Here is a 137,595-nt window from a genome sequence, read left to right on the forward strand (position 1 = left end):
GTTATCGACGTCCCCGGGCAGAGTGGTGCATTGACACAATGAATGAACCCACATGGACCCATCGTAGTTACCCGAAGTCCAGGGTTTGCCTTAGGGTTCACTCTTGGTGTTGTACATTCTATGGGTTGGGGCAAATGTATAATGACATGAACCCATCATTATGGTATCATACAGAGTATTTCCGCTGCCCTAAAACTATCTCCTTCGTCAGCCTCCAGAGAAGCCAGGTGTGCCCTTTGGTGTGGTATTTTTTAGGTCCTGATGTGGGAGGCGGAGCCAGAGAGACTGAGGCTGGGCTCTGGCAGTGGAACGGCATGACTGTGAGTGGAGTCAGAGTGTCTGGTGATGTCAGCGTTTCTGTGGGTCAGGAGTCCATACACAGCTCAGCTGGGTGCTCTGCAGTGTCTCTCACAGGCTGGTGTCAGGACGTCAGCCAGGGCTGCAGCCTCCTCCTGGGGCTTGACTGGGGAAGGGTTTGCTTCCTTCTGGGCTGTTGGGTAAGGGCCTCAGTTTCTTGCTGGCTGTCAGTCTTGCCACGTAGGCCTCTCCAGAGGGCATCTTACAATATCTATTTTACACATTCGGGAACTGGAGAAATAACTATAGAGTGAGTCTGCAGAACTACCAGTATGATAGGAACTCGGGCCAAGATTCCAGTATCTCCTGTCCATGATAAGCCTCCATTTTTTTTTTTCTTTTTTTTGAGGAAGATCAGCGCTGAGCTAACTGCTGCCAATCCTCGTCTTTTTGCTGAGGAAGACTGGCCCTGAGCTAACATCCGTGCCCATCTTCCTCTATTTTATATGTGGGACACCTATCATAGCATGGCTTGCCAAGAAGTGCCATATCTGCACATGGCATCTGAACCAGCAAACCCCGGGCCACTGAAGCGGAACGTGCGCACTTAACCGCTGTGTCACCGGGCCGGCCCAATGAGCCTCCATTGACTAGTGGACCATAGTGGTGTTTTGGGGCCCCAGGAATTAATTCAGAACCAGTGCTTAGTTCCTGGCCATTGCCCTTCCTTCAGGGCATAGTCATCTCAGTAAATGGACAGGGGTCCTTTGTGGGGCTCAGAGGCAGATTTACTGTACACATGGTGACGGGTTGCAGGGTCTCTCCTGCAGGGGTCCGGGCTTCTCTTTTAACCACAGGGCCTAATTTGGCTCGTTGTGATACTGCTTCGGGCCTGGCTGGCTAGCACCGCCTTTCCCATTGGCGAGGAGCTTGGTACCACGTTCAAGGACAAGAGCACAACCAAGTCGTTTGCATGATTGTGTCTTTTGGGGTGTCTTTCCCGGCACCATTCTGGTACCAAGTACTGTACCTGTCAGAGTGCAGTGAGAAAAACAGAAAACTTATTAAACTTAAAAGACACACTTTAATATGAGGAGTTGGTCGAACAACGGTTGGAAGTCTACAGAAGCAAGAGGGGCACACGGAGGCAGCACAGGGATAATTTTGGAAACAGCCATCTCCCCCAGGGTGGGAACAGAGGAGCCACGGGGTGATCACCACTCAGAAGCTTGTGGGAGGGGGCGTGTGGAGCAGGGGCCTGTTTCTTAAGGGAGGTCATTACCTGGGCCGCCGTTCAGCCTCAGGAGCTCAGCGGAGGGCCCCAAAGAGTGGGGACTTTGCCGAGCTCTTTCTCCAGCCTCCGAGAGGACAGAGTGGGGCCTGATCTTGGGGCAGAGAGAGAAGTGGAGATTGGAGCCAACTGCAGCTGGGCCCAGCTTCTCCTGCGGGGGCGAATGGCCATTCTGGGGCAACACCGACAGGAACAGTCAGCAGACAGGAAGGAGCAGAACTAACAGGGAGCCAGTCGGCAAAGGAGAAGGTGTGGCTGCAGTATGGGTCTCACCTCAGAAGCAGGGTAGAGAGGTGGGGTTGGGGCTGAGACTGGCCATGGCAGCCGGCCCCCACTTACCTGCGATGGGGCCATCATAGCTTTCAGAAAGCCAGGCGCTCATGGATCCTTTCTAGGACCACTTCGGGCACCAATAGTTATAGCTCCGTTTCCCTGGAAGATGGAGCCGAAGAAGGCTTGGTTGAGAGGTATCATTCCCAAACGTGAGTGAAGGAAGAGGAAGGTGAGGCAGAGAATCCAGTGACGCCCGCCCCAGCTCGCCACCGCCTTGCGAGAGAGCTGCTGCTCTCCAGGTCCCAAGGGGTGCGACCCCCCAGGGATTTACACTGCCCCATTTTCGGGTTATGTCATCTGTCTCCTTCGTCAGCCCCCAGAGAAGTGAGGTGTGCTCCTCAGTGTTGTATTTTTCAGGTCCTGATATGGGAGGAGGAGCTGGGGACATAGATGCTGTGGGACCGTGAGGCCTTGGGCGAGTGGCGTCTTTTTGCTCCATCCTCTCACCTTCGGGCACTATGTCAGATAATGATTCACAGCTGTTCCCAGGGTTTCTATGGCCAGTTTTCTCGGCAGTGGGTGGCCAGGTCCTTCTTCCTAGTCTGTCTAGTCTGGAAGCTCCACTGAATCCTGTCCACCACAGTGACCCTGCTGGTATTTGAAATCCTGGTGGCACAGCTTTCAGCGTCGCAGCAACACGCAGCCACCACAGCGTGACAACTGACAAACAGGTGGTGTGCGTCCCTGACCCGGAAGCAAACCTGGTCCTTGGCACTGAAAGCGCCGGATCTTAACCACAAGACCACCAGGGCTGGCCGGGGGCTGTTAGATGAGTCTGGCACAAATCTCCTGTATTTCACTGCAGTACGCCTTTCTCACACAAATTTTATGTTTTCTGTTCAATGATTATACATCCAAATTCTGTAATACAGTGTATGTGTCATTTTGAACAACTGTATGCTGGCGCTAACAGTGACGGCAGCTCACTCCAGAAGTTTTTAAAACGTAGAGCTTTGTAGTCACAGGGAAATTTTTAAAAAATAAATTAAAAAAATAATTTGAGCTATACTTTTTTTGCAGAGAAATATTATAGGATTCTCCACAAAAAGCATAAAATATATTAGGATAGAAATCTTTGAAGAAAGTGGGGTAGATATAAAATTTCAAGGAGAAAACCACAATGTGTCATTTCTAATGATGAAAGAAGAACATTTTGTGTATGTTTACAAAGGGTGATGATGGTATCAGATGGTTATAGCATTTGTATCCCATTAGTAACGTAAGAGTTTTATTTTAAAATTTCATCAATATACCAGAAATTTGATCCTTTGCAACTATTTAAGCTTGTTATGAAAAATTTCAGATGCCAACTTTAAAATGCACAAGGAGGTACATAGTTTTGTATTTTTCTTTTTTAAAGATTTTTATTTTTTCCTTTTTTTTCTCCCCAAAACCCCCCCCGGTACATAGTTGTGTATTCTTCGTTGTTCTTCGTTGTGGGTTCTTCTAGTTGTGGCATGTGGGACGCCGCCTCAGCGTGGTCTGATGAGCAGTGCCATGTCCGCGCCCAGGATTCAAACCAACGAAACACTGGGCCGCCTGCAGTGGAGCGCACGAACTTAACCACTCGGCCACGGGGCCAGCCCCCATAGTTTTGTATTTTTAAATGAGATATGCCAGCAAGAAAATTTGAGGACTGCTGGTCTAGACAACTGGATTTTTAGAACTTCACTGAAGTAACCACCCCGTGTATCGCAATAATTTACCACACCCACCCGTGTCTCACCAAGGCAGCCAGGGAATCTGCCGCTCACTGGCCCCGAGGTCCTGTCAGCATACTTTAATCACTGTTCTGCACCATTGGGAGGATCTGAGGGCTGGCAGACAGTCGAGGGCCCTGTGGACTGATTGTGACACAGAAAACTGACATTCTTCTGAGGCCAGAGAGTAAGGTCTGTTGATGTCCCTTCCAGGTAGATGCACACCTCTCCTGGTGAATGTTTGCTGGGCTAGGAGGAACGTACTGATCACATCAACAGCTGCGTAACAGATGCTAACCACTGTATTGATTTGTTCCATCAATAAGAAAACACATCTGGAACCGCAGCTGCAATTGGAACCATCTTCCAATTAAGCTTACAACCATTTAGTCACTCTCCAAAAACCATCCATTTTCTGCAGTAATAAAGCTGGAGAATTTAGTTCTTCTGCCATGCTACTAATCTACATAATCTCTTAATTGTTGCCATATTTTCTTTGATTTACTATTCTGGTAGAACATTCAGAGCTCTTCCACTTGGCTTTTCTTAGAATAACAGTGACGGCTGTGTTGACAGTTAACATCATTTACCGCCTGCTATGTCGTGTATGTCTCAAAGATTTTATATTTATCAACCAACTAATCCTCAAAAACACCAACGAAGCCTAGGAAGCAGGTGCAATGGTTATCCCTGTTTTTGCTCAGGGATGTCAGTGGGGCTTAAATGGCAATTTTCTGATGCACAGGGTCGAACTTGGGTTTGTTCATCTGCCGTAATCTTGCATCTGTAAGACATAAGCGATTATTTTAACGAGGTCACAAAAAGTCCCTCCGGCTTCAATCTGAGAATTTAGGGATGTTTAGTTCGTCACTCTCTTTCGAGGACCCTGAGGTTCTTGAAATTTCCGTGTTCTTCTAATACGACCCTCCAGTAGCAAGAGGACAGAGAGAAGGAACATCTGCTTCTGTAGGGGCGCCTGCCAGAAGGACCTCCATGGCGGGGGTTCCACGATCAAAAAAGATGGACACCTACCAGATAGCCCCCCAGAACCCATTCACTCATAAAGATTTTAAGCCAGGCCAAGACATCAACAGGAAAAATAGATCATCAAATGCCCCACTCCTCAGAGATCACCAGCCTGTAGATGCGCAATGCCCATTGTTCTCTGCCACCCTTGTGTCTCTGTGGGACGTTTTTCCTGCCCCATTTCTCTCTTTCCACTCCTTCTTTGTGCAGTTCTCGTCAGTTTCACATGCCGAGAGCTCGTCCAGCATTATTCTGGAGACGCCTCTCTGTCTTTGTTTCTGTCGCCCTCTCGTTAACCATGGGCACCTTGAACTTACCATGGTTGGTGGGAGTGTCACGCCCTAGTCTCTTCCCTGAGCCAATCGGTCAGATTGAGAGGACAGACCAGAGCCACTTGGACCCACTCTGACGTCTTACCGGTGGGGGGACACCACTCCCTTTTCTTGATCCTTGACATGAGGATGAGTTTTCACTGGCAGTTGTCATTCAGAGGCCTTCTAAGTTTTATCCTTCACTCTTTGGGGTGAGAATGAGTGGCTGCTTCCAGTCAGGTGGTCCTCAAATTTCTGGACTTGATTGCTTTTCATTTCTCCATGCAAAACAGACAGTTTTATTCTAAAGTCATCTCCTTTGTGAAGAATCTTGTCAAAAGCAGCTGATAATAACCAAAGCGTGCAGCGAACATTCTGTTTTCTTACCTCATCTCCTAGAGCTACAAGTTCATGAAGCACATTATCTACCTTCTGATCTCTCCGGGAGAACAGCCCCTGGAGACATCGCCAAATGCCCATCCTTTCAATGACCGGCCTGCCTCCTGTCAGCCTCATCTCAGTTCCTTTGCGCCCACTCCTCGGCCTGCGGCCGATACCACGTACTTTACTTCGATTGTTGCTGTGGTAGGACCCCACTTCTGGTAGCAGCTTCTGAACCAGTCTGGGTAGGCTAGGTCTTCAGGAACAAATTCTTGATTTAAAATAACAAAGATTTATTTCTCACTCAGGCTACACGGCCACTGTGGCCCAAGGGCTCTGCTCCAGGACCCAGACCAACAGCGGAGCTGTTACGTCTCTTAAAGGCTATCGAGTTCCCTCAAATTGTGAGTGGATGGCACAACTAAACCCATGATATGGGTTCCTTTAATATGTAGCATTGTCATTAACACTCAGTTCAACATACTTTATAATTCTCATTGTGACTTCTCCTTTGACCCATGGGTTATTATAAAATATATTTTATAATTTCTAAATATGTGGGTATCTCTCGTTATATTTTTGTTATTTGATTTTAAGCTTAATTCAGCTGTATTCAGATAATGTATTCTTCATGATTTTAATTATGTGATATTTGTTAAAATGTGCTTTGTAGCTCAGTATATAGTCAATTTTGGTAAATCTTCCATGTATACTCAAAAAGAATGTGCTTCTGCAGTTACTGGGTCCCGTGTTCTCAATGTCAGCTAGCTTGAATTTGTCAACCACGTCATATCAGTTTTCTGTATTCCTACTGACGTGTTGGTCTGGTTGTTCTGACCATTACTGGGAGATATGTGTCAACATTTCCTGCTGTGATTGTGGATTTGTCTGTTTCTCTTTTTAGTTTTGTTTGACATATTCTGAAACCCTATGATCAGATGTGTACAGCTTTCTAAGTGCTATATCATCATGGTGAATTGATCCTTACCATTTTGAAATACTTTTTTCTTTAACTCTAATAATGCTTATTGCTTTAAAGTTTAATTTATCTGATATTAAAATAACACTGCCAGTTTTGTTTTAATTCGTTCTTGAATAATATATATTTTGTTTTACTGTTAATGTTTCTGTATCTTTATACTTAACATGTGCTTTTTGCAAGCAACATACAGTTTTTAAAATCCAGTCTGACAATCCCTGTCTTTTCCTTGGAACTCTTTTCCGTTTACATATAGTGTAGTCAAGCATCCATCTGTGTTTTCAAATCCCTCCTTAGTGCTCACTTTAACTTTTCTGCTTACTCAGTGTTCCTTTCTACTCTCCTTTTGCCTTCTTCCAATTCATTAAAATGTTTCTATTATTCCATTTTTCCTTACTATTAGCAGTTAGGTATAAATTTGTATTTTCTGTTGCTGCATAACAAATTATCACAAACTTAGCAACTTAAAACAACACACATTTCTTACCTTCCAGTGTCTGTGGGTCGGGAACCTGAGGGTGGCTTGGTGGGCCTCCTCTCGGGGCTCGCAGGCTGCAGTCCCCCTGGAGGCTTGCGTGGGGAAGAGTTGACTTCTAAGTTCCTTCTGGTTGTTGGGAGGATTCTCTTCCTGTGGATGTCAGGCTGAGGCCTGGCTTTTTGCTGGCCGTTGGCTAGAGGCGCTCTTCCATCTTAGAGGCCGTCCACAGCCCCCTGTCACATGGCCCTCTCCACAGGCGGTTCACAACACTACCATCTGCTTCCTTAAGGCCAGCAGGAGCATCCGTCTGCTCAGACGGAATCGTATGTGATGTAACGTAAACATGGGAATGACATCTGTCGCCTGTGCCATATTCCATTGGCTAGAAGCAAATCACAGATTCCACCAACACTCAGAGAAAGGGCTTACACAGAGCACTAACCACTGGGCATCACCTTAGGGTGTGTCTGACACAACGTTCTTTCACTAATCGTTTAGTAATTACCCTAGAATTTACAAAATATCTCTGAATTCTTCAAGTCTAATATAACTGTCCACTTTCCTGACATTGCAAGGACCTTAGCACTTTTAGCTACACTTACTCTCTTCCAGCATATATGCTGTAATTTTGTGTGTGTTTTAACTCTCATATATATGTGATATTAATGTTATTGTTTTGCACATATTTACTCATACATGTATTCTTCTATCGTACTTCATCCTTGCTGCACCTCCATGTCCAATCTGGCATCCTCTCTCTCTCCCTTCAGAGCACCTTTTGTTACTCTCTTCACTGTGGGTCTCCTGCTACTGAATCCTCTTGTGAAATGAATGAGAAACCTCAAGTAAACTGGAGTCGGGGAGGCCTATGGGGAGCTCTCACCCCATCACACATGTCAATCACATCAACCAGGAAGAGAAGGGCACTTGCATCTCCCACAGGAAGTGCAACTACTTTACTACTGAAGGACGATTTCTCTCTCCAGCCAGCAGCAGCTCAGCCAATGGGAAATGCCACAGCTCAGCCAATGAGAAACACTACAGCTCAGCCAATGAGAAATGCTTCAGCTCAGCCAATGAGAAACGCCACAGCTCAGCCAATGAGAAATGCCACAGCTCAGCCAATGAGAAATGCCACAGCTCAGCCAATAAGAAGCCATTCTCGCCCTGAACTGTTACTCTCCCCCAATGGACTTTGCTTTAGAACAGCCCCTCCCGCTCCCCCTTCTTCTCTATAAAAGCAGCTCCCCACGGAGATTGGATTGGTGGTTACCACAGGGGAAGGAGGAGGATGAAAGGGGTGATTAGGCACATGTGTGTGGTGATGGATTGTAATTGGTCATTGGGTGGTGACCATAATGTAATCTACACAGAAATCAAAATATAATGATGTACACCTGAAACTTATATAGTGTTATAAACCAATGTTACTGCAATTAAAAAAAAAAAAAAAACAGCTTCCCTCCTTTGTTTTCTGGATTTGCTTGTGGTTCATCATCTCATGCACATGCCAAATTGCAATTCTTCTGGCTATTCTCAAAAAAATTCATTTCAAGGACAAAATAACAGGCGAATTTGCTTTTTAAGTTCACACTCTTAGGTTTTGTTTGTCCAAAGGTGTGTTTATTTTGCCTTAATTATTTTTGTATCCCTCTGAAGATAATATATCTTTTTTCCTTTAACGAATTCAAAGATTTTTCTCATTGTTTTTAGTTTTAGCAGTTTTACTGTGGTGTGCTTTGGTGTGTGTGCACCTGCTTGTTTTTGTATTTATCCTACTTGGGATTCATAACGCATATCAAAGCTGTGACTTGATGTCTTTTGTTAGTTTTGAAAAATTCTCTTTAAGTGTTTCTACTACCTCTCTTTCCTTATGTTTGCAACTCCAGTTACATCTGCATCAGACCTTTCTTTTTGTCTCTCCATCTTTAATCTGGATATTTTCATTTGTATTATATTCCTGGTTACTAATTCTATTTTCAGCTATGTCTATTATATTGTTAAACTTATCCATTGAGCTCTCAATTTCAGTTTTTCTATTTTTATATTCTAGAATTTCCATTTGGTTCTTTATTACTGTTTCCAGTTTGCTGCCCATAATTTTCAATCTTGTCTTTTAATTCCTTGAACATTTTTTTGTTTGTTGTTAGTGTCATCAAGTTGATTCCAAGTCCTAGTGACCCTGTGTGCAGCAGAGCAGAAGCCTCTCTGGTCTTTTGTGCCCCATCTTCTCACATTCCCACACAGTATCAGACAATGGTCTGCTGCTACTCAGGGTTTTCGTGGCCAATTTTTTTGGAAGTGGGCAGCCAGGTCCTTCTTCCTAGTCTGTCTTAGTCTGGAAGCTCCCCTGACTTGTCCACCTGTCCACCATGGGTGACCCTGCTGGTATTTGAAATAGTGGTAGCATAACTTTCAGCCTCATGGAAGCATGCAGCCACCACACTGTGACAACCAACAGATGGGTAATGTGGTTCCCTGACCAGGAAATAAACCCAGGCTTAGACAGTAAGAGCACCACATCCAAACCACTAACACCACTGGGGCTAGTGTTCCTTGAACATATCATTCTTATTTATTTATTTATTGGTAATGAAGACTGGCCCTGAGCTAACATCTGTGCCCATCTTCCTCCATTTCGTATGTGGGACGCCTGCCACAGCATGGCTTGATGAGTGGTATGTGGGTCCGTGCCCAGGATCTGAACCTGTGAACCCCTGGCCACTGAAGCAGAGCACGTGAACTGAACCACTGCACCGGCCCTCATATTTATTTTAAAGTCAGTGTCCAAGAACTCCATTATTGGCTCTATCTGGGTCTGCTCCTATTGTTCACCATTTTTCTTGCCCTTTAGTCATATCTTGTTTCCTCATTAGCCTGATTATTTTTTGGATGCCTTTAACATTGCGTATTAAAAATCTTGGAGGTGTGCTAAAGTTCTGGACAATGCCATCTTCCTCTGGAGAAGATTTATTTCTGGCAGGCAGCAAGGCTAGGAGCAGCTCCTGATTACCTTCATCCAGGCAGGGGTTCAGTGATTTGAAGCTGAGGCTTCAACATTCCCACAACAGTTGCTTTATTTCCCAAAGGATGGAGTTTTCAGGATTCCTGCCCAATAGGGTTGCCAGATAAGATACAAGACACTCATTTAAATTTGAATTCCAGAAAAACAATGAATCATTTTTTAGTGTATGTCCCCAAAATTGAATTCTGTATTTTTATTAGTTAAATCTGACAACTCTAAACCCAAAGCCTTACCAAGCACCCTGGATTAGAGACTGTGTCCCATTGACTCTGTGATCTGCCGAGAACCCTGATCAGTTTGTTGGCCTCCCCTCCCACGGAGGCTGTGGCTTTCAGCACCGGTGGCTGCTGCCAGGCAAAACCCATCTGCATGGGCTGGGCCCCCTCTCCTGTGCTCTCTTCTTGGCCCCACAATTCTTCACTCCCATTAGCCTTTGCAGCGCCTTCAGACACATGTTTACAGTGTTCACTCTGTCTGTCTTTTCTATTGCTGTCATGGGGAAGGCTGGTCTGAGGCCCCTGCTCTGCTCTGCAGGGAGCAGAACCACGCCTGGAGTCTTCTTGAGCTGCTTTCCCCCCCGAATTTTGTGGACACTGATTCACGACTTCTAACATTCAATGTTGCCTTAAAAGTCTTAGGAGAGCCCAATTTGATTTCTTTTTCTACTTGGGTGCTTGAATAACTTGTTTTTTAGCTTTAACAACCTAATCAGGATGTGTCTGATGCCAGTTGTTTTGTTTCCTGGTGTATTTTTTTTCCCTTTTGTCTTAAGATTCATTTCAGGAAATTTTTCTGTATTTTATCTTTAAATATTTTCCCCATGGTTAGTCTCTGCGTTCTAGAGACACTAATTCTTCTTGTGTTTGATGGTCTTCGCCACTCTCTGCGTCTCCTCCTTCTAATCGGTTTCCATGCATTTCAGCCATATTCACTGTGAGCCAAGGGCCTTTCCTTGCGGCCTCGAGCCCCACCTGCCCCGTGTTGACCGTCTTCCTGGCTGCTCCTGCTTCACTTCTTGATGTGTGGGACTTAACTGTTTTCCGTTCCTCTCCTCATCTGTAGCGACTCTGTTCCTTACCCCCTTTGCTGTTTTCCCATCTTATCTTTGACCCTTGGTTTGATCCAGTTTCTGTTTTGCTGTGTTCTTCCGCTTTCTACTGCGGTTCTTCTGGAGAGCTGGCTTTGTGGCTTGCTCTCTTCCAGTGACTTCTAACAGCTGTGTCACCCCTACAGTCGGCTTGCATCCTTTCCCTTCACGTCAGCCTGGTACCGCGAGGGGCCCTCCTCTGCTCCCAGGCACCGTCTCAATTGCAGAAGCACAGGCTGAGCGTTTGCTAACTTCTGAGAATTCACGTGTTCTATCGTTAGACTGTCGGGAAGCCCTGTGGGGGGCAGCCGCCATCATTACCCCATTTTAGAGAAAGGGACACTGAGGCGCAGAGAGGTTAACTGGTTGCAGGACATCACCTGGGCGGAGAGCAGCAGGGCCAGGTGTGGACGCCTCTCCCAGTGCCCAGCAGCCCTCCCTGCTCAGCTCCCCGGAAGCTGGAGCTACTCGGCTGGGAGGCTGAGTGGGGGCTGGAGCAAAGCTTGCAGGGTCCTGAGTCCCAGTGGGCTTACGGGTTGAGACCCTGCTTCAGCCCCATCGGCTCAGCCCGTGGCTGCAGGCGCCTGAATGCAGGAGGGGTCCTGTGGGGGGTCCCCATCCTTCTCACCCTTCCTTGGGTTTCCTACCAACTTCTCCAGCGCGTCTCCCACGCTGGGGGCTCACAGGGCATTTGCAGGGTCCCCGCGTGTCTGCAGAGGGTCGGGAACTTTCTGCCGAGCTCCAGATGCTCTGTGGATGAGCCGCTGACCCTCGAGGGCGCGAACGCCGAGGGAGCCGCGGTGTCGGAGGTGGCAACAGCAAGGTGGGCCCCGGAGAGGACTGGGGCCAGCACCCCTCCCGCAGGGCTCCTTCATCAGCCGCCGCTGTCCCAGGGCCCCTGGAGGCTGTGGAGAGGCTTCTGGAGCTGGGGCTGAGCCCCGGGTGTGCGCCGGCCGGGCGGCTGCAGCAGGTGTGGGAGCACAGGTCCGGGCACGCAGGGCACTGGTTTGTCCTCCCTAAAAGTGGTCAGGAGCCTGGTGACCCTGCGTCGGGCTGGTCCCTAACTTTTGCAGCGCCCTTTTCCTCCCAGAAGTCCGTGCTTTGAACCTTCAGGGTCACCCCGAAATCTAGACCACAGCTACCTCTGGTTTCTGAGTGCCTCCTTTGGCTCTCCTCATCTCCTTGGACCCTGATGTCCACCGTGGGAAGTAGTGTTACCATGGAGGTGGGGAAACTGAGGCTGGCTACCTCAGGGATTGGTGGGAGACCTCCTGGGTGGTGAGGCAGCGCTGGGCCCACCCACCTCGTCCCACAGTCTCAGCACTTCCTGCTTCTCCAAGAAAACTGAGCCCTAAGGTGCAAAGGTGCTGACCCCCGCCCGGCAGCTCCCAGCGCCCTCAGCCAGGCCCGCGCAGCTTCTCCCTGGTGGCTGGGAACACGTCAGCTGTGCCTTTGTCCAGCACCCTGGGCCAGGGGGGGACCGGGGTGCCTGGACTTCTCCCGGGCCCAGGGGACTGGGTCAGATGAGGCTGACTCAGGGCCCGTGGGAGCCACTGTGCAGCCTGGGCACCAAATGCCACCGCCTTCATTTCTTTAAGTGCATCCGATTTGAACCCCAGACCCTCTCCCAGCTCAGTCTCACATCCTCCCACCCCCACCCCAGATCCCGCCCCAATCTGTAAAGCGGAAGTATAGCCTGGAAAATGTGGGATCGGCCCAGGGTCTGCTGGTGGGCCCGCTGCTTCCACACCTGCGGGTGCCAGGGCCTTTGCCCAGCTAGGGAGCCCGCGCCCAGGGCCCCACCCTCACCCCCAGGGTGCTTCCTCAGGCTGCTGTTCTGGGGTCCTTTGTCTTTGAAAACATTCCCTCTGCTCTTCTCCTCCAGACCCTCAGCTTCCTCTCGTTCAGAGACAGGAGGGGGCTGTTGAAACAAGCAGCCGAGCCTTTGGCTTCAAATTATTCCTGCTTTCTCCTCAAACAGACAAGCGAAATGTGAGGCCAGGAGGACAAAGGGCCTGGCTGCTCCTGAGAAGGGGCCACATGAGGAGGGGGAGCATGGGGAGGAGCCCACCTGTCAGCTGGTCATGCTCCACACCCCTGCCAGGCCCAGGACTGGGCGTGGGGGCGGCCCCAGGCGTTGGGGACAGGGGGGCCACGAGAGGTCCAGAGCGTGCAGGTGGCCGTCTGAGGGGTGCTGAGAAAGACGTGCCAACACAGCTGGTGTCCGAGGGGTGAGGGCACCCGGTGGGCCGAGGGGACAGGCCCCGAGCAGCTAACTCAGGGTCGGGGAGGGGAGGGGTTGGGGAGGGTCGGAGGCCTGTGGAGGCCACGGGAAGCCGGAAGGACGGTCTTTTCAACAAACGGTGCTGGAGAAATTGCACGTCCACAGGCAAAGAAGTGAACTGTGACCTAAACCTCACACCTCATAAAAACCTGACTCGAAATGGATTATGGGGATTTAAATGTAAAATGTAAAACTAAAAAACTTTTAGGAGAATGCAGGAGAAAATCTTTGGGACCCGTGGCTTGGTGAAGGCTCCTTAGAGAAAAAGCATGATTCATTTAAAAAAAAATCAACAAATTTGACTTCATCAAAAGTAGAACTTTTGTTCTGCAAAAGACTCTGTTAAGAGGATGAAAAGACAAGTCCCAGAGGGAGAAAATATTTGCAAATCACGTATCTGACCAAGGACCCGTATCCAGAACATACAGACAAGTCTTGAAACCCCACGGTGAAAAAATCATACCATCCAGGTATGAAATGAGCAAAGGAGACAAGAGGAATCTCACCGATGAGACCTCATGACAGCCACTGAACACAGGAGACGGTGACCGTCACACACCTGGTAGGAGAGCTGGAATTAAAGACAGCGACCACACCAAATGCTGGCGAGGGCGCAGAGGAACTGGATCCCCCACTGCTGGTGGGAACGCACAGGGGCACCGACAAGGGAAAACAGTGGCGGCTTCGTAAGAAACTAAACATACATTTTCCGCGTGACTCGGCAATCACACTGCTGGGCATTTATTCCAGTAAAATGAAAGCCGTGCCCACATGACAATGCGCGCACACGTGTCCAGAGCAGCTTTATACGGAACAGCCGAAGCTGAAACAACCTGCGTGTTCTCCGGCGGGTGAAAGGCTACGCCGCCAGTGGTCTGTCCGTCCGCGCCGTGGAGCACCCCGGGCAGTGAAGAGGAATGAACTAGTGCACAGCGACGGTTCGGACGGACCTCAGGGGCACGACGCTGAGCGGAAAAAAGCCAGTCACACAGGGCTGCCTACTGTGTGATTCCGTTCATATAACATTTTCAAAATGACAAAATTACAGAGATGGAGGCCAGAAGAGTGGATGCAGGGCTCGTGAGGGGAAGAAGGAGGGAGAGAGATGGGTGTGACGGGAAGGGGGTGACACAGAGGAGCCTTGTGCTGACGGAGCAGTTCTGCGTCCTGATGGTGGTGGTGGTTACACACATCTACACACGGGATAAAACCGCACATAACCGTTAACACACACAGGATCACATGTGACACTGCAATCCAGTGAGCGGGGTCTGTGGATGGGACTCTGTCGACAGCCTGGTTTGTGGATTGTGCCGCAGTTGTGAATGACGTCATCATTGGGGGAAACTTGTGAAGGGCATATGGGAACTCTACTGTTTCTGCAAATTCTTGTAAATCTATAATTGTTCCCAAATAAAAGTTTAGTAAAACTACCAGGCATGCAAGGAAACAGGAAAATACAACCCACAGTGAAGAGCAAAATCAAACAAACTGACTCAGAAGTGACACAGATGACAGAATTAGTAGGTAAGGACATTGAAACTTATAACTGTATCCCACACACACACACCCCTACCTCTTGTCTCTAGCTCCTTACTCCTAAACTTCTAGACATGCAAACTACAATGTCTGAGATGAAAAATACACAGGATGGGATTAATGGCAGATGAGACATTGAAAAAAAATTAGTTAATTTGAAGACACAGCAGCAGAAACTATCCAAAATGAAACACAGAGAGAAAGAAGGTTGAAAAAAACACAAACAGAGCTTTCTGCTTCCAGGATGGAGTGACTCGGGCTTGACCGATCCTTCCGCCTGAAACCACAACAACGAGACCTGGAAAGTGTGAAAAATGGTTTTCCAGACATTGGACATCAGGGAGTAAATCGGTGATCCCCAAGAGACTGGAATTAAGTAAGCGGGCCCTTTGGTTGCCTAGCACACCGCTCAGAGAGAAGTTCCAGGCTGTGGTGCAGGGAGCGGGGTCCAGGCAGAGCCCCCAGAGTTAAGGAGACAGTTCAGGGCGCAGGGACACCAAGGCAGCTAGAGACTGTAAGTGCCAGAGAGCAGAGAGCTGCCAGGAGGAGGAGAGCTCCGGAGGCGCTGAGGGGCCCCTTTGGGTGTCCCGGTGAAGACTCGTGCACGTGGGGAAGCTTCTCTCTGCGAGGAGAGAAAGAAGGGACCTAGCTTGTTCACAGCAGCCACAGCAGGAAGCCCCGTGGCTCACAGAGTATTGGTTGGAGCGCTCAGAACGGCCTCGCCTCAGTGTTGAGGAAGAATTATTCCTGGAATAAATGCTACACTGGGACAGCCTAGCTCATCTTAAAGAAAGACCCGAAGGATAAAATTTTCCCAGGAATTTAACAGTATCCCAGGATGAAATTCAAGAATACTTACAGAGATGCAAAAACATACAGCAAGGAATGGGCAAAATGCACCATGCCAGGCATGCAATGGAAGATTACGAGACATGCAAAGAAGGAGAAAAGTATGACCATGAAAGAGAAAAGTCAACCCATCAAGACAAACCCAGAACTGACACAGATGTTAGAATTAGATTATAAAGACGTTTAAACAGCTGTGAAAACTGTATTCCAGATGCTCAAAAAATGGAGTAGGGTCATGTAAGATATAAAAAAGACCCAAACTGAAATTCTAGAGATAAAAACTACAGTGTCTGAGATTAAAAAAATAAAATAAAATAAAATAAAATAAACCCCAAACCCCACAACTCTGGATGGGATTAGTGCAGAATAGACATTGCAGAGGTAAAGATTAGTGAATCTGAAGACAACAATAGAAACTACCCAAAATAAAATCACACAGACAAAGGGAGTCCCTCCAAATGAAAAGAGGATCAGTGAGGTGCAGGACAACTCGAAGGAGCCTAATATACAAGGGATGGGAGTCTCTAAAGGAGAGAAGACAGAAGGGAAATAGAAAAAAATATTTGAAGAAAGGATGACTTTATAATTTCCAGATTTGATGAAAAATATAAACCACATTGCCCAAAAGCTCAACAAACCCCAAGCACAGGAAAACAGGAAGGAAAATCATGCTAAGACACACATCATGATAAAATTTCTTAAATCCAGTAATAAAGAGAAAATCTTAAAAGCAGCCAGAGGAAAAAAGACACGTTGTAAACAGAAGAACAAAGATAAGGGGATGGCAGATTTCTTCTTGGAAACAATAAAAGTGAGGAGACAGTGGAGCAACATCTTTAAAGTCCTGAAGGGAAAAAAACCTTGTCAACCTTGAATTCTATACCCAGTGCAAATATCTCTCAAAACTGAAGGCTAAATAAAGACCTTTCCAGACATATAAAGGGTGAAAGACTCGCCGGCAGACTCGCACTCTAAGAAATGTGAGTGGAGGTCCTACCGGCAGAAGGAAAGGAGTACTGGAGGGAAGTGCGGACCCACGCAAAGGAAGGAGGGGCACCAGAAAGGGTAGATGCATAGGTAGATATATAAGATAGTGTCTTATTTAAATTTATTGAAAAGATAATTGAAGAAATAAGGAACAAAAATAATGGTGAAGTGTTATAGGGTTTTATAACATGTAGATGCATGTACTGAAAATTGCACAAACTATAGTTGTTTGGCTCAACTGTGTGATACAAATATAAAGTTTGGGAGGGGGAGTAGAAATAGATCATTTAGGTTCTTGCACTCCACGTGCATTGGGTAACGTCACTTGAAGGTAGATTGTGATAAGTTACGAATGCATACTGTAAACCCTTCACAGCTACTCAAATATCACGAGTTATAGCTAACAAGTCAACAAAGGAGACAAAATGGAATTTTAAAAACTATGCAATCCAAAAGGAGGCAGAAAAAGAGGAAAAGGAAAATAAAGAACTGATTAGGCCAGCAGAAAACAAGCAGCAACATGGCAGTTTTGAACTTGACTGCATCGGTAATCTCATTAAATGTAGGTGATCTAAACACTCCAGTTAAAAGGCAGACATCGTCATTTTGGATTAAAAAAATCCACCTCTACTGTGCTTGTAAGAAACACACTTTAAATATAAAGACATGAATAGGCAAAAATTAAAAGGACAGACACAAATAGGCCAGGATAATACTAAACATGAGAAAGCTGAAGTGACTCTGTAACATCAGAAAAAGCAGATTTCAGAAAAAAGAATATTACTAGGGAAGAAAGAGTCATTTCATAATGACAAAAGGATCAGTTCATCAAGAGAGCATAAGAGTCCTAAATGTTTACGCAGCTACTAACAGAGCTTCAAAATACACGAAGCAGAAACAGATACAACTACAAGGAGAAGTAAACAATCCACCATTATAGTGGCAGATTTCAACACCCCTCTCTCAATAATTGATGAAGCGAGTAGAAAGAAAATCAGTAATGATGTAACAGAATTGAATAAGTATCAAACATCATCCATCCATCCATTTATCATCCCTTTGCCATTCATCTATCCATCTATTACTGCTTCCATAAATTTGTCCATTCATCCGATCTTTTCCCCAGTAGCTGATTTACTCTTTCATCAATTCATACATTCTCGCGTTATGAGTCATCGATTCACAAACTTACCGGTCTATCCACCCATTACTGTATCCATTGTACCCTTACCACCATCTTAAATCATCCCTCATTTATTCATTTATCTGTCTACTATTAATTCAAACATCCACCATACACATATTCATACTGTTTACTTGACAGAAAATTCTGAGAAAGCAGGGACCATATTTAGTTCATGCCACAACTGTATTCTCCAACGTCATACATTTTGGTTGTCACATGAAAGACAAAAATTGTGCTGAATGATTGAACTCATCCATCAATTCACCTATTCCTCTGCTCAACCAACCCCTTACTTATCTAATTTATCCATCCATCAAATCCCTTCAACTATTGTTTCATGTATCAATTCATTATTTCAGCCATTTGTTCAATTAACCCAATCTTCATTCTTTTATTAGCTAATTTATTCACTAATTTAGCCATCTGCTCGTCATTTGTCTATTCATTAGCTCATTCATAAATTCACTCGCATTATTTCATTCCATCTATTCACTCAGTTTTCCATTTATTCCAGTTCTTGTCCTTACAAACTAACCTTTGGCAAATTCATACTCTTATCTGAATCTCAGTTTCCACACGTTCATAAGTGGGGCTAATAGCAGTCCCTATTTCTTGAAGATTGATGAGATAATGAATGAAATTCCTTAGCATAATTCCTAACACATAGTCAGAGCTTCATAAATGATAGCTTTTACTTTTTTTGAGGAAGATTAACCCTGAGCTAACATCCAACGCCAATCCTCCTCTTTTTGCTGAGGAAGATTGGCCTTGAGCTAACATCCGTGCCCATCTTCCTCTATTTTATATGTGTGACACCTGCCACAGCATGGCTTGATGAGTGGTGTGTAGGTCCGTGCCTGGGATCTGAACCTGTGAACCCCGGGCTGCTGAAGTGGAGCACACAAACTTAACCGCTGCACCACCAGGCTGGCCTCATATAACTACTGTTCTTTTAACTAAGTATTCAGTTTCTTTAAGTTACTAATTCATTAACTCACTCTTCCATACATCTATCTAACTCATCCATTCACCCTTCTCTCATTTATCTGCCCATCCAATCATTAATCCACTCCTTCAATTTACACATCTTTGGACTCTTGTAAAATACAAACCACATACCAAACACGGTACAAATCAAAGTTGTGTGGCTTGATTGACCACAAAGGAAATACTCATGGAGTAACGACCTGATTCAAGAAATAAAATATTTCTGCCCGGTGACATAGCGATTAAGTTTGTGTGCTCCACTTCAGTGGCCCGGGGTTCTTGGGTTTGGATCCCTGGCCCAGACCTATGCACCACTCATCAAGCCATGCTGTGGTGGCATCCCACATACAAAATAGAGGAAGATTGGCACAGATGTTAGCTCAGCGACAATCTTCCTCAAGTAAAAAGAGGAGGATTGTCAACAGAAGTTAGTTCAGGGCCGATCTTCCTCATAAAAAAAACAAAAAAATTTGCCAGAACCCCATCTCTCCACCCAGAGAACCCCCGATCTGGGCACCTTTATCACTCCTAGAGAGAGGGGATTGGACTTCAGAAGAGGCCAGTGGTGAGGGGCTGCTGCTAGGAGAGGTCTGCGGCGAGGGTGGCCCCAGGGCGAGGTCTGTAGGGCGACAACAAAGGAAAGGAGCTGTAGGCCGGCCCCTGCGTGTGCCATCGAGGCAAGCTGGGAGCCCGGGGGCGGGCTGGTGGGGAGCGAGGAGGGGACAGAGGGAGGGGACGTGAAGGCCCTGTTGGGTCTTAGCAGGGAGACTGGGAGGGCCCTCTGGTGTCTCGGTTTGGGTGGAGCTGCACCCTGACGGGCAGTGCTTCTGGACCCATCCCTCAGAGCTGTGGGAGCCACGTTTCTGGAATTGGTGCTCTTTTCTCTAAAATGGGAGAGTGACAGAACCTCCTCCCGGCTTAGGCAGGACACAGAACACAGGCCCTCCCCCTGACCAGCGTGTCTGTCACTAGGTGGCCTCACTGGATACAGTGCCCACTGTGCTGCAGCCATGGGACCTAAGCCTCATGGAGGCCGTGCTCTAGGATGGGGAGGCCAACTGGTGTGGCTGGTGTTGGGGGCAGCTGGCCAGGAGGTCCTCTGACCTGGCTGTCACAAAGAGGTCAGCAGCCACCAGGGAGGAGCTGAGGGGAAGGGGCGTGGAGCCAGGACACACCCGCAGGCTCCTGACTGCCCGAGGCCGGCCCTGGTCTGGAGGCGCCAGGCCAGCCCTGCCTGGCCTGACTTTCTCCCCGGCTGCCGCAGGCCGCCCGTGAGCTCGCTCAGAGAATTGTGGAGCTTGACAAGCGTGAGTGGAGGCGTGTGCGCGAGACCAAACTCACACTGCAGGCGGCGCTTCTCCCTCTCAGGCCTGGGGATCAGGGGCGTCACCTTCTAGCAGAGGCCTCCTGGGCGCGGGCGGGGGCTCCTCATGCAGAGGATGTAAAGCCCAGCTGAGCCCACTGTGGGGCCCCTCCACCCGGCCACCAAGGACAAGGAGGCCCAAGTGGACAGGCCACAGCAGGTGGCCGAGGCCAAGGAGACGCTGGTCATAGCTCGGCGGGCACTGCGGGAGCAGACCCAGGAGGGTGGGCAGGGCTCGTGCTGGGGGCTGAGGAGGCCAGGCCCAGGGAGGGGCATCACGTTGGGTCCTCTGGTCAGCCCCCTACACTCATGTCCCTACAGGGGAGGAGGAAGTGCCCGGGCTGAAAAGCCAGGTCACTCGGCTGCACGACATGCTGTGATGGACGTGGGAGACCACACCTGCAGTGACAGCCAGCACTGGTCGGGAGAGGGGCCGGTGACCTCGTGGCTGCCCCCAGGTGACCTCTTGTCTTCGACCCGTCAGGCTAGGTGCCAGCTTCCTGCGCTATCAGGACACCAACTACACGGACACGGTGAACCCGGCCTACCTGCAGCCAGAGAGGACTCGGCTGGCGCTGCTGGGGCCGCTCAGGTGAGGTGAAGGTGGGCACACCTGGCAGCCCTGCTCCCAGCTCCCCACGGCCAGGGATGGCCCCGCCCGGGGCCTGGGCTCTGCTCATTCTCCTCCTCACCCAGGCCCGGTGGGTGCCGGCGAGTGGCTGCCGGGGGTTGGCTCCTTGGCTTGTGCAGCTGCCCCGCGAGGCCTCTGGTGCTGGGACCCACTGCATCGCAAGTGTGGGCATCTGCGCGGGGAGAGGGCTGTGCATGTGTCCGTGTCCGGGCCAGGCGGGAGCCCCACCTGGAGGACACTCGTTTATGGGCACTTGGGGATGGCCCCTGCCCGGCAATAGGCAGCCCAACCAGTCCCCCCGAAGTGGAGGAGTGTATGGTGTGTGGTGGGGGACAGACAGAAAAACGGGAGGTAAAACGTAGTCAATTTTATTCTCCTTAAACCACAAAATAGAGTCTTTGGTTGTACAAACATCACTAGTTACAGTCTTGCCGAGAGGTCCCAGCTGGGGAGGGGCAGTTAGTCAGCGGCCAGAACTCCTGAGGGGTCTCTTTAAAACGCTAACACCCAGGTTAAAAGACTCGGGGCGAGGGTGGTGGCAGAGCTGGCAGGGCCCGCCCCGAGTCGGGGAGGCTCCGGCGCTCTAGGAGGGCACCGGGCCCAGGCCGCGGCGCCCTGGCCGCATGGGGCGGCGGCTGCTGCACAGTGTCACCTCCTCGGGGCCCAGAGCGCCTGGGGAGGGCCTGCCGAGAAGCACCCTGGCCACCTCTCCGTCCTCCTCCTGCAGACCTGGGGGGCAGAGGCAGGGGAGTGAGCTGGTGGGGGCCGGCACCCCGGCAGCACCCCCAGGACTGGCCTGCCAACTTACCGGGGCTGGGAGATGGTTCCAAGGACCTCAGCTCCTCAGCAAAATCTGGAGACTACAAGAGGGAGAAGAGCTGGTCAGGGCTCTGTGCCGGACTGGCCTGAACCTCCCACGTGAGCCAGGCAGGGTCCTCGAAGCCCTGGCTGAGGGATGGAGCGGGGCGGGGAGGCCTCGCCCCCAAGGAGCAGGCCAGGTGACAGACAGGGAAGGTGCCGGAGGAGGGGACAGGCTGGAGGACAGGCACAGGCGGAGAGGTGGCAGGAGCAGTGCAGGGCTGTCCTGCACAAGGGCCGGGCGGGCCCAGTACCTGCATGTCATAGACAGGTCGGGAAGAAGGCAGGGCTGCAAACACCCTGTAGTCAAACTTCCTCCCAGACAAGGCCTTGAGAGGACAGCGTGAGGGGAGAGAGGCAGAGAGCGAGAAGAGGGGTGAGGCGCGGGGTGCAGCCTGAGCCCGCCCCACGCCACGATGGGGAGCAGGGAAGGGCAACAGGTGCTGGCTCCTCACCAGGCGGCCGGGGGAGGTGCTGGTCTGGAGGCCAAGATCTGGGGGGACAAGGAGCGGGCGTTGGGAGAGGTGCACCGCAGGACGAGGCCCCCACCTCCCCCAGGACACACAGACCTTCCAAAGGGGTGGGTGATGGAGTGGGCGCAGGCGAGGGGGCTTCGGCCAGCCGCTCCAGGGGCCCACGCTTGCTCCGGCCCTCCTGGGACTTGCTGAGGACCATCTGTGCGCGGAGAGCATCCTGCTCCAGGGACTTCATCCTGCGGGGCAGGCGGAGGGAGGGCAGGGCTGGGCGGCCTGCTGGGCGCAGGGGGCAGCGTGCGTGGGGTGGGCCCGGATGGGTGGGCACCAGAACCTCACCTGGCCGCCCTCCACAGTGCACGCTTCTCGGCCTCCAGGGCGCGGCGCTCGGCTGGGGACAGCGCCCGCTCAGGCACGGGCAGCTCGGGGCTCTGCACGCGCAGCCGCTCCTGATGGCGCCGCTCAGCTTTGGCCGTCCGCACCGGGGCACTGCCTCCCAGGGGCGCAGAGGACACGGGGCCAAGCCTGGGACAGGGGACAGGACAGGAGGGCCAGGTGGGTGGGGTGCTGGCAGGAGGGGGTGCCTGGGGAGACGGGGGGGAGCCCGGCCGCACCCCACACCCCTCACCCCGCGGCAGGGCCCGAGCCCGCCCAGGGCGGCTCCTCCTCCGGCTCGTCGTCGTCGGGGGCCTCCCCATCCAGGGTGAGCCCCGTGTCCGCAGCCTCCTGCAGCAGCTGTGCCCTCTTCTGCTGCAGCTTTCGGGCTGGGGGAGGGAAGGGAGGTCAGGCCCAGGCCCAGCCCGGCCCCCGCCCGCCCACCCCCTGCCTGGCAGCTCACCTTCCTCCTCCTGCATCTTCCTCAGGTCGTCAGCACCCACCAGGGACACGCGCTTGGGGGGGCCCTCGGCCTGGGGCACCCGCACCTCCAGCTCAAAGTACTTCTGCCGCTCACGGAAGGTCAGCTGCTCTGGGGAGGCGGCTGGCCCAGGTGCAGGGGGCTGGGGGGAGCGCGCCCTGAGACCTGGCCCCTCTGGGTGCGCACCCGCAGGCGCACATAGCAGAGCAGGGTGGGCACCCCCCGCATACCTGGGCAGGGCAGTCGTGGGCCGGGTGTGGGCCGGGCACGGCGGCGAAGGTCCTGTAGGCCTGCTTCACGCTGGGGGGCAGCTCGTCAGGAGAAGGAGGGGAGGGGGGCTGGCGGGCAGGGCGCGTGTGAGCTATGCGGGCACAGCTGTCCCGGCGGCAGCCACCATACACCCAGCCACCAGCTGTCCTCGAGTGCCTCAGATACCCACCCCCCACGGGGCAGGGCACTCACACAGTGGGGATCACCTCCCCTGGGGGCCGGGGAGCCCGTTGGCCAGGCCTGAGCCAGTGGCTGGATCACCCCGGGTTTTGTCTGCAGAGGGCAGGGGCAGGGTCCAGAGGGAAGGGTCAGTGGTTCAGGTAAGGGGATCGGGGGAAAGAGAGAGAGAAGGAGCGAAGATGGGTGGCCGGGATGGGTGCCCAGAGCGTGGGCCGACACTCACCCGTCTGCCCAGAAGGGGCAGGGGCTGGGAGCTGGGCACTGTGGGTGCCTACCCCCAGTGGCAGTGCAGCAAGTGGAGGTGCTCATGGCCTCACCCTCCCCATGCAGCGGAACCAGGGAACCTCGGCAGACAGGATGTGGGGGGCTGCGCTGAGCCGGCCCCAAGGGACTCGCAGACAAGAGATGGGCAGAGGTGAGGTGGCCCTGACCACCCAGCCTCGTCTGCCCAGGGGAACCACAAGGAGCTCCCCACCCCCACTGCCAGTCACCTCTGGCCAGAAAGGTGCCCACAGGCTGTGCCCTCACTGAGCAGTGGGTGGCAGCTGCGGGGAGGTGCTATTTCCTGGCACCAGCTCCCTGGAGGAGCGGACACTGCTCACTGGCACCCCTCTGCACTGTTCTCCACCCCCACCCAGTGGGCGCTCACCTGCTGGCGGCCAGGGGAGCGGGGAGCCTCGGCCATCTTCCCTCCAGTTGCCCCAGACGGTACCTGGAGGAGGGGCGTTGGGTAGGGTGAGGTCGGGCAGTGCTGGGGCCCCACAAGGAGGAGGAGGTGGGGGACGGGGTGCTTGCCTTGGCGGCACAGAGGCTGGTCCTCAGCTCCCCGACCTGACCACAGCCCAGGGGATGTCCCCAGATGGGCCTGGATGACTGCTCAGCCAGCAGGAAGGGGTTCTCCCCAAAAGGGCCGTGGCCTGGAGTCCACCAGGCTCTCCCCCGCCCCCCACAATGCTGGGAGGACAGGAGGGAGGCCTGGGGTGTGGGCCTGGCCTTCAGCCTGTGCTCTCCCCCCCAGCCTGGGCTGAGCAGCCAGGTGTCTGTCCATAGCAGTGGGCGGCTGCCGTGGGGGCAGTCTGGAGCTTAGAGGGAGAGATGGAGACAGACAGACAGACCAAGATGAGACAGGAGAGAGTGAGAGCTGGGCGGGGGGAGGCCCAGGGACAGAGACAGTGATGGGGAGTTCTCGGTGCTCTGAACTGATGCCCCCACCCACCGCCTGCTGCCAAGACGCCAGGGAGCAGCTGGGCGAGCAGACTTTCCCCAGAGCAGGGCTGGCTGAGCCACAGGCAGCCCCCGGCCACTCTCCCCATGCACCTCAAAGGTGCACGAACCAGGGGGGCCCCAACTCCTGCTAGCCACCCCACAGCTGTGCCCCTTTTTGGTCAGAGAACACTGGACCCGCACCCCTCCTGCAGGTTTCCTGCTCTCAACTGTTCATGGCCAACGGGGGTAGGGTCTACACCAAACCCCCCGAGTCGGCTCCCTCAGCCCCCACGCCCCTTCCGGCCCCTCACCGCCTCCTGCTCTTCCAAGGCCCTCACGCAGCACAACCTCCCCACTGCTTGGAAGTCTCAGCACCTCCTGGAGCCCAGCCCTCGGCCGCTCGCGTTCCTGCGGGGTCTCCTACTGGCAGCTGGCTGGGCTCACCCGCTGGGAGGGTTATTTATATCTCTTAGGGGAGGGATGACGACTGAGTGTCCATCCTGCCCAGTGTCCGCCCCCCAGCCCAGCTATCTGTATTGGGCCTCATGCCCCAACCCTGGTATCCCAGGCTCCTTGCAGCTGCTCCAGCCTGTCCGCCCAGGGCGGCTCGTGCCCAATCCCACCAGGAGCCCCTAATGGCCCTGGTGGCCTCCACCTGCCTCTGCCCCGGCCCCCAGCCCTCTGGGGCCATCTAGCTCCCTCTGCCTGCAGTGTGCTGGGCTTGGGCTCCCCCACACCCAGCCCGCTCAGTGAGTCCAAGGGCAAGGGATGGGAGGGGGCCGGGGCCAAGGGCCTTCACAGGAGCCAGCCAGCCCGCTTGCTCTGTGCCTCACGTCCTCTACCCCTGCCTCACGACGTGGGTTAAGGGGGACAATAGATATGCCAAGCTGGCAGATGGAGTTCCAGCTTGGGAACCCCTGGCCAGCCCACCCCTGCAGGCCCTGACTCAGCCTCCTCCAGTCCCCACCCTGACCCCTACCCCAGATGAGGACCCTCCACAGTGGGGCCCGCCCAGAAGCTCTGTCCTGTGGGGGTCTCAGGTGAAGGGAGGGAGCTAACGCAGGGATGGGACAGGTGGACAGAGGCCAGGCCAGGGTGCGACTCAGGGACACTGACCCTCTGCACACTGCCAGTGCCAGGCGTGGCAGCCAGCGTGCGGTAGTCCAGCTTCAGGCTCTCTGGGCTCCGACCCTGGGGAGTGGAGTAGACACAGTGCCACGAGATGTCTGTGACCAAGCATGCGGTGGGAGCCGCGAGGGGTGTGGAGTGGGTGGTGGGGTCTGGGATGTGGCCACCCTGCAGTGCCCCAGCAGGGAGGGGCAGCCAGAGCTCAGAGCCCCAGGCCCATGCAGAGAGAAGCCGGGCAAGCAGGACGGGGATGACCCAGACACTCACCATGGCCTCTGGCCCCCCCTGCAGGGTCTGTCCAGGCAGCTCCTTCTCCTGGGGGCAGAGCAGACAGTTCGGGGACTGCCAGCCGCACGCTCCCCGGCCCTGGGGCTGCCGGCCACAGGCAGTACTCACCTTGCCAGGGCCCTCGGGGCTCAGCTCCCGGTCGATAGAGGAGATGCTTTCCAGGCTGTTCCGGCGGCCGATGCCTGCCGCAAAAGGGTTGGCAATGATGCCCGGGGACACCTGAGGAAAGGAGTGGGCTAAGGTCCCACTCCAGGGGTAGGCTGGAACCCTGGCCCAGGATCTGCCAGCGACCACATGGCTGGTCACTCAGGACACTGCATCATCACCCTGAGACACGGGGTGGACGTGTGTCATGTCTACACATCGTGGGCACCGGAGAGTGTTCTGACGTGTGGCAGGATTCCGAGGTAGCGACGCTGGGCCAAGTTGCCTGTGGCGGGGGCAGGGCAGGCTGACTGTGTGCACCCACCAGGGGAGTAGAGAACTGATGACACAGGGTGGAGGGTGGGGGTGCTAGCAACGTGCTTGGTGCCAGGGGACGCTTGCAGACCACAGGCTGCCTCTGTGATCTGCAACGCAGGGGCCTGGCAAGGATTCCAAAACAAAGGGCACACTGCAAGAGAAAATTCAACTAGCTCCAATCCGACAAGAGCTAGATGGTCTCTGAGCCCGGAGATGGTGACTGGCAGGCAGGGTGGACAGGGGGACCAAGGCAGCCACGGCAGCACTGGGAGGGCAGAGCGCGTGGTCTGCTGTGAGATGCGCTTTGATCGCCAGCACTGAGGGTGAGCACAGGCGGCGGGACATGGGGATGGCTCACTTCCAACCCCCAAGAGACAAAAGGAGCTGCTTGGCCTTGACCAACAGCAGGAACCAGGCGAGGGGGCAGCACAGTGACAGGCCCAGAAGACGCCCTCGTGACCTAAGGGCGCTGGCAGTGTGGGCTCAACACCAACCCAGCTAGAGTTATCATTTCCAAAACCCAACTGAAATGATAAGTAAAGGGAAAGGCAGAAAAATAGGCCCAGAGAAAACAAGGAGAGGAAATGGTCACAGCAGAGGAGACGGAGCTCAAGGTCGAGAGCGCCAAGCAGGCAGGGGCCGCGGTGTCACGACAGAAGGCGCTGTCAGGAGGCGCCACAATGACCGCAAACCACAGTCACCACCCAGTGAGCAGCGAGGCAGGGAAGCGGCATGACTGGGAATCTGAGGGGTGGATAAAACACGGCTCTAACAGGAGACTGAAATATGACAGGCTTCTGACGAAGCTTGTCGACTTAACAAAAACGAAGGGGCCTACCTTCTCAACCTCAGGAAGGACCTAGTCAAAGCCACGGGGCAGGGGAGGGCGCCAGGGGCCACAGACGGGAGGATGGCCGCACGGGGAGGGGCTGGGTGGAAAGCACCGGCAGTGAGGATGCTGCCTCCTGGCCTCTCACGTCAGAGAAGCCATTTGGACCTGCAGGCGCTGCCCTGTGGCGCCGACCGGGACAGGTGATACTGGCACGATGTGAACCGGGGCTTTTCCAGTTACCAAGACAATCACAGACGTAGATGTGCACACATGCACGATCCCAGCCCCTGAGGGGTCTCAAGAACACGACACCCTGACGGCGACCAGCACACCCAGGCCCAGATCTTGGCTTCTAAACATCACCTTCCACTAAAAGGAGGCAGTGCTCCCTGGAGAGATGTGACTCCAGGGCTGAGCGGGACAGCATGCGATGAGCCCAGCACATTCTGTCGGGCCGAAGTCAGAGGAAGGGGGGTCGTGGTCAGAGCGGCCAGGGGAAGCCCCTTTCATCAGCCAGGCCTGGGGCAACTTGAGTGTCAAAATCAACAGCAAAGTGACAAAGTATCAGTTGTGAGACAAAATGAAGCCAGCGAGCTTCCAGTACCGAGCAAGTGGCCAAGCACGGAACATCAGAGCGCCCACCACGGCCCTAACATGAGCCACGGGTGAGATGCGACGAAGAATGGGACATCCATGCGCTCTAAGTGCCTCCCCACAGAACACCTGTTAATTTCAAAGAGGACAGAGGGGAAGCCTGGTGGCACCACCGTGGAGACCATCGATAGTGGGACAAACAGCCGTCCACTGTCCTAGCAGGAGGCCCAGAGAAGACAGTGTCACTTCTGTGATAATCCGCCAAAAATGCATCGACAGAAACATTCCATGGTGAGGGACGTTCTACACAACGATGGCCTGTGCTTGTCAGAAGTTCAAGGTCAGAGGCAGGGGACACTCAGGAGCCGTGACCACCGATGCCATGAGTCCCTCGGCCTGTGTCCTCTGCTGTAAGGGACGCGCTGGGACAGCACTGAGGTGTGCATGGGCCCGAGTCAGAGGTTTGGTGGACTGATCTTGCCACTCTTCTCCAAATTTACCATTATTTTATATTTGCTCATATTTTCCAAAAAGAAATAATGGCAGGATAAACCAAAATGAATACAAATGGTGGCCTGCAGGGGGCACAGAGATGGCAATCAGATTCTTCAAAAGGCCATGTGTGTGGTTTTGGCTTGGGGACCATGTAAAGGTTTACGTTAAGAAGAAATTGACTTTTTCAAGTCATCCCTAAAAACTAAAAACAAGTCTGCCTAACTGTATATCAAGTTGGCAGCATTACGATACAAAGAGTTATTTCAAGTGACTTAGAAACAGTACTGTGATTGTTCGTCCTGGTTGGATAAATCCTAAGGACACATGGAAATCAGAAATTGCTCTCAGTGGTCTTGTTATTAGTAATGACACTGGTATTGCATTTTAAAATTAAGTAATCATGGTAATGTCATTTGAAAACAATTTTCAGTATGAGAAAAAAAGACACAAATATAAAACAAGTTAGTAAAAATCCTGTAACCTTAAATATGAATTGAAAATAACAGAACAAACTCATGACGTTTCTCTTTCTAAAAATACCCGCTTCCTAGGCTCCGCCTGTTGCAGAGCCCAAAGCGAGGACAGCCCAGGGCCACAAGCACCCGCACCGGCCCGGTCAGGGGATCTATGCACCTCTCCCACTGGGAGGAGGCAGAGCAAGGATGCTATCAAATGACGGGTGTCACACTCAACGGACACAGGAACCACACTGCCCATCGAGGGGACAATGTGAGCACAAAATACAACGGGCTGGAACACATCAAGAACATACAGACCTCTGATTTCATAATAACACTAAAAACAAAAGCAGGAAAACACCTTGGCAGCCATCTTTGGAGATTTCCAAGGTACTAGCTTGTTATGCAAAAAAGTGGCAAACGAAAGGAAAGAATCAAGTATTTATCATACCTTTCCCATGTAAAATCTGATTTCAGGATAAAAAATAGCTGATACAGAAAATCTCTTCTTTATAGATAGATCTGTAGAAAAACTAAAAGAGCTATAGAAGGAATGACTGGAGTCCACTTCCTTAGAGGAGAAACCTAGGAAACATGGCAAAAGAAAGGTGGTCTTGATCAAAACCCAAAACCTGTTCTCTGAAAAGGCCGTTAGAACATACAAAGCTTCAGTGAGTGTGATCAGGAGGAAAAGGAGGCAGAAATCCAGCAGGGGACACAACCACAGCAGAGCAGAGCAGCAGGAGACAGGCTGCTCTCTGCCTGGCACCGAACGCACTGGGGACGAAGGGAGGGGTCTTCTGGAAACAGCTCCGGAGACCAGGCCCGCCCAGGGCTCGTGGTGCTGATGGAAAGGCGGGTCGTGCTGCGCTGTGTCCCCTACGTAATCCTCTCAATCATGCTGTGAAGCAGACACTGTTACTACTCCATTGCAGAGATGAAGAGATTGAGGCGCAGAGAAGTCAAGCATCTGCCCAAGGCCCCACGGCAAGCATGACCCTGCCACAGGTCTGAGGACTGAGCAGGGGCCCTAGATGCACAGGCGTGCACCAAGAACAGGTGAACTCCAACAACAGACCCGCCATGTACTGTTCAGAGCGCCGGGCCAGAGACAGCCTGTGCACAAGCTGACACCAGGACCGGTTTGCAGAATCAAAACACAGTCGGGGGGCTGGCCAGGTGGCTCAGCAGTTAAGTTCACACGTTCCACTTCTTGGCGGCCTGGGGTTCGCCAGTTTGGATCCCGGGTGCGCACATGGCACTGCTTGGCAAAAGCCATGCTGTGGTAGGCATGCCACGTACAAAATAGAGGAAGATGGGCATGGATGCCAGCTCAGGGCCAGTCTTCCTCAGCAAAAAGAGGGGGACTGGCAGTAGTTAGCTCAGGGCTAATCTTCCTCAAAACAAAACAAAAACAAAAAGACACACAGTCAGGGAGACAGCTGGCAAACCCTGACTCCTGCAGGGGTCAGACAGGTTAAGAAAGGTGAGGCAAGTGAGCCAAGGCGAAGAAAAATGGGGAGGGGGGTGAAGAATTATGAGCACCCTGTGCGTGCCCTGGAGGGTCAGGAACGCAGATGGCCCTGTGGGAAGGAGGGCCCAGCGGTACCAGGAATCCAGACACTGACGTGAAGACTCCTGATGTGTAAATGCTGCTCCTTTTTCTTTAAAGCACCAAGCCAGCTAGAGGGAACCTGTGGGCTGAGCCTCAAGGCCACTGCGCACAGGCGTGTAAAAACCAAGAAAAGGGCTTCAGAAAACTCAACACGCATCTCAGATAATTCTTACAGGTTATATCAGAGACAGCCCCCCAAATTTAAAAAATGTTATAAAAGGAACTACAGCAAACATTGAACTACAAGATGGAACAGTCCCTTAAAGTTGGCACAAGGCAAGGCCACGGCCGCCTCGACGCTTCCCACAGCACCAGGGGCCCAGAGGGGACCGGATGGCCCGGCCGGGAAGGGGAGACACGCAGCCATCACTCAGGCCTCAGGGCTTCCAGTGGAAGATTAAACAAAATGGTGATTAGGATCAATAAGGAAATGAGAGCAACCTATGAATGCGCTCAGAAAAACTCACCCACACAGTCACAGAACTCTAAAATCAAAGCCAATCCCGAGTCCTAACCAAGACTTAGGAACTCAGCAGGCTCATCAGGAAGATGAAACATGGAAATAAACCGACAATTTTCAAAAGAAGCAAAAAAAGTGGGTGACGACCATTAGGAATCCAAACATACATCAAGTGACAGCACGGAGGCCGAGCATCGCCCAGGAAGGGGCTGGAGCTCACGGGCCCACAGCCAGAGCACGCCAGGACACGCCGCGACACCGAGGAACCTGGGGCTGACCCACAAGGAAGTCAGGCTTCCCCAATCCGCGGGGACGTGACCGACGGCTCAGGACACATTTTGGGACAGCAGATAGACTCCCTCAAAGAACAAGACCACGTGGACTACAGAGCTACATGTTCTGTAAAACTTAGAGAAGTTCCAGAAGAAAATGTACGACAACGTTTGGACAATTTTGCAACAGGAAAGGTTTTCCTAAGCAAAAACCAAAATCCAGAAATCATAAAGAAAAGATTAGAAGATTTAACTCACAAAAAATTTTGAGTTCTGTAACCCCAAAGACGCCATCCTTTTTTATTTGCAGAGGAAGATTTGCCCTAAGCTAACATCTGTTGCCAATCCTTTTCCTTTTTTCCCCCTAAAGCTCCAACACACAGTTGTGCACAGCCTTGAGCTCCCCTGGCTCCCCAAAGAGAGCTGCCGCCACAGCTCGACCCCTGACAGACGGGGTGTGTGGTTCCACGTCCGGGGACAGAACCCAGGCCACTGAAGCGGAGTGCATCAGACTTTAACCGCTAGGCCGTAGGGCTGGCTCAAGACACCATTCTTAAAGAGTTAAAGTGACAAAAACATCTACAACCTAGGTGACAAAGACGACACTGACAACGTGAAAGAGCAGTATAAGTTCGTGACCAAGAACAAACTCCCAGAGGAGAAGGCCCCGGAGTAGAGGGTGCGACCCGCTGGAGCTGGAGGTGGTGGGGGACAGACGGAGGGGGACGGACAGACAGACCAGGCTGTCGGCTTTGGCCCAGCACCAAAACCTCAGGCCTCTTTCCTGCAGAAACTCCCCCAAAAGCACAAAGATGGGCTCCCAAGTTCGCTGGGAGCACTGGGGAGCTGCACAGACACAGCAACACGGGGAGGGAGCACCGGGCGCAGCACGTGCGGGCAGCCAGAACTACGGCCCAGACAGCAAGGCCAGGTGCGCGCAACGCCCCCCGTAGACTCAGGGCCACGCCAGCCCCCACTCTTGCAGATGTCCGAACCCTTCACCGTGAAACTGTACTTATTTTCTCTCTTTGAATAAAGAGATTTAAGATAAGTAAATGTCCCAGGCTTCAGTCCTAAGAGAAATGACGCCTCAGAAACCACCAGCTCCTGCGGGGACTAAGGGAGACAGCACGAGGCCGGCCCCAGAGCCCATGGAGCGGGGCCTGCAGCCAGCGTCCAGCCTGGAGCAAAGAACACAAACGCCAACTCCTTTCTCATTAAGGAGACAACACACAGAATGAGGGACGACCCCTTGCTGGCAGTGCAGGGACAGGGGGCAGTAAGTCACTGTCCCTACGGCGGTGCCAGCAAGGAGCCCTTAGAGGCTCACGTGGGCTGCCGGTGGACGCAGCCACGTCAGCTGCTGCCAAGGGGCCCAGGGATGGCAGTGGAGGAGACAGAAGAGGGTGACACAGCCGAGGCTCAGAAGCCAGGTCTGTCCAGGGGACGGGCAGGGCCAGGTGCCAGGCATCTTGAGCCCAGTCCTGGTCCTGGCAGCTGACACTTCTCCTGGGGAGCTGGGAGAGAAGAGAGCTGGGTCCTCCCACGTGCCCCACCGTGGTTTCTGCTCTGGGATGGAAGGTCTTGAGAAGCAAGCTCTGTCTCCGTCTCAGAACAGAGCTTGGGCAAGCGAGGTGGGGTCCCTCTGCGCATCTGTAGGCACAGTCCTGAGGGGCCCCAGCCTGGCTCTGAGCCATCCTGTCCTGGTCTAATGGCCACACCCTGGAAGTACTGCCCTCCTCCAGGACCTGACCATGCCATCCTCACGTACCCTGTCCTATCGGAAGCAGAGCCTCCACACACCATGAGGAGGCCGCTGAGGCCATAGCTCCCACCTGTGGCTAATGCTTGGTGGCTGAGCACTTCCCAGCCTTGGAGGCAGAAAGGATTGGCTGTCCTAGCCTGCACAAAATCAGGTCATCATAGACACCACCAGGCCGTGCTGGGAGCAGGACCAGGTCCCTGTGGCAGAGCACTGACCTCAGGTCGGGGGGCACTGACCTCAGGGGGCATGTTGGTGCTGGTGTCGAAGCCATCACAGACAAGCACGGTGAGGGTGTCGCCCACATTGCGCAGCAGCTGCACAGCCTCGCCGTGAGTCAGGCCCAGCAGGCTCTGCTGGTTCACCTCCAGCAGCCGCAGCCCCACTCGCAGCCGGCCATCGCGCCCTGCTGCTCCCATGGGGCTCACCTGCAGGGAGACCCAGGCCCCACAGCTCAGCACGGGCCTCGCCCCGGGCCCCTCTTCTCTGGCCCAAGGGCCCAGTAGGGCGGGGCCTCACCTTGGAGATAAAGATGCCCTCATCCGTGGGATCGCAGGGGTTCCCAGCGTGGCCCTTGGCACCCCCACGGATGCTGATCCCCAGCTTCTCCCCAGGGGCCTTCTGGATACAGAGTTCTCGCATGCCTGGGGGCGGCGGGTCCCTCCGCACAAGTAGGACCAGCTCCAGGCAAGGCCGGAGGAGGGCACTGACCGCTTCCTGGTGTGTGGCCTCCCGCACGTCCTGCCCGTTCACCGCCAGGATGCGGTCACCAACCCGCAGGCCACTGCGTGCAGCCAGGCCCCGGGGGAGCACCTGTTGGGGGAAGGTGGTTTCCAGTGGGCTGGGGGCCTCGCTGCCCTGTGCCCTGGCCGTGCTCCCTCATATAGAGACGCATATGGCACCCACTCTACCTTGGAGATGAACACGCCAGGCTCCTGGACACCAAACGGGTGGCTGGAGTGGTCAGAGCCTCCGACGATGCTAAGCCCCAGTGGGCCTCCAGCTCTTGGCAAGCAGATCTCCTGGGGACACAAAGGGACAGCTAGAACGGGCTTGTCAGAGCAGCAGAGGGTGCTTCTCCAGCCCAGAGAGTGTGTGGGTCCAGGCAAGCTACAGCCAGGTCATCAGGAATGGGGGCGTTGTCCCTGCCAGTCACTGCAGGGAGAGAACATCAGGGGGCACAGGGAACCGCAGCAGGAAGAGACCAACCACATAACAGAGGCCCAGCGTCCTGGGACCTACCCACCCAGGGGAACCAGCATCCCACACCTACAGCTGTGTGAACGTGGAGAAAGGGGCGGGGGGAGGGCAGGGAGAGAGCTAGGGTCTCACCTCCACTGGGTATGGCCCCTCCAGAGCAGCGGTCAGTAGGCTGGGGGCCAGCCTCAGTGGCCCGGGCTCCCCAGGGGTGGCAGTGACCACTGTGGTGGTGGCAGCAATGGGGGGTGGGGGGGAGTGTGGTGGGGGACTGGGGGGAAGGGGCCCTCCAGCCTCCCGCTCCAACAGCAGGGCAATGGTTGGGGAGGCGGCGGTCAGCAGGGAGACGGCGTGGTCGTGTCTGGCCTCAGTCATGTCCACCCCATTGATCTACAAAAGTGTAAGCAGTCAGTGAACCCTGCGGGGCAAGCACAATGAACGGGAAGCTGGGGCAGCCTCTCTACCTCCACTCACCGAGAGGACACGGTCGCCGACTTGCAGGGTGCCTGCCCGGTGGGCAGCACCACCCTCAGCGATGCGGGAGATGAAGATGCCCTACAAGGCAGAGGGGAGGAGAGCCAGGCGATGCCAAGAGGTGTGTTACTGCGGCTGGTCCTGATTCCACTCTGACACAAAGCACCCCCTCCCTGCCTGCCATGCCTGCCTCACCGTGTCTCCAGCCCGGTAGGGTGTGGAGCCTTTCCCGCCTGCGATGCTGAAGCCCAGCCCCTTCTCGCTGCGCACGAGGCAGGCCACGTGGCGCTGGCGGAGGGGCCCAGGGCTCTCGGGCTGGAGCAGGGGCAGGCGCAGGCCACCTCCCCGCCACTCCCGGGGGCTGTAGTCGTCCTCAGGCCGCAGAGGTGTGACAGTGACCGCATTCTCAGGCTCCACCATGCGCTCTCGCCACAGCCTCATCTGCACAGTGGCCCCCGCCCCCCGCAGCGCCTCCACAGCCTGGTGGTGCTCGGCGCTCTGCAAGGCCACGCCATTCACCTGCAGACCATGGCACTCGTCAAGGCAGGCCACGGCCATATGAAGGCTCCACGCACACCCCCCTCCACGGATGGAGAGACAGAGCAGGGGACAGGCCACAGGGTTCCTGGGGGACTGCTGCCCATCCCCCCAAATCTCTGCAACCCCAGATTCAGGACGTGAGTTGGTCAAGGGGCAGGCAGACGCTCTTCCTGCTGGTTTACGCCTGTGTCCCCAGTCCTGGAGACTCCCTGCCCCTCCTCTCAGCAGTCCCACCACCCAGGATGCCTGGGTTATCAAGTTACTAGCCCCGCACCTCCACCCCCGATGGGGTGAGGCTCTCCCCTCCTCAGCCCTCCCAGCCACCCAGCACACAGCAGTTCCTCTGTTGACCTTGGGGACACAATCAGCCCTGCCTGGCCCTGCAGCTACCTGTCCACTGCCCCTGCCTGGCCCTTCAGGAAGGGGGCACTGCCCTCAGACCCAGCTGTGGGGGCAGCTGTGAGCACACGGCCTCCTGCAAGCTCCCTGACACAGCTGCAGGGCTGGGCTCAGGCAGGTGCTCAGACAGGGCCTCCAGGACAAGATCAAACCCCCATCCAGACCCACCGGAAGTCTGACCACCTTCGGGGCTGGCCCCTCCTTAAGAGACCTCTGCCACTGGCACAACAGCACCCCATCTCTCTGGGCCACGTGCCCAGATGGGGGTCTGCCTCAGGGAGCTGGGCCTCCTGAACCTCTGGCTTATGGATAAGCTCCATACCTTGCCTGGGGTCCCATGCTCAGGTCTCTCAGGGGAGAGGGGCCAGAGACCCCAACTTCCACAGGGGAGGCAGACAAGCACCTGACAGCTGGGGCTGTGTGGACCCCCACAGACAGTGGCCCACTCAGACAGTAGCCAGGACTCACCTCGAGGAGCTTGTCGCCCACGCGGACTCCTGCCCGGGCTGCGGGGCCCTCCTCGGACACCCGCGAGATGAATATGCCCTAAAGGACACGTAGGAGCTGAGCCCGAGAGCACTGCAGAGGCCGCGGAGACGGCCTCCATCCTGCCCGTTCTCGGGGAGGGGCCCTCAGTGGCTGTGCAACAGCCAGAAGCCCCCAGCCGAGGGAGACTGCTCCCAACCGAGGCTGCAAAGATGCCCAAAGGTGTGGGGAGAGAAGGAGCGGGCCCGGGGCGGTCAGGGGCTGGGCTCGGACTGTGGGGGGTCCCCACACCAGGGAGCTAGAAGGCACAGGTTGCCCTCCAGAAAAGGTTTTCAATCCCAAACACAACATACAGGCAACTAGAAAAGGAGACGTGTGATCACAAAGGTGACTGGGCATGGACACGTTCACTAAGTCGTTCTTAAACCCTCGAAGCCTGCACAGGTTCAGTCAGTCAGCGTCGCACGCAGGGCTGGACCCAGCACCCAAGAGCATGTGCTCTCCTGGGGGCAGCAAGCCCAAGTGCGAGCAGAGCACCCAGAAGAAAGCGAGCTGGGAAGTCCAGGGGTGCCGCCCGACAGCCCACAGAACCACAAAAATGTTCACAGAAGACAAAGGTGTGTGGAGCGGAGACCTGGCCGAGATGGCCGGCCAAAGGGGCGGGCACAGTGGGCAGCTCCTCACCTCATCGTCCCCCTTGTAGGGGGTGGAGCCCTTGCCGCCTGCAATGCTGATGCCCAGGCCCCCTGTCTGCCGCACGATGGTGAGCGTCAGCTGGAAACAGAACAGACAAGGTGTCTAGGGAGGGCCGTGAGGGGTGGGGGCTGCCTGTGGGGGCAGCAGGGGACGGGGAGGGCCCAGTCCTCTCCAGTGACCGCCTCTGCCAGGGCTGGCGCAGATACGACAGGAGGTGGGCAGGGTGGGTGTTGCAGGGCAGAATGTGGTGGCTGGGCTCGTGGGAGCTCAGCCTGGAGGGGTGCCCGCCTATGGGTGTCGAGGCCCAAGGCCTGACCACCGCTCTGTGGATGAGGCTGCCTCAAAACTCGGGGCCACCATGGTGGGAAGGCGGGAAACGCCCCAGTACCCATGCCCAGACAAGCAGTCCCTGCCCAGAGGCCAGCCCTGTGACCCTGTCCATCTGTGCCAGAGGATCAGCAGGCCTCACAAGGACGTGTCGGCCCTAAACCCCCAACTCTACAGCGGCGGGTGGGAGCTCCCGCAGGAGGGGATCTGCGCAGGAGGGGGAAGGAGACACGAGAGCCCGCAGCCCAGGAAGCGAGGAGAGCAGCAGCCTGGGGCACAGAGCGGCGAGCGGTACAGACCTCTTCCTCCTCAATGCGAGCGGGCTCTATCAGCAGGTTATTGGCCTGGTCAAACGACACCCCCTGTTAGGACAGGACCAGCGAGGGCATGCAGGTGAGCCGCCGCCCGGCCCCGCCACCGCCTCGCCTGGCCCCACCATGAGCAGAAAGGAGAGAAAAGACCACACCAAGCTCCCGCAGCCTGAGCACCAGCCCCTCCCCGCCTGAGCCTGGCGCTGCCCCCGGCACAGGGTCCCGCCGGTCTGGACATATGGCTGTTGCTGCTGATCTCCAAACAGGGCAGGCTTAGCTGGTCAGGGGTGAGCCCCACAGCAAGCTGAGCCCAGGCCTGACTGTCCCATGTTCAACCATCCACGCCCCCTTGACTGTCACGATGTCACGCAGGAACTCGGTGCACACCCACCAAAGTGCTGCCACGCACAGGGGTGCTGTGGGGGTGGGGTGTCCCCAGGAAGCAGGCAGGACCCTGTGTGGGGCCCATGAAAACCACCTGAGGGTCAGAGAAAGGGTGAGGGCCCCGTGGTTGGTCTGAGGCCCAGCCCTCAGGAGGGCCCGAGAAGGCAGAAGAGCCTGGGCAGCAACGGGTGGCTGCCAGACCCCCAGGATGGAGCTGCAAGGCCAGCAAGGGCCTCTGGGCCCAAGTCAGTGCCCAGCCCAGGGGGGGATCCTGCAGCCAGTGGCCCTGGGGGATGGGCCCCTCCCTTGCCAGCTAGTGTCAGGACAAAGGCCCCAAACGGCCATAAGCGTTGCCTGAGATCAATGCCAGCCAGAACCTAGAGACGAGGTAACGAGCAGTGCCGACACCACCTGGGGGCCGGGACAGCTGGGTGAGTGCGTGGGGCGAGACCCACCTTAACGGACGGCACGGATGCCACAGCCTCTTCTTTTTCTTCCTCGGCCTCGGCTGCTACCGCTACCACCTCCTCCTCCTCCTCCTCCTCCTCCTCGGCCTCCTCCTCCTCGGCCTCCTCCACCTCTGCCCGAGGAGCCCAGGGCAAGTGGGGGCCGTTGTGCCAGCCCCCAGGCCCCACCACTTCACTGTCCGGCTGCGTCCCCTGCAGCAGGGCCACGACGGCCTCGGGCTGGGGCAGCTTGGAGATCTTGAAGTGCTTTTTGTAGTGAGGTGTGTCCTTTCGGATGAGCCGCTGTCTCCCACCAGGCAGAGACCAGGGGGCCTCCAACTGCCCTTCCTCACTCTCGCCGTCTTCCCCTGGCAGCAACAGCGTGTCCTCTGCAAAGCGCACTGTGGGCTGTGCAGAGCTGAGCGTGAGGGCGGTGGCCTGGCCCACCCGCTCCCCACCCCTGAAGGGCCCAGGGAAGCCCTGCTGAGCAGCTGGAAGCAGATGGGGTCTCCAAGAGGCTCCCTGCCACATGAAGAACAAGGATGGGGGCTGCCCGGTGGGGGTAGGAAATGGCTCAGCTCCAAGAAGGCCAAGGAGCCAGGACACTCCTCCTGCCCCACACAAGGGGCTCTGAGCACCTGATGCTTGTCAGCACTGTCAAGGCCAGGAAAAGGGGCTCCTGGGGGTCAGGGGACAGTCTGCAGGGGAACGTGTGGTGATGATGGACGTGGGAGAGCAGGAACGATGCTGAACCCGGATGCTGCGGGGGAGACCCTCACCCCTCATCCCTGCCTGAGGCAGCATAGCCCCTACTGAGCTCTGCAGAGGCAAGAGGCCACTTGTGTGGCCCACCTGCACCCTGACTGCTCCTGACCACATCCCTCCCTGGGAGGAGAAAGGGGCGAGGGGCAAGGAGTGGCCCCCACCCTTGGGCAAGTGAGTGGCCTCTGACACCAGCCTCACCTCCTCATAGGCCTCCTCTGCAGCTTCCTCCTGGGCAGCTGACACGGCTTCCTGCTGGCTCAGGCCCTCTGCCTCAGCCAGCGGGCCCTCCGGCTCGCCCTGGGAGGCCGTGCTGGTGGACAGGTGTGAATCCTCGCTCAGGCCAGACATGGCACTCAGCCTCTTCTCCTGTGGCAGGTCACACAGTGGATCAGGCAGCAAGAACCACACTCTGTCCCAGGCCCCAGGGAAACCATGCTACCACCAAGGCAAACCTCAAGCATGCAAAGCCATGCCTTAGGTGTGGCTCAGCCCCTCAACAGTCTTTCCAAAAAACCAGAAGAGAGGGACTGAACGAGTCCCAGGAAGACGCCAGCCCGAGAAAGGACAGGTGCCTAAATGTGAGCCCAGCTCCCCAAGAGAGCCATGTCAGCTCCACGGTGCAGGTGGCCAGACACCACAAACACAGCCCCTGCTCTATGCCCCCTGGGCACCAGAGATGCCCTGCTGTGCCCCAGAGGCCCCGAAGCTTCCCCTAGCCTTGCTGCCAGCAGCTTTCAACTAGCAGAGTTGGGCCTGCCCAGCTACAGTCCCAGCCCTCTTCATGGAAGCTGGTAACACCTGTGTCAGCTGTGTGGGCCCCTGAGGGAGACACCAGCCCACAGGCCGAGATCTCCATCTCACGTCACCAAGGGCACAGCTGCCTCTGGCTCCTCCTGCACTCCTGCCCCACTTGTCTACACCACACGTCCCCCCGAATCCGTCCCAGCACCCCTTGCCCAGCACGGCCCTGGTCTGCAGGAAGGCCCTGGGCCTCTCTGCCCTCTCACCAGGCTCCTCTCTTCCCTCATGCCCACCCCAGACCCTCAGAACCCTAGACCGAGGATGAACGAGATGCCCAGGACTCCCAGGAGGAGAAGCCCTCCGCGGTGGCAACCCCCTGCACCCCACGAATCCCCACAGGCACCTCTTCTGAGGACAAGGGTGGTCCCGGATCTGGCCCACAGGAGCACGCTTCACTCCGACGCTCTTCAACACCCTTCTTCATCACCTTGAGCTCGCTGGGGTGAGGCGTGGCCCGACGCTGCAGGCCCTGCAGTGGACACAGGGATGAGGGGTGGGCAGGGCAGGGATCAGATGGGGGTGGGGAGATGGTGGCCTGCCCACAGACCCCACCCCCCCATACCCGCTTCTCAGCAGCAGCCTCCTCAGCATCCTCGTCGCCCGAAGGGGCCTCCAAAAATTGGATGACGCTGACACGGCTGAGTGGGGCATCACTCCAGCTCTCCGAAGGGCTGCTTCGCTGCCCCAGATCCTCTGCGGGAAGCAAGTGTCAGGGGGACCCCAGCCTTGCCTGAGATCACATCCACCCCTGGGTCATGGCTGCCAGCAGGCAGCGACCTACCGAGGCTGGGTGGGGGCTGCTGCGGCAGGAGGTAGCAGGTGAGCACCTTCTCGCCGGTCTGGGCGTCGTCCTCAGTCTGGAACCGCAGCATAGGCTGGGCCTGGTTCTCAGCCAGCCACAGGGCCTTCAGGTTGAGGTGGGTGAGTGCGAACGGCAGACTCTGCAGCCTGGGGGCCGGCGGGCATGGTCAGCTCAGCGGGGGCCGGCGGGCATGGTCAGCTCGACGGGGGTCAGGCAGGGCAGGCGGGCACTCACCGGTTCCCGGCCACGTCTAGCACGTGCAGCTCGGCCGTGTGGGCAAGCTCGGGCGGCAGGACAGCCAGGCGGTTGTCCCTCAAGGAGAGGACACTGAGCGCCACGCAGCCTCCGATCTCGGGTGGCAGCACCTCCAGGTGGTTCCGGTCCACGTTGAGGTTGGTCAGCTTGGTCAGTTTCCCCAGGGAGTGCGGCAGGGCCTGGCCAACAAAAGGGTGGGTCAGAGATGGGCATAAGCTCACTAGGGGTTTGGAGAATGCAAATAAAAATGCCAGGTCCAGTCTCTACTTCCTGCTCTGACCCCTCCTCCCCCTCCCCCACCGTGTCCTGCCACTGGCCTCCTGTCTAAGAACACGTCTAGCTACCGACACACACTGGCACCCTCACCCTCGCTATGCACGCCTCGAGGTGCCCCCATCCTCTCTGCCTCCCACGCTGACTCTGAAACCAAGCCCTGCCAGGCCTGGGCGCCCCCAGGCTGCGCCCTACCGTCAGCAGGTTCTCCGTAAGGATCAGTTCAGACAGGTTCTCGCAGTCCCCAATGGCCTCGGTCACCTCGCACAAGCGGTTCTGGTCCACCTTCAGGATGGACAGCTGCTTCAGCTGACCTGTTGTTCGGGAAACGTGGCGACAGGGCTGAGTGGGACAGAGGGTGGGGCCAGCCTGCCCTCACCTGCTTCTCGCAGCCCTGGAGAATGAGCGGGCGCTGAGCATTCCGGCCCGGGCCCAGACCCAGACCTGCACGCCCTCCTCCTACCTGTCCTGCTGCAACCCTGACTGGCCGTGTCCACCTGCTCCAGGCGTCCTCCGTGCTCCCAGTTCTGGGGATGAGCTGCCAGCCCCCACAAGCTCTGCTCGCCTACCCTGGCAACCTCACCATCCTCACTCTGCCAAGAGCTGCCTCGGCTCCTCAAGCGCAGCAGTCACTTCACCCCAGACCTCAGCCTGATCTCCCCTTCCTCGAGGACGTCTCCCAGAACTTGGGGGGGGCCAAGTGCTCGCCCCAAGAGCCTCCTCTAGGCCTGGGTTCACCACCAGCCGCCCCTCCTGGGGCCCAGGCCAGCACTGACCAATGCCGTCAGGAAGCCGTTGCAGCAAGTTCTGGGAGAGCAGCAGGTCAGTGAGCAGCACCAGCCCGCCGAGCTCCGCAGGCAGCTCCTCCAGCCGATTCTCCGACACATCCAGGCACACCAGGCGGCGCAAGTTCCCCAGCTCCTGAGGGTGGATGCAGACAGTCAGAAAACGGAGCAGCACAAGGCAGGGGCAGCCACACCCTCACTTACCGGGGGCAGTGCTGACAGCTGGTTCCGGTCCAGCCACAGCTCTCGCAGGTTAGGCAGAGCCCCCAGGGTGTCAGGCTGCAAGAACAGACAGACAGCGTGACAGTAGAGGCCAAGGCTCACCCGCCTGGCCTGGCCCCGCCCCATGAAGGCCCCACCCTCTCCGCACCAACACTTCCAGATCATTGCCTCCCAGATCCAGCTGTTCCAGCTTGACCAGAAAGGACAGGGACCTGTAGAGGAAACAAAGCAAGTTCCATCTTGACCGCATGGCCCACAGCACCCAGGGCTGCAGCCCGAGCCAGAAGCTGGTGGGGGGCCTGAGCCCACTCACGCAGGCAGGGACTTGAGCAGGTTCTCCCGCAGCTCCAAGGTCACCAGGTTGGCGAGACTGAAAGAGAGACAGGGCGGGGCGTGAGGGAGGCAGGGATGGCACAGCAGAAAAAGGTGCAGGAGCAGGGCTGAACCATACCCCTCCCACAGGGGCACTCACTTGCCCACGTCCCCGGGCAGCGACTGCAGGGAGACATCATTCAGGGCCAGGTGAGCCAGGCTGCGCAGCTGAGTGAAGCCTTCAGGGAGCCTATGTCAGAGGGAGGGGGACCTCAGACACCCAGGCTGGGGCTGCGGGACCTCCCACATCCTACTACCACGCCCCACCCACCTGGACAAGGGGTTCCCACTGAAGTCCGCGATCTCCAAGGCCTTGCAGAACTTGATGCTCTCAGGGATCTCAGGGATGTCTGTGACAGGAGAGGACACGGTCACTACGGATAAACCCCTACAGTCTCCTGGAGCTCAGAGCTCTTCCTTCCACCCCCAGGCTGTACTCCAGACCCGTCCCGGGCCCCGCACCGTTCCTGGACACGTCCAGCTCCACCAGCTGCATGAAGTTGGCCACCTCAGGGGGCAACCGCTGGATCTCGTTGTCACTCAGGCCCAGCTTGCGCAGGTTCAGCAGCCGAAAAAAAGGCTGTGGGCAGAGAAGGGGTCAGGGGATGTGCCCTGTAGCAGAACGTCCCTCTACAACAGACATGAGTTCACAGATCATGGTTTCTCTGGGTCTCCGGCTGCCAGGTCACACAGGAACCCGAGGTCCTGCCACATCATCCCAGCCCGCAACAAGAAAAGCAAGGAACAAAAAACATGTGCGCACTTTGCTATGCTTTTAACTCCCTAGACTCAAAACGTGGTCCTTTCACATCACCTCAGGTGTGTTACCTACCACCATCTTGCAATGTCACCGGCCTTCTGTGTTCAAATCGTAGCTCAGAAGTTATCTCCTTCTGACTGGATCAGTCCCTGTTCCCTGCCCTGTGTGTCCCTCAGGACCCCACCCACCAGGCAGGCGGGCCTTTGGGGGCCCGCAGTGATTTCTGCTACTGCACTCCCAGCAACTGGTCCAGGCCCGGGCTGTGGCAACAACCTGGCAGTCACCAAAACAAGTAACGAAAACAGTGGAGCACCACAAATGCCACAGTCGCATGTGGGGCTGCATGCAGGGGCTGCGGGAAACGTGGGACCTAGAAACGGAGGGACAGCCCTCACGTCCAAGCCCAGAGCAGAGCCACACCCTCTGTGGACTGCATCCCCCAGGCACTAAGCCACTTAGCACCCCGTCTCCAGAGAGGAAATCCTTTTGTGACTTGCTTCCTTTGACCTCCTCTTCACAGCAGCCTTACCAGAATGAGCACTAGCTAACCAGAAGGCACAGCAACAGTAAGAAGCAAAGGGAATGCAGACCTGTCAGAAATAAGCACCTTAAGAGGGCTGCCCCCCAGCGCCCAGGAAGAGGAGGAGAGTAGTCCTGGCAGAAGGCTGGGCTCCCACCGCCAGAGCAGCCCGAGAAGTTAGCATCCGTGGGCTAGACCAGGTTCACCCCGACCCCATTCAGCTCCCCCACCGCAGCTCCTTCCCTAGGATCAGTGACCATCCCAGCCCCTGATGACCGTTGCCACCTGGTGCCAGCGCCTGCGGTGGGTGAGGAGGGTGGGGCTGGCCGGGGTGGAGCTCTGGCCAGTAAGAACCAGCAGGGTAGGCTGGAGCGCCTGCTGAGGGCTCGGATGAGCAGGGACCGGCCCGACCCCGAGCCGGCGCCCAGGCCGGGCGACAGTGCCGCGGCCGCTCACCTTGGGCAACTCGCGCAGCTGGTTCGCGTCGAGAAGCAGCTCCTCCAGGCTGCGGCTGTAGCGATAGATCTCCTCGGGCACGGCCTGCAGCGAACAGTGCCGCTTGTCCACCGACTCCACGTGCCGGTTGCAGCGCCACAGCGGGATGCACTTGAGCATGGTGCGGGCGGGCGCGCGGCGGGCGCGGGCGGGCGGGCTGGGCGGGGGCGGGGCTCGGCCCGCATGAGCGCCGGGCAGCCGGCGGGACGGGGGAGGGGCGGCACGCTCGGAACGCTCGGACCGCGGCGGCCTGGGCGGGGGGGCGCGGCCCGGCGGCGCTCAGATCCTCGGAAGGCGGCGGATGCGGCGGCGGTCCCGCATCGCGCCCGGCCCGCTCGGCTCGGCCCGTCCGCTCGTCCGCCGCTGCGCCGCAGCCGGAACCACCACCGCCGCTGCCCGCCGGACTGCCCCGCCGACAACCGCCGGCCGCCGCGCAGCCCGCCGGGAAGCCGAGGCCCGCCCTCGCCGCCCGAACTGCAACCCCCACAAGGCTCCGCGGCGCCACGGCCTCCGAGGACCCGTAGCAGTCCCGCGCACAGACTGCCGGGAAGCTCGTCTCCCGCCCCCGCGGAGCGAAGCATGCTGGGAGCTGGAGTCCGCACGCCGGCCAACGCTTCCCTCCGCCTGCCCCCACCCGGGATTGGCCCCGCGGCCTCTCCCGCTGGGACGTGGGCTCCCCGAAGGGAGGGCACCGGGCGGAGCCGTCGCTCCATTTGCCTGGCCGACTTAACGTGTCTGGGACTGGAGGGGCTCTGGGCCAGGCCCCTCCCAGCACTACCTGTGCTCGGGGCAGTGGGGAACCCTCACACACCACCGCCACCCACACCGGTCGGGCTGGTCCTCCACTGCCAAAGCAGACATAACCTCGCCGGCCCCACTGAGCCTCCCTCCCCATCCTCTGTTCTCACACCTGAGTCCCCACACCTGTCCCCCGGCTCCCCACCCCCGCCCACGGGAGCCAATAAGCACAGGACCACTGTCAGATAGGGACGGTCAGGGCCAGCAGCATCTGCGCCTTTATCCGCACGCGGGGCGGCTGGGCCCACGACACCACCAATCACTATAAAACGCGGAGCAAACAAGGAGCAAGTGCAAGTCCGGGGAATTGGGCAAAGGTCACGCGGAGAGGTCACTGTTATCAAAACGCTCCTGGTCATATACTTCAGCCACCACCTTTCGACCAGCAAACCAGCGCCCGTTGAGGGCCTGGATGGCCTTGTGAGTCTCGGAGGCTATGGAAAACTCCACAAAAATCTTGACGATGATCTCTGCATCCTCCTCCTCGCCCTGCTTCTCCTGGTAGATGATGACACGGTTGACAGCACCAAACTTGCCACACTCCTCAGTCACCTCTCCTTCCAGGTCGTCGTCGATGTCCTTGGGGTCCACCATGTTGCGCAGAACCATCACTGTGGACTGTGTGTGTGAGGGGGACACACAACAGCTGAGAGCTGTAGCTAGCTGGACCACCCTGCCCCCACCCACCCTGCTGGCCCAGGCTGCCCACCTCCTGCTTCCGGAGCAGCTTCTGCATCACCATGTGGCGGGCGCTGCTGCCCGAGATGCTCATGTGCTCCTGCTCACTCAGCATCTCTGGCCGCTCCGACTCGGGAAACAGCTCCTCCTCCTCCTTCTCCTTCTTAGGCTCCAGAAGACCCAGTGTAGGAGGGCTGGCAAGGATGGGGTTCACCACTCCCACAGAGGGGATGGTGACCGGAATAGGAGGCCGGGCTGGGGTCACACCTGCAGCAAACCCACCAGGTCCAGCAGTCAGTCCCCCCACCCCTGACCATCCTAAGAAGGAGTACAGCACCACTCAGCCACGGCTGGCCTGCCCTGGGCACACAGGGCTACGCCTGGAGCACGCGGGCCACAAAGCTGAGGACAGCCAAAGGCATTGAGCCCTGAAAAGAGGGGCAGGGGAAGGCGCGAACACTTGACCGACCCAGGCTCACCTGTGATGACTCCTGGGGCCTGGGCAGCCATGACAGCCTGGGGTAAAGCCCCCAGGGGCTGGGCTAGAGTCAGTGCAGGAGACACCAATCCAGGCGTGGCCAGGGTACCCAGTACCGCTGCTCCAGCCACTGCTTCCTGCAACCCAAAAGGCCACTATGCTCAGTCCTTGGTTTGGCTGCTTCCATTCAATACCACCCGAAAAGTCAGTCCCCAAAGGATTGGGGACACAACTATACCAGACACTGTCACACAACAGTCCTCACCTGAGCTGTAATCTTGGCTGTAGCTGCAGCTGCAGCCACAGCAGCAGCAGGTGGGAGGCCTCCAGGTGTGGCAGGCGTAAGCAGGGGCATGGGGGGTGTGACAGCCTTGCCCACCCGCAAGTACTGGCCACCCAGGTCAAAGAGGTTCATGGAAGACACGGCATCCTGGGACGACTGGGCCTTCTCATATTCTGCAGGGCAGGAGCAGCAGTGAGGGACAGCCACAGTGTGAGTGGGCCCTGGCCTCACCCCTGCCCCGCCTCCCCAAACTCACCAATGAAGCCATAGCCCTTGTGTTTGCCAGTCGTGGGGTCCCGGGCCAGCGTGCAAGATTTGATCTTGCCAAAGGCCTCAAACACGCTCTTGATGTCATCATCCGAGAGGTCCTGGTGCACGGAAGCCACATAGATGCGGTTGAAGGCTCGTGCTTCCTCAGCCAGCTGGTCTATGATGGGCTGGGCCTGCCCTATGTTGCTGGGTCTGCCCACCTGGGGAGAGGCAGGGGATGAAGAGTCCCCAGTCAGCCCAGGCCTGGGACTTCAGCCTTCTGGGGGAGCTGCTCTGCTTTTCCTGGGTGACCAAACATAAGGCACGATGTACACTGGCCGCGAGGCCCACCTCCCTGCCCTCACCTTGATGTTCCTGCCTCCTAGCATCACCGAGTTCATCTGCTCCAAGGCCAGCTGTGCAGCTTCTGGGACCTCGTACTCCACAAAGGCAAAGCCCTGGACACGGGGACATGCTGTTAGGCCAGGAGAGCCCGGGGTGGGGTCGGGCAGGGCAGACCAAATCTCACCTTGTGCTTCATGGTGACAGAGTCCCAGGACATGTCAATGCTCTTGATGGGTCCAAAGGGGGCAAAGGCCTGGCGAATGGTGTCCTCCCCCAGCTCATAGTAGATGGAGCCTACGTAGACCCGGCACATTATGGCCAGCGCCCTCTGCCGCTGAGCTGCCATCTGGAGCAGGACAAAAGGGGAGAGAGCACCACTGGCTTGTGAGAGGATGGCAGAAGGCTGGGCAGCCCACTCCCCTCCTGGCCCGCCCACCCAGCTCTGCTGTGGGGAGGGCTCTCCCCACCCGGCAGCGCGGTGCAGGCTCAGCCCCTACGGTCAGGGTGGTGGGGGTCAGCACGACTCTACCCCCAGGAAGGCAGGCCAGGCCCAAAGGCAAGACACAGATGCACCCCAGCCTGCCCAGGTCCCAGGAAGACTGGCAGCAAATCTGACAGGTGGTCGGGAGGCAGGGCTGTGCGCCCTCCCACTCAGCCCACCCTCTAGTCTAGGGGCCAGGAACCCTGAGCTGGGCTGGGAGACCCTCCCAGGGTCCTGGCCAAGTGCTCTGACAGAAGAGGGAAGGGGGAGCCATCCGAGCTGGAGGGACCCACTGGTGTGGAGGCAAGAGAGGGGGACAGAAGACAGGGCAGCTACTGCCCAGAAGAGACCCCAGGGGAGGAGGTCAAAAGCCCAGATGGGGGCTCCCTGGAGAGAGAATGAAGAGCAGCTCCTCATGCTGGGCTGACTCAGGCAGGGGCTCAGCGCTCTGCAAGCCCCCTAATGCCTTGAACCCTTCACAAAAAAGGGCTGCTTGGAGCCAACATCCACAGCCCAGAGGGCCTGGACCTGTGGAGCATCAGGAGGTGGCAGAGCCTAAAGGAGAAGCCCCAGGGCTCCATGGAGCCAGGAGTGACAAGCTAGGCAGGCCCAGAACCCTGGTTGGTAGATACTGCCCCCGCAATGGGGGGAGCTCAGCCACTGTGCCAAGGGATTGCCCCAAGCCCTCAGGGATGAGGTTCCCACCCCTGCCACCTCACACATGACATGGCAGGCAGGGGGTTTCCCAGAGCCACATGTGGTGGGCCACCAGGAAGAGCCCAGCCCCTAGGAGGAGAACACAGGCTCAGGGCAGGCAAAGAAGATGTGGTCCTGGCTTCAGCCCCTCCACAAGCAGGGGTCCCCTCACCCCCACAAATATCCCCACAACTAGAGGCCAGCTTCCTTCTTTAGACACCAGCTGGCCTAGCACAGACCAGGCTTCCCCCTCCCTTACACAGGGGCCCAAAAAAGAGGTCCACATCTCCCCCAAACTAGGACTCCCCTCCTCAAACCGGGCTCCTGACAAATAGGCCTCAGGCTCCATGCTGAGACCAAAGACCCCCAAAGTTGGAACCATGTCCCCTCTCGCCCCAGGCGCAAAACCAACTGCCCCTCAGATCAAAGTTCCCCAAGATAGGAGCACAGCTCCTCTTTAGTATGGGCTCTCCAACAGCAGCTGGGCCAAGAGCCCTCTCCCTGATGTCTCCCCACAGACAGACAATTCCCAGAGAGGACACAGGGTCTGTCTGGCATTGAGGACAGGGCCACGTCTCCCCTGAGCAGCATAACCAGGGACGGCCTCCGGCAAGGGCCATGTTTCCTCCTCAGACTCCCCAGAGGGGCTTGGCCTCCTCAGCCTGCCTCTGGGGGACAGAGGGGAGTCTCCTTCCCAGACTCCTCTGCCCATGGCAGCCAAGGCCACAGCCTCCACGTCTGCCTCCTTTTTGGCCTGCTCTGGCCATGGCCACTGCCCACTCCCTGGCTGTGGAGCCTCTACCCCTCGATAACAGGCAAGCCCAAGGCCCAAGTCCTTGCCCTTCCCTCTCTCACTCGCTCGGGTCCCTCCAGCCCCCAACCCCGTCCATCCGTCCACCCTCCAGGGTCTGATGGGGCCATGAGTTAGGACCCTTCTCTCCTCAGGGGCCTGACCCCAACCCAGGAGCCCAGGCAGCCTGGAGACTGGCAGAGCTGGAGGCCCAGGCGGTGCACCCTGTGCGTGCAGGCGGCATGGGTACAGGTGGGCCTGGCGTGGGCAGCTACCCTCCTGGCCGGCTGCCCTCCGCAGTTACCTGGCCGGTTAGTTCTAAGGTGGGCCCTCAGAGCAGATGGAGGCCTCCCCAGGGGTGGGCCCGGGGTGGGTGCCCGCCCACACCACTGGCCCCGCCACGCCTGGCGCTCTGCTGCACTTGTCCCGAGCTGGCGGGCAGGGCCGGCCAGGGGAGCAAGGTCCCCAGCACGCGGGCTGCACTGCCCCCCTCTAGCCCTGACTAAGGACATGAGCCCCGGAAGAAGTGAGCATTTCTATTGACCGATTGCAAAGGTGAGAGAGGATCTCCAAAGCCCATTGTCACTGCTGCCATCTGAAAGACAGTAAAGACAGAGTTCAGTCTGTTGGAGCCGAGCAGTCTCCCGCTCTCGTCACACCTCGCCCTGCCAGGGAGGCCCGCCTGCCTTCCCACACTGCCGGCCAATTGGCCGGCCGCCGGCACCTGCCCAGGGGGGCATCAGAGCCCCAGGTGCCCTGCCCCGCAGCCTGGCTGGCGGGGCAGAAGGAAGGGAAGGGGAGGGGAGGGGGAGGAGGCATGGTGAAGAGCCAGGGTATCTCCTGGCAGCATGAATGTCTGAGGGCTGGGCAGGGGGTGGGGCTCGAGGCCCAGGCACCTGTCGGCCTCACTCTGACCTCTTTCCCAAAGCCACTGCAGCCTCCAGCCAGAGGTCCAGAGCAGGGCCCCATAGAGGCATCCCCAGCCTGTCCTCTCAGTCCTGGGCCCCAGCCCAGGTGGTCTGGACTCACTGCAGGAGTGGGGGCGTGAGAGCTCTTATCGGAGGCCACAGGGGCAGGAAGGTCGGTTGCTACATGCTGCACCATCAGCTGTGCAGTTTGGGAAGACAAGGACCCAGGGGTGACCTGAGGCAAGAGTTTGAAGTCCAAGAAGAGGAGCTGACTTGGGGAGTGGGGCAGGGCTACAGAGAAGGGGCGGGGAGGGGCCATGGGCACTCAACAGGTGGGTAAGGCTGGGCCACTCGTGCCTCAGGGAGGAACTCGGGCATCCCTAGCAGGAGTCCTTGAGAAACTGAGAACCACAACACCTTGTGGGGACGGCCGCAGGCACAGGAGGAGGAAGAGAAGGAAGAGGAGATGGTGGAGGTGGCGGGGAGGGGCGGTGGAGGCGCCCGGCCCAGGCTGGGTGGGGCAGCCTCCAGCAGAGCCAGCACCGCGGCCGGAGGGTAGGGCCCAGGCGGCTCACCTGCAGGTTGGTGAGCTGCTGCTGCTGGTGTGCGATGGTCTGCTTCACCAGCACGCTCTTGATGCTCTGCTCCATGGCGTACTTCTTGGCCTGCGAGAGAAGGTGGTGAGGAGCACTGGGGGGGCCCAGCCTGCGGGAGACGGGCCTTCCTCCGCCCCGACTGGCACCCCATGCCCGCAGTGCCCCGGGAGGTACACTCTCACCTTCTGGAGGGCCTCTTGCTGCTCAGGCGTCAGGGGAGGCAGCCCCAGCTTTGCGGCTGTGCTCTGCCCATTCTCCATCTTGATGGAGTCTGTTCCCTGGAGGTGGGGAGGAAAATGGTTAAGAATAAGCCAAAGACCTCCCTTACAAGGCCTCAGGAACCCCACCCCACCTGGCTCCCCGACAACTGCATATGGTCTCCAGCCCAGCCAATTCCCAGGAACAGAGAGATCCTAGCATAGACTGTCTCTTGCCTGACCTGGATGCGAATCTGCCTTTCTGACATCCCTGTGCCTGTCCCAGGCCTGCTTTTCCTAGGACCCATGGGTAGGACACACACCAAGGCAGGCAGGTACCTTGGAGACCCTGGGCCAACCTGGAGAGCTGTGGGGCCCAGGCCACAATGGCCTCCTTAGGAACCACCAAGACAGGCAGCAAATAGTAGGAGGGGCCCAGCCTTTGTGGCAAGCCTGACCCTGCAACCTCCATCCTACATGGTGCAAGAGAGCCAGCCTCAGCTGTCCTCCAAGATGAGGGGAGGGGTCAGGGCCCTCCGGGTGTTCTGAGACTCCTCACTCCCAGATTGCTGATGCCCATGTCCCCACAGCCTCTCACAGCCCCAGCCACAGACTTGGCTTCCCTGCTCAGGAGGAGTTCCAGAGACCACTCAAAGAGCAAGTATGGGAACGGGCCTCCCTCCTAGTATATCTCTGTGCCACCCCCATCCCCCATCCCAGCGCTGTGCACACTACCAAGAGCCAGAGTTGCTCTAGCAGGCCACAGCAGCCCTAAGGAGAGCTCCATTCCCTCGCCAACCTCCGCCTTCAGCTGAAGCTCCCAGGGAGAAGCCAGGAGCAGACCAGTCACAGGGGGACAGAAGTGGACACCTGCCAACACACTAGCCAGGCGAGCACAGGGACCAGGAGATGCTTTACGGGAGGGAAGGCAGTCACAGCCCACTGCAGACCAGAGCAGATGCTACCAGGATTATCTTTACATTCCTTCTGTCAAAACTATTTCTTAGCTGTTTGCAGGGTAAAGAACAATGCAGCCGTGTAAGCAGGAGGAGAAGAGAAGCCCGGCCACCAGACTAAGGAGCGCATGTGTGTTGCAGGTTAGAGCACATCTGCCTGTCAGCCAGCTCAGGGGCCTACGGCTACCCAGCAACTGGAAGGAGGGATCACTGCTGGCTCCTCCAGAGGGGCCCCCAGCACGCAGCCTTGGGAGGGATTGCAGAGAAGGAGCCAAGTCCTGAGCACAGGAGTCACGAGCAAGGACAGAGGTACAAAGGAGGCAGGAAGGGGTCAGCTGACCCAAACCCTAAGAACCACCATTATGACTAGGTTTCCAGCACAGGGTCAAAGGGCAGGAAGCCCTGGAGGCCCCTCCCCCAGCGACCCAGTCTGGCCCCTTTCAGGCTTGTCCTCTCCTCCCTCTCAGCTGGCCCCAAGCCCAGTTCTCCTTAGTGGAAGAGAGGCCAGGGGCTGCGATTCTAGAGCAGACTGTCACCATGGTAATCAATGCCAATCCCCTTTCAGCCCCTTAGAAACTTTTCAATCTCCTCTTTGTCTTGGTAAACAAAAGGCCCTTCTCCCACCAACCAAGGCCTGGCTCCACAGCCAGCCAGGGCAGAGGAGGACTGCCTAGAGGGAGGCCCTGGGTCCCCTGCCATCGATTTCAGCCCCCATAACTTCCCAGGCTCCAGACTGCACACTCTTGCCCTCCCATGAGTGTGCGGGGCGGGGCGGGGCCGGGGATGGGATGGATGGACACGGCCCAGCCCTAACAGGTCCCCAGGCCATGTGGCTGAGCCCCTGCTGGAACCCTCTGGAGGGAGGCGCTGCCATGGAGAAGCACAAAGATCCTATCATCCAGCAACAAGGCCCAGCTCCACCTCCTGCAGGACACTGCCAAGGGCCAGGCAAGGGAGCAGGACAAGATCGGCCGACCCTGCAGCTGGCCCAAGTTCCACTCAGACCTGTGCTTTGACCTGCACATTGTTCTGCTTTGTTGCTTTACTTAGAGATCTAAAATGAAAATCTGTATTTCTAACTCTGAACAATATCCCGAACATTCTAGAACACATGCCTGCCCTTCTGCACAACACCGATGGCTAAGAGCTCGCAACCACTGAGGTTCAGCCCCCACCTGACCATCGTCACCATCTGCCTGGCATCTGAAGACACACGAGGCTTTGACCCACCACAGAAGCGAGGCGGCTGCTAAGGGGAGAGGCAGGGATGAGGGGGCTGGAGCCAGGCCCAAGGCTGGGTGGAGAGGGGGCAGCACAGATGCCTCTGTCCAAAAGGCAAAGAGTCCCTGGGGCTCCTCCCGCCCCGCCCCCAGTCAGGTTTCTGTGGGCCCAGGGATGAGCAGGCAGGCGGGCGGGCGGGCGGGCTGGCGGACAGGCGGGCCTGAGGGCGAGGATGCTTAAGGTCAGTACCTGTGGAGGTTTCCATTTGTCTCCCGCTGCCACCACTGCCGCCGCCGCCGCCGCCGCCGGCTCGGACCCCCCTCCTTGCTGGCCATTGACCTGCTGCAGGCAGGAAGGAGATGTTGTAACGGACAGTCACAAGACCCACCCACCCAGGCCATTTCTCATCTTTCCTAGCTAAAGGCTGAGCTCCCCACAGATGAGCAAGGGAAGCCAGGCAGGGGCACAAAAAGGGACCAGCTCCAGCTTGGCCCCTGAACATTCGTGACACTCCACCCACCCCACCCCACCCTGCCCATTCCTCCAGCACACCTGCCCAGGACCCTGACACAAGGGACTGGCCTGCCAGAAACCAGAGCAGAATCTGGGGCAGCCCCAAGTTGGCAGCGAGTCTTCAGAAAGGGACAGGGTAGAGAGCAGAAAACCCAGCTAGGCTCCTGCCTCAAGCCAAGGAAAGGCATCCTCTCCTGGATTTAGAGCTTCCCTATGGCCAGAGAGTTGAGATCCTAAAGACCAGTTCCTTTTCTGCCAGCAGGCTGGGCCGGGAGGAACAGAACAGGATGACAAGGGGCACCTCTCTAGTACCCTGCACACATGCCTGGGCCGGTCCACTGCTCAGCATCAACCCCAGTGCCTTCTACAGGCTCTGGCCAAACCCAGGCCCCACGCCCCTCCTGAACACACCTCTGAGTGGCAGCCCAGGCAGGTGGTCTACATGTGCAAGCCCCTCTCCCCCAGCAGTCAACTGTGCAGGGCTGTCTAACCTCAGAGAGGACAGCTGAGAGCTTGGCTACACCCCTAACCCCCACCCAGAGGGGCTATGGAGCACTGCCGTGCAGGGTCAGCCCAATGGAAGCAGCAGCTCCTGACCTGGCATAGCAGGATGGCAGGGGCAAAGACAGGCCAAGGCAGGAGGTAGACAACATGGTGGGGGTGGGTGCCTTGGTGCAAAAGCCCTGAGACCTACTCTACCTTCTAAGAGGCCACCAGTGCAAACACAGCAGAACACACTGAGCCTGCTCCCAGCTCAAGGACGAGAACCACAGACATTAGGAACACCAGGTGCGGCCATGCCCACCCTGGGAGCCCTGTGCACAAAGCCAGAGGCTGGGCTGACTGGGCCAGAGTGTCTCAGGCACTCCAGCCTCAAAGGAGGGACAGCAGCACAAGACTGGCTGCATGAGACGTGGCCTGCGGGCATAAAAGCTGTGGCAGACCCAGCTCTGTGCCCTGCTTGGACCAGCTCTGAACACAGAACCACTGCTCCTTAGAATTGGTACCTCAAAGAGAGCCAAAAGGGGGATCCCGCCCAGTGGGTGCATGGACTCTGGGGGCTGGATCAGTCTGGCTTTGCCTCAAGTCCCCTAGTTGCTCCCAGAGCACACTCAGAGCAGAGGCTGCCTCACAAGGCCCATAGCAAGAGGTCACTTCAGGTCCAGGGAAGCAATCCAGCCCCCAGACCCCTGTGAACAGGGCCAACTTTAGGGCACATTTATAAACAACTTCCTGCTCTCCCGAATTATTGTAACAGCCAACATAGGAACCAGGACAGGGCTGAGAGAACACAGCTCAGAAGAGACTTCCTGGGAACAGTCCACCAAGGGACTCTACACAGGACATCCTACCCCATCCACAGCAGAACCGAAGTTCCCAGTCCCACTGAGCCTAGGGTTCTGTTCTAAGCAAATGCTTGCAAGAAACTGATGGATCATCACAGCTAGTCCCATGCTGTCATGCCCTGGCAATGAAAGCGGCAGGCTGTGTGGACACAAAGCCCCCCAGCACCAGGCAGCAGTGCCCTGAGGAGTGAGAAACCCCCTCTGGGGGGCAGTGCAGCTGCAGCCCCAAGATTCTGGAACCCAAACTCCAGCACCGGTCCTGGTCAACAGCTCAGAGCAAGGAGGATTATTTCCATAAGAAAAGTAGATGTTAAGTAATTGCTTAACATCTCTAGGCTTCAGTCTGCTGAACTGGTGTGAAGATCCAGTCACTCCCCGTAAGGTACTTAAGGCAATCCCTGAGCAGGGCAAGCAAGCCATAGGTTTTAGCATTTACTAGTATTGTTATAACATCCAGCGACAAATCCCCCAGTGGGGCTGCTGCAGGATACCGCCTTCCATCTGCTCAGTCCCCTTCACAGGGTGCCATGCTGTCTACCGCAAAGCCAGGCTCCATGCTGGGCACTGCAGATGCAGCAAGAACAAAACAAGAAAAGTGCCAACCAACACCTACATAAGATGACTTCTGTAGTTAATGAACACCAAGAGAACAATCAAGCTCAGGGTGCGAACACAGTGACTATGAGGCATACTCGGCCATGGCAGCCAGGGAAGGTCTCCCTGAGAGGTGACATGCAGGCCAGACCTACAGAGGGAGAAGGCAACTGAGCTCAAGGAGAGAGGGGACGGTCCCAATGCTCCTGCCCGACAGAACCCAAGGATGACAGCCCCAAGAGGAGTAAGCCCAGCTACCAGAGGAAGGGAAAGAATGGAACAGTGAGCTGAAGAGACATAATGCAGCCAAGGGACCAGACCCCTGTTGAGAAGGGGCTGCGAGCTGTTTCTGCAGCACCAGGTAGAAGGCATACCCCAGTGAAGAGACACTTCACCATCTTACTGCATCCTTCCCCACCAGATCCCTGTCAGACCAAGTCCAATGCCACTCTATCCTCCCTCCCACAAGAGCTGAAGCCACAGCTTAGGACAGCAACCAGTGTTGCTCAGCATGCACAGCCCGAGAGCACAGGCTCTCACTGTGTCCAACAAGGACAGGAGGGAAACAGGCTGCCCTTCTAGAAACCTGTCCATTCAAAAGTTCAGGAATGGAATGTGTTAGACAACAAGCTGGATCTCACCTGCCAGAGTCTTACGCAGTAAGCCTGGGCCTTTACAGTTTACATATACCTACATATACAGGTTCCAGACTTATCGCCCACGTCCACCTCTACTACGATAACACCTGTGTCTAGCACTGTGCCACAGCAGAGCTGAGCCCCAGATTCACTCCTCAGTCCCCACGAGCACAGGTGCTGCCGGCTCCAGCCACCAGGGCCCACCGAGGCCAGGGCTTGGTGGTCCACTGTTCTGCAGATACTTGGAGAGAGGAGGCATCTACTCTCACCGGCCTCTCCTACACCTTCTCCACCTTCCCAGGAGTCGTGGTCCTTGCCTCCAAGCCGCCCTCTTCCTAACCATCCAAGTCTGACTGCTGCCCGAGACAGTCACCAAGTCCTCAACCCTCACCGCTTTTCTAACTTCCCTCTCACAAAGATCATTTGTTCCTGTGGCTTCAACCGGAAGCAGGACATGGTGGAAAGAGGAGAGTGAAGTTAGCCAGACTGAGAATCACACACTGGGCCCCTCCTCACAAGCTGGGGCCTCTCTCCCCCTGAGAGTCAGCTTCTGCCCCAGTGAGACAAGTCTAGCCTCCTCACTGGGCGTCAGCACCCAGCTGAGAGCCTGGCCAAGGCAATCTAAGCACACTCCCGGTCCCTCAGATGTCTCCCCTAACAATCCAGCCTCCAGCCGCCGGCAAAAGCTGCCTTTTCAAGCAAACCGCACCACGTCACACCGGGCAGGGGCTGCGGGGAGGGTGGCAGGTAAATAAAGGGACCAAGTGCCTCTGTGAAAGGTCCAGGATGGGAATCATTGACTACGCCAAATGAGGAGGAGGGAAAGTCAAGGGAGACTTCATCACGGAGATGCTGTGTGGGTAGAGATTCTACACCTATGCTAACCAGTTCACGGGGCCGAAAGGGAAGTGAGCACAGAGCGGGACAGAAAGGGGTTCTTTCTCTCCTCCGAGTGCCCCTATCACCCCGAGCACGGCTCCTCGGGCACCCCGTATACAGCACCCTGGGTAGGAGCTGGGCTCCGGTGCCCGCCAGGCCCCTGAACAGAGCAGGCCACCCTCCTCACCGGGCCCGGATCCCTTCCTACGGGTCCCCGCACGCCCGACGGCCCCCTTCATACAGGCAGGAGGAGGGACGCCATCGCTCCCAGGAGCCCCGCCTTCAAGCCGGGGATACAGGCGCACCCGGTCGGCACACGGGGACGACGACGCCTGGCTCCGCCCCGAGGCTGCTCGCCGAGGCCTGGCCGGCGGCCCCGCACGCCCCCCGCGCGGCCCGCCCGCGCCCGCCGCCGGAAGCTGCAGCCTGCGGACCGGAAGCTGCGGTCTCGGGCCTGCCCCCGCCTCGCGCCCGCCCCGCCCCCGCCTCGCGCAACTAAGGGCTGCGGGGGCCCGCGCGGGGCCCGGGAGGGACCGCCGCGCCCTCGGGGAGCCCTCAGCGCCCTGGCCGGGCCGACGACCTGCTCCCGCCAGCTTAGCGGCAGGCCGCGGTCACGGGAGAGACACTTACGAGAGCTATGGTCGCCGTCGCCATCTTGCGCCCGTCGCGGCCGCTGAGCGCGCCACACACTCCTGCTCCCTCCGCGGTCTCGCGCGATCTGGGCAGGAGCGAAGGCGCCGGGAGAGAGACGGAACTCTCGCGATAAAAGGCCCTTTTGCCAGCGACGTGGAAGGAGAGAGGAACGCGCTTCCGGTGCGGGAACGGGCAGTTAACGCCCCGAGAGGGCCGGGCGGAAGGGGCGGGCCCAGGGGCGGGGCCATGAGCGGGCGGGGCGGTGCTGGGGGCGCGTCCGTCGGGGGCGCGCGTCGTGGTCCGGGCCTCGCTCTCCAGCGGCCCGGCCTCCGTGTCTCCCGCCAGCCCATCGCTTCGCCCCCCTGCCCGACCTGGCCGCTGCTCCGTTTCTGCCTCCTTCACGGGCAAACAGGCGGCGTCGCCGCGCTCCGCCCGGAGGCAGGCAGAGGACGGCCAGGCCCCGGGGCTGCAGGCGTCCCGCCGCCCGACGGCCGCGTTGAGAGGGGTGACGAAGCATCGCCGTATTTCAGCCCGATTTCGAGATGCGTCTTCCCTGCGTCGGAACGTCTCCGAGGCCCGATGCGCGTCCCAGAGGATGGTGTGTCCTCGTTTAGTGGGCAGCGTTTTCTCCTTCCTAGTGGTTCCCAAAACTGCCGCGCGTCCTGAACCCGATGGCATCGTGGATTGCCACCTACAGTCGGTAGCACTGCCGCCCAAGACACGGGCCTGTGAGCCAGTGCGCTGGGAAGGGTGCGCACCCGGGCTCCCCTGCGCCCCTGGACGGTTTTCCGAGACCGCCAGCGTGCATCCGCGGCGTCGAGCCGCCCTGTCCCAAGACCCTAACTCGGTGAAGACGGCGCACGGCGCAGGTCCTCAGGTGGTCGGCCCCCCTCCAGCCGGCCTGAGGCCGCGAGCTGCCCTCCCCAGCCAGGCAGGTCTGCTTAACCCGGGAGAGCTGAAAATGACATGTACAACGTCTCCAGTGAAACGTGGCGGAATGTTTTTCTCCTCTGCCTCCCCTCTAGATGGTAGAGAAAGGACTTCAGAAAGGGGAAACTCCATGAAGAGAAAGAGATGGAGTATCGTGGAGCGGGAGGAAGGTGGACAGTGGGAGCTGCTTTAGTGGACTGGAGGTCAGTGTCGGAGGGATAGTGCGTGAAAGTGCGGCTGGAAAAAGGAGGAGATGGCAGACCTCTATTCCGACCGGCAGTGCCTGGGAGGTCAGCTCCAGCCGAGAAGCTCTGAGGGCGAGAAGCTCTGAGGGCTGGCCGTAGGTGCAGGGTCCTGTTCTGAAAGTGGGGGAGTCAGTGAAATTCCTGCCCCTTTCCCCACCTCCACCTCTGGCTCTGAGTCTGGCCCCTAATGTGCCACCCACAATCCTTAGAGAGGAGAGCTCCTCTCTGCAGCAGCTCCGAGCTCAAAAGAAGAGACTGGCAGATGACAGGTGCTCAGGGCCATGGCCTGGCTAGATCCCTGACCTCAAGGTTGGTCAAGCAGTAAGCCCCACCACTAAAATCATCTCACTTTTACTTTTTTTTTTCCCCCGAGGAAGATTAGCCCTGAGCTAACATCTGCCAATTCTCTTTTTGCTGAGGAAGACTGGCCCTGAGCTAAAATCCGTGCTCATCTTCCTCTACTTTATATGTGGGATGCCTGCCACAGTGTGGCTTGCCACACAGTGCGATGTCCGCACCCGGGATCCAAACCGGTGAACCCTGGGCTGCTGAAGCGGAATGTGAACACTTAACCACTGCACCACCGGGCCAGCCCTGATCATCTCACTTTTAAATGCAAGTGGGCAGCCTAACATCCCCAGACACCTGAGGAAGAGGAAGAAACAAAAAAGGAAAAGGGCCTCAGAAGGAACAGAGACAGTAAAGCAAGCAGAAGAAGGAAAGAAAGCTAAAACCGTATCCTCAGAGATGTTAGAGATGTTGCCTCCAAAAATGAAAACAGAAGGCTATAAAGAAAGAACGTTCAGCAAATGAAAAATAGCACTTATAAATGAAAAATATGAGAGGAAAATGAACAGTTCAATAGAAGGGTTGAAAGACAGAGTTGAAATCTTCCAGAATGTATAACATCAAAACCAGACAGCTAGAAAACAGAAAATGTAGTCATAATCACACTGGTCAGAACTCTCCCGTGCTCAGAACTGGCCTGGCACTTCAGAGGCCTCTGTCATAGAGGGGGATGGATGAAGGGGTGGGTGGGCTGGGGCCCTGCCACCACCGCCAGGGAGAGGGGACACAAGCACCACCCTCTGGTGGCAGCTTCCCCTAGGAAATTCAACTTGATGTATAACATGGCATTCAGAGTGCTTGTGTGCTGGGCACTATTCTCATTGCTTTAAACTCATGAACTCATGCAGTCCTTGCAACAACCCCATGGAAGGGGTGCTGTTGTTATCCCCACTTTTACAGATGAGGGAGCAGAGGCACAGACCAATGTCACACAGCAGGAGGCAGCAGAATGCCTTTAACCACCGTATATTGCACCTCTCAAGAGATAAATCCAACATCTAAATAGTAAGTGTTCCAGGAAATAAGCAGAGGGAAGACATCAACAAACACAAAGAAGATTTCCTAGAACTGAAGAGGCTGGATCTCTGGACAGTAGATGAACGAGAAGGTCTACGTCAGGACACGTCGCCGGGAATTTCCAAGGCATGGTGCAAAGAGGAGAAGCAGAGAGAGAGAGATCACAGACAAAGGGCAGAATTTAGAAAGGCATGGTGCAAAGAGGAGAAGCAGAGAGAGAGAGATCACGGGTGCAAAGAGGAGAAGCAGAGAGAGAGATCACAGACAAAGGCCAGAATTTAGAAAGGCATGGTGCAAAGAGGAGAAGCAGAGAGAGAGATCACAGACAAGGGCCAGAATCTAGAAAGGCATGGTGCAAAGAGGAGAAGCAGAGAGAGAGAGATCACAGACAAAGGCCAGAATCTAGAAAGGCATGGTGCAAAGAGGAGAAGCAGAGAGAGAGATCACAGACAAAGGCCAGAATTTAGAAAGGCCTGGTGCAAAGAGAAGATGCAGAGAGAGAGAGATCACAGACAAAGGCCAGAATTTAGAAAGGCATGGTGCAAAGAGGAGAAGCAGAGAGAGAGAGATCACGGGTGCAAAGAGGAGAAGCAGAGAGAGAGAGAGATCACGGGTGCAAAGAGGAGAAGCAGAGAGAGAGATCACAGACAAAGGCCAGAATTTAGAAAGGCATGGGTGCAAAGAGGAGAAGCAGAGAGAGAGATCACAGACAAAGGCCAGAATTTAGAAAGGCATGGTGCAAAGAGAAGATGCAGAGAGAGAGAGATCACAGACAAAGGCCAGAATTTAGAAAGGCATGGTGCAAAGAGGAGAAGCAGAGAGAGAGAGATCACAGACAAAGGCCAGAATCTAGAAAGGCATGGTGCAAAGAGGAGATGCAGAGAGAGAGAGATCACAGACAAAGGCCAGAATTTAGAAAGGCATGGGTGCAAAGAGGAGATGCAGAGAGAGAGAGAGAAATCACAGACAAAGGCCAGAATTTAGAAAGGCATGGTGCAAAGAGATGCAGAGAGAGAGAGATCACAGACAAACGGCCAGAATTTAGAAAGGCATGGGAGTTCTTGTGACTAGAAGGTGACATGATACCCTCAAAATCCTGGGAAGAAATAATTTCCAACCTAAGAAAACTTTTGTACCTAGTTATGCTAACAAACAGACCTGAGAGTAGAGTAAGAACAAACAGGCAAAGACTCCATAACTCCCCATGCACCCTCTCTCAGGAAACTTGGAGGTTGCTCCTCCTTGAATAGAGGGCGAATGAGGAAGAGGAAAGTGTGGGGTCCAGAGACAAGAGAAAGGAGGTGCTCCAGGATGCCGCTGAAGGAGTAATTCACACTAACAGCTGGGCCACAGGCCCAAGAACAGCCTGGGGCAGACGGCTGGCATGGTGGGGGCTCCAGGAAAAGATTGAGCAGTCAATTGTACAACAAATCTCAAGTATTGAGAAGAAGTTCACACTCCTGCAAGAGAATCTAAGGATGAATTAAGGAGAAATGAATAGAAAACTAAGCAAATAAAAGAAAAGCAATTATTAACTCCAGGGAAAACAAAAAGTTGTGCAACAAAGCAAATATAATCCTAGGACACCTTGTTCTCTGCTGGAACCTGTGGTAATGAAGCTGTAATAATACCCATCACACTGGGATGATGCTGGGTCAAGGGACTGAGACCAGTGACTCCCCTTCTCCCAGAGGATGCCAGCAGGGGACACCTAATGTAGAAAAACCAGTAAAAAGCAGTAAAAGCAGGTTTGTTGTTTTATGAAACATGAATTTTAAAAGCTGAAGAAAGAGCAAAGAGAGTTCAGTTTGGAAAGGATCAGGGTTGGAGGCTGCATTTATTATTTATTATTGGCCTAAAAAAGTTCATTCCACTTTTAAAATAATATATATATGTATACACTTTTGAAAACATAAGTTAAAGTGAAAACCTCAATGTAGGCATAATTAAATGAAGCAATGGTAGTATGCATAATTTTGAGTTCAGTTTAATCATTGGTACAATCTGTTATGCATTTGACACTCAAACTGTTTAGGACGGTGCAGAATAAGACATCTTAGCATCACGATTTCCAACTAGACGTGTGAGTTATTTTAGATTTGTAATTTTAAGTTGGAACGTGTAGGAATTTGAATACTTTTGTAAAGAGTATTGGAATGTTTAAGATAACTGGAGATTCACTATATTTGTACATTTAATTTATTAGATATGTGTTGGTAAGTTTGTTTTGTTTTCGTTTTTGGTTAGAGTGGTGTGGTAGGTGGAATTATGACCCCCCTCTCCCCGCAAAGATGTCCATGCCCTAACCCCTGGATCCTGTGAATGTTACTCTATGTGGCAAAACGTATTCTGCAGATATGATTAAGGACCTTGAGATGGGGAGATTATCCTGGTGGCCCCAACCTAATCACATGAAGCTTTCCTGGCTGCAGAAAGCCAGACAGGTGGTTCATAAGAAAGACAACCCAATGTTGCTGGCTTTGAAGATGGACGATGGGGCCATGAGCCAAGGGTGCAGCAGCCTCTAGAAGTTGAGAACGGCCTTCAGTTTACAGCAGGAGAGAAAGTGGGGACCTCAGCCCTACCACTGCAAGGAAACGACTTCCTGCCCAGCACCCAGCACCCTGCCTCACACCTGCCGGCCAACAACCTGAAGGAGCAGGCCACGGGCTCTCCCCTAAAACCTCCAGAAAGGAATGCAGCCCTGCTGACACCTTGATTTGATCCTGGTACGACCTGTACCAGACTTCTGACCTACAGAACTATACGAAGTTTGTGTTGCTTTAGGCCGCTAAGTTTGTGGTAAATTCTTATAGCAGCAACAGAGAACTAACACAGTGGTGAGCTTTCCTGGTTTGACATTTGAAATGCTTAAAAAGAAACCTGAAGGCACTAAATTTATACATGCAATTTAAAGTGTTCAAGGGTGTTTAAATTTGAAAATGGAGGGGAGGTGATCCAAGAGAATTGAGGACGGGGTGGGGTGATGGGAGCTGAGATCCTCAGGACCCCGGGAGGTGGCTGCCATAGGGGGAGGTGACAAGGGCGGGAGGGGGACACACAGGAGGGGGTGAGTCTGAGAGGAGGCACAGTGAGGAGCAGGGTGGACACCTGACCCGACCTCTCCAGCCCGGGGAATGCAGGAGAGAACGCAGCTCTTTGGAGGGGGCGGTGGGGGCCAGAAGGATGTGTGCAGAGGGGACAGCAGGTCCCAGTCTTGGAGAAGCAGAGAGGGGCTCCAGGGAGGGTCTGCGCTGGATGGAGGGTGGGGTGCAAGAGCCACATGGAGTTGGGATCTTGAGCTTCTTGGTGTGTCTCTGCCGCCTGCTGCTTCCGCCAGGTCAGGGGCCTGCCCAGTGCCCAGTGCCGTGCCTGACACCTGCAGATGCCTCACCACTGGCATGAGGTGGGGGTTCTTGTGTGGGTCTGTGGTACCAACCGGGAATGGAGCATTTCCCCAGGCAGATGTCTGTCCTGGACTGACCACCGTGCCCAGCACGGTGGCTCCCTGCAGGGCAGCCTCCCGCATAGCGAGGGCTCAGTCACTGACCAGACAGCTTGATGGGTAGGGAGGGGGCATTCTTGCCCAGGAAATGGAGGATATGGAAAGGGATGCTGAGTTGTGGAAGCAGGCTGAGTGGGGGAATTCAGATCCTAAGGACATGTGGGGCATAACCACTCCCCCTACCCCCACCCCAGGGCTCCTCCAGAGCTGTGGGAGGCAGAGGTTCCTCACTAGCAGGTGGTGGGTCATCAGCCCCCAGGCATGCAGGCAGAAAGCAGCCCCTGGTCCCCCCCACCCCTGGCCAATGCTGAGCTTCCCTCCATGGGCCGGCAGGCTGGTCCCAGGGGCTGGGATGTGGTCAGAGCTGAGCTCCACGGTACTTGAGGAAGGTGCTCTCCAGGAAGGTGGCCAGCTTCGTCCGGTCGTCCTGCAGGGCAGGAGGGAGGCGTTGGGGGATGGAGGGGCGCGGCCCACCTTGTGTACCCTCCCGGCCCGGCACACCCAGCCTGCACACCTCGTGGACAAAGCCGTAGTGCACGAGCTCGGCGGCCAGGTCCTGGGCGCTGTCGGCTGTGACATGGGGACAAGGCATGAGGCCACCGCCCGTGCCTGCACCCACCCTGCCCCAGTTCCCCATCCAGCCTACTTGGGAGCAGATCATAAGTGAGCTGTCGGTGTAGCCGGTCCTCCAGCACCAGAAGCAGAGTGAGCTGGGGAGGCGGGAGGTCACGCTTAGGCTCCCGGAGTCCATCTCACCTCCATTACCTCTCCCACCCCTGCCCTACCCTGTGCCTCTGTGACCCCAGCCCCTGTCCCTGCTCACATGCCAGCGCGCCTTGTCCTCGCTTCTCTCCAGGTTACACTGCATCTGGATCACCTGGGATTAGGGGATGGGGAGGCAGGTCATCACAAAGGTTCGATGTAACTCAGCAACTCAGGAACTCAGCAGCAAGAGCAGATGCCACCTCAAAGGGGCCCAGAGGGACCACAAGGATTGGAAATGGGAAAAAGTCTCTAAGGAGAGGCTAGAAAGCACATCTCACTGCTATCAGCCTAGAGAGCTAAGCAAAACTTCCAGAAGGGTAGACATGGAGGCTGGGCACTGAAGGATAAATAGGAGTTTTCCCAGGTCGAGAGAACACCTGAACAAAGAGAGGGCAGTGGAAAGCAGGGGAGACATGCAGAGCAGAAGCACGGGATGCCAGCAGGACAAGGTTAGGGCGCCTGGTCAGGCTGGGGACCCCACTGTCTCTATGGGCAGTTGTGGCTGTTAGGACATGAATTCTGCCACACTGTGGAGGGGAGCCAGGAGGAAGGAGGCCAGGCTAGGGGCAAGTGCAGCATCCAGGTGGGGAACAGAGGTGGCCCAGATCTGGGGGGTGATCGTGGAGAAACACCCAAGGCCGAAGCCAGAGTCTCTGGAACCCAGTAGGTGTGGATGTGGAAAGGGAGAGAAAGGGGCGGAGGCTGACCAGGGGAGGCCCCTGGCCGGGAAGGAGCCTTGCAGGAGAAGAGGTTGGGGGAAACATAGTGCCTGGGAGCCTTGGAGGAGACAGCAGGACACAAATGTCAGGGAATCAGCAAGCCTAGCGGGTGGGATCAGAGAGGGCTAGGGGTAGGTGAGAGTCCCAGATGAAGGCTGCCTGGAGCACGGTGGGATCAGAGGGCCAGCGTGTATGGGGGCAAGCAGCAAGGGATGGGGGAAGGGTCTGCAGGGGGCAGGGGCCTCTGGGAAACTGGGGTATCCCAGGTTGTCCTACCACCTCCCAACTCTCAGAAAGGGGTCAGCCAGGACCTGGTCTCTGGCAACCTGGAGGAAAGCTGGGCTGGGGGGACTCGAAGCCCCTGAGAAAGGCACCCCTCTAGGCAGTGGACAGGCCTGAGATCTCACTCAGTGCAGTAGAAGTAGGGGCTCACCTTTCTGGTCTCTGAGTCAAAGGGTTCTGGCGTTGGGGTCTTAGCCTTCTGGGCCTCCTCAGGGGGTGGGGCCAGCACACGGGGCAGCCCCAGGGGCCGAGCAGCAGCAAAGTTCATCAGTGGGTAGATCCCATTCCTGGGGACACAGCAGGGGTGGCTGGGGGCTCAGGCCTGGCAGCTGCCCATTCCCCAACCTCACACCAGCTCTCACCTGACATCCTCCAGGAATTTGTCCAGCTCCAAGCAGGAGATCTCCGAGTACCTGGCACGGTGTGAGAAGCACATGAGAGATAGCGGGCCAGCCTGCCCTGCCGGTGGGGCAGGACCGGGTGGGGCTGGCCAGGTGGAGAAGGGAGGGCTCTGGGTAGCGGCTCACCGCCACTGCAGCGGGGGCCGGGGGTGCCGGGGGATCTCCGCCAGGACCGCCTGCAAGTCCATCGCCTTGGTCTTTTCCTCCACCACATTCTCAGGCATGAGGTCTGCAGGCCGCAGGAGCACTTAGGGTGGTGGACCCTGAGCCATAGATTCTGGAGGGTCCCCTTCCACATCCCAACCCCAGGCCCTCAGCCCCCCAGGGCCGGCCTGCCCCTCACACTGGTGCTGGATGAAGCAGTGAGCTGCCAGGAGTTTCAGCGAGTGCACCTCGAAGAGCACACGGTGGAACAGAAGGTTGTGGGCAGAGGGCCGGCGGGCGGGGTCCCGGGCCAGGCAGGAGAGGATGAACTCCTGGGGGAGTACAGAGGAGAAGCCGCAGTGGAGTCTGCTCTGGCCCCACAGTGTGAGGAGAGGAGGCCCCGGAAGTCCCCAGTCCCCAGGTGTCCAATCCCCTTGGGAGTCTTCATGCAGGAATGCACATAAGGAGACGCATCCCATTAGCAGCCAGGCCAAGCCCTGATCCTACAAACAGGACAGTCAGGCCCTGGGCCCAGGATTTCCCATGCTCTACTTCCACAACCATCACAAAAATCATGGGGAGTAGGCACTGGCACCCCCAATTCACAGATGAAGTCTGTACTGCCGACAGAGGACACCAGCCCCTGTCCTGAAGCCCCGGGGCTGGCAGAGTCCCCACAGATCAGCCCAGGCCCCTGGAGGTCAGTGCAGCCCAGTCTGAACCCACCTCCCCACAGCCTGACCCTCTTCTGGTTGCCTCAGCTCAGGCCCAGCTCCAGAGATGACCATGATGGGTCCCTGCCCCACCCCACATCCATGCCCTCCACTGCCCCTCATGTCTATCCTGGCTCCACCTCCCCACCAGCCCCATCCAGGCCCCATCACTTCCCTCCCTCGTGCCCCAGGGGCCATGTGGTTAAGCCAGGTAGTCACCAGACTCCAGCCAGAGAGGTTGTAATGCAGCCTCCATCCCATCCTCCCTTGGCTTGTCCCCCACTTACCGTGCCCCCACCCCCCCACAAGCTGGGGCCACATCTCTAGCCTGTCTCCTGGAGGCTTAAAGGCCAGGATGTGCAGCCAGTCAGACCCAGGTGCAAACACTGGCTTCACTACTTACTCAAGCCTTGAATGAAGTACTTAGCCTTCCCCAACCTCAGTTTCTTTATCTATAAAATGGGTATAACAACAGTGCCCACACAGGGAGTATCCTTGTCCTTAGAACATGCCCTGAGAGCCTTCAGGCCTCGAATTCAACTTGTGCTCTGGGTAAGGCCCTCCTTGCAGGTGGTCCCTTGTGCAGTGGGGCTGGCACACCCCTCAGCGGCACTGACCCACTGCACCTGCAGACCTGCCCAGAGCACCTCCTCAGCCCTGCATGGAGCACTGAGAGCCAGCCAGGAGGGGCAGCGCAAGCTGCTTACCCGCATGTTGGGGTCACTCAGTGAGTGCCTGGCCCGAGCAATGGCCTCCTCTGTGACCCGGGTGTCCCCGTTGGCCTGGATCTCCAGCACAGCCATCTGGCGGGCAGGGCCAGGTCACGCAAGGGAAGGGACAGCACAGGTGAGATGGAGGGGAGCTAGCTCGGAGGTGACCCAGGTGGCCACAGGGCTAGTACCTCCAGTGCACACATCCCAAAGGAAAAGATGTCCACAGCAGTGCCATCGGCAACCTCTGAAAGAGGGAGAGAAAGTGAGAAAGTCAGAGCAGGTAGGGCAGATCCCCAGCGCGGGGCACTGAGGATCCCTTCCCGACTCACCGCCGTACTCTGGCGGGAAGAAGTGCAGGTTCCGCAGTTCGTCCCGCTCGGCGCGGATGGGGCTTCGGAGGTCGTCCGGAAGCGCTATGGAAAGCGTCAGCGATGGGTGGACTGGACCTCCCCACGGCCCTCCACCCCCCCAGGGGCCCCACGCACCATTGGAGAAGATGCGGTGCCACACTGCGCCGGCCACCGCGGGAAGAAAGAGCGGGCGTCAACGCGATGGGGCGTTGGGGGCCCTCGGTCCTCGGTTCCCAGCAGGTCCCCCCTGCCCCGCCCCCCTGCCCCGCCCCGCCCCGCCAGCACCAGAGCCGATCTTGATGAGGCCGTTGTGCTGTATGAAGATGGTGTCACTGGTCAGGTTCCCGTGGATGATGGGGGGGCTGCAGGCGTGCAGAAAGCTGCGGGCGTGGGGGTGGGGGGAGAGCAGGCGGAGCCAGGTCAAGGGGCGCCTGGGAGGTGGGGGCGCGGCAGGGCGGCGCGCGGGCAGGCCCAGGCCCTCACCTGAGCGCGGACAGGATCTGCGTGCACCAGCGCTTCCAGGCCTGGCGGCGGACGGACTCCGTCGGGCCGGCGCGGGAGAGCCGGCTGGGCCTGCGGTGCCCACCCCGCACCCCCGCCCCGGCCCAACCCTGTTCCTGTTCCCGAAGCCAGCCGGCGCCCCCTCGCCATGGCCATCCCTGATGACCCCTGACCTCTTCCTGTCCCCTCCGCCGCCCCAGCCCACTCGCCATACCCGGGCGTTCATGGCTTTGTGGTTCTTCTTGGTCTTTTTGAGGAACTGTTTGAGGCTGCCCGACGACACGTACTCTGTGATGAAGATGACCTGCAGGGTGGGAGGGCTCGCGGCTCCGCCAACGGCTGCCCCGCCCGCTGCTGGCCTCACCCCGCCCCCGGTTTGCCGGTGGCTCACCCGCGCACGGGCCTCGGAGGCATCCAGCCAGTACTTATGCAGCTTGACAATGTTAGGGTGGTCCACCAGGGCCAGCTGCTCAAACATGGTCTGGATCTTCTCCTGGAAAGGGGTGGGGGGGCTGTCACGGGTGGTCACGGGGCGGGGCAAGGGGGGTGGGCAGTGAAGCTCACCTCGTGGGCCGCAAAGGCCTTCCTGTCGGCGAAGTGCAACTCATTCCACACCACCTCCACCCCCTCCTCCGTGTCCATGGCCAGGAAGGTGCTCTGGACCCCTGGCATGTTCCCCTGGTTCACCTGGTGGTGGGGGAGGGGGCTATGAGCGTTCTGGTATGTGTCAAGGGAGAGAGTGGGGGCTTGGTCTCTGCCCATACCCTTCCCGCGCCCCAAGCGTCCGATGCAGGCCCTGGCTCACTCTTGGGGAAAGCTGAGGGGTCCTGGAGAAGGGCTGGCCCCCAGGAGCCAAGGAGTGGTATCCAGGGGCTGGGCTGAGGGGATTTGGAGCAGTTTCAGGGGGTTGAAGATGGTCCCCAAGGGGCTAGCGGCTGGTCCCAGAGGCATAGGGAGGTGGTCCTGGGAGGATACTGGCCCTTAAGGAATCGGGGGTTCCTCACCCGGACGGGGCCCCAGGCCAAAAGGGTCCAAGAGCCGGCCAAGAAGGGATCCACCTGCGCGAGGCTGGGGAGAGGTTTCGGGCCTCCTGGCTTCTCCAGCACACCCACGGTCCCGCGTGGCCACTGTGGCCCCTCCGCCCGAGGTGGGCGCGACCCCCCCCCCCCACACCCCGCCCCGCCGTGCCCACCTGCTCCCGCCGCTTCTGCCAACGGCCGCACGGGCTCTCCTCCAGGATGTCGCTCTCGTCCTCGCTCTCGTCCTCCCGCTCCCGCTCCCGGCCCCGCCTCGGCGCCGGCTCCGGGGCCGCCATGGCTCGGCGGGCCCAGGCCGCCGCCCTCCGCGCGATCCGCCGCCCCGCGCCGCCGCTCCCCGTCCGCCCTGGCCCGGCGCCCAGATGCCAAGCTGGGAGCGGCAGCCGCCGCCTGGATCCCCAGCCCCGCTCCGGGAATTGGGAGGCGCGGGCGCGCGGACGGCCCAGGGGTGGAGCCCGCCCGGCCCTCCGGAGCCGCCTTCTTCGGCTGGAGTTTGAAGGGAGCTACCGGGCGGAGGCCGAGCCCTAGCCCCATGGAGCCCCCGCCCGGCGGAGCCACGCCCCGTCCGAAGCCCTGCTTTTCCCCGACTAAGGCTCCGCCCCGAAGAGCCCCGCCTCACGCGAGGCCCCGCCCATCCCCATCAAGGCCCCGCCCCACCCGAGGCCCCCACCCCCGTCTAAGGCCCCGCCCCACCCGAGGCCCCCACATCCCGGTCTAAGGCCCCGCGCCACCCGATGCCCCTCACATGCCCATCTAAGGCCCCGCCTGGTCCCGGGCCCAAGCTTCCCCCGGCAGCGGTCGCTCTGGGCAGCGGGGAGAGGAGGTCCAGGGACCAGCCTGAGCCGAGGGACCTGGCCCCAAGCGTTTTGGCGCCGGCCTGGCGCCGGGTCCGTCGGGGCCTCTCTGGGCGCGCGGCGGCCTGTGCTGACCCGGCCATGGGACTCGGGGAACCGCCCCTGCCCGACTCTTGGAGCCCCGCGTTCTTCCCGCACCGCTTCCCCACCATGCTCCTGCGACACACACATCCCAAAACCTGGCCCCGGACCGCGGTTCCGTCTCCGGGCTTCCGCCCTACGGTGATCCCAGCGTGGAGTGGGGCCTGGGGCAGCGCGCTTCGCCCAGGGGTGCTCCCGAGGGCCTGAGGGAAGGCCTGGGACGGGCACCTGCGAGGTCAGCTCTCCTGGCGTGTCCCCCCTCCCCCAAAGGAACACGTGGGAGGTTCACTGAAGGTGACAGAAAAATACACAAGCAGGCTGACTGGTTGACTTGAATTCATGACCACAAACCTCCCAAGGGCGCACAATTCTGTTCCCTTTCACGTCCACATGCTCACCCGGGATGGCGATTTCTTTTCTCCTCTTTCTGCTGATAGCCCCCCTGGAAAGTGGAGCCATCGGGAGGGAGCCACACCCCCACTCACATGCAGCCCCCTATGCCTCCGGGAGGCCCCCCTCACCACACCCTCCAGCCACATCAGCAAGACATGCTCTAGAATTCTTGTCTAAAGTCCTCCTCTACCCCCCAACCCCCACCACCTGCCCGGGGTCTCCTCCCCCTCACATCTGCTGATCTCTCACCCCTGCTTTACTTTCTCTAGAGAGAAAAGCAGCAGTGGACACACGCGCCTGCCTCCTCCCCAACTTAAACCCTGTGAAACTGAATAAAGGAAGCCTTATTTAAAATGGAGGTGGGAGGCCACGAGGGGGAGCTCTCACCCCTCCCACCCCTCAATGGCAGACCCCAGCAGGAAGGAGTGTACCCTGCTTTTTCCAACAGGAAGAAGCCTACGTTACTACCCCAGTGGCAGGGAGACTTTCTCCTTGCCCAGCAACAGCCCAGCCAATGGAAAACGCCACAGCGCAGCCAGCCAGGAGCCATCACAACCCCAGACTGCTGCCCTCCTCCAGTGGACTTTTGCTCACCAGCACCTTCCAGCTCCCTCCTTTTTCTTGATAAAGCAATGGTCCTCTCCTGTGTTTGCCAGACTGGCCCATGATTTTACCAAAGACTGCCTGTCCTGAACTGCAATTCTTTGTTATTTCCGAATAAACCCATTTTGCGGGTAAAACAACTGGCTATTTTATTTTTAAGGTTGACACCTCCAACCCTGAACTCCCACTCCTCCATCTCCGTCCAGAGGCCTTCAGCCCCACTGCTTTCTCAGAGTAGCTCAGGACACCTCTATTTTTCCCAGCCTTTGGCATAGCTGCATCTGACCCCTTTCACCATCTCCACTGCTGCCGTCATTTTACAGCCAGCATTGCTCATGGGAACCAGTGCAGCAGCCTGCTCCCCATGCTCGGAGCTGCTACCCAGCACTAGGCGATCCTGTGAAAGTGTCACTCACCTGCTCAGAACTCTGTGTAATAAACGGGGGACCAGTGAGGCCTGGCCCTCTGTCACCTGCCCTGACTAGACTCTTCATTTAATGACTGAAGTTCTAGGCTCTTCCAGGAGCCTTTGAGCATGATTTAACTGCAGCACATGCAGACTATTCCAAGATACGGCTCTACGTCACCCCGGATTTTCAATACCTATTTTTCTTGTTTAATCTCCTGTACCTATGATGAGGATATACAGTTTTGTCGATGAACCATCAAAAATCTGAAATCAGACAAGAGAGCTTTGTTTCTACATAAACATTTCTTTGTAAATTATAAAAGCCATAGCTCCAAAAACGGGAAGATCTGCACCAAAGAGACAGAATCAGCCTGTGCCTTCGGTGAGCACAGCAGTGGGATGCACAGCCACCCAAGTGGACCCCAAATTGAGAGCCATAAGCCAGTGAACTATAGATACGAATTGAGGGGAAATGAGTTAGTCTACAAACAGGAGAATTACTCTGTAATTGAAAGGAATACATTTAATAAAAATATGAATGCAACATATTGATGTATACACTTAAGGAAGATATTCCGAGGACCAAGAGAGTTCTTCATTCTAAATTGTCAACTTTAAAATAAAATACCCAGTTATTATACTAGCAAAATGACTTTATTTGAAAATAGCAAAAGAATTACAATTCAGGACACGCAAACATTGGTGAACCACAGGCAAATCCACAGAACAAAACAGGGGAGCTTGTTTTTACAGAGAAAAAGGGAGAATGGGGACGAGTTGTCTAAAGGAAAGTCCACTGGGAGAAAGTAACAGTTCAGGGCGGCAATGGTTTCTCATTGGCTGAGCCGTGGCATTTTACCTTGCCTTAGCTTGTTGCTGGGCAAGAAGAAAATCTTCCTTCCTCTTCCTAGAGTAAAGTAGTAGGAAACATCCTGATGGGGACACAAGATTCAGTCCCTTCCTCTTTGGGGTAATCAACAGTGAGTGGTAGATATTGTGAGAATCCCAACATTAATTTTACTTGAGATTTCCATTATTAACGTTCACAAAGTGTAGCAGAGTTTATCAGGGATGCTCAGGGTCAAATTTCATGAAAAAAAAAATAGATGGAAGATTCACAAGTTAGAAAACCAGGAGTTATCATGATGAAGATGACAAAAGAGCATGCGCTTCTTTGAGGGGAAATGAGTAAACATGGGAAAAAAGTAATATGGAAAAAGGAGAATGGCAGCAGATGTATGAAAGAAGTTAGTTAGACACAAGGCAAAAAAAGGTGGAAATAAGAAAATGTTGAAATATACAGTAATATACTTTCCATCTATATATAGACTACATATAATCTACATCTGTATCTATATTCTATATCTATATATATACACAAAGAGAGGACAAAGTAACACAGGCTTCATTCATCTCAAGAGAGAGAAAGAAATAAGAGGCCCGTCTCGGGGTCAAGAGTGGCCCTCTGGAGCAGCTGCAGGTAGGTGAGGTTCTCGTGCGTGTTGGGGTCGAAGAAGCCCTTGGTGTCGTCGCTCGGGTCCGCCAGCACACGGTTCATCTCCTCGTCGAAGTAGCCGCGCTGGTAGGCCACCTCCACGGGCACGCGGTGGCTGTGCACGGGGTCGATGACGCCGCCCGTGGCGATCTGGGCCTCCAGCAGGCGGATGCCGTGGTCCCTCACGATGAGGTCCTTCTTCATGGCCTGGAAGAGGGAGATCTGCTCCCCGGTGTAGGGGTCGGTGTAGCCGGTGACGGCGCGCTCGGCCGACAGCAGCTTGTCCTGGATCTCGCCGCCCACCACGCCCGCGGCCACCGCCTCCTCCACGGACAGCCTCTGGTTGCCCACGGGGTCGATGACGAAGCCGGTGGCGGCCTGCGCCTCCAGCAGCACCAGGGCCGTGCCGGGCCGCAGGACACCCTTCCACATGGCCTGGTAGATGCTCATCTTCTCCTGCCGCCCGGGCTGGTCCTTGGCGGGCACCAGCACGCCCGCGATGCAGCTCGTGCCCTCCAGGTAGCGCTTGACCGAGTCCATCTCCGTCACCTCCTGCAGGGTCTTCGTGCCCTGGGCCAGGTCCCGCAGGGTCTCGGGGCCCAGGATCCCGGACGTGCGCAGCTCGGACGCGGACACCTGGCGCCTCAGGCCCCGGAAGGACACCTTGCTCAGCCGCTCCTCCGTCTCCTCGATGAGCTGGCTGAGGGTGGCGACCAGGGCGGGCAGGGCCAGGGCGCCGGCCGCGTGCTGGGCCAGGAGCTCGTCCCGGCGGGCCTGGCCCAGGTAGGAGGAGAAGAGGACGTCCCACACGGAGACCCGCTGTCCCCGGAACTGCCCGACGCCCACCTCCATGGTGGCGGCGCGCAGGGCCTGCTCCTGGAGGCGACGGGCGGCCTCGGCGTCGGCCTCGCCGTCACGGCGCCCCGGCGGCCCCGGCTCCCCAGGCTCGCCCGGCTCTCCCGGGCCTGCGGCGGCGTCCCCGTGCGCCTGCTCGGTCCCGTGGGCCGCCTCGGCCTCCTCGATGATGGTGGTCAGCCTGCGGGTCAGCGCGGGCAAGCCCAGCGTCCCCGAGCCGAACTGGGCCAGCAGCTGCTGCCGCGTGGCGCCGCCCACGTAGCTGGACGCCAGCACGTCCCACACGGGCACCGCCGGCCCCCGCAGACGGCCCACCTTCACCTCCATGGTGGCGGCGCGCAGCGCCCCCCGAGGGTCCGGGGGCGCCGGGCGCGGGCCCCCGTCCTCGGCCCGGGCCAGCAGCGCGGTGAGGGCGGCGCCCACCTCCTGCGCGGTCAGCGCGCCCGCCCGGTAGCTGCGCAGCAGGTCCTGCCGCCGGCTCTCGGGGACCTCCCGGTAGAAGAGGAGCTCCCAGACGGAGACGCTGTGGCCCTGGAAGACGCCCGGGCCGGGCGTGACGCGGGCGTCGCGCAGGGCGGCGCGCAGCTCCTCGCTCAGCTGGTGCACGGCGGAGCCCCGGTCGGCCAGCTGCAGCATGTAGAGCCCCGTGTCGGGGTCGCGCACGCAGCGCCGCAGCAGCTGCATGTAGGTGAGGTTCTCGTGCGTGTTGGGGTCGAAGAAGCCCTTGGTGTCGTCGCTCGGGTCCGCCAGCACACGGTTCATCTCCTCGTCGAAGTAGCCGCGCTGGTAGGCCACCTCCACGGGCACGCGGTGGCTGTGCACGGGGTCGATGACGCCGCCCGTGGCGATCTGGGCCTCCAGCAGGCGGATGCCGTGGTCCCTCACGATGAGGTCCTTCTTCATGGCCTGGAAGAGGGAGATCTGCTCCCCGGTGTAGGGGTCGGTGTAGCCGGTGACGGCGCGCTCGGCCGACAGCAGCTTGTCCTGGATCTCGCCGCCCACCACGCCCGCGGCCACCGCCTCCTCCACGGACAGCCTCTGGTTGCCCACGGGGTCGATGACGAAGCCGGTGGCGGCCTGCGCCTCCAGCAGCACCAGGGCCGTGCCGGGCCGCAGGACACCCTTCCACATGGCCTGGTAGATGCTCATCTTCTCCTGCCGCCCGGGCTGGTCCTTGGCGGGCACCAGCACGCCCGCGATGCAGCTCGTGCCCTCCAGGTAGCGCTTGACCGAGTCCATCTCCGTCACCTCCTGCAGGGTCTTCGTGCCCTGGGCCAGGTCCCGCAGGGTCTCGGGGCCCAGGATCCCGGACGTGCGCAGCTCGGACGCGGACACCTGGCGCCTCAGGCCCCGGAAGGACACCTTGCTCAGCCGCTCCTCCGTCTCCTCGATGAGCTGGCTGAGGGTGGCGACCAGGGCGGGCAGGGCCAGGGCGCCGGCCGCGTGCTGGGCCAGGAGCTCGTCCCGGCGGGCCTGGCCCAGGTAGGAGGAGAAGAGGACGTCCCACACGGAGACCCGCTGTCCCCGGAACTGCCCGACGCCCACCTCCATGGTGGCGGCGCGCAGGGCCTGCTCCTGGAGGCGACGGGCGGCCTCGGCGTCGGCCTCGCCGTCACGGCGCCCCGGCGGCCCCGGCTCCCCAGGCTCGCCCGGCTCTCCCGGGCCTGCGGCGGCGTCCCCGTGCGCCTGCTCGGTCCCGTGGGCCGCCTCGGCCTCCTCGATGATGGTGGTCAGCCTGCGGGTCAGCGCGGGCAAGCCCAGCGTCCCCGAGCCGAACTGGGCCAGCAGCTGCTGCCGCGTGGCGCCGCCCACGTAGCTGGACGCCAGCACGTCCCACACGGGCACCGCCGGCCCCCGCAGACGGCCCACCTTCACCTCCATGGTGGCGGCGCGCAGCGCCCCCCGAGGGTCCGGGGGCGCCGGGCGCGGGCCCCCGTCCTCGGCCCGGGCCAGCAGCGCGGTGAGGGCGGCGCCCACCTCCTGCGCGGTCAGCGCGCCCGCCCGGTAGCTGCGCAGCAGGTCCTGCCGCCGGCTCTCGGGGACCTCCCGGTAGAAGAGGAGCTCCCAGACGGAGACGCTGTGGCCCTGGAAGACGCCCGGGCCGGGCGTGACGCGGGCGTCGCGCAGGGCGGCGCGCAGCTCCTCGCTCAGCTGGTGCACGGCGGAGCCCCGGTCGGCCAGCTGCAGCATGTAGAGCCCCGTGTCGGGGTCGCGCACGCAGCGCCGCAGCAGCTGCATGTAGGTGAGGTTCTCGTGCGTGTTGGGGTCGAAGAAGCCCTTGGTGTCGTCGCTCGGGTCCGCCAGCACACGGTTCATCTCCTCGTCGAAGTAGCCGCGCTGGTAGGCCACCTCCACGGGCACGCGGTGGCTGTGCACGGGGTCGATGACGCCGCCCGTGGCGATCTGGGCCTCCAGCAGGCGGATGCCGTGGTCCCTCACGATGAGGTCCTTCTTCATGGCCTGGAAGAGGGAGATCTGCTCCCCGGTGTAGGGGTCGGTGTAGCCGGTGACGGCGCGCTCGGCCGACAGCAGCTTGTCCTGGATCTCGCCGCCCACCACGCCCGCGGCCACCGCCTCCTCCACGGACAGCCTCTGGTTGCCCACGGGGTCGATGACGAAGCCGGTGGCGGCCTGCGCCTCCAGCAGCACCAGGGCCGTGCCGGGCCGCAGGACACCCTTCCACATGGCCTGGTAGATGCTCATCTTCTCCTGCCGCCCGGGCTGGTCCTTGGCGGGCACCAGCACGCCCGCGATGCAGCTCGTGCCCTCCAGGTAGCGCTTGACCGAGTCCATCTCCGTCACCTCCTGCAGGGTCTTCGTGCCCTGGGCCAGGTCCCGCAGGGTCTCGGGGCCCAGGATCCCGGACGTGCGCAGCTCGGACGCGGACACCTGGCGCCTCAGGCCCCGGAAGGACACCTTGCTCAGCCGCTCCTCCGTCTCCTCGATGAGCTGGCTGAGGGTGGCGACCAGGGCGGGCAGGGCCAGGGCGCCGGCCGCGTGCTGGGCCAGGAGCTCGTCCCGGCGGGCCTGGCCCAGGTAGGAGGAGAAGAGGACGTCCCACACGGAGACCCGCTGTCCCCGGAACTGCCCGACGCCCACCTCCATGGTGGCGGCGCGCAGGGCCTGCTCCTGGAGGCGACGGGCGGCCTCGGCGTCGGCCTCGCCGTCACGGCGCCCCGGCGGCCCCGGCTCCCCAGGCTCGCCCGGCTCTCCCGGGCCTGCGGCGGCGTCCCCGTGCGCCTGCTCGGTCCCGTGGGCCGCCTCGGCCTCCTCGATGATGGTGGTCAGCCTGCGGGTCAGCGCGGGCAAGCCCAGCGTCCCCGAGCCGAACTGGGCCAGCAGCTGCTGCCGCGTGGCGCCGCCCACGTAGCTGGACGCCAGCACGTCCCACACGGGCACCGCCGGCCCCCGCAGACGGCCCACCTTCACCTCCATGGTGGCGGCGCGCAGCGCCCCCCGAGGGTCCGGGGGCGCCGGGCGCGGGCCCCCGTCCTCGGCCCGGGCCAGCAGCGCGGTGAGGGCGGCGCCCACCTCCTGCGCGGTCAGCGCGCCCGCCCGGTAGCTGCGCAGCAGGTCCTGCCGCCGGCTCTCGGGGACCTCCCGGTAGAAGAGGAGCTCCCAGACGGAGACGCTGTGGCCCTGGAAGACGCCCGGGCCGGGCGTGACGCGGGCGTCGCGCAGGGCGGCGCGCAGCTCCTCGCTCAGCTGGTGCACGGCGGAGCCCCGGTCGGCCAGCTGCAGCATGTAGAGCCCCGTGTCGGGGTCGCGCACGCAGCGCCGCAGCAGCTGCATGTAGGTGAGGTTCTCGTGCGTGTTGGGGTCGAAGAAGCCCTTGGTGTCGTCGCTCGGGTCCGCCAGCACACGGTTCATCTCCTCGTCGAAGTAGCCGCGCTGGTAGGCCACCTCCACGGGCACGCGGTGGCTGTGCACGGGGTCGATGACGCCGCCCGTGGCGATCTGGGCCTCCAGCAGGCGGATGCCGTGGTCCCTCACGATGAGGTCCTTCTTCATGGCCTGGAAGAGGGAGATCTGCTCCCCGGTGTAGGGGTCGGTGTAGCCGGTGACGGCGCGCTCGGCCGACAGCAGCTTGTCCTGGATCTCGCCGCCCACCACGCCCGCGGCCACCGCCTCCTCCACGGACAGCCTCTGGTTGCCCACGGGGTCGATGACGAAGCCGGTGGCGGCCTGCGCCTCCAGCAGCACCAGGGCCGTGCCGGGCCGCAGGACACCCTTCCACATGGCCTGGTAGATGCTCATCTTCTCCTGCCGCCCGGGCTGGTCCTTGGCGGGCACCAGCACGCCCGAGATGCAGCCAGTCCCCTCCAGGTAGCGCTTTACTGCTTCGTTTTCCTCGATGTCTTCCACTCTGCCTCCTCCTTTCTCCAGTTCCTCCAGCGTCTCCTTGCTGATGATTGCCGACCGGAAGAGCTCGGCGGCTGTGATTTGTCCTCTGATCCCTCTGAACCATAGTTGTTTATTGCTCTTTTCCTTTTCGTCAATGATTTCAAATATAATTTTGACTACTTTTTCTAGTGCATGTGTTGTATCTCTTTTGTATTGACTTACTAACTCGAGTTTCTTCTCCTCTGTCACATATTCTGAGTTCAGCAGCTCCCACACTGATGGCGTCTGGCCCTTGTACCTTCCTACTGTGACCTCCACCCGCTTGGCCTCCAGGGCACTCCTTGTTGCCTCATCGATGTACTCCACGTCCTTTCTGTCTGTGAGCACCGGGAACAGAGCCCAGCCCGCCCCCTCTTCCTGGCGGCTCCTTTCCTGCAGCTCCTGATATGTCACCTTCTCTTGAGTGTTGGGATCCACAAACCTTTTATTCATGTGCTTCTGATCTGAAACGAGAGGGTACATGTCCTGGTGCAGACAGCCTCGTTTGTAGGCTGTGTCCAGCGGGAGCCGGTGGTGGTGCAGCGGGTCGATGACGCCCCCCGTGGCTACCTGCACCTCCAGCAGTCTGAGAGCCTCCTCCTGTTTCACTAACTTCCTTTTCATGGCCTGGAACAGCGAGATCGTGTCTCCCGTGGCTGGGTCCACGTAGCCTTTGGCGGCCTTCTCGGCATTCAGAAGCCTTTCCTGCAACTCTTTCCCCACCAGGCCGGCCACCACGGCCTCATCCACAGACAGCCTCTGGTGGCTGAGGGGGTCCAGCATGAACCCTGTGGCCGCCTGTGCCTCCAGCAGCTGAGTTGCAAACCCCACAGGGATGAGTCCTCTCCTGCTGGCCTCATAGAAGCTCATCACCTCCTGGGTGGCAGGTGCCGTCACCCCTGCAATGCAGCCACTGCCTTCCAGATAGGTCTTCACGTGTTCTAGCCAGCTGAGGTCCTGCCCCCCACCTTGCCTCCTGTGCAGGGTGTCCAGGGTCTTTTTATCAATGATTCCAGAATTGAATAGCTCTGCAGCTGTCACCTCCCCACCAATGGCTGCCACCTTGATGACTTGGTTTTGCTTTTCTGTTTCTTCGATTGTCGTGGTAAGGACCTCCAACAACTGCTCCAGGCTCAATTTTTGGGCTCTGTACTCCTGGACAAGCTCTCGCTTCCTTTCCTCTGTGAAATACTGGGAGGACAGCAGCTCCCAGAAGGAGACCATCTGATTAGCAAACTTCCCCACATGCATCGTCGTAGTTTTGGATTGCAGAACTTGCCTTGTGGCTTCATCAACATACATGTAGGTTTCTCCTTTTTTAACAATTTGCAGCATGTAGAGCCCCGTGTCAGGGTCGCGCACGCAGCGCTCCAGCAGCTGCAGGTAGGTGAGGTTCTCGTGCGTGTTGGGGTCGAAGAAGCCCTTGGTGTCGTCGCTCGGGTCCGCCAGCACACGGTTCATCTCCTCGTCGAAGTAGCCGCGCTGGTAGGCCACCTCCACGGGCACACGGTGGCTGTGCACGGGGTCGATGATGCCGCCCGTGGCGATCTGGGCCTCCAGCAGGCGGATGCCGTGGTCCCTCACGATGAGGTCCTTCTTCATGGCCTGGAAGAGGGAGATCTGCTCCCCGGTGTAGGGGTCGGTGTAGCCGGTGACGGCGCGCTCGGCCGACAGCAGCTTCTGGTAGGTTTCCCGGCCAAACATCCCGGCTGCAAAGGCCTCCTCCACGGTCAGCTTCTGGTTTTCCACGGGGTCAATGAGGAAGCCAGTGGCCGCCTGGGCCTCCAGCAGTACCAGGGCTGTGCCCGGCCGCAGGACGTGCCTCCTAAGGGCCTCCGAGATGCTCATCCTTTCCTTTGTGCCCTGGACAAGGACCCCGGCGATGAAGTTGCCTCCTTCCAAGAACTGCCTCACGCTGTCCATCTCTGTCACCTCTTGCACAGTCTTCCTCCCCTGATTCAGCTCGTCCAGTGTCTTCTTGTCGATCAGCTGGGACCTGAACAGGTCGCTGGCCGACACCTGCTTCCGGAGACCTCTGAAGGCAGCCCTTGAAGGCTGCCTTTCTGAGGCCTCAACCAGGGCAGTGACTGCGCTGACCACCTGCCGCAGGGCTGTGGCCCTCCCAGACTGGCAGAGCACTGCAAGCTCCCGCCGTTTTTGGATGCTGACGTACTCTGAGTGCAGCAGGTCCCAGAGCGACACGCTGAGGCCCTTGAACCTTCCCGTGCTGACGGGCACCTTCATGGCCCTCAGGGCCACCGCTGTGTGGTTGTCCACCTCGAGCGCCATGTCCTCGGGAAGTGGCAGCAGCCACAGGCCGGTGTCGGCATCCAGGACACAGCGCTCCTTGAGCTGCTGGTATGACACCCTGTCCCGCGTGCTTGGGTCGAAGAAGAACTTGCTGTCCTCGTCTGTCGTGGTCAGCGCCTGGCATGTCGGCTCGTCCAGGAGGCCAAGTCTGCAGGCTGCCACCTGGGGCAGGTGCACCCCGTGGACGGGGTCCACCACACCCCCTGTGGCCAGCTGCGCCTGCAGAAGGGGGAAGCCCTCACTCTGGGGCATGAGCCCCTTCTCCATGGCCTGCCACAGTGAGAGGGTGCCCCCCGAGTAGGGGTCCGTGTACCCAGCCACTGCTGCCTCAGCCTGCCGCAGCTGCTCACCCAGTGCCCCATCCACCAGGCCAGCCTGGACTGCACCTTCCACTGACAGTCTCTGGTTAGTCAGAGGGTCCACAAGGGAGCCAGACGCCACCTGGGCCTCCAGCAGTCTCCGCCCCAGGCCCACAGGCAGGAGGCCGTCCCTCATGGTCTGGGCGATGCTTGCCTTGGCACCTGAGGGCTGCAGTAGGACGCCCGCCACACAGCCCGTGCCCCACAGGCAGGCCTTCACCTCAGGCTGCTCAGCGACCTCAGCGGGTGACCGTGCACCCTGAGCCAGTGCCACCAGGGCCTCCTGGGTGATGACACCAGCATCCAGCAGCCAGACAGCAGGGATCTCGCCCCGAGGGCCAGGCAGCGTGACGCGGGCCTGTGCCAGGAGCTCTGCCTCCTGCACCCACCTCCTCACGGCTGCCTGCAGCTGCTGCAAGGTGGTCTTCCCCACCCTAAAGTCCTCCAAAAAGCCCCTCCGCTGCTCCTCGGTGAAGTGGCAGGAGTCCAGCAGCTCCCAGAGGGACGTGCCATCTTTAGCCCCCTCTGTGGCCTGCAGGGTCTCCCGCATCTGCTCGTCTGTGGGAACAGTGGGAGCACTTTCTGGCAGGGGCAGGAGGCGAAGGCCAGAGGCCTCGTCCCTCAGACACTGCTCCAGAAGCCCAGCGTAGCTGGTGTGTCCCCGGCCGTCTGGCGTGGGGAAGGTCTCAGAGGAGCTGGACAAGGCCATCTCCATGTCCTGATCGATGCAGCCACGCTGGGCGGCCACGGACATAGGGAGGTGGTAGTGGCCGGTGGGGTCAATCACTCCTCCTGTGGCCACCTGGGCCTCCAGGAAGCGGGTAGCCTGCTCCACAGGGACAAGGCCCTTCCTCATGGCCTGGAACAGGCACACTCGCTTCCCAGAGAAGGGGTCTCTGAAGCCGGTGATGGCATCCTCGGCCTGTCTCAGCCTGCCATACAGCTCTGGCCCCACCAGCTCCCTGCGCACGGCCTCATCCACCGACAGGGTCTCCAGACTGTGGGGGTCAATAATGGCTCCAGTGGCTGCCTGGGCCTCCAGCAGGGCCAGGGCCACTCCTGGCCCCAGCAGTTTCTGCTGCATGGCCTGGTAGAGACCGAGCCGCTGGTTGGAGGGCTGTAACAGCACGCCGCCCACGGCGCCGGAGCCACGCAAGTACCTGTGGACACCATCCATGTGGAGGAGATCCTCGGGGCTGACTGCCCCCACTAGCACCCGGTCCAGGAGCTCTTGGTCAATGATGTGGGCCTCCAGGAGCTGGTAGGCGGTAACCCGGCCCCGCAGCGCAGGCAGGGTGATGTCCGCCCACCTCCCCATCTCTCTCTCCAGCAGCTGTGCAACCTGCTCCAGTGAGACCTTGCGCAGCCGGTAGTCTTGCAGGAGCTGCCTCCTCCGGTCCTCACTGAAGCGTTCCGAGTTGATCAGCTCCCACGCAGAGACCCTCTGCCCCTGGAACCGCCCATACTTCACTGACAGCAACAGGCTCTGGAAGGCCTGCCGGGTGGCGCCGTCTACCAGTTGGGGCTTTGTGCTGCTGAGCGGCAGCAGGAAGAGCCCTGAGTCGGGGTCATGCACGCAGCGCTCCAGCAGCTGCATGTAGGTGAGGTTCTCGTGCGTGTTGGGGTCAAAGAAGCCCTTGGTGTCGTCGCTCGGGTCCGCCAGGATCAAGTTCAACGTCTGGTCGAAGTAGCCGCGCTGGTAGGCCACCTCCACGGGCACGCGGTGGCTGTGCACGGGGTCGATGATGCCGCCCGTGGCGATCTGGGCCTCCAGCAGGCGGATGCCGTGGTCCCTCACGATGAGGTCCTTCTTCATGGCCTGGAAGAGGGAGATCTGCTCCCCGGTGTAGGGGTCGGTGTAGCCGGTGACGGCGCGCTCGGCCGACAGCAGCTTGGTGAACACATCAGGCCCAATGACACCGGCCCTTAGTGCCTCTTCCACGGAGTATCTCTTGTTTTCTTTGGGGTCGATGATGAAGCCGGTGGCTGCCTGCGCCTCCAGCAGGATGAGGGCCGTGCCGGGCCTGAGCAGCCCCTTCCTGCGAGCCTCGTAGATACTGAGCCGCTCCTGGGAGTCGGGCAGCAGCAGGCCAGCAATGCAGCCAGTGCCCTGCAAGTACCTCTGCACCGAGTCCAGGCTGCCCACATCCTGGGCTGTGGTCTGTCCTCGTTCCAGCTGCTCATAGACGTGTTTGTCGATGATCTCTGCGCTCAGCAGCTCTCCCGGTGTCACGGCGACCCTCAACCCAGCAAAGGTGGTTCTGGCAGTGGCTGCAGCCTGCTCAAGGGTGGCCCTCAGTGTAGCTGCCAGCTCGTCCACCGAGAGGGTCCCTTCCTTGTGCTGCTGGGCCAGCGTCGCCCTCTGCTCCACAGGGACTGCCTCAGAGAAGAGCAGGTCCCAGAGTGACACGAGCCGGCCCTGGAACTTGCCCGTGGAGACGGTGGTCGTGGCTGCACTCAAGGCCTGCCGCGTGCTGTGCTCGATGAATGGGGGTCCCTGGGGCTCCTCTCTGAGGGCTCCCACTGAGAGGGGCAGGAAGGCCAGCCCCGTCTCTGGGTCGGTGACACAGCGGGCCAGCAGCTGCCCGTAGCTGAGACTCTCCTGTGTGCTGGGGTCCAAGAAGCCAGCAGCCTGCGAGAGACATTGTTGAGTCTCTTCGTCCAGGCAGCCGAAGCGCAGGGCGGCCTCCAGGGGCAGCCGGAGCCTGTGGGTCGGACACACTAGCCCACCTGTGGCCAGCTGGGCATCCAGGAGCCGCAGCGCCAGAGGCCTGTCCACCAGCTCCTTCTTCATGGCCTGGAAGAGGGGGATGCGGGTGCCACTAAAGGGATCATGGTACCCCATCACTGCCTGCTCTGCCACCAGGAGCTGCCTGTGGAGCTCTGGGCCGAGGAGGCCTGCCCTGACTGCCTCATCTACCGACAGCTGCCGGCCAGAGGCTGGGTCCACCAGTGTGCAGGTGGCAGCCTGGGCCTCCAGGAATGGAAGCGCGGCCCCCATTGGGAGCAGGTGCTCAGTGACGGCCTGGAAGAAGCTCTTTTTGAGGCCAGCGGGCAGCAGGACAACCCCCACCATGCTGCCGGTGCCCTGCAGGTAGCGCTGCACCTCAGCGCGTGCGCTCACGTCTGGCACTGCCAGCCTGCCCTCCCGCAGGCCCTGAGCCGTCTCCTGGTCCAGGACCCCTGCCTCCAGCAGCTCGGCCAAGCTTACTGCCCCACTCAGGGTGCAGAAAGTGGTCTTGAGGGGCAGCAGGGCCAGCCCCGTGTTGGGGGCCCGCACACACCTGCCCAGCAGCTCATGGTACGGCAGTTTCTCCAGAGTGTTGGGGTCCAGGAAGCCCAGGGCACCCGAGCCGGGCTCATGCTCTGACAGGCCACGCCATGTCTCCTGGTCCAGGAGGCCCTGCTGGCAGGCCAGCTCGGGAGCCACACGTGTGCCCTGGATGGGGTCTACCAGGCCCCCAGTGGCCAGCTGGGCCTCTAGCCAGCTCCACCCCAGTGCCCTGTCTACAACCTCCTTCCCGATGGCCTGGAAGAGGGCCAGCCTCCCACCCCCATAGGGGTCTGGATATCCAGTGACCGCACGCTCAGCAGCCAGCAGCTTCTCCTTCAGCTCCAGGCCCACCAGGCCCTGCTGCAGGGCCTCAGATACAGGGAGCAGCTGGCCCTGGGCAGGGTCCACGAGGCCCCCAGTGGCTGCCTGGGCCTCCAGCAGAGCCAGCCCAAGCCCACCAGGCAGGAGACCCTGCTTCATGGCAGTGTAGAGACTCTGGGCCTGGCCCGAGGCCTCCACATACACCCCAGCGATGCTCCTGGCCTGGGTGGACGAGGCTGCCTCAGCTGAGGGCCCCAAGGGGGTGTCAGCTCCCAGCACGGCCTTCATGGTCTTGGAGACGATGGCTGGCTTGGTGTCGTTGGTAACCAGGACATCAAGAGGAGAAGAGACGTGGCCGTTCATCGTGCCCAGCTGGTCGTGCAGAACTCTCACCCAAGGTCCACTGTGTCTGCTCCCTGCAGGGGATGGAAAAGCTCTCTTAGGGGCCCTGAGATGGCCTCTGAGAGGGAGACACGGTCAGGGGGTCAATCCTAGACCCTAGGTCTGCCTCTAGGAGCAGCTGGTCCTCCTGGGGGACAAGGATCGGCATCTACGTGGGGTCCATCCCCTACATGGGGTCCATCCCCTTGCCCCAATGGGTCCCAGGAGGGACCACATGAGCACAAGGACTCTAGGCCAGCCAGCTAGGACGTGCGGCTTTATTTCTCTTATAGGCCATCCTCTGGGCTCCATCTAAGCCCAAGATCCTCAGGCTGGCCCCCCCAGTCCTGGTGCAGGGGGCTGGGGCCCTGTATGCTCGTGTCCCAGCTCAGCCCTGCATCCCCTGGGCTGTGGCTCCCCCCACCCTCAGCCTCAGCACCCACACCTTCCAACCAGTTGGCCCCTGCTTTGCCCCCCAAAGTGTCCACCCTCGCTCTACCATCCCTTGGGTGGTCTCCACGTGATCAAGGACACCAGCACTCCGCCTTGTCCTTCTTCCACCTCCCCCTTTCAGGTGACCTCCTTTAAACCCTCCCCCACACCTGGGCCCACTGCTCCAGAAGCCTCTGCTCTGGCCTCCACTCCCTTGGGGCTCCCCTGGGCTGCAGCCAGATGTCCGCTCTCAGAGCCCCAAGGTCTCAGGGCACAGCCCACTGTGTTCTCCTCCACCCACCCCACCCCCCAGGCCCTCTGGGCTGTGGCTTCTCAGCACCCACACCTGGCCTGGGGGGCCTGAGAGACCAAAGACAGTGCCAGCCTGCTGGTCCTGCTGAGGGCCGTGGGCAGGGCCAGGCTCCAGTCTCCCTGCCCTGCTGGCTCAAAGCCTCAGCACCCTGCACAGCTATCCTCTTAGCAGACAGCTGTGTGCCCCTGTTCTCTGAGCAGTGGTGACAGGTGCCTAACCTCTGACCCCTATGATACCCGCACACCAACCTCTTCCATCCAGGCCTGTCCCTTTCTGTGCTGGGTAAATTGTGTCCCCCAGAAGGGTATGTGTGTGTCCCAACCTCCAGTACCTATGACAGTGGCCTTATTTGGAAAAAGGGTCTTTGCAGATGAAATTAAGACGCGGTCACACTGGGTTAGGGAGGGCCCTAATCCAACAGGACCAGTGTCCTTATAGGAAGACAGAGAGACAGAGACAGGGAGAAGGCCGGTGAGGACGGAGGGAGACGAGTATGCAGCTACAAGCCTGGGACACCAAAGACGGCCGCCCAATGCCGCAAGCATCGATTTCAGATCCTGGCCTCTCCAACTGCAAGAGAACGAGTTTCTGCTGTTTTAAGCTGCCCAGGTTGGCATAATTGTTGGAACAGCCTCAAAACGACGGGGCCTCCCTCCCTCTTCCCCGCGAATGGGTTCACTTCTCATTTCCTGGGAACCACACCCGCGGTCCCCGCCCTGGTCCACACCCTCATTCCTGCCGGCACTGTCCGGCTGCTCAGGAGCCCGTCCATGCCTGTCCTTGCCTCCCGACCAGCACCCCAAAGCCCACTCCTCAAACTCCTGCAGCCCACACAGGGTCTCAGGAGAAGCCTCAGCCCCCTTGTCCGCCCCTCACCCCCACTCCATGGCTCTTGCTGAGATGACCTCCAACTCCACTGCCAAACCCAACACATGCATTTAGGATCTGACGGTCCCCAACCTTCGGCTTGTGGGGCGTGGGGCCCCTTCTCTGTGGCTTTGCTCCATCTCCGTTTACTCATTAAATCGGAGAGCTCTTTGTGACTGTCCTCAGCCCCCAAAATTGGCAGCTTGAGCCCAGCCTGTCCTAGAATCCAGCACCACGTGTCCAGCTGCCTCCTGGACCCCTGTGCCCGGCTGTCTGACCAGTGCACACCCCCACAGCCACTCACGCTCCGTGACTAGCTCTCCCCAGTCCACTTGGCAGAGTCTGAACCCTGAGCCGCCCCCAATTCTCTCCCCACAGCTGGCCCCCGAGGGGTACTCCCCGACACCAGCCCAGCTCGCGTCCATATCCCTGGCCTCCACAGCACCCCTTGGCCTCACAGCTCGTGAGCACCCTCTGTGTCGCTCAAGGCCGCCCTCCCTGTGGTCCTCCAGCCCCCAGAGCAGGGTGAGGTCAGCAAGTGAACGTGGGGGATGGGAGACTGAGACCTCCAGGGAAGACCTTCTCCGTGGTCAGGGCTGTGCAGGGGGCAGCATGGCTGAGACCAGTGCAAAGTCCCCTGCTGTCAGCAGAAATAAGCCAGGGCTTTGACATCACACAGACCCGGTGGGACTGCCCAGACCCCATCAGGGACTGCAGGACTCAGCCCCCCCAGGGAAGGCCTGTCCCAGGCAGGCAGACGGCTCCAACTGTGGCTCCCTTGGGAATCAGCTCAACCAAGATCACTCCCTTCTAGGCAGCACAGGCTCGGTGCTTCGACTGGACTTGGGGCATCACAGCCCATGGGGCTGCCTGCTGAGACCACATGGAGCCCACCCTCCCCAGCGAGATCCTGCTCCCTCCCTCCCCTTGCACAGATGCAGTGCCTGTGCCCTCGGAGATGCCCTGCAGCTGATCTGCTGCTCAGAATCACAGACGGTTGGTGCCAGGACCAAGCAGACACCGAGGCGGGGCTTTGGAGGGGCCCGCCGCCACCCGGCTGGCCGTGAGAGCTGGGCTCCAGGAAGCACCACGATTGCAGCTTTCCCGAGGTGAGCAGGCCAGTGAGTGGGTGTGCTCGGGGCGCAGTACCAGGCGTCTAAGATGGGGACGAGTGCACAGGATGGTGGAATAGTGGGGCGTTGCTAAGCAGTCAGCCTTTGGAAAACACCACAAAAGGCTGCAAATGACCAGCTGGACAGCAGAAGCCCATGTGGACGCCTGGGGCCTTGTGGTGACCAGTGGAGAGGCTCTGGTCCCTGCAGGGCAGGGCAGGCTGAGGTAGCTCCGTTGTACGAGGGCCTCAAAGGCACCAGCAAAGCACCAGCTCACAGGTGGCCCCATTCCCCAGGAGGGGTTACTGCCCCAAAAACGTCCTGTCCCAGCAGGTGGACCACAGGGTCCAGGAACCAAGGGGTGGGAGCAGGTGTGATCTCCTACTGTCCCCCCAGTGACCCACTGGGAGTTTGGGTTCCTCGTCCCACAGGTCTGGGGTCCGTGGGTTTAGATGTCCTGGTCCCAGACGAGGACCGCTTCTGCCACAGTCCCACTGAGCTGAAGGCCACAGCTGCAACCAGGGCACTCTGGCTCCCTGTGTCCAGGACCAAGAGGCCTAAAGAGGAGTGACCTGCCCAGCAGGGGAGCTGACCTGACTACCAGGAGGAGCGGGGCCTGCAGCGGGGTGGGGGCCCATGTGGCTCCTCCTCTGCCCGGTTAGGCCAGTTCTGGCAGCAGACGAGAGCAGCGGGGGCGAGGGGAGTGGGGAGCGGGTCCCGGAAAGGAGCCCCTGAGTGCCCGGTGTGGCCCTGAGACCCGCTGCAGCGGCAGGGACTGGGGTCTGTCCTGCTCGCCTTCTCCTTCGTGTTTCCCTAGGAAGAGAGGCCCATGGGCACCCTTGGAGCAGCGTTCCAGGGCGCGGTGTGACCTCAGTGGATGCAGCGTTCTCTGACCTCCTTCTAGGAGTAGGTGAGACTGCATACAGGCCAGCTTGTCCCTCTGTCTGTCTGCTTCCTCTCTTCCCTTCCACATGGGTCATCCTGAGGCCACTCCCTGATCCTCTGTCAGACTCTGCTGCTGGGCCCCGATCTGAACTCACGCTTTGCTGCCCACCTGCACCAGTGAGCGGTGCGTTTCCTGGCTAAAGTGTGCCTGGCTCCAGGACCACCTTCACAGAGTCTGTGAGTCTGAGGGAGATGCGCAGGGCCAGCACCCAGCACTGCCCCGGTCTCGGCAGAAGCGCCAGGGAACAGGGCTACCAGGGTAGTTAGAACAGTGCGCCTGTCCCCTGGCAGGAGACGAGGGTGGGAGGGGAGAGAAGATGTACCTCACAGCCCAGCAAAGGGGGGAGGGGCATTCTGGGCCATGGTAGGGGCAGGAGCGGCAAGGTGGGCATGGCCATGGGTGGCTCCCTGCCTGGACGTGGGCAGCCAGCCCAGAGCCCAGACAGGCTGTGCTGCAGCAGGGAGGGGCAGCTGGACAGGAAATCCAGGGGGGCCAATACAAACTCTGTGAGCAGGAGGCTCCAGCGCCCTGCAAGGAGGGGGGCCTGAGGGACATGAGAGCAGGGAGTGGGGGGCCTAGGGCCCCATGCAGCTGCGGCTGCAGGACCACACCCCATTCAGTCAGCAGTGACCTTGGGCCTGGGATGAGTCTCCGTGGGCCCTGCCCAGGCGGGACCTGAGGAAGGTCCTGGGACTGGGCGCCCTGAGTCTGTGGGGACCTTGGGAAGGCAGATGGACAGAGGGGTCTGGAGCTTGGGAGAGACAGACCAGGGCATGTGACGGGTGTCCAGGGCCTGGGGAGCAGAAGAGGGAGCAGTTTCAAGGGTGGGAGACCCAGGCAAGCCCAAGGTCACAGAAGCCAAAAGATCACTGTCCCAGAGAGCTGGCCACCAACAGAAGTGGTATGGTGTGTGACCACAGAGGCTGGTGGCCTCAGGTCTGGCAGAGAGACAGCAAAAGGAATCGGAGAAGAGAGGAGGGCCACTCCTGTGGTTTCCCTGGAGTAGCCCTATCTCAGGTGGCCCCCAGGCGACAAGTGGGGGAAAGGCAATTCCTGAGGACAGTGGGCCTCACCTGTCACCACTTGAAGGACAGCACCCCTACTCCAGCCAGGGAAAGGGTGGGGGCAGGGAGCTGGCTGGGTGTGCACCTGAGACAGATCAGAACAAAGCCAGGTGGCCAGGCTGCCTCAGGCCCACACAGGGAGGTGGCAACCTTGGCCCATGTCCCCTGTGGGCAGCTGCCTAAGATCCCATCCACTTGCCGGGGCAGAGATCAAGGCTGAAAGAAGTCCCCTGATGGGCTGGTAGAGTTCCAGGTCCACGGGGGGCGTTGGGGACACAATGGGCAGTGCCACTCCTGCCTCTGCTTCCCAAGGGTCTTGAGATGACCCCTGGTGGGCGTCCCTGTGCCTGCCCACCCCCCAGCAGCAGGTAGCCCCTCAGTGGGTTAGCACTGGCCTCCCTCAGCCCAGCAGCAGCCAGGAACCGCGCTGGCCCGTTTGCCCGCTCAATTTGTCAGCCTAATTGCCTCGCGCAGGAGCGCCTGGGCCTACCCCAGCCGCACCTGCCCCCTGTCCTGCAGGGGGACAAGGAGGGACCTGGCCTGCAGGGGCCGCCCAGAGCGCCGCCCGTCCAGCCAGGAGCCGCGGGCGGGCGAGACCCACGCCCCGCGGGCCGCATCTCCCACGCTCAAGCCTGGAACCTCAGCCTTCCCACCCGCGCCCCGGGCTCGGTGCGACTGCCGGGACGCCCCCCACCAGGGTTGGTGCAGAGGGGACCGGGCCGCAGCGCTCCGCTCCGGCCGGAGCTCAGACTGCGCGGGGTGGGGACACGGCCGAGCCGGAGCCCCGAGCTCCGGGCCACCCCGCGGGCGAGCGGCGCGCCCACCCCAGCCCAGCCCAGCCCAGCCCAGCGCCCGCGCAGGCGGTTCGGTTTCGTTTGGTGGCGCCCCGCCCTGGCGCGGTCGGGTATCCCACCTGCCCGCACGGCGCCCCGGGCTCTGCACGCAGTCGCTCTGCTCGCTCCACGGCACAGGAGCAGCGGCGCCCGGATTTAAACCCGCTCAGGCCCCTCCCCGCGGCGGCCCGGCCCCTGTCTGGGGGCGGCGGCCGGGTGGGGCGCCCCGAGGCCGGGTGGGGCGAGCAGGTACTGGGAACCCGCGCGGGGCTGGTCTGACGCCCCACGCGCCCCATTTGGCCGGCCGGCGGTCTGTGAGCGCCCCTAGGCGAGGAGGGGCCCCTGAGGTGGGTAGGGCGGCTGCCGGGGAGCAAGGTTCTCTCCCTCCTACTCCTGCCCCTTCCGACCCTCCCCAGAGTCACCGCGAAGGAATGCGGGGCGGGCGCAGGGAGCAGGGAGGGGGTGCGTCCCGAGCCCGCCCAGACGGCGTTTGAATGGCGTTTGCAAGGGAAATGACGACCCTGCCGGCTCACGGGGTTTCCCGTTCCAAATTGCGACTTTATTGCCGGATTGCAGGGCCGGAGCGCCGGTGCAGGCGCGGGCCGCGCCGACCCGACCCCGCTTCCCCTGAAGTTGGCTGTCTGCAAGGCCTTGCTCACTTCCCCGGGGCCGGTTCCCTCCGCTGCTGCTTAGTTCCAGGTGGACTGAGCCAGGGTGTCCTCAGGGGTTCCCCTCCGTATGCCCCTCTTCGGCTTTGACCTTGGAAGAGCTAGGGTCTCTGAGTCCCCAGCAGACTCCCAGTCCTGCCTGGAAAGGATGGCCAGACCTCACCCCGCCAGTCCATGTCCTCCACCTGGGCTCAGAGGAGGTCCTCATCTCAGCTGCGCACCCTAGCACCCACCTTCCAGGGCATGGGGCTGCTGGAGGCGCTGGGGATGGAAGCCCAGAGCCTCTGGGCACCACCCTGGGGCCCGCCCTCTGGGGGACACAGTCCAGGACAGTAACCTCTCATAGATCTTTTGGCTAGTCCTCCCTTGGCTGCCCAGAGACCCCGGATGGACAGAGACAGAGAAGGTACCCACCACCCTGCCAGGGCAGGGCCCAAGGCTTCTCCTCTTCTGTCCTCCAGTCTCGGCCCTGAGGGCTCAGTCTGCCCCTCTCCCAGCCCCCACCTCTGCCCAGGTCATTCTTGACCAGATACTCATCCAGGGCCACCCAGCCACCTCCAACATGCATCATGAGGGCCCCTCAGGACATTCGCACAGGCACAGGGAGTGGGGGTCCGGGCTTCCAGGGTGGAGGGTGCTGGGGTCAGTTCCCATGGCTCTGCACTCAGCCCTGCCCACCAGGCCCATGCTCACACCTGCTCCCTGGGGCTCCTGGACCCTGGGCTGGCTTCTGGCCACCTGTGCACTTGTCCCCATCCATGTCCCCCACACTGGCCATGCTGTGTGGCTGCAGCTGGCCGCTGGAGAGCCCTGACCCAACAGAGTAGCGGGCTCTGGCGCAGGCCCACCTCCCTGCAGAGTGTGCCAGGCCAACGGCTCCCATACCCAGTCCTGCTCAGTGGACACCAGGACACTGTCCATGACGTCCTGCTGGGAAGCATTGCCGTGCTGGCCATGGCTTGTGGCCCTGAGCTGCTTCTTCCTGTGGCCAAGCCATGGCAGGCAGCATTGCTGCCAGGCCATGACATCTAGGTGTGTGCCAGCCTCTCGCTGTGGGAAGGAGGTGTGAGGCTGGCCGGGCCTGGGTCTCTCTGATGTGCCCAGGGGTGGGCGGTGTGCCCACCTGCTCCTCACCTGAAGGTGTGGGCAGGCTGCAAGCAGCTGGCCCTGCCCCGGGTGCACCTGCTGGTCCTTGTCCCACCGGCTCCTCTTCTTGCAGCTCCAGCTAGCTCCCTGTGGTAGCCTCCAGCTCAGCTCTCTAGGACTACCACCCCACCCCGGTGGGGGGGCAAGCCTGGGCGACTGTCCTACTGTCCAGGTTCCCAGGTTGTCCTTGGTCAGGGCCCCTCAGAGCCAGCGCCTCCCCTGGGTCACTTCCTCCAGTCCACTGCTTCAGCCCAGCAGCTCCCAGAGCCACAGGCAGCTCCTCCAGCCCCCAGGCCTGGGCCTGTACCACCTACACAGCAGGGTGGCCTCAGGGAATTTGGGGAGGTGGGGGGTGTCAGGAGGCCAGCAAGGTGAGCCTCCTATGCCCAGTCCTGCCCACTGCTCTACCTGTCGCCACTGCTTCCTGGACCTCATGTGCTCTGCCCAAGCTGCCCACCAGGCACTCAGAGCCCCTCAGGCGCTGTGCCCAGCCCTGCAGGCCATGCCGCTCACCCCAGAGCACCCCATGGGTCAGAGGGCATGGCCCAAGAGGGGGTCCCAGGGCACCCAAGAGCAGTGTTACCATGATGAGCACAGCCTGGTCCAGGAAGTCACTGTGTAGGCCACAGTTCATGGCCATAGGTCCCCCCCCCGGGTCCCTTGGGGCTCGTCCTGCCTCAGCCTGTGGGGTGATGCAAGTGGCTCCTCCACAAGGCGGCCCATGGTGAGCATCACCGTCTCCCCCAGGACGCCCGGCCTGCAGCAGAGGTGGGCAGGATGCAGGGCCGGGTGAGAATGAGGCAGGCACAGAGCAGAGCTGCAGGCTGACCTTTCCATCAGAGGGCTGGGCGCTGCAGCCCAGCAGCCCAGCGGCTCCAGCAGCAGGCCCTGGTGGCAGATGCCCTCACAGGAGGCCCCTCCTTGCTGGGCCAGTCACTCCATGGCAAAGACACCGACAGGGGCTGTTCTGCACATGGCTCCCATGGGAACCCCTGCCATCAGAGGAGCCTCATAATGTGCCCGCCTCTAAGGGGCCCAGCTACCTCTGTCCCCCGTGGTACCCCCATATCCTGAGCCCTTCCCCTGTGCCTGGCGCTGCTCCCGCCATCAGCAAAGAGGCGTGACACAGGCTGGCCTAGGCAGCACAGCAGGAGGGCTGAGCCGTGGCCTGGCCTCAGGGCATGGTCAGTGGGGAGCACAGTCCCGGCCCTGCTGGCCCTACTACGCTGGATGCTCAGGGTTGGGGTTGGGAAAGGCCAGCGGGACCAGCAGGGGTTACTCCCTGGTATGGGTTAAATTGTGTCACCCCGCTAATTCGTATGTTGAAGTCCTAACCCCTGAGCCCCTCAGGATGTGACCTGTGCCCTTCCTTTGGAATGTCGTTGCAGGTGAAATTAGTCAGGATGAGGTCTACTGAAGTAGGGTGGACCCCAACAAGTGTCCTTGTTAAAAGGGGAGATTAGGACACAGACACACACAGAGGGAGGACAATGTGAAGACACAGAAAGAAGACACTGTCTGGGGCCGCCCCATGGCCAAGTGGTTAAGTCCGTGTGCTCCGCTTCTGCGGCCCAGGGTTTCGCTGGTTTGGATCCTGGGCGCGGACATGGCACCGCTCATCAGGCCACGCTGAGGCAGCATCCCACATGCCACAACTAGAAGGACCTACAACTAGAATATAGAACTGTGTACTGGGGGGCTTCAGGGAAAAGAAGAAGAAGAAAAACAGAGAGATTGGCAACAGATGTTAGCTCAGGTGCCAATCTTAGGAAAAAAAGAAAGAAGCAGACGCTCTCTACAAGCCTGGAGCAAACCCTCCCCTCACAGCCTAGAAAGGAACCAACCCTGCCGACACCTCGACCTGGGGCTTCCAGCCTCCAGGACTGAGAGGCAACTCTCCTCTGTTGTCTAAGCCGCCGGGCTGCGGTGCTCGGCCACGCAGCCTGTGCAAACTAAGTCCCCAAGTCTGAGGACCAGACCTGGCAGAGCACGTGAGAAGGGGATCTGGGACTTCAGAGCAGAGGGAAAACCTCGCAGCTGCCTCCTGCAAGCCCCAGCTTCTCCCATGTTCCAGGAGGAGGAGGCGGAGGAGGGGAAGGCAGAGCCAGGGCAGAGCGCACTCTTGACTCCCAGGCCGGGCCTCAAGGTTACATTAAACTAGGAGAGACACCCAATCTGTACTTTAGAATTATATTTCTTTCTTTTTTTTTTTTTTTAAGATTTCATTTTTCCTTTTTCTCCCCAAAGCCCCCCAGTACACAGTTGTGTATTTTTTTTTTAGTTATGGGTCCTCCTAGTTGTGGCATGTGGGACGCAGCCTCAGCATGGCTTGATCAGTGGTGCCATGTCTGCTCCCAGGATCTGAACCGGTGAAACCCTGGGCCCCTGAAGCGGAGCACACGGACTTAACCACTTGGCCACAGGGCTGGCCCCCTAGAATTAAATTTATTTATGTCTTGCTCCAAATATTTATTTTCTTTCCAGTTACTGCATAAATGGAAGCCATAAATAGAAACGCTGGGGTCTTCATTGGGAGCTCTGCTTGATAGAAAAGATGGCCGCTGGTGTGCCCAGATACCTCGGCCCTCGCTGTCCCCACCGCAGTACTGTTTAGAGGTTGGGCAGTGCTGTCTCCAGAGATAGCGTCCTTGGTTGACTAGACCCACCTCTGGGGCCTGGCAGCCAGGACCTGCCTGTACCTCTGGTCCCGACTCTGCTGGGAGAGCAGAGTGGCCTTGTCATGGAGACTTGAGGTTATTGGAGGGATGGGAGCCAAGTCCAGAAATTGCCACAGAAATCCTCTGGTCAGCCCTGCCTGCCCCAGCTTCCCTTCCTCCTTGCTGCACCCCCTTCACCCCCCAAGAGGGTCGGTCTCCAGAGGTCCCACTTACCAGCAGACAGGGCCCAGCCCCAGAGCTCCCAAGTTGTCCAGCTTCCCTGTGGTCACGCCTCTCCTCCCACAGGACTCTGGGGCAGGCTGTTCCCCATCCCTCCATCTTCCAAGGCACCTTCAGGGCTTGGGCCAAGCTGCCCTTGGGCTGCAGCCCCTCCTTGCTGGCCACCAGCTCCACCAGGCGCTACCAGATCTGCTCAGCTGGCCTGTAGGTGGTCTTCAGCCCAGAATCCTTCTCCTGAGCCTCTGACCAGCGACCCCCCAGAGGGTTCACTGCTGCCTGGAACACAGCTGGGGAGAGAGGACCACCCTGAGAACTCAACCTTGGGCACAAAGCCCTGCCCCCACCCCACCTGGCTTCCTGTGCACCTGGGGCACCCAAGCCCACCTCCGGGGCCTGGCCACGCATCGTCTTTGCGGCAACCCCTGCAGGCCCTGGGGCACCTGGTGGGAGGTATGGTTCCTGAATGGATGCTGTATGTGCCACCACCTGGCCAGGGGTCTCTGCCTGCTGCACCAGCTGCTCCAGCCGCTCTGCTAGCGGCACCAGCTGGGCACTTAGCTCGGGGAGGAGAGCAGCGTCTTCCCAGGCAGCCCTGGCCTGGGGACAGAAAACCCTCTGCTCCCACCCCAGCCATCCCCACTCCATGGCCAGAGAGGATGGGGCAGGTTGGAGACCCCCTCCTTCAGCCCACCAGCCCCTGCCCAGCTCTCCTGGCCCAGCCTGGGGCAGACCAAGGTGGGCGCAAACACTTCTCTTCACTACAGAACCCTTGCTATTCAGAGTCTGCCCCTCTAGTCCCAGCTGGGCCGCAGGGCTTACTGGGGGGAGGGCTCAGGGGACCCTGTTCCCAGGTCATGCAGCAGCTTCTGCCGGGCATAGGCAGCACTGTTCCTGGTCAGCCACCCCTGCTCGTGGAGCTGCTTCAGCTGCCCCCTCACCAGCTGAGCTTTGCCCTCTGCAGCCAGTGCCAGAGGGAAGGAGCTGGGGTCAAGGACGTGGGCACCAGGAGGGACCTTGGACTTGTGGGCTGGGACCTCAGCAGCAGGTTGATGGCCCAAGGCAGAGGTAGGAGGGACTAGAGAGGCTTTTCTGGAGGGTCCCAAACTATGAGCATTAAGGTTGTCTTGGGGGCAGCCCCGTGGCTGAGTGGTTAAGTTCACACACTTCACTTCAGTGGCCTGGGGTTCACCGGTTCGGATCCTGGGTGTGGACCTACACACAGGTCATTAAGCCATGCTGAGGCAGCGTCCCACATAGCAGAAGTAGAACGACCTACGACTAAGATATACAACTACGAACTGGGGCTTTAGGGAGGGGGAAAAAAAAAAGACACCTTGGCTGACTGGTCAGGCTGTGGGGCCACCTGCCTGTCCCATCTACTCCTTATCCTCGGGCAGCTCTGCCAGCCTCTGGGCAGCCTCCAGAGTCGTCTCCAGGCCCTCAGCCCAGGCCACAGCCTCCTTGCACACACCCTGTGAACACATGGCCACTGAGCCCTGCACCAGGCCCTGGCCCCTGTCCTGGGCCCTGGGCTGTACCTACAGACACTGCCCAGCCCCCTCACGGCCCTCAGGACCCAGCTGGTCCTGCCACAGTTTCACCAGGAGCTGCTTGCCCGAGGTCAGCTGTGCCAGGAGAGCACCATGGGCCACCTCAAAGCTCTGGGCTGCTGGAATGAGCTGCTTCTGGAGCCCCCACCTGAGGACCAAGTCAGCGGGCGGCCAGCAGCGCCCTCTTGGAGCCGACACTCTACCCTTCCCACCAATGTCCCTCATGGCCTCACCTGGCCTCTGCCTGCTGCGCCAGCCGGTCCTCACGGGCCTGTGGCTCTGCTAGGCTTCAGGCCTCCTGCAGCCTCAGCTCCACCTGCAGTGCCTGCTCCTCCAGCAGGTGCCAGAGCCACATGGGGCTGGATGGCCAGTGTGGCCGCCCCTGCCCAGCCCTCCCACCACTGCCCCTTCCGGGAGTGCTCTCGGCCCCCAGCCTATAGTCTTTCCACTGCCCGCTAGCTGGGAGAGGGTCTGCAGGCCATACTGTGTGCCAGTGGCTCGGCCTGAGGCTCAGAGGAAGACTCAGGGATCCAAGGTGCCCCTGACACCCTGTACATCCTGCTCCTGCAGCTGGGTGGCGGCCACCATGGCGTCAGGGGCCAGGGGTCCCCTCGAGACCTGCAGCTCCTGCATTCCATCCAGCCAGCTGTGAAGCGTGTCCAGGGGCCCTGGGGGCACCTGCAACAGGGACGTGCTTCAGTCATGCTGGGCTGAGCCCTGACCTCCTCCCCACCCCGGGGCTGCCCTGCCTCACCAGGGCTGGCTGCCCTCCTGGCCAGCCAAGCCCCACCTACACCGCCTCTGTCACTACTGTCTCCATCACCTCAGTCACCTCCGTGGCATGGGGGGCCCGCCAGGCCCAGGAGATCCCTGGTGGGTGTGGGCCCTGGGGAGCTCCTGGTGGGGAGGGGCCCCCTCGGGCTCTCAGGCGAGACCCCGCACAGCTCGTCCCCTCCCCCAGGCAGCCCAGCTGTGAAGCCGGGTTTCCCATGGTGGACGGGGCACAGTGCAGCCTGCGGGGGAGGGCTGGGGAACTCACGGTGGGGTCAGAGGAGCCACATGGCCCGTCCAGCACTCACCACCCTGCACACAAGGCCAGCACTGGGATCAACTCTGTGGACTTAGCATATGAGGGTCACCTCTGGTGGCCCTGGCCCTAGCAGGCTCGGGCTTGCTGTCCCCACCCTTGGGAACTGCATGGCCGGAACGGCTGGGAGCCCCTGGAGCTGCTGCCACCTTTGCCCACCTGCACTGCCCGGCCTCCCGCTTTGCAGGGCTCAGCAGCTCCAGCGACGGTCCATCCGGTCTAGCCGGTCCACCCCCGCACTCTCCTATCAACCTTGTCTCCCGCCAGCCACCTGTTTCCAGGAAATGGTCCCCCAGCCTCAACCCGGAGGCTGGAGCTTCTCATCCCTCCCCCTCGGTTCCCTACACAGTAGAGGGGCAGGGGGCTCTCACTCCCCACCCACGCCCCATCAGGCTCCCTCAAACTGCTGTAGGGCTGGGGAGGGGCAAGGGGTGCCACGCCTGCCCTGAGGGTGACCTGGTGGGCGTAGGAAATGAGGGGTAGTACATGCACCTTAGGGAGCCCCTCCGGCTAGATCGGTGAACGAGGGGCTGCAGAACCACCCCTGGATTCTATCACTTCCTCCTCCACAGCCAAGAAGACCCCTCCTCAGTCAGACCCTGAGACCCCTGGGCTGCATCCCATCCCACCTCCACGTGGTCCTCACTGGCCTCTCCCTCCTCCTTCAGCCGCCTCAGCCCTGGGCACCCCCACTCAAGGCTTCCCAACAGCCCAGACTGGCTGGTTCTTGCTTCCAGCAACCATACGCCTTGGCCATACCCTCCCCCGCCTGGCCTGGAAGGAACCACCCCCTGCTCCAGCCTGGAAGCCTCTTTTCCCAGGCCTGCTGGACAAGGCGTGACTCCCCACAGAGGGAATCTGCGGTTTCTAACCTGCCGTTTGCTCAGGGGTCAGGTGGGCAGCTGCGTGGGCCCGTTCATTCATTCATTCATTCATTCATCTGTTGATTCCTCTGTCCAACATTGGCTTCCACCAAGGAGTGGACGCTGTGTCCAGTAGACAAGCCTAGGACCTTCCCGCGTCCACTGCCATGCTGGGCCCCAGACCCTCCCAGGAGCCCGCCCTTCCTGGACCGGGTATGCCCCAAGGTCTGGCCTGTAAGGGAAGGGGATCCCAGTCTTTGGGGGGGCATGGACAGGGCCCCCAGCTCCTGAGAGCAGAGTGCCCTGGGGTCCCCCTGCCCTGCCCACCATGACGCTGGGGCAGCCACGATCATCTTGTTCACAGCCTTGCTGCTGCCCTTGCCCTCAGAATTTCCATCGGAAAATATTGGGTGGAGTGGGCAGGCAGGCAGGCTGGGGCAGGCGTGCAGACGCTGTGGGTGGGTGGGTGGCGGGTGCCTCTCCCTCGCCCCTCCCTTGCTCCAGCATGGCCCACCCTGCCCTTCCTGCTCTGTTCTCAGCCCCCACCCCATTGTGGGGTGTGGGCCCCGAGGGGAGCCTCAGGGGGCTGGTAGGGGCGTGTTCCAGGACAGGTCTGCCTCCTCGCACGCAGACAGCCCCTGGTGCCCACCTCTCAGCGCCCAGGGAGTTTCCTGACCAGCGGCCCCATGTGGCCTCTGGGCTCTGCCCTGGGGCTGGGCAGCACCCCCGCCTCTCTCTCCTCCTCCTCTGGCCTCCCCCAGGGAGGGGGACTAGTGCCCCTGGCTCCTGACACCGGCTCTGTGTGTTCACCTCCCCGCCCAAGACAGGGCTGGATCAGACTTCTGTTTGAACCTCCACTGGGCTAGCCAAGGGCCTGGGGCTGAGGAACAGGAGGCCAGGGGGCCTGGGAAGTCCTGGTCAGGGTCCTGGGCCCAGCTGGGCTCCCCCTGGACAGGGACAGTAACACCCGCCCAGGACCCGGAGATGTCCTCGCCCTCCAGGGCAGCTTGAGCGGCCACGTGGCCCTCTTTCCACACTGAGGCTCCCCCATCACAGCAGCTGAGTGATGTGGACCATCAGGAGGGAGAGGAGACAGGCAGAGGCTCTGCCCCCAGGCTGCCCCACGCCCCTGCTCCTTCCCACAGCCGAAGTTGGTTTGCTGGAGCCCACAGCCATGTGAGCGATAACCCCCAGGGCTCATCCTCAGTGCCACTGTTGGGCCTTTACCCAGGCCATGTCCCCTCCCAAGACCTCCCTTCTCAGTGTCCTCTCCTTGCACATTCAAGCCGATGCCCCCTGGGTACCCCTTCCGAGACCCCACCTGACCTAGTGGCCCCACCCAGGACCCCTCTCTCACCTCTGCCTGGGCTAAGCACAGGTCCAGCCCTGCCTGCACCAGCTCTCACACTTTGGTGGTAGGGGCCCAGGATGGGCGGGGTTGGGGGGGGGGTCCATGCCCATGCCCACGCATGCGCACACACATGTGAGGGCCCACGCTGTGTCAGAGGTTGAACCGGAGGGTAAACGCTGACTGAACCAGACTGGGCCCTCAGGGGAGAAAGCACTCAGAACCAGGTCTGCGGACGCAGCCCAAATGGGTCCCACCGAGCCCCACGGCGGTGACTCCCGGCCCTCTTCCGGGTGAATCTAACACATGAACATGTTGTGGCGTGTCTGATGGTGGCAATGGGCCCAAGTGGGGCCAGGGTGGCCCCTGGCAGCCTGCCTGGCTGGAGCCGGTATGGACAAGCTAGCTTCAACGAGGTAGCATGTACCGAGGTGGCCTGGAGCCGGGAGCAGTGCCAAGGCTGGGAGTGGGGCAAGCCGGCCTGGGTGAGGAAGCTAAGATGGCCCAGGAGCAGTCAGGGAGGAGCCCAGGGCACAGGACCCCTGCTTCCACCAGGCCTGGGCTGAGGCTGGGAGACCAGGGCCCAAGGGCACAGCAGCCGCAGTGCCTGAGGCTTTTCCCACTGGGGGGGGGGGGGCCTCCAAGGCCCTGGAGGAAAGAGCTGGCATGGTGGGGGAGGGTGGGGCAGGCAGGTGGCAGAGATCCATTTGCCACCTTCCTGATTGGCAGGAGGTGCCTGCGAAATAAGAAAAGGCTCTTCTCTGCAAGATGCAAAGATTTCCTAGGAGAAGGCACGGCAGAGTGAGAGTTGGTCACTTACCAGTGCATGTGTCTTTGTGATAGACAAGCCCAGACAGTCTGGGGGGACCTGAGACCCGAGGGCCTGCACCCCTACCCCACGAGGGCCCCCATCTCAGAGCTGGAGAAGAAGCAGTCACGTGGCAGGTCCTGCAGAGGCCCCTGCGGCCCCACGGAGGGAAGGGCTCCATCCGTCAGTCACCAGAAACCCAGCTCAAACCGGCTTAAAAAAGAGAGACTGTTGACTGGAAATTACCGGGAAGCTGAGAGAGGGGCTTGGCTGATGCAGGGCGGGGATGGTGTCCCCAGGGCCCGTGCACTGCCTGTCCCCTGCTGCTCCACTCTCAGTCTCAGCCTGCGTGTCCTGGCAGCTCCAGGCGCACCAGGCTCAACACCACAGGCCCAGCGGGAAGAAAGGAAACCTCTCGCTTCTCTCCCGGAAGACCAGGGAAGGGTCTCGTGGGCCTGTTGGTACAGAGGACACCTGCCCCTCCCTGCACTGACCGTGCCCAGGCAGAGGGGTGGCCCGAGGGGCAGCCAGCACACGTTTCCCGTCCACCCCTGGCTGCCCAATGTCCACACGCCTTTCTCCCCCCACACACACTTAAAGTGCATGGCACGCAAAAGCCGCCCCACCTCGTGCTCAGGCCCCTCTGGAAGATGACCACATGACATCTCAGCGAGTAACACAATCTCACTCCCAAAGTCGCGTACCCGGGTGCTCCCCTCGGCCACTGGGTGACCCATTTGTCCACTCCAGTATGCAGGGTGGGGAGGGACTGTGTGGGTTACACTGCAGTCCCTGTGAAGGGGACCAGGGCAGAAGAACCCAGGGCCAGGGGCCACAGTGCCTCTCACATCCGGCTGGACAGAAGTAGCCATGACTCCTGTCATCTGGGAGAGCCGGTGCCTTGCTGGGAGCATCCCCTTGACCTGCCATCATGGGGACAAAACACCCCCCTGTGAGCAGCATCTCAAAGACAGACCACTTCAGCAAGTGGCTTAGGGGTTACCCAGGGGAAAAACAGCTTCCAGAATCTCTCTGTGGCCTCAGGCCTCCCTGCCAATACCATGCCAGTCCTCGTGGGAGCTGTGTAGCATCAGTCTATTTTCGACCCATCCTTCCAGGGCTGCGACCAGAGTCACGACTTTCTCTGACTGTCCACCCAGCCCGGCCCGTGACCCAGCCCAGAATGACTTGAAACAAATGCAGGGGTGGGAGGCACAGTCACTTGCCCCTCGTCCAGGCCAAGTTTATCACCAACTTCCCCGAGCGGGGGATTGCTTCCCTGCCCTCCCTCCGGCCCGCTCTGTCTCAGGCCACGGCTAGTAAACCCCGTGCCTTGTGGCAATTTCTCAACCGTTTGGGATTGCTGGGATTCCTCATGACAGAAAATTTCACAGAAAGTGGTTTAGGCAAAAAAGGGAATTTGTTTGCTTGCATTGTGAGAAGCCCGGGGGAAGTATGCCTTCAGGAACAGCTTAGTCCGGGGGATCAAACAGAGTCACGCTGCTTCTTTGGCTTCTTTTCTTCTCCATTTCTTGGCTATATTTCCTGCCGTTTGGCTGCATTCTCGGGTTATATGTGGCATAGTGGCAGCCCTAGGCTCCCACCATCACAGTAGGAGAAAAGAAGCCCACGTACCTCTCTCCCACCAGTTCTAGAAAAATCACATTGGCTCTCATTTGGTCACGTGCTGGTGTGGGTCGAACTGCATCCCTCAGAAAGATAGGTTGGAATCCTCGCCCAGTACCTGTGAACGTGACCTTACTTGGAAATAGAGTTTTGCGGATGATATAATTGAGTAAAGATGAGGTCATTAGGGTGGGCCCTGATCCAGCGTGAGTGGTGTCCATCTAGGAGAGCCGTGTGAACGCGCCGCGTGAGGCAGAGACACGCGAGGGGAGAAGGCGGATCGATGACAGAGGCGGAGATTGGAGTGACACATTCACAGGCCGAGGGATGCCAAGGATTGGCAGCAAACCACCAGACGCTGGAAGAGGCAGAAAGGAGTCAGCCTAATGGCTCAGAGGGAGCCTGGCCCTGTCGATACCTTGATTTCAGACTTCTGGCCTCAGGAACTGAGGGACAATAAATTCCTGTGTCTTTGAGCTGCCCCATTCACGGCCCTTTGTTCCAGTAGCCCCAGGAGACTGACGCACCTGCGCATCCATGAACTGATCGGGTGGCCTAGTTTAAGTCCCGCTGTCCTCCCTGGAGCTGGGGGTGGAGTCCCTGGAGCTGGGGGTGGAGTCAGCACCACCTGACGCCTGTGGCCTGAAGGTGGGGAGGGAGTGGCTCCAAGAGAATAACTCGGGTTCACTCACCAGGAAGAGGGTGGGAGCCTATTGATGGCGCAGAAAGGCAAACAGCCGAAAGTTGGACCTGGGCCACAGCCTGGGGAGCAGGAGGAGGAGCAGCGACCCCTGGGAAGGGGCGAGTGCATCTCACTGACGCCAGAGAGTGAGATTGAGGGGACTCCAATGCCAGGTGCCTTCCCGGCCCTCCCTGTACATAGCGTGCCTGAGCAGTCAAAACTTTAGACAACTCCCCTGGGAGAGGGGGAGCCAGCTGGCTGAGCCCCAGTCTACGGGACAGGGGCTCAAGTAGGAGTTAGCCGAGGTTACAAAACCAGCAGTCACACTTCTTACACACCTGTGTCTGTGGTCTGAGGTTCTGAGGTTGTGTGACTAAAGTTACAAAATCTGAGAGGCTTCCTGGGGCTTCAGAGAGCAGAGGGGACACTAGAGAGAATTCTCGAGTCCTAATCCAGGTCTGGGAAAATCTGACAGCAAATGCAGCAGATGCAAAGATGCCCGGGCCCCTCCACATGATTGAGTCCACGGGAGCTTCCTGTGGCCCTGGGTTCAGACCGCAGTCTTTGCCGGCCTTCTGCGGGCCTGAGACCGCTCCACTTCCCTCTCCCGCCACGCTCTCTGAACTCCGTCCCCACTGGCCTGCACTTCCAAATGGCCTTGGTACACGCTGTTCCTCGTGTCTGGAGTGCTTCCCCGCTCACCTTTGTCCACCTGTCTCCACCCTTGGGACTGGGAGGTGTCTGGACAGAGCATCCACAGTGTCACCTGGTCCCATGATCTGACATCCTCACAACAGGGGAGCGATGCGATGCTCTGCGGACTGTCAGATCATGGCATCCTGTGGCCGTGCTGGGACAGCAGGCAGGAGAGTAAACTGCCCTGTGGCGAGACATCGTGTGCGGTGTTATCCATCCCAAGAAAATGCAAAGCGCTGTGGTCCTCTTTCCTGATGGGTACAGAAGAGAATGCATTCCCTGGGCTCATGGAGAGATTTACCCACATGGATCCTGCATAAGATCATCTCAAACCAAGGGGCCCGCTTTAGGGCAACGGAGGCACCACATGGCACGTGACATGAGATCCAGGGTCAGTCTCCATGTGGCAACAGCCAGCAGCTGCCAGGCCTCAGATGGTTGGCGGGCTCTTAGCGTCACAGCTGAGGCAGCTCAGTAGTCCCACCTAGTGGAGCTGGGCGCTGTTCTCAGAGATGGTGTAGATCTCGAACCCGTAACCACAATATATCCAGGTGGGCCGTGTGGGTCTGGGCATGAAGGGCGGGGGCCCTCCTGGGGAATGAGTGCTTCCCTCTGCTCTTTAGGCTCTGGAGGTCCAGAGGCCCTGGCCCCAGAGAGGGTTTGCTTCCAGACACAGTTAGTGTTTCACTGAAGCTAAAGCCACCAGACACCACCTGGTTATTCTGGGTTCCACCTGCCGATAGACCAGAAGGAGAGGAAGGGCATGGCCCTCTGTCACGAGTGGCTGACCCCGAGCTCATGAAGGGGTGGGGCTGCGGCTGCCCAGTGGGGGCCGAGGGGTGTGTTTGGAGTTCAGAGGGTCCATTTGGACGTAATTGGCGATCCAGGCCCAGCTTTACCCTTTCACGAGAAGGACAGCCACCACCCACACCCCCAGGCCTGGCACGGGTGTGGCAGCAGGGGGCTCAGTCCCCTCAGGGGTCCAGGTGAACCACTGGGCAGGCCACTAGGCCAGCGCTGAGAAAACAGGAATGTGGAATGGAGGACATGGGTATCCATTATGGCAGCAGGGACCGTGGCGCATCCTACGAACTCTCCTCTTGTGAGTCTTTATTTTTCTAGAAATCATGGCGGCCACATTTCTGAGGGGTCTGTGGGTGAACTTAATGTGGGGAGGGAGTGGACCTGAGTGGTGCAAGGAGTGGACTGTCACAGGCGCTGACAGTGTCCCGCCACAGCCCTCGGCCCTCACCTCTTCGTGCAGGTGGACTCCTGGTGGGCACTTGTGCCCGCAGCCACACCTGCACGCCTGGCATTGGAGCCTGGCCCTCAGGCTCTGGGAAGCTGCTTGGCCTGTGAACACAGAAACTCTGTAAACGTGAGTCCCTGGTGCAGCCCGTCAGGGAAGATGGAGAGTGCAAGGGTCTAGCAGTCCTGCCCCCAAGCCCTTGACCAAGACCCTTGGGGGATGACCCCGCTGTTTCCCAAGTTCCCCCAGCGACCTCACTGGACAGCGCCCCTCCAGGCTCCTCTCTCCCCCTCCCCGTCCCTCTTCTTCACTCCCCATGGGCTTTTCTGGTTTCACTTCTCGATAAATTGCTTTTGCCCAGATCCTTGCCTTGGGGTCTATTTCCAGGAGCCCAGCCCAGGGCCCAGCACTCCTCCCCACACTGGACACTCACGGGCCACCACGTGCTCCTGCAGTTCTCAGGGAGGACAGAGCACTTTGGTTAAAGTCTGCCTCCCTCGCTTCAAAAGCTCCATCAGAACAGGAGTCCCGTCCAGAGGAGTCACCACTGTCTCCCCAGAACCCATCCTGGTGCCAGGCACACAGTGGGTGCACAATTAGTGCTGAATTAATCGACAACTCTGATCAGGCGTGGATGCACCTGTGCAAATGACCTGAACCGGCTTCCACTGGGTTAACGGGCAGATGCGCATCTGGGGACATAGATTGCACGTTGCCCGCTTGGCGCCAGGCCCCTCCCCTGGCTCTCCCACTGTGGACGAGGGAACCCGCCAGCTCCCGTCTGCCCTGCCTGGACTCGCTCTCAGACCCTGGTTCAGGCTTGGCCGGTCAGCGACTCTCCCGGACCCTGGATCTTGAGGGCGTGGTCCAGGGTGAGCAGACACATGAGGCTGCAGCAGAGGGTCCCACCGCCACCGCTACCTCTCACCTCTTGGGGCCACCTCTGGTCCCCAGCTCCCTGGGTTTGTTCCCCAGCCCCTACAATTCAGTGGGCCTCCCGTTATCCTTCCAACAAATGATCATTTTGCTCAAGTTTTGCTGCTTATACCCAGGGCCCCAAATGGCTTCTGGAGGAGCAGCAGACAATTGGCCATCCTGAGCAGCGCAGCCTCAGGGCTGACACGGGGTGCAGGGCCATGGGGCCCCTCACTCCTGGGGGAAGACCACCTACCTCCCAGGGCCCAGGGCAAGTCGGCTAGTTAGGGTTGTCCTGAGCACTGGGGCTTCCATGATGACGAACCACATCTCCCCTCCTCTTGAGTTGGAAGCTAATGAGGAAATAAGACCCAGGCACAGAGAGGTGGAGGCCAAAACATCAGCAGCCCTGCCACACGGCGGTTGACGAGGCTTCCATCCACTCAGACGGTGGCCCTGAGCCCCGCGCCCCATCAGAGGTGGCTGGAGGGCCTCAGCACCGCTCCTCTTCCCCTGTGCTGGAAGGGAAGGACATGTGTATCCAGAGGACGCCCGGGCTGGTCTCCCCAACCCGCCGTGGACTGCCCCCCTCCCCAAGGTGGGCGCTGAGTGAGCAGGGAAGGGAAAGCTCACCTGTCAGCAGGCTGAGCAATGGCTGGCACGAGGCATTTGGAGACCGTGGGCTGGAGCAGCTTCTGTGGCACCGGACAGACCTAACGAGGCCTTTCCCCGACACCCCTCCGCATTGCCAGCCTGATGCTACCACCCACGGGTGCCCCCTTGCCTTAGGAGGGCACTTCCAAAGCCTGGCGCCCACACGCCATCCCTTACCATCCACCAGACCTCACCCCGGGGGCCGAGAGCCACGAGCCACGTCAGACTCGGGGAAACTGAGCCAGAGTCCACACCCAAGTGACTTTTCAAAGGAATGTGAGCAAAAGTCTGGATTGCGTGTGAGGATGGGCTTGGGTGCTTGAGCAAGTGTGGGCCGGCTGGGAGCGCCAGTGTGAGCACATGGACCCGACATTCTGGACTCGAGGTGTGTGCTCCAGCAGCTGGGAGTGCATCTGGGGTGGGCTAAGGTGACCCCGGTGCGGCTGAGGGACGGTGGGCTCCCAAGGACCCTACTGTGATGCACCACGCTGCCCGTCCGGGACCGAGGCCCTTGTGTGAGGGGCCTCCACACCCCAGCACCACCTCTGCAAGGCTCCCCCCTCAATGCTGTTGGAGGGCGGGCTGCTTGCTCTGGGGCACGGTGCTGTATCGGGCTCTTTCGTGGTCCCTGCAGGGGGCAGACGGGGCACTCAGAAGTGGCCGCAGCCAGCGAGCCTCGAGGCGGGGAGTTGCTGCTGTCGAGCCCATGTAGGGCCTCTGTCCCTACCACCATGGCGCCCTTGTTCCTGACCCCACTGAGCAGGCCCTGGGGGACTTGGAGCTTCCTTGGTGTCGGGGGCCCTCCACGCCCCTGCCTCCACTCCAGCGCATGCCCCTTGTGCCCCTCCTAGGCCCCTGCTCCCCAGTCCTGCTCTCGCCACATCTCTGACCATCTGCCTCCACACACCAGCTGCTGTTCCACGGAGTTTCTTCAGGGGCCGTGAGAGGCCAGACATATGGCTTCAAATTCTCCGCCCACAGAGGCTCTCCCCTCTCTCCCTTCCCTCTCACCCCTGGTGGGACCGTGGGCTGTCTTCCCAGCTGGGGCCACGGCATCGGGCAGAGTTATCCATAGTCTATCCCCCCAACTCCATCACCAGGGGGCAGGTGTGTGCACCTGAGGCTAAGGGTGCAGGTGAGGAAGGGATGGCAGAAGGCATGCGTACAGCGAGGTGCCTGGGCCACCTGCTCCTGCCAATGGGCTTGCTGTTTGCCACCTGCTCGCCCGATGTGCTGTCTTCTCTGGACAGTGGAGCTCGGCTGCACACGCCCAACTTTACAGCCAGTGAATCGATAACTCCCAGTTTATGATGGGCAGTTCAGGGCACCTGGTCCCCGGCTTCCCTAGTCACATGGTTCATCCCTGCCAGGGCCCAGAAGGCCTCGGGTCGTCCTCAAAGGGGACCAGTCACTTTCAGGAGAGGGCATGGCTCAGAGTCTGTCCTGAGATACTCCTTTCGGGATGCAGCACAGGCCCCAAGGACGTCTCTCTTTCCAGGGACACTGTACACTGTCAAAGTGACTATGTCCTGAGACAGAGTAGCTTCCCCTGAACCTGGACCAGCTGCAGAGCCTGCTCAAGGGTCAGCCTGAGAGGCTCTCAGAGAGTGATGACAGCTTCCAAAGAAACTCACCAAGTTCATGCCTCCTAGATTTGGCTGCTAGTAACAGTGCTTTCCATATAGTGGGGGTTCATCCTCTCTCCTAAGATGAGTCCACAGGGGCCATTTGAGGCTGGCACATTCTGCCATTCTTAGACTCAGCTTTAATCCTCATGGTCAGAAGGAGGCTGCTGGGGCTCCAGCTGTCACATCTACACAAGAAGAAGGAAAAGGCCAAGGGGCAAAAAGAGAACTCCCTCCAGCTGTGGCTCTCTCAAGGTGTGATATGCCCATGAAGGGCAACTTAGCAGTATCAACCAAAACCACAAGTGCATTCAGCTGTGATCCTAGTCAGATCTGGAGATTTCCCCGCAGACACACCTATGCTCTTAAGCAAAGATTTTATGCCACGTTATTCACTGCCCCTGACTGGCAAGGGCAGGAGATGAGATCATCAAGGGCCGGTTAAGAAGCCAGAGTTCATCCACACCACCAAATACCAGGCAGTTGTCAAAGAGGAAGGGCAATGCTCCCTGCACGCTGTGGAGCACTCTCTGGGCTGTAGGACCTAAAAGCAAGCGGGGGGTCGGGGGCGGGGGAGTGGAGCAGAACTGCCTTACGTTATGCTACTTTTTATGTAGGAAATGGAGTATTTAGTTTCCTGTGGCTGCTGTAAAAAACTACCACAAACTTGGTGCCTAAAATGACAGAAATCTATTCTCTCACAGTCCTAGAGGCCACGAGTCTGACTCGGGGCGTGGGCAGGGCCGTGCTGCCTGTGGAGGCCCCAGGGGAGGATCCTTCCTGCCTCTTCCAGCTTCCACGGCTCCAGACATCCTTTGGCTTGCAGCTGCATCTCTCTAGTCTCTGCCTCTGGTCTCGTCTCTAGATCCTTAATTTACTTTCACCGGCAAAGACCCTTTTCCCCAGTTAAGCCACATCACAGGTACCAGGGGTTAGGATGCAGACATATCATTTTGGGGGCCATCATTCCGCCCACTATGAGGAGGAAATACATATTTGTATTTGCATTAAGAAAGCCCAAAAGGACACATAAACGTGCTCTTCCTTAGGGCCGAGCCCAAGTTCACTGAGGCGGCCGGGAGCGTGGGTGCCGAGGGAGCACACGGAAGAGCCCGGGACGACTCTTCCGTGGTCATCTGTGGGACTCTGCTCCACTCCCACATGCCCGTGTCTCCCCAAGGCATCCAGAAGCTAATCCTGAGCGGGGAGCGGGAGGCATCCTGGTGTCCCAGGCAGATTAAAGGCAACGGCTCCCGGCATCTTCTGTGTATGGGAGGGGAGGGAAGCGTCCTCTGGCCTGGGGCTGTGTGGCAGCGTGGACAGGGAGCGTTCCTGGTGCGCATGTGATCGGGCTCTGACGGGCTCTAGTCACTCCACGGCCATTGCGTCTTGTGTACTTGCTGCGCTGAAGGACTAAAGGGGGTTGTCACAGGAACCTGCCGGCCCCACACAGCTCAGGTCAGTGGCAGTGTCACTGACGTCATTATACCCACTCTGGGACTGAAGCCATAACCCCATCTGGTCCATGGTCCCAATGGACCCATTGTATGAAGGATCAGGGCAAAACTCCTTTTGTCACCTGTTGGTGACAACGGGTCGAACTGTGTCCCCAGAAAGATCTGTATGAGTCCTAACCTCCGAATCCGACCGTGTTTGGAAATAGGGTTGCTGCAGATGTAATTAGCTGAGATGAGGTCACACTGGAGTGGGGCCCCTAATCCAATAGGACAGGTGTCCTTGTAAGAAGACAGAGACACACGGGGCGAAAGCTGTGTGACCACAGAGGCAGAGACTGGAGTGATGCGGCCACGAGCCAAGGGACGCCAAGGATGGCTGGTGCCACCAGAACCAGGAGGGAGGCCTGGAACCGTCGCCCTCAGAGCCTCCGGAAGGAACCAGCCCTGCCCACACCCTGACCTCGGACTTCTGCCTCCAGAACCGTGAGTGAAGGTTTCTGTTGTTTAAGCCTCCCTGTTTGGTGTCCCTTGTTCCAGCAGCCCCAGGGGACTGAAGCACCGCCTGGTCCCGTTAGCCTCCCCTGCCCAGTGACCACATGAAGCGCTGAGTCCCACGTCAGCATCACTTTGTCCCGGGCCCTTAGAGTGAGTGGGCAGAGGACTTAGAGAACAGACATCCTTGGGGCGTCCTTCGTCAGGGAGACCCAGCACCCCTTAACTAACTCCAGGGGCCCAGATCTACGAGTGGGCAGGGCCTGGGGTCAGGGGCCTGGCCGGGGTGCTGCTGCCAGTCATTGGTTCTTATGCAAATCAAGTGAGACCGCGATCCGCCCATCTATTTTGGTTCTGGGGCCTTATGGCTGATGAACCAACCACGGGGACCCTGTAGGGCGCTGTGGTCTCTGAGACCCCCTTATCTCTGGCAGTTGGGGTCCTGTCATCGCCAATCAGTCAGAGAGCAGGGTAGGCAGGGCAGTGGTAAGGGGGGTGGGCTGGGCATGACAAACCCGTCCTAAGTCCCACCATCTTTGCACCCCCTCTCCACCCTGCAAAGCCCCAAGAGAACAGGCTCTGGGCCCTTCCAGCCAGCCCAACCTAAACTACCCGCCTCCCCCCACAACACATGCACTCCACAGAGCAGGGGCTGCTCACATGTCAGCAAACTTCCCATCCAAAGGGGACTGCTGATCCCTCCTCCCTCAAAATCAACCCTGGAGAAACTCCTAAAGCAAGAAAGGAACATGGATTCCAGAAACCACCTCATGAAAACGCCCAGAAGCTGTGTGTGTTTGTGTGTGTGTGCATGTGTGGTGCTGCAGCCCGGGCAGGAAGGGGCCAGAGAGAGGACAGTGGGCGACAGGCTACCCGGGCTAGCCCTCCCTGCTGCTGGCCTGGCCTCTCCGCTGCCCTGTCCTGGCGGCTTTGAGTAAAGTCCCGACCCCACACACACCCACCTAGGTGAGCAGATGCGACAACAGGTGCAGACTGACCGGTAGCCCTCAGCCCCTCCTTGGCCATCCCTCGCCCTCCAAATCTGGGGACCGCCTCCCCAGATGTGCTTCTCTCTGAGCGTGCAACTGGGCAGGAGTGACAGGGGTGACACACCATTCCCTGGGGTACACCCCCTCCTCCCAACTTAAACCTACCAGGACAGGCATTGTCAGGCCACAGTGCTTCCTCTGCACATGGCCAGGCAGCGGGAGGACTCAAGGGTGCCAGCCAGATAACCTGCTACCCAAGGAGCAGAACCACTGCCCACAAAGGACGGCTGAGCCACACTGAAGCCACTACAGAACTACCAAGACAGAGGTACCAAGACATCAAAGGAAATAACCTTGGGAAAAAACAAAGCAAGTTACCAGGAACATGAGGCAAGAGCAAGAGCTCATTTGAGGAAAAGAACCAAAGGCAACTATTCTGTAAGAAAGCCACAACGGCTGGAATCCACGAGGCAGGGAGAGGCAGGACACGAGGAGCCAGGGACGCACCGTGAGCCTGGCGATCAGACCAAGGCCTCGCTGCTGGCAGCTGGGCAGGAAAAGGAGACAGAGAATATGAAGGAAACCTGAGTGCTGTGCAGCTGGAGGAGGGCATGCCCACAGCCAGGTGTGAGCAAACAAACCCGAGAGAGTGGAGACGCCATGGATCTCCACGGATCCATGTCTCCTAGGATCAAAGAGAAAGGAAAGATCTCGGACAGAAAGGGCTCAGGGAGGATTACAGGAGAGACATAAGGAAAACCCGGCCCTGACACGGGGGCAGATTGAACAGCATCAAAGACAAGAGGAGGCGTCTAAAAACATTTGGAGAGAAAGAGAGAATCTCCTAAAAGGGGACACAGTCAAGGTGTCGGATTTCTCAGCAGCTACACAGGACGCAAGACAATGGCGTGTTGTTCAAAAGCACTGACGGGAGAGAACTTTGGACCTTTGCTTTTCATAGCCAGCCATTCAATACCATCCAAATGTGGTCGTAACAGTAATGAGGTTCTCAGATCTCCGAGTCCTCCAGTGGGAGAGCACTCTGGAGGTGAGAGGAAGGAGAAAATGAGGAAAGAAACAAATGGAGAGACGCTGCCAGGGACCGGGGAGCAGGGTCACAAGCACAGGCCTGAAGGAAAGGACTGGAGCAAGTCGGGCCAGAAGAAACAAGCCTCCCTCCACTGCTCCCGAGGATAAACGCGGGGGGAGCCCAGGGCCGCCCTCGGAGGAGACGCACGGACTGAGGAGGAAAAAGGAGGAGGAGGAAGTGAGGGAGGGTGTGAATCTTGAGAGCAGCCAAGATAAGAACGAAAATACAACACATTTCTTTTAAAATCAGCAAGAGAAAATTTGATTTATGCAATGAGAAGCAGAAAAGGGAAAAAAAACAAATTGCAGCAAATAGAATGTATGGAATAAGACGGCAGAAATCAATCCAAATGTAACAGTCAACACATGATGTGAATGAGTTCAACTCGCCAGTTAAAAGATTCTTAGATGGGATTTGAAAAAAGAACAAACAAGAGCTAACAATGTGTTGTCCGCAAGGGACAATCTTAAAACAAAAAGCCATATGAACCGACAGAAAGTGATCCTGATCTCTGATCGAATAGAGTGATAGGACCCTAGGCTCTTAGGCTCTGTGTGTCCCAGAAACTGACGAGAGGCCCAACAAAGTCCCAGACAAGGTTTCACTGGGGGTCACGCTGAGCACGGGGAGACGGCACAGGAGGAGGGGCTCTCGGGCTGGTTCCCTGAAGGGAGTGTCCTGAGTCTTTTATGGGGTCAGGGAGCAGACTGGCATCAGGATGCTCCTCCTCCGGAGGCGTTCTGCTTCCCTCTTCCTGGTGGAGCCGGCTTCGCCTGCCCCATCAGGGTTGTCGTCCCTGTGCCCACCCAGTAGGTTGAACAGGGCGGGGTTGCTCACTACCGCCACCCCAGGAAGGCCGTGTAGAGGTCATTGCGAGGCTTTGCGCGCATGTCCGAGTCGGGTGGACAGCTTGGGGGAAGTTTGGTGGTTGGAAGGTTGCTTATCTTGACTTCAGAGAGAGTTGAGCTGGGAGCTGCTGGATCTGGTGGCTGAGAGTGAGGGGCAGAGTCCCGTCCCTGTTCTGTCTCAGTCCCCTCTGAGAGATTATACCCTCCTCATTCTTAAGGGAATGGGAACCAGTGGTCTCGTAGTCAGCAGCTACTTCCAGCTGAGCAGTGGCGCTGACCCTAGATCCCAGAGGAGTAAAAATCTCTTGCTGACTGTTCTAAGGACCTATAGGGACTCTGCTGTTCCTGTAACCGGAAAGGCTGGAATCCCCGTGCCACTATCAGTTTGACATGAAAACTGCTGGAGCCTGACTTTATCAATGGAGTAAAGAGAATGGACTGGAAAGCAACAGGAGCAGGTTAGCCATTAAGGGCCCTAAGAAAGGAAGGAACCACGCGAGGCCAGGGAGGGCACCCTTGACCAGTGACCAAAGTCGGGTAGGGTCTGCCCCCTGGTCATACTGATGTAACTGGGATGCTTGTTCATAGTTCTCCCATATGTTGGTCTCGACCTTCCTTGAGTTATTAACGTAAGTACAGCAGGTTTTGTTAATTACTGTGCAAATGCCCCTTTGTTCAGCGAGAAGATAATCTAAAGCCAGTCTATTATCCATTACATTTGTCAAGGAGTCTAGAGAAGCCTGGAGGTTTTGTAGAGCTTGTCCTGTGATGGCAGCCAATTTTTTAAGGGCCTGTGTGAGATTTCTTAGAGTTGCCTCATGGTGTGCAAAGCCACCCCAGGGAGCCCCCAAGCCTATAGCAGCTCCAATTTCTGCCAGGATTAACCCAACCACCCTCTTGGATCTTGGCCTGGAGGTAATGTTGTGGACAGTCATACCTGCTCCCTGAGGACCCAGTCGGCCTATGGTGCATTGCCCCTTAAATTGACAATGACAGGCCAAGACCTGAATTGGAAACAAGAAGGTGGAGCTGGGGGTTGCCTTCATGGGACAATATATTTTGCCAGGGGCCACAAAGGAACATATATGCAGGGGAGCACAGGCCTGGCATGGTGCTGAGGAGTTAAACGAGGTATTTAACAGGGAGCATTTCTGGAGAAAGAGAAAGGAAAACAAGGTTAATGGTTGGAGCAAATTATAGACTAGTTTCTGAGCCCAGGGAGCAGCCAGTCAAAGGATTTCTAGATGTCACAGTCAAAGCATCTTTTGCTGTTTGAAATGTCTCTAATGATGTCATCAGGTGTTCAGGGATCTTTCTGAGTGGCTTACACAGAAACAGATAAGAATCTCTCTTAAGTTTATATCAAGTTGTCCAGCTTCTGTTTTCGGGGCTTCAGGGAAAAGAGCAGGTTCAGTTCTCAATGAATGCAAGAGAAAATGATGGAAAAAATTGAAAATGTTAGTTTGGAGATTTGTAGCCAGATATTTCAGGAGACTAGAAGAATTTAGGATGCAGCCCAATTAACAGATATAAAACAAAACCTCAGAGACAATTATCAGAACTAGAATCTAATATCCACAAATGTATACTATAGTTTCTATTGAAATGTAATTTTTCTCTCTAAAATCACCCTCATTTTTACCAAACATAGCCAAATTAGGACTAATTAGTTGGCAAAATTAGTCTAGTTTCAATAAAATTGGCCAATTATTTACATAAATAGCAATTGATCATATAGGCTCTTTTAAATCTGCTTTGCTGGAACTTTTCATAAGGAATCTCAGATTGGACTTTAAAGTCCTCTTGAGGCCAGGAAAGCCAAGCCAAGGACTTGTCTTCAGACTCCACCTGCAATAACTACAGATTTGGATGAATTCCTCTCTTTTTGAGGTCCCCCAAATATCCTGAGGTTCCTTGCACCTGTCAGAGAAATGACCTTCTTTACACACCTAGTAAGATTGCTAAGAACCCTGTAAACAAGGTACCGAGCCAGTATTTCCAAGTGGTTTTATTCCATGATGTCCCATCTTTGTTCCTCAAAAGCTGTCTTTTCATATCTAAGTCTGCATGTTTCTCTCAAATACGACATTCCAGTCAAAGCTTTGGTGATATAACCAATGATTCCAATTTTGTCCCGTTACAAGGAGAACGGATTCTTATGAACTTATGCAAATAACTGAATTGCCATGAAAACAATACTCTCTCACTAAGAATTTCCAAATTCTGGAGGGATCATGTAGGGAGAAAAAAGATAATTCTGCTTGCAAAGGTATAATTTACCACGTTGCTATAAGTCAAAGTTAGCTTAAGAAAAAGAGAAAAAAGTTTCCTTTCTGGAAAAAACAGAACATCAAAAAATCAGCAATATCTCAAATGAAAAGTCATAAAAATTATAATCATCCTCATCAGTTCATACAGTCCTGTGTGATCGATTCTTGATCTTAATCTTCTGTTAGCAGTTTCATGAAGTTATCAGCTTCTCCATTAGAGTTCTGTAATTTCTTACCCAGTTCAGTTTTATGATCTAAAAGTTTATCAGAAACCTTTATTCTAGAGTAAGTATCAGGGTCCTTTCCCTGCATCTCTCTGAAGATGAAACATATTTGCAAAAACATCAGAGTAAAACAGCAACTATCTGCAAATGAAAAAAGACTCAAAAGGGCAACTGACACTGAAACTTGGCTATTTCAGTGACATACAACACTTCAAGATAATAACTAGAATCATGGCTGACAACCAGGACAGATGAGAATTTTAGAAATGCTATATAATGTTTTAAAACACTTATATCAATAACATTTACCCACATAATATCACAGGTCTACATGAAATAATGTTTGGTTATCCATCTAACCATGATGACAATTAAAGATTTTCAAGTCAATGCTGAAAATTACACAGCTGCAAGAAAAATCTTAGCACCTGTGACTAAAGGCCTGATAAAATAACACAGGAAATTGATTTTGATAAAACATAAAACCCCTACCCTTCTGGTAGGCCACACAAAGAAAAGAACCTTTCATATGCTCTTTATCAAGAGCAGACTATAAGTTCAAGAAAATTATCCTTTTAAGAGAGAGAAAACCAAATTCTAATTTTGTACCAGCTTAGTTTTGACACTAAAACTCACTTAATTAGATTTACTTCAATCTAAGCCAACTTGACCATGCATAAAATTCTTTTGGAGGGGGGTATCTCTTCCACAAACCTTCTATAACTTTCTTTTTACATGCAGAATTTGTCCCATGCCTTCCTTTTTCCTGTCTAGTACTTTAGGACAAATTTATCTTTCTTAACAAAACAGACAAAAATATTTCCATTCTTTACACTTTCTTTACTGATAACATACATCTTACTTTCCTTTAATACAAAGATGTTTTCCTTATTAATCTTTAGTAGCTTTCACTACATATACTAATTACAAGTTTTAATTAAACCCTTACAGGCTTTAGTGAAAACTAAAAAGTAAGCAATTATGAACTGTTTTTTGTATTAGCATTCTAAACATTTTTCATAATTTCTAGAAACATGCTACTTCATAATACAATTTTGAATAAAATACAAGACATGTTTACTAGTAGACCCAAACATATTTTAGTTTTTCTGTAATAAGCCAAAAGTAGATAAACCAGATTTAATAATTAACATCTAATATTTTATCTTATTTGGAAATGATCTAGATACTCAATGAATTTTTATCATTCAATTTAACTTAGCAAAACCTCAATGTTTCAAGTTACCAAAGAGATTTTGGAAGCTATTTTAAGTACCCATGTCATAAACTATAATTATTGCTAAAAGTTTATCTATAAACTCTTATCTCACTTATATTTAGACTGTTTGTTTGTAACAATCATATTTAGATTACTCAGAAGAACTTTATTTGACACTAAAGTAGTTAGCCATCATCTTAAGTTGTTTTAAGTACATATATCCTAACACATAAACATTGTTAAAAATTTCCCCAAGAACTTTTACCTTTGTTTACATTTATTTAGCTTACCTATTTCCAATAATTCTTTAGATTGACTATAAAGACTTTGAGACATCAGAAAAAATCAGTTATCATTCCAAGCTATTATTTTGCTGACAAATTTGTAACAGGGATAACATGAGCTTATTTGACTGGTAAACCCAGGCTGTGTGTCTGCATCATATCCAATGCTGATAATTCTCAGGACATGTCCATTTCAATCAAACCAACAAACTTAAACAAGCTTTCAGTTACCAAAGATTAATTCATCATGTTAACTTGAAAGACATTTGGGTTAGTTTTCCTTACACTTAAAAATAATTTATACAAGCACTTATTTTAAATCAATTGAATAGAGCTCTTAAGAAATTATACCTTCCGGAGGTAAGATATCACACATACACAAAATACATATAGACACACATACACTCCACAGCTATTGTTTTAAAATTACTGCCATGAATCAGGTACAGTAATACCAGGCTCCCTAGTGATGAATCCAAATTTTGTTTTGGTTCTTTTTGCTAATATTTGTGGAGAAGACACTCAAGATGCTAGATTTTGGGTGAGGGTGCTCTTATAGCTGCTTTCCTTTCCCACCCCTCCACCTCCAGTCCTAGGAGTTAGTGATGGGCTAGATAGTCCTGCAGGGTTTGCAAGCTCTTTGAGATGAGGGAAATGGGCGGAACTTGAACTGCTTCTAGAGCTGCATATCCACTCTTGCAAGGATTTTTTTAAGGACAGTTGCTCTTGATTTCTCAGAAATTGGGTTGTAGCTCAAATAACATTATAGGTTGATCGACCTGTCCAACTGCATCACAAAGGCACAGGGAAACTACTGAAGTTTTCTCCAAGATGGAGTTTCTGGGGCATATTTGCCTTATCAGTTTTCAACATCCCAATATCTATGAGCATTTTGAGAGGAACAGGGAGGCTTTGGGACTGGAAAAGGACAAGTGAACTTTGAACCACCTTCTAGAGCCATATCTCTAGCCCTGCAGGGACTTGCAAGACAAAAATGGTTGTTTCTAGTTTCCCAAAGAACTAGAAAGAGATTGACCCACCCTTTCAGCTATATTTTTTCAATTTAGAAGTTTTTCCAATTTAAGAATCCACCCTCTGACCTTTGACAAGTAGGATCTTAATAGCAACTCAATCCAATGAGCATTTATGGCTTAACTGATGCAGGCTCGGTGAGTCAAGGAGTCAAAAGAAAGATTTCTTAGACTCTCAAGGTCTGGCAGTAGTGCTCTTTTATTCAGAGAATAGTGTGGAATAGCATGGGGACAGGACCCATGGGCAGTAAAGAGCTGCAGTGTGTTGAGGGTTAGAGCTAAATTTATAAGGCATAGGTATGTGAGTTATTTCTTTACAAGACAAAGGAAAGAATATGTAAAAAAAAAAAGTTGTTAAAATGGTATCAGTGCAGGTGGGATCTGGTTATTGGGTGGTCCTATAACTTTAGATAAGAATTAGATCAGATTAAGTAAATGGCTGAAGCCACCACCTTAAATATCATCTTCAGCTGAAGACAAAGGAGGATGTTGGTGGGGGGAATCAGTTACACGAGGTTACCAGACAAGCACAGTAAATAAGAGTAAGATTATTATGCAGACTTAAGTCCTTGCCTTTCCCATTAAGAGTTTCTAGAGATAAGGTCATCCCCCCTTCCTCCTGGTGCAGAGAGGGAGACACCCCCCCCCACACACACAGATGGAGACTTCCTTCACAAATACAAATGTCTCTCATCAAAGGGCAAGCAAATTCCACCCTTCAGAGTTTCCTTCCTGTCTGCAGCTTTCAAAAGTAACCAGCCCAAAATAATCTTCATCATAACTATGGACACAAGGGGCGTCCCCAAAAGAAGCAGCCCTCACAAGATCCAGAAAGGTCACTCCCAAAAACAGTCCAAGAAAGCAAAGGCTTCCGCTGCACAGGTGGCAGCACACCAACAAGCAACGAAGGTTGAGACAACAAAGGCCCCCGATGGACTGGGCCCCTGATGACCAAAGAGGTCACAAAGCCAGCTCTCAAGACACGGAACAAGCTTGGTAAGATCCTGCAGGTCTTTGTAAGCATTTACAGCTCCTGGAACCTCTAGGTTGAAAGGTGGAGCCCTTGACTCTTTAAAGATGTCTTTGTTTCTCAATTTGAAAGCTCAAAAGGAGTAGGCAGACTCAAGGGCCACAAGGACTGGATCTCAATAGTCCTTTTGATTTTCTCTACCTTACACCAAGCCCAGATCCTACTTCCATCAAGACTGAATTCCCTCTCGACTGAGGAACAAGAGACAAGCTGTTTTACAAGACAAATAAAGAGCGAGAAGATGATGGTTTCAAGGCTGTAGAGGGCGGAGTCCATGTATTATTTAACCATTTCACACAGGCAGCAAGGGGATCCTTCTTGTCTAGGAGTGGTCGGGAAGGTGAGAGAGGAGATTAGAAAATACTTCTCAAGCGTGGGAACATAGGGCTGTTGACACAAATAATCCATAACTAGCCTATAAATCAAAATGGGAGTGAGTTTATTATGAGCCAGAGTGAGGATTATAACCCGGGAAGGCCTTAGAAGGCGTTCCGGAGAAGCGTGGGTTCAGTACAGCCTTATATCTTTTTAGAACAAAGAACATACATTAAACACACCCAGGCTACATTTTCATCAAAATTTCCAAGAGGTATTCAGTTACAAATTAGCAGGTCAACATGATCGTGATGTCAGGAAAGGGACTAATCCCGGGTGTTAGCAACAGGGTGTTACCAACAGGGCGTTCCCAATAGGGCGTAGGAGGGGAAGCATACATTCTTATCTTAAGAGCGCATTCTTTAATGGTTAAGCACATGCACGATGCACATTTGATGGGCCGTAAGTCAGGCTTTTTAGTTCAAGCTCAATTAGCTTTGAATTCGAAAAGTTACCCCGTATACCTCAATAGGTGAGAATCTCTTGTCAGGGTGGAAAAACTCTGGGGAGTATACTGACAAGACACTGGTCAGCCAGAGTCCTGAGGTCAGTGGACGGGGACAAGCACCTGGGAGGCCTCCAAGTCTACAAGGGGTCAATGGGGAGGTGCAACTGGCCCCGACCCGCTCGGTTGATCAGGCCCGGGGAGTCCACATTTCAATCCGTCACTCAAGGATGTCTATTCAGGTGGCTTGTACCAACAATAGCTGGAGAAAGAGAAAAGGAGGAGAGAGAGAGAAAGAAAAAAGGAAGGGAAAAAAACATTGGGGGGGGGGGTAAGGAGGGACCCCCAGAGGCTGGAGAAAGACTCACCAACAGCGGGACGCTGCAGTAAAGGTTCAGGTGCCACTCGTCAGCCCTGAAGGACTCGTGTCGGGCAGTCCCGTCGGCCCCCCAGAGTCCCCTTATGGGAAAACGTCGCCGTGGGGTCCTTTCGTGGTGACCAAGAATACGATCCCAACCCTATGATACCTACCGGCTCTTGGGCTCTGTGTGCCACAGAAATTGACGAGAGGCCCAATAAAGTCCCAGACAAGGTTTTACCGGGGCTCAGGCTGAGCACAGGGAGACGGCACAGGAGGAGGGGCTCGCGGGCTCACTCCCTGAAGGGAGCGTCCAGTCTTTTATGGGGTCAGGGAGCAGACCGGCATCAGGATGCTCCTCCTCCGGAGTTGCATTCTGCTTCCCTCTTCCTGGTGGAACCGGCTTCGCCTGCCCGGTCGCGGTTGCGGTGCCTGCGCCCACCTGGTAGGTCCCACAGGGCGGTGTTGCTCACTACCGCCGCCCCGGGAACGTCGTGCAGTGGTCGTCGCGAGGCTGTGTGCGCATGCGCGAGTCGGGTCGCTTGCTTGGGACAAGTTTCGTGGTTGGAAGGTTACTTGTCTTTCAAAGATAGCTGAGCTGGGAGCTGCTGGATCTGGTGGTGGCTAAGAGTGAAGGGCAGAGTCCCGTCCCTGTTCTGTCTCAGAAGTACAGTCAAGCATCATGAAAAAAGGCAGGATGTTGTCCACACTGACAAAAGGAGCTTCGGAACACGGAGCACCACAGCCGCCCCCTCTGTGAAGGCAGGTTGGCCAACAGCTGCATCACGCACCTCCGTGGCTCAGAGACACCAAAAGTGCCGAGATGCACCGAAGATCCAGCAGTACCATCGGTATATTGGGTTTGGTAGATGCCGACAGACTCATTAGACACTCAAAGCCCGCAAACAGACCACGCGTGCGTTTTGAATCTATAGGAGACATTTCTGCCCATTTATCAGACCACAGAGAAGTCTTGGAACGTCTCGAATGGTCAATAGCACACAAATGGTCCTCTCACCAAAAAGCAATGTTAAAAATCCCACGAAACAATGACTGCACCATTGATCCTTTCTTTCTTTATTAACAGGACCTCCTCACCTGAGTTTAGATGGACACATGGCTGCCCCACTGCAGCCACTGCAGCAGGTTGTGACCGTGGGACAAGGTTTGGGCCACAGAGTTGTGCAGTGTCGCCTCTCCCTTCCCACAGTGGCTGTGACACTGGTACAGGGTGCCGTTACTGCAGAGCAGGTAAGGAAAGGCAGCTGCATCTCTTACAAGCCCTGGAGCAGCCCCCACCAGCCTGCACACCCCCTCATGGACTTTTTTCATGACAGAGAAGTAAGCTTCTATCTTATTTAAGCCACTGTCTCCTTGAGTCTCTTTGTAGCATCAGCCTGGCCCATGTCCTGCTGAATACATCCCACGTTATTAGAAACTAGATTGCATGTTAGCAAGTAACCCTTGCGTTAAAATGGAAATTATAAAGCAAATTAAAAAAATACTGAGAACCAAAGGATAATTGAAATATCACATAAATTTTGTGGGGTACAGCTTAAGCGGTCTTTTGAAGAAAATGTACTGTTTTAAACACATTTAACAGGAAATAAGACGGGTTAAAAGTACAAGAGTTAAGAATTAAACTCAAGAAGTTGGCAAAAGTGGAGCAAACTAAAGAAACACAAAATAAAGAAATGACCAAATAAGAGAAGAAACCAGTGAAACAAAGGATAAAAACCAATAGCAAATAACAAAACCAAAAGCAGGTTTTCTGGGAAAGATTAGTGAGTAAACAGACCTTTGGCAAGAATGGTAAAAAACAAGAGAGAAGACATAAATAAAGATTAAAATAATGACAGTAAAAAGAGAAATGACTACAGACATAAACAAAATTTCTAAAAATTTAAGGCATTTGAATATCCAGGTACGATGGACATATTCCTACAGATATATAAAATTGGAAAACAGGAAATAGAGACTTTCGGTAGACTAATAATTAAAATGGAGGTTAAAGTATTTCCCACTGCAAAAACTCCAGGCCCAGATAACTTTAGAGGTAAATCCTACCAAACTTTCAAAAAATTTTTACTGGGGCCGGCCCAGTGGCGTAGTGATGAAGTTCGCATGCTCCACTTCGGCAGCCCGGGTTTGCAGGTTTGGATCCGGGGCACAGACCTGGCACCACTGGTCAAGCCACGCTGTGGAGGCTTCCCACATCAAATAGAGGAAGATTAGCACAGATGTTGGCTCAAAGCCAATCTTCCTCACAAAAAAATGAAATAAAATAAAATGTTTTTACTAACTCATGCCATTTGTTCCAAAAAAAAAAAAAATTGGAAAAGAGAAAATCTACCAAGCTCATTTTGTGTGGCTAGTGTATAATTGATTCCAAACCCAGAAAAGCACAATATAGGACAGAAAAGTGTTGGCTCATGCAACTAAGGAATATAGATGCAAATGTGTTAAACAGAATATTACCTGGTGAAATTCAAAGGTGTTTTAGAAAATAACACATTAGGATCAGAAACGCAAGGATGATGCAATGTCGGAAACTATCAACATAATTCATTTCATTGATAGACTTTAGGGAAAAGCGATAATATCAATTGATACAGGAGAGTATTGATAAAGTTCAGTACCTATTTATGATTATAAAAGACAAACAAAAACAAAAACCTCTTAGAAAATTGGCACTAAAACCTAACTTCTTTAACTGACTTTTTGTTTGCTACCGAAAGCCAGCATTAACGTTTTTCCTAATGGAAAAACTTTGGATACCTTCCCTTTAATAGCAGGAAAAGGACAAGGATGTTCACAACCGTCATAGTTTGTGTAGTATCGGAGGTCTTGGCCAGTTCTATAAGGAAATAAAAGGAATGAAGGGGTAAAAGAATTGAGAGAAAAGAGAAAAAATTGTTTTTACTGGCAAATGGTATCTTTGTCTACCTAGAAAAAAGCAAGAGACTCTTAGAAGCAAATGGGTCTACTCTCTAATATTCAGAAAGAGATGGGGGGCTGGCCCCGTGGCCGAGTGGTTAAGTTCGCACGCTCCGCTGCAGGCAGCCCAGTGTTTCGTTGGTTCGAATCCTGGGCGCAGACATGGCACTGCTCATCAAACCACGCTGAGGCAGCGTCCCACATGTCACAACTAGAAGGACCCACAACGAAGAATATACAACTATGTACTGGGGGGCTTTGGGAGAAAAAGGAAAAAAAATAAAATCTAAAAAAAAAAAAGAAAGAGATGGGTAGCCTAGTGGAACCCATCAATGGAACCCATCAACCCCACCCCAGGATTGGAGGGAAGGAGATCCCAGCGTGTGGGATGGAGGAGACAGTCTTGGTCTCTGCAGGGAAAGCCGGCAGCCTTGTTTCCAGGCCACCGCCCCAGATCTCCAGATTCCCCAGACTGTACTCCCTTCTGCCCTTCAGCTCGTGACAGTTTGGGGAGATGCCTGGGAGCCCTGGGAATCCTGAGACAGAAGCCTGAGTTGGGGAGGGGAGGCCACCTGCTGTGGGTCCCTGTCTGGGGTCCACATCCCTGTCCCAGCTCCTCGGACCCATGCTCTGGTTTCCAGAGGGCAGGGCTGGTATGGGGACAACCCCAGGGCAGTGGGCTCTGGAACTCCAAGTGGACTCTGGGCTCAGCGTACTTCATAACGTGTCGTATTCCTACATATGGTTTGTGGCTTCTATTTGCTTGAAGGAGACTTACAAATATAAGGGTACTGGTTACTGGATGATATTGAAAACTATTGCTATTTAGGCGTGATAAAGATATTGTGATTATTTTGTAAAAAGCCGTTGTCTTTGATAGATGTATACTGATGATGGAATGTGGGGAAAGGATGGGGGTCTGGAGACCAGGGCTGGCCGTGAGTTTCTAATTGTTGAAGCTGGTAGGGGGGGATGGGAATTCTTTATTCTATTCTGTCTACTTTGGTATGTGTTTCAATTTTCCACTATAAAATTTTTTTAATAAAACAAATTGTCTTCTAACCCATTGGATTCCAGTTAGCCGGAGGCCATGGGATCTTTTCTAGACAGACTTTGATGATTTGATGCATTTCTTTGCTAATCCAGTTCTCCTTTTCTTGACTTAATCATGAATACTTCAGCCCCATCCAGAACCTTCAGTCTCTTTTCCTTGAGCCGTTTTGTTACTTGAAGGCTTTACCAGGTGCCTGCTTAATCCAGCCAGGATTTAACCACAGGTGTGCACGCTACCCTTGCCTTAATCCTCGACTTTAGGCTGAGATATAATAGGCTTCTGTCACTCAAAGTGTTCCTGCTTAGAGTTGAGAAGCAGTTGTCTCTTCCAACTTTATAAGCCCCTGAAATTATGCACTGGCTCCCTCCCCTTCATCCTGCTTGCAGACCAGCCCATTCTTGTCTAAGCATCTCTCTCGCAAAATATAATTCACGTATCAAAAAATTCCCTCCTTTAAAGCATACAATTCTGTGTTTGTTAGTAATATCACAAAGTTGAACAACCATCACCACCATCTAACTCCACAGCATTTTCATCATTCCCAAAAGAAACCCCATCCATTTTAACAGTCATTCTCCAATCCCTGGGAACCGCTGATCTGCTTTCTGTGCCTGTGAGTTTGCCTGCCCTGGGCATTTCGCATTAATGGGATCATAATATGTGATCTTGTGTTGGGCTTCTTTCACCTACCACAGTGTTTTCAAGGTTCATCCATGTGGCAACATGGATCAGTATTTCGTTCCTTTTTATGGCTGAGTAATATTCTATCATATGGATAAACCACATTTCCTTTATCTGTTCATTAATTGGTGGACATTTGGGTTGTTTTCACTTTTTAGCTATTATGAATAATGCTGCTATGAACATTCATGTCTAAGTTTTTTTTATGGACATATGTTTTCAATTCTCTTGAAATTACTCCTCACTACCCAGGAGGGGAATTTCTGGGTCATATGGTAACTCTGTGTTTAACTTTTTGAGAAAGTGTCAGACCATTTTGCAAAGTGGCTGCACCATTTCACATTCTTACCAGCAATGTATGAGGATTCCAGTTTCTCCACATCCTCTTCAACATTAGTTATTTTCTGTTTGTTTGTTTGCTTTAAATCATGGCCATCCTAGCAAGTATCAATTGGTATCCCATTGTGGTTTTCATTTGCATTTGTCTAATGACTAATGACAGTGAGCATCTTTTCATAAGCTTAGTAGTCACTTGTATATTTCCTTTGGGAAAATGTCTACTCAAATCCTTAGCCTATTTTTAAATTGGTTTTTGTTTTTGGTCTTTTTATTGTGTTATAAGTGTTCTTTATGGATTCTAGATACAAGTCTAGATACAGGTAGGTGAGTTTGAAATATTTTCTCCCATTACGTGAGTTGTCTTTTTGTTTTCTAGATGGTGTTCTTTGAAGCACAAGTTTTTAGTTTTGATGAAGTCTAATTTATCTACTTTTTTCTATGGTTTCTTATGCGTTTGGTGTTTTATGTAAGAAACCAATTCCTAATTCAAAGTAACAAAAATTTACACCCATGTTTTCTTCTAAGAGTTTGTTAGTTTTAACTTGATAGTTTAGCTCTCACCTTTAGGAGTTTGGTCGATTTTGAGTTAATTTTTGTTCATGGTGTGAGGTAGGGGTCCAGCTTCATTCTTTTGCATGCGGATCTCCAATTGCCCCAGCACCGTTTGTTAAAAGATTTTTTCCCCATTAAATGGTTTTGACATCCTTGTCCAAAATCAATTGATCATACGAGTTTATTTCTGGACTCTGAATTCTTTTCCATTGATCTGTATGTCTGTCCTTATGCCAGTACCATACTGTCTTGACTTGTAGTACATTTTAAAATCTTTGTAGTAAATTTTGCTACAAAATTTATAGTATATTTTTAAATCGAGAGGTGTAAGTCCTCCAATTTTGTTTTTCAAGGTCGTTTTGGCTGTTCTGGGTCTCTTGCAATTCCACACGAATTTTAGGATCAGTTTGTCCATTTTTGCAAAAAAAGAAGGCAGTTGGAGCATTGATAGAGATTGTGTTAAATCCATAGAGAAACTTGGGGAGTGATGGAAAGAGGACTCTGGCGGGTCTTACACTGGCAATTACCTGCTCTGGTATGAAGACGCCACGTGCCACTTCCTCTCACATCTCATTGGCCAAATGAAAAATATTCCCCTATCCCACGTGTCCAGTTGTGGGAATGGCCCTCTGAGCCCTAGGTATTGCCTCCCTAAAAGCTGAACCTCTTACAGGCACAGCCCACAGAACACCCACGAGGGGAACATTTCTGCCGCTGAACACCTCTGGGTTTTTATTATCTACACTTCATAGAACGTGCGTATCGCTCAGTTCTCTTCCTAGCAATATTTGTAGGAACACTTTATATTTATAGCCCCCAAATCAATAACAGAACTTTAACAAAACAATGTGTGGGGAAAATCTGGAGTTACATGTCCTATACAACGGGTAGATGCTCGCAACCCTGTGAGGGTGTCTCGCCAAGCTGGAGCAACAACAAATGGGTGTGTGTGTGGATGGCATGGGGCTGGGGCTAAAAGAAACCACCTTCCTGCGGATGGTCTGTGAGCGCCCCAGATACCACTGCGTCTAGGCAGCGGCGCGTCCAGTGTTTTACATGCACTTACACGTTAAGTGTGTTATTCACACGAGTGTTTTACTGGTTTTTAGTTACATTATAATTTTTCCCACTTAAAATAGATTCCCAGCTGATATTTTTGTGGAGAATGTCTGATTCTTAGGAATAGATTCTTGACATTAAAAGGAAGAGGCCTGTGATGAGCAGTCGACAGCAGTACACTGCCTAATTTGTTTCATGTAGTGTCTATTTCATAGCATAGATTGATATCATTTTCAAACACTTTTAACTCCCAATATTATTACTGATGTGCACTCATATCTTCATGTTTGCCAAGATGGTGGATAAATGTTTGTTCTCATCCTCACTCATCAGTTGATTTTTTTCCAAGCCCAAAGAGGTTGAAATAAAACAAAATACTTAATTTTCTGAGTATTGTATATTATAAGGTAACCAGGCTCTAGATTTCTTTTTTAATTTCACCACTTGAAAGAATACATGTTTAATAAATTTCCAAAAACTTCTTACCTGTGCCCCCCATTTTGGAGATTAGAAATCTGTATTTGAGGGGGGTAAGTTTTGAGAGCCCGGCCCTGTATTTAATACCCCCAGGGGCGATTCCCTTTAAGTTGCTCACTGTCAGTTCTCCTGTCGGATGGGCGCCGCCCATGTGTTGAGAAGAACAGGTTGTTTGGGATGACGTCAGGGCAACGAGGCCCTTCGGTCACTGGACCATTTCTTCCTCAGGAGTCGATGTGGAGCCTCACAGATCAACACCACACTCTACCTTCTGTCAGAAAGCTGGTGTAAAATACTTATTTTTGTTCGAACGAGACACTCTGCTGCCATCTGCTGGAAAACTCTCATAATAAATACCCACCTTTGCAACCAATGTTGTCGGAGACTAAGAAGCCGTAATTTAAATATATTGTAATAAAAACACGAAACGGCTCCTAAATGAAGAAGGGCGCCTATGACGTGCCCGTGCTCCTTAGAGCTGATGCCCCTGCAGTCACTTGACGAGCCCAGTGAACCCTCTCCCCCTCCTGGCCTAGGCTGGGCCAGTCGTGAAGAAAGACAGAGGAGCTAGACAAAGGAGGATCGCATGGAGCGAAATCCTGCAGCGTGGGGCCTTCTCAGTCCGACGGTACATACTGCATCTTTGGCAAGTTGGCTCCATCGCCCTGATTCTCAAACAGGGGCAGGTAGAATCTCAGCTTCCTGAGGGGACGTGGAGGGGGTGCGTGGTCCAGTGGGGCACGGCCAGCAGTCCTGGCCCCAGGAGGTGAGGGGCGGGCTCCTGTTTCTGCCATCCCACAGTCCAGTGTCCTTAGATCAGACCCATCAGAGACACCTTCTCCTCGCTGGGGTGGAGAAAGGGGAGGCCAGGGTGGGAAAGCGGGCTTCCCCCAACATTTCTCCGCTTTTATCCCGTCTCCACTTGGCTTATGGTCCCTAGAGCCACGGTCGCCCAGGGCGTGGCTGCCCCCACCCAGGGCGGGGCGCAAGACTGCACCCCCTCCATAGGGCCCTTCTCTAACAGCAATCACTGTCTGTGCCCCTCTGGGAATCCTCCTGGCTGTGCGGGTGGGAGTTGCCCCTGGAAGGCTCTGAAATATGTCAGAATGGGACATTGGTGAAAGCAGCTGGGTTTCTGGCAAGTTGGCTGGTGGTTTGTGCTTCCAACAGGAGGCTCATGGTGTCGACCGGCTCTCTTGCAGAATGTCAATATCTCACCCTACGACCTCGTCTTTGTTCATTGGCTGGAATATTTCTGTGGAGAGAAACTTCCCCTCTCCTACTGTTTGGTTACCCAGAGTCCTAGTTTGTGTAGGAAAAGCGGGATAAATGCTTGATTCCTTCTTTTCCATTTTAATAATTGTCCAATTTTGGGATATTTAGGTTGTTTCCAATTTTTCATAATTATTCCCTTTTTTCTTTTTGTGTTATTGTAGTAAAATACATATAACGTAAAATTTATCATCTTAAACTTTTTTTTTGGGAGGAAGATTGGCCCTGAGCAAACATCTGTTGTCAATCTTCCTCTGTTTTGTACGTGGGACAGCTACCACAGGATGGCTTCACCAGCAAACGGTGTGCAGGTCTGCACCTGGGATCTGAACCCGTGAACCCTGGGCCGCCAAAGTGGAGCATGTGAACCCAACGCTACGCCACTGGGCCAGCCCCTATCTTAACCATTTTTAAGTGTACAGTCCTGTAGCATTAAATATATACATAATGTTTAATTCATTAAATATATTCATAGTCTTCATATATTCATCACTACCATCCACCCAGCCCCATAACTCTTTTCATCTTATAAAACAAGCAACATGCATTGGACAATAACTCTCCATTCTCCCTCCTCCTGGTCCCTGGCAACTACCATTCTACTTTCTGTCTCTATGAGTTCAGCTACTCATATAAGTGGAATCATACAGTATTTGTCTTTTGGTGACTGGCTTATTTCGTTTAGCATAATAGCCTTGAGATTCATCCATGTTGTCACATATGTCATAATCGCCTTCCTTTTGAAGGCTGAATAATACTCCGTTGTATGTATACACCACATTTTGCTTGTCCATTCCTCCATCAACAGACACTTGGGTTGCTTCCCCGTTTTAGCCATTGTGAATGATGCCGCTATTGAACATGGATGCGCAAATATCTATTGGAGTCTTTGCTTTCAGTTCTTTTGGGTATGTGCCCAGAAGTGGAATTGCTGGGTCATATGATAATTATATTTCTCCTTTTTTGAGGAAGCTCCATCCTGTTTTCCACAGCAGTTATGCCATTTTACATTCCCACCCACAGTGCACAGGGTTCCAATTTCCCCACATCCTCACCAACACTTGTTATTTTCTGTTTTTTTGATAGTAGTCATCCTAACAGGTGTAAGGTGGTATCTCATCATGGTTTTGACTTGTATTTCCCTAGTGATCAGTGATACTGAGCATCTTTTCATGTGCTTATCGGCCATTTGTGTATCTTCTTTGGAGAAATGTCTTTTCAGGTCCTTTGCCCGTTATTGAATTGGGTTGTTTGCTTTGTTACTGTTAAGTTTTAGGAGTTCTCTACATGTTCTGGATATTAATCCTCCGTCAGGTATACGATTTGCAAATATTTTCTCTCAGTCTGTGGGTTGCTTTTTTTACTCTGTGGATATCGTCTTTTGATGCACAAAATTTTAAAATTTTCGTGGTCTAATTTGTCTATTTTTTTTCTTTTGTCCCCTGTGCCTTTGGTGTCATCTCCAAGAAATCACTGCCAAGTCCAACATCATGGAGATTTTGTCCTAGGTTTTATTCTGACTTTTATAGTTTTAGGCCTTAAAATTAAATCTTTGATCCATTTTGAGTTAATTTTTGTATAAGCTGTGAGGTAAGGATCCAACTTCATTCTTTTGCTTGTGGATATCCAGCTTTCCCAGCACCATTTATTGAAAAGACTATCCTTTCCCCATTGAATGGTCTTGGCACCCTTGTCAAAAATCTTTTGACCATATGTGCAAGAGTTTATTTCTGGGGTCTGCATCCTATTCCATTGATCTATACGTCTGTCTTTATGCCAGTGCCATTCTGTTTAGATTACTGTAGCTTTGTAGTAAGTTTTGAAGTGAGGACGTGTGAGTCCTCTAGCTTTGCTCTTTTTCAGGATTGTTTTGGCAATTTGGGGTCCCTTGAGATTCCATATGAATTTTAGGGCGGGTTTTTCTATTTCTGTAAAAATTGTCATAGAGATTTGGATAGAGATCGCGTTGAATCCACAGATGACTTCGGGTAGTATTGATGTCTTCACAGTATTGTCTTCCAATCCGTGAACACAGATGTGTTCCCATTTATTTATGTCTTTTTACTTTCTTTCAGCAAGGATCCGTAGCTTTCATTGTACAAGCCTTCACCTCCTTGGTTTGGTTAATTTCTAGGTATTTTGTTCTTTTCCGTGCTCTTGTAAATGGGATTGTTTTGTAATTTCCTTTTCATATTGTTTGTTATTAGTATATAGAAATGCAACTGATTTTTGTTTGTTGACTTCGTATCCTGCTACTTTGCTGAATTCATTTATTGGTTTTAACACCCTTTTGTGCAATCTTTAGGCTTTCTACATAAAAGACCATATCATCTGCAAACAGCGATCATTTCACTTCTTCCTTTCCAATTTGATGTCTTTTATTTCCTTTTCTTGTCTAATTGCTCTGGCTAGAGCTTCCAGCACTATGTTGAGTAGAAATAATGAAAGCAGACATCCTTGCCTTGTTCTGATCTTAGAGGAAAAGCTTTCAGTCTTTCACCATTGAGTGTGATGTTTGCTGTGGGTTTTTCATATATGGCTTTTACTATGTTGAGTTGGTTCTCTTCTATTCCTAGTTTGTTGAGTGTTTCATCATGAAAAGGTGTTGAATTTTTGTCAAATGCCTATTCTGCATCAACTGAGAGGATCGTGTGGGTTTTCTCCTTTAATATATTAATATGTCCTTTCATTTCACCTTACAGGACTCCCTTGAGCGTTTCTTGTAGGGCAGGTCTAGTGGTAACTAACTCCCTCAGCTTTTGTGTATCCGGGAAGGTCTTAATTTCTCCCTCACTCTTGAAGGACAGTTTTGCTGGAAATAGGATTCTTGGTTGACAGTTGTTTCCTTTTAGCACTTTAGTATATCGACCCACTGGCTTCTGGCCTCCAAAGTTTCTGAAGAGGAATCTGCTGATCACCTTATTGAAGATCCTTTGTGTGTGCTGAATCACTTCTCTCTCGCTGCTTTCAAAATTCCTTTTGTCTTTGTCCCTTGAAAGTTTGACTATACTGTGTCTCATTGTGTGTCTCTTTGAGTTCATCTTAACTTGAAGCTTACTGAACTTCTTGCATGTTTATATTCATATCTTTCATCAAATTTTGGAAGTTTTCAGCCAATATTTCTTCAAATATTCTCTTGTCCCTCTCTCTCTCTTCTCTTTCTGGAACTCCCATGATGCATATGTTGGTCTGCTTGATGATGTCTCACAGATCCCTCAGGCTCTGTTCACATCAATCTTTTCTCTTTCTATTCCTCAGACTCAATAATTTCCATGGTCCTCTCTTCAAGTTCACCAATTCTTTCTTCTGCCTGCTCAGATCTGCCTTTGAGTCCCTCTAGTAAATTTTTCATTTCGGTCATTGTGCTTTTCAGCTGCATAATTTCTTTTTGGCTTCTCTTTAGGTTTTCTATCTCTTTGTTGCTATTTCCATTTTATTCATACACCATTTTTTTTTACATTCTTCACATTTTCCTTTACTTCTTTGAGCATCATTAAGATAATTGTTTCGAAGTCTTTGTCTGGTAGATCTGCCATCAGGTCTTTTTCAGGGACAGTTTCTGTTGACTTTTTTTCCTTCACATGGGTCATACTTTCCTGTTTCTTTGTGTGCTTTGTGGTTTTTCTGTTGAAAACTGGACATTTGAATCTAATAACGTGGTATCTCTGGAAATCAGATTCTCCCGCTTTCCCATGGTTTGCTGTTTATTAGTAGTAGTAGCAGGCTGTCTCTGTGGCAAGGATCAGTGTGAGGTGTAAACTGAGGCCTTCTCAGGTCTTTTCTGAGTATGCTTCTTTCCCTGGGCATGCATGGGCATTTTCTAATTTCTTCTTATATACAGTTGCTTTTGCATGTCCCTAGTCTTTCATGTTTGGTTCCCAAAGAGGCAAAAAGAGGAAAATGAAGTAGGGGGAAAGTACACCAACCCTTTAAATCCCCTGAAAGTCACTTCAGCCAGAGAGGGAGGGGCTTGCAACAAGGGAGGAGGTGCAACAAAAATGGCGGCCTGTTTTTTTTTTTGTCTGCACCTCTGTGATCAGAAGCAGCAGTCAGAGCACAAATCCCCAACATTCGGAGGACAGAGTCCTTTTTGTCTATGCCGCCTCCTGCAAGCTGTGTGCAAGCTGCTCCAGGAACACAGGCGCAGCTGCCTGCCATGCAGCTGGTGGGGGGAGATGGGTAGCTGCTACTGTGCTAAGAGCTCAAATTGACCTAAATTAACCAAAATTTACTGTGTAATTCTTCCCCTGGAAGTTGAAAACCTTCACGAGACTGCAGAGTTCTGTAAGAATCCCAGAAGACAGGTTCTGCCAGTGCAGTTTTTGTCTAGAAGGGGAGACAGATTCCTGGTGCTTTTACTCTGCCATCTTCCAACATGTGATTCTTTTCCTCTATTTATCAATTTAAAAATATATATAATAGGTTGGTTCCCAGGATCCTCTAAAGATGAGCAATTAGGTTTTTTAACTCATGGATTTAAGTAGCTATTTTTTTAATTGATTCTCAGATTGTCCCATCTTCCAAACACATTTCTAATATCGTAAAGCCCTACATTCTGAGAGGAGATCACGGCAAGAAGCCACTTCCCAACAGATCACAGAAATCCTGTCCCTGCTGGGGACAGGCCCTGAAGAGGCCACTAAAATCAACTTCTCTCGTTCTGAACCCAGGGCACCCAGCATGGTCCATGATCCTGCCTTGCTTCATGTTGCATCCTTTGCACCATGGAATGGACACCTCCTGGACATCCTGTTGAGACAGGAGCTGAGACTCCATCAGGGCCTGGAGCCCAGAGGACAGGCTCTGTAGAGGCCAGGCCTCCTCCAGGGGACTCCTGCCCTCTGCCCCAGGCAGCTGCAGTTACACGGGCTGATGGCCTCTCTGCCTGGCCGGAAAGCCGGTCACTTACTTTTTTCCTCACCCCATCCACCAGTCCAGGGCCCACAGTGCAGCTGGTGACAGGGTGGGGGCCCTGGGGAGCTATGGGATGGGCTGAATACAGGGGTCACATGGAATCAGCTGAGGCCCCAGGAAAGCAAGGACAGCTCAACCATGCTGAGCCCAGGAAGGAGTTGTCTGGGGACAGTGCTATCCCTGACCCTGGAGGGCAAAGGGGATGGGGGTGAGAGTTTGGGGGACAGGACATCAGGGTCATGCCTACCTATGAACAAGTAGGGCATGGCAGTGCTGCCACCAAGGCCCCACCCACACGTGCTGGGGCTGTGCCTGAGAGACCGGCAGGGGACGGAGTGGGCGTGTGAAGCTGTCCTCTGCCTGGGGGCCTCCCTGCCCTGTGCCAGGCCTTCTGCCAGCAGTGTGTGTGGTCCCCACAAGGGCCTCAGCCCAGGACCATAGAGCTCAGCTTCATGCAGGGCACTGCACTGCCTTGGTCCCTGAACCATGGACACCATGCGTCCCAGGACTCCAACCCCTGTCTGGGGCACGTCTCGATCCATCGCTAGCACTGAAGAATTACCTGCTCCCAGAGCCCAGTGGGCTGGGGCAGCCTCATGGCCTCCCTGGCCAGGCTGCGCCTGCCGGCAATACGAGCGTGACCATCACTGGGCTTCTGGAACTTCCAGGCACCGCGTGTCCCCTGAGAGGTCAGCCATTTGACAATAAAACTTGTAATATTAAATTCCCACCCAGGGACTTTCCAGAACCAGGCAAGGAAACAAGGAAAAGAGAAACCCATTCTCCCGTGACAGGATCGGCGGTTCCCCACCGGGATGCCTGATGCGGCCAAGACAAGCAGGGGCAGGTCAGGAGAACTCGCCTGGCCGCCCTCCCTCCAGGCGGTCTGCTTTCCCCTGCCCACGTCTTTGTGAATGGTCCCTTTGTTCAACTCTCCTCGGCTACCCTGCTTCCTGTCAGGACTCTAACCAGCAGATACATTGTATTTCCATTCCTTTAATGGTTATGCTTACATTTTTAACATGGATATTTAACAACGTCTAGAATCAATCACAATCTCCATTGTTGTCCTGAGAAATCAAAGGCGTTAAAAGGTTTTCACTCAGATTATGCCTTCCATTTTACATGTTACTGGTGTCCGATATTTTAATTCCACCTTTTTTCTTCTCATTTTAACCTCTGCTTATTCCTGTCGGAAGTAGTTTGGGTTACACGGTTTACTTCCAACTTTACCCGCTGTCCGAGAATGCAGCAAACTGGCCATGTCTCCTTGTGCCTACGTGTAAGATTTTCTCAGAGTCGAGACCTACTTGTGAAAGTGCCTGGCCATAGTTTTTAAACCAGTTTTGACTTACGCGTATGCCATGAAGCCATCACCACACGCCCCTCATGCCCCTCTGTGACCTTCCCCCAGCCCCTGCCCCACCCTTCAGCCCCAGGCAACCACTGATCCGCCTTCCGTCACTAGCTTAGTTTGCATTTTCCAGAATTTTATACAAATGGGATCAGACAGTATGTACCCTTTTTTTGTCTGGATGCTTTCATTCATTATTTTGAGACTCACCTGTGTTGCTGTGGGTTATCAATGGCTCATTCCTCTTGTGGCTTAGTTGTATTCATGAATACACCACGATTTGTTTATCCTCAACTTGTTAACGAACATTTGGTTACCCTCTAGTTTTTGCCTATTACAAATAAAGCTGCTGTGACCGGCCCAGTCTCTGTACAGACACATTGTTTGTACTGGATAAACACCTAGGGCTGGAGCAGCCAGATCCTATGGTGGGTGCCAAAGCATCCTCTAAACTGGGTAAACCATGTTACCTTCCCACCAGCTGTATTTAAGAGCCCCAGTTGCCCCACATCTTTGCCAACACTTGATGTGGTCAGTCTTTTAACTTTTAGGCTTTCCAGCGGGTGTGTAATGTTATCTTATTGTAGTTTTAATTTGCATTTCCATAATGACTAATGACTTGAGCCTCTTTTCATGTGCTGTTTACCATCCATATATCTTCACTGATGAAGCGTCTGTTCAAAACTTTTGCCCGTTTTTCAAATTGGGTTGTTTTCTTTTATTGAGTGTTGGGAGTTTTTTGTATATTCTGAATACAAGCTCTTTATCAGTTATGTGATTTACAAGTATCTTTTCCCAGTCTGTGGCTTGTCTTTTTATTCTCTTAACAGTGTATTTTGAAGGGCATAAGTTCTTAATTTTTTTTTTTAAAGATTGGCATCTGAGCTAACAACTGTTGCCAATATTCTTTTTTTTTTCCTTCTGCTTTTTCTTCCCCAATTCCCTCAGTACCTAGTTGTATATTTTAGTTGTGGGTCCTTCTAGTCGTGGCATGTGGGATGCCACCCCAGCATGGCCTGACGAGTGGTGCCATGTCCACGCCCAGGATGTGAACCAGCGAAATCCTGGGTCACCAAAGCAGAGTGCACGAACTTAACCACTTGGCCATGGGGCCGGCCCTCTTAATTTTGATGAAGACTAATTTATCAATTTTTCCTTTTATGGATCATGCTTTTGGTGTTATGTCTAAGAAATATTTGCCTAACCCAAAAATCACAAAGATTTTTCGTGTTTGTTTTCTTTTAGATTTTTCATAGTTTTAGATTCCAATTATGATCCACTTGAGTTCATTTTTGTAACGGGTGAGGTTCATTTTTTGGCATACAGATAGCCAGTGGTTCCAGAATCATTTGTTGAAAAGATTATCCTTGCTCCACTGAATTACCTTTGTGCTTTTATTTAAAATCAAATGATAATATATGCGCGATTCTGTTTCTGGACTGTTGATCTACTAGTCTATGTTCACGCCAATTCTGCACACTCTTGATTATTATATGTTTATGGCAAGTCTTAAAGTCAGATCGCGTAAGTCTTCCAAATTTACTTTTCTTTTTCAAGGTTGTTTCCGCCATTCCTGGTCCTTTGCATTTCGATATTAATTTTAGAATCAGCGTGTCAGTTTCTGAAAAAAAAAAAAACCACCTGCTCAGATTTCGATTGGGCTGCATGGACTCTGGCTCCATTTGGAGAGAATATCTTAACAATACTGAGTTTCTGATCCATGAACAAGGTCTCTCTCTCTGTTGATTTAGCTGTTTGATTTCTCTCAGCAACATTTTGTAGCTTTTCTGTGTTCAAGTCTTACACATCCTTTGTCAGAATGATTCCTAAATGTTTCATATTTTTTATGTTAAAGTGGCCTTTTAAATTTCCGTTTCCGACTGTCCACTGTTAGAACATGGAAGTGCGGTTGATTTTGTACCCTGGTCTCGTACCCCACCATCTTCCGAAACTCATTTAGTAGTTCTAGGAGCTTTTTTGTAGAATCTCTCAGATTTTTTACTTCGACAATCATGTCGTTGGTGAATAAAGATGGTTTACTTCTTCCTTTCCTCTATGGATGCCGTTTATTTGTTCTTCTTCTTCTTCTTTCCTTACTGATGCTAGAATCTCTAGCGCCTTGTGGCCCTTTTCCTGATCTTGGGGGGAAGCATTCAGTCTTTCACCATTAAATATGATGTCAGCTGTAGGCTTTTCATAGACGCTCTTTACTTGGTTAGGAAAGTTCCCTCCTCTTCAGTTTTCTGGGATAGTTTGTGTGGAATTGGTGTCATTTTTCCTGGAATTTTTGGTGGCCTTCCCTGGTGAAGCCGTCTTGGCACAGGGCTGGTTTCATGGGAAGGAGTTTAAACTACAAATTCCGTGTCTTTCGTAGATTCAAGGCTCTTCAGGTTGCCTATTTCTTTTTGGGTGAACTTTGGTAGTTTTTGTCTTTTAAGAAATGTGTCTTTTTCATCTAGGTTGTTGAATTTATTGACACAAAGTTGTTCATAATATTCCCTTTTTGTCCATTTAATATCTGTAGCGATGTCACTTCTCTCGTT

At 56.0% G+C, this 137,595-nt stretch overlaps 4 protein-coding genes and 4 long non-coding RNA genes across 54 annotated transcripts; 2 read left to right on the forward strand and 6 right to left on the reverse strand.

The window, feature by feature from the left end:
• The first annotated feature begins 5,647 nt into the window (after positions 1-5,647).
• LOC139085299 (uncharacterized) lies at positions 5,648-8,172 on the forward strand. The gene is made up of 2 exons (XR_011543564.1): positions 5,648-5,743; positions 7,567-8,172. It is a non-coding gene; the product is annotated as an uncharacterized lncRNA (long non-coding RNA).
• Positions 8,173-14,021: 5,849 nt separating this feature from the next.
• LOC139085300 (uncharacterized) lies at positions 14,022-20,781 on the reverse strand. The gene is made up of 3 exons (XR_011543565.1): positions 20,652-20,781; positions 19,258-19,359; positions 14,022-14,157 (listed from the first exon to the last, which is right to left on the reverse strand). It is a non-coding gene; the product is annotated as an uncharacterized lncRNA (long non-coding RNA).
• A 305-nt stretch (positions 20,782-21,086) lies between these two features.
• Positions 21,087-44,659, reverse strand: SCRIB (scribble planar cell polarity protein). Of its 28 annotated transcripts, none has more exons than XM_070632191.1 (38): positions 44,215-44,659; positions 42,941-43,058; positions 42,750-42,828; positions 42,579-42,668; positions 42,420-42,476; positions 42,255-42,318; positions 42,089-42,163; positions 41,876-42,020; positions 41,295-41,413; positions 40,806-41,005; positions 40,551-40,717; positions 40,332-40,462; positions 40,113-40,238; positions 39,167-39,334; positions 38,213-38,611; positions 37,362-37,406; positions 36,724-36,813; positions 36,022-36,099; positions 34,810-35,133; positions 34,615-34,695; positions 34,276-34,530; positions 33,855-33,965; positions 33,463-33,756; positions 33,183-33,371; positions 26,102-26,212; positions 25,973-26,020; positions 25,694-25,768; positions 24,021-24,083; positions 23,384-23,464; positions 23,152-23,259; positions 22,904-23,063; positions 22,694-22,829; positions 22,405-22,590; positions 22,162-22,304; positions 22,048-22,085; positions 21,847-21,921; positions 21,543-21,594; positions 21,087-21,463 (listed from the first exon to the last, which is right to left on the reverse strand). In XM_070632191.1, the coding sequence occupies exons 1-38, from the start codon at positions 44,371-44,373 to the stop codon at positions 21,318-21,320; spliced, it is 4,986 nt and encodes a 1,661-aa protein (XP_070488292.1). In that variant the 5' UTR covers positions 44,374-44,659; the 3' UTR covers positions 21,087-21,317. The 28 variants fall into 28 exon arrangements, with proteins under 28 accessions (XP_070488292.1, XP_070488291.1, XP_070488293.1 ...); XM_070632190.1 differs by having other exon boundaries at positions 37,362-37,424; XM_070632192.1 differs by lacking the exon at positions 37,362-37,406.
• Positions 44,660-45,237: 578 nt separating this feature from the next.
• On the reverse strand, positions 45,238-61,577 carry PUF60 (poly(U) binding splicing factor 60). Of its 14 annotated transcripts, none has more exons than XM_070632227.1 (12): positions 57,530-57,731; positions 53,179-53,271; positions 50,738-50,833; positions 50,535-50,624; positions 49,596-49,646; positions 47,269-47,430; positions 47,105-47,197; positions 46,747-46,960; positions 46,473-46,663; positions 46,209-46,344; positions 45,761-45,996; positions 45,238-45,669 (listed from the first exon to the last, which is right to left on the reverse strand). In XM_070632227.1, exons 1-12 carry the CDS (start codon positions 57,551-57,553, stop codon positions 45,370-45,372), a joined length of 1,686 nt encoding a protein of 561 aa, XP_070488328.1. In that variant the 5' UTR covers positions 57,554-57,731; the 3' UTR covers positions 45,238-45,369. The 14 variants fall into 14 exon arrangements, with proteins under 14 accessions (XP_070488328.1, XP_070488329.1, XP_070488339.1 ...); XM_070632228.1 differs by having other exon boundaries at positions 53,179-53,268; positions 57,530-57,642; XM_070632238.1 differs by lacking the exon at positions 57,530-57,731 and adding an exon at positions 57,141-57,336.
• A 466-nt stretch (positions 61,578-62,043) lies between these two features.
• NRBP2 (nuclear receptor binding protein 2) lies at positions 62,044-69,701 on the reverse strand. 2 transcript variants are annotated; one of them, XM_070632257.1, is made up of 18 exons: positions 69,358-69,619; positions 68,730-68,852; positions 68,557-68,658; positions 68,380-68,469; positions 68,148-68,188; positions 67,950-68,044; positions 67,800-67,823; positions 67,644-67,727; positions 67,503-67,558; positions 67,309-67,404; positions 66,088-66,220; positions 65,871-65,973; positions 65,706-65,756; positions 65,495-65,630; positions 64,401-64,454; positions 64,224-64,287; positions 64,092-64,147; positions 62,044-64,004 (listed from the first exon to the last, which is right to left on the reverse strand). In XM_070632257.1, exons 1-18 carry the CDS (start codon positions 69,478-69,480, stop codon positions 63,936-63,938), a joined length of 1,500 nt encoding a protein of 499 aa, XP_070488358.1. In that variant the 5' UTR covers positions 69,481-69,619; the 3' UTR covers positions 62,044-63,935. The 2 variants fall into 2 exon arrangements, with proteins under 2 accessions (XP_070488358.1, XP_070488359.1); XM_070632258.1 differs by having other exon boundaries at positions 68,380-68,658; positions 69,358-69,701.
• Positions 69,702-72,039: 2,338 nt separating this feature from the next.
• On the reverse strand, positions 72,040-90,750 carry EPPK1 (epiplakin 1). The gene is made up of 2 exons (XM_008535092.2): positions 90,568-90,750; positions 72,040-84,955 (listed from the first exon to the last, which is right to left on the reverse strand). The coding sequence occupies exon 2, from the start codon at positions 84,900-84,902 to the stop codon at positions 72,957-72,959; it is 11,946 nt and encodes a 3,981-aa protein (XP_008533314.2). The 5' UTR covers positions 84,903-84,955; positions 90,568-90,750; the 3' UTR covers positions 72,040-72,956.
• LOC139085302 (uncharacterized) lies at positions 87,441-94,484 on the forward strand. Of its 2 annotated transcripts, XR_011543572.1 has the most exons (3): positions 87,441-87,641; positions 88,462-88,554; positions 93,690-94,484. It is a non-coding gene; the product is annotated as an uncharacterized lncRNA (long non-coding RNA). The 2 variants fall into 2 exon arrangements; XR_011543571.1 differs by having other exon boundaries at positions 87,441-88,554.
• Positions 94,485-102,252: 7,768 nt separating this feature from the next.
• LOC139085301 (uncharacterized) lies at positions 102,253-121,217 on the reverse strand. Of its 5 annotated transcripts, none has more exons than XR_011543567.1 (5): positions 120,424-121,214; positions 106,656-108,489; positions 106,279-106,540; positions 105,111-105,211; positions 102,253-104,109 (listed from the first exon to the last, which is right to left on the reverse strand). It is a non-coding gene; the product is annotated as an uncharacterized lncRNA (long non-coding RNA). The 5 variants fall into 5 exon arrangements; XR_011543569.1 differs by having other exon boundaries at positions 108,311-108,489; positions 120,424-121,110; XR_011543570.1 differs by having other exon boundaries at positions 106,279-108,489; positions 120,587-121,217.
• Positions 121,218-137,595: the final 16,378 nt, after the last annotated feature.

The sequence above is a fragment of the Equus przewalskii genome, chromosome 8 (assembly GCF_037783145.1).
Source record: "Equus przewalskii isolate Varuska chromosome 8, EquPr2, whole genome shotgun sequence".
In the NCBI taxonomy this organism is placed as follows: Eukaryota; Metazoa; Chordata; class Mammalia; order Perissodactyla; family Equidae; genus Equus; species Equus przewalskii.

What these genes read in the sequence shown, in the direction of transcription:
- SCRIB (XM_070632190.1), bottom strand. Translation starts at nt 44,373, where the DNA reads ATGCTCAAGTGCATCCCGCTGTGGCGCTGCAACCGGCACGTGGAGTCG. An exon ending in GCAATGATCTGGAAGTGTTG is followed by an intron (nt 42,164 to 42,254) that starts GTGCGGAGAGGG and finishes CTGTTCTTGCAG; the next exon opens with CCTGACACCCTGGGGGCTCT. An exon ending in AGGGCATCTTTATCTCCAAG is followed by an intron (nt 33,372 to 33,462) that starts GTGAGGCCCCGC and finishes GTCTCCCTGCAG; the next exon opens with GTGAGCCCCATGGGAGCAGC.
- PUF60 (XM_070632226.1), bottom strand. Translation starts at nt 58,210, where the DNA reads ATGCCATCGGGTTCAGGACGCGCGGCAGTTTTGGGAACCACTAGGAAG. An exon ending in AGCAGCTCACCAACCTGCAG is followed by an intron (nt 47,431 to 50,534) that starts GTGAGCCGCCTG and finishes GTCCTGCTCCAG; the next exon opens with ATGGCAGCTCAGCGGCAGAG. An exon ending in AGCTGCTCCGGAAGCAGGAG is followed by an intron (nt 45,670 to 45,760) that starts GTGGGCAGCCTG and finishes TCACACACACAG; the next exon opens with TCCACAGTGATGGTTCTGCG.
- NRBP2 (XM_070632258.1), bottom strand. Translation starts at nt 69,480, where the DNA reads ATGGCGGCCCCGGAGCCGGCGCCGAGGCGGGGCCGGGAGCGGGAGCGG. An exon ending in AGGCCTTTGCGGCCCACGAG is followed by an intron (nt 68,659 to 68,729) that starts GTGAGCTTCACT and finishes ACCCCTTTCCAG; the next exon opens with GAGAAGATCCAGACCATGTT. An exon ending in AGGACAAGGCGCGCTGGCAT is followed by an intron (nt 64,288 to 64,400) that starts GTGAGCAGGGAC and finishes CCGCCTCCCCAG; the next exon opens with CTCACTCTGCTTCTGGTGCT.
- EPPK1 (XM_008535092.2), bottom strand. Translation starts at nt 84,902, where the DNA reads ATGAACGGCCACGTCTCTTCTCCTCTTGATGTCCTGGTTACCAACGAC.